At 40.2% G+C, this 116,808-nt stretch overlaps 4 protein-coding genes and 1 long non-coding RNA gene across 5 annotated transcripts; 3 read left to right on the top strand and 2 right to left on the bottom strand.

Annotated features, from left to right (window-relative positions):
• Positions 1-5,779: 5,779 nt before the first annotated feature.
• On the top strand, positions 5,780-6,720 carry LOC145444454 (uncharacterized). Its single transcript, XR_013916685.1, has 3 exons — positions 5,780-5,916; positions 5,971-6,008; positions 6,430-6,720. It is a non-coding gene; the product is annotated as an uncharacterized LOC145444454 (long non-coding RNA).
• A 3,912-nt stretch (positions 6,721-10,632) lies between these two features.
• Positions 10,633-54,086, bottom strand: LOC145445560 (ubiquitin carboxyl-terminal hydrolase 47-like). Its single transcript, XM_080323748.1, has 34 exons — positions 53,615-54,086; positions 52,584-52,703; positions 47,705-47,914; positions 46,270-46,443; positions 45,525-45,691; positions 42,165-42,310; positions 40,535-40,699; positions 39,993-40,114; positions 38,850-38,962; positions 38,262-38,421; positions 37,294-37,351; positions 36,289-36,566; positions 35,012-35,131; positions 34,812-34,953; positions 34,471-34,589; positions 33,917-34,043; positions 32,351-32,473; positions 30,679-30,776; positions 28,827-28,928; positions 28,646-28,765; positions 27,286-27,454; positions 25,970-26,284; positions 24,760-24,993; positions 23,917-24,036; positions 21,888-22,428; positions 20,106-20,224; positions 18,942-19,063; positions 18,436-18,570; positions 16,982-17,097; positions 16,437-16,569; positions 15,935-16,117; positions 12,745-12,878; positions 12,571-12,683; positions 10,633-11,514 (listed from the first exon to the last, which is right to left on the bottom strand). Exons 1-34 carry the CDS (start codon positions 53,666-53,668, stop codon positions 11,438-11,440), a joined length of 5,229 nt encoding a protein of 1,742 aa, XP_080179874.1. The 5' UTR covers positions 53,669-54,086; the 3' UTR covers positions 10,633-11,437.
• A 6,964-nt stretch (positions 54,087-61,050) lies between these two features.
• Positions 61,051-62,115, top strand: LOC145444157 (uncharacterized). Its single transcript, XM_080322078.1, has one exon. The coding sequence runs from the start codon at positions 61,182-61,184 to the stop codon at positions 62,004-62,006; it is 825 nt and encodes a 274-aa protein (XP_080178204.1). The 5' UTR covers positions 61,051-61,181; the 3' UTR covers positions 62,007-62,115.
• A 1,951-nt stretch (positions 62,116-64,066) lies between these two features.
• On the top strand, positions 64,067-66,579 carry LOC145444158 (chromatin accessibility complex protein 1-like). The gene is made up of 3 exons (XM_080322079.1): positions 64,067-64,316; positions 66,156-66,285; positions 66,343-66,579. The coding sequence occupies exons 1-3, from the start codon at positions 64,194-64,196 to the stop codon at positions 66,429-66,431; spliced, it is 342 nt and encodes a 113-aa protein (XP_080178205.1). The 5' UTR covers positions 64,067-64,193; the 3' UTR covers positions 66,432-66,579.
• A 1,150-nt stretch (positions 66,580-67,729) lies between these two features.
• LOC145444156 (protein disulfide-isomerase A6-like) lies at positions 67,730-77,715 on the bottom strand. Its single transcript, XM_080322077.1, has 11 exons — positions 77,558-77,715; positions 77,298-77,497; positions 72,170-72,296; positions 71,996-72,090; positions 71,231-71,373; positions 71,056-71,170; positions 70,856-70,993; positions 70,696-70,789; positions 70,478-70,623; positions 69,679-69,867; positions 67,730-67,993 (listed from the first exon to the last, which is right to left on the bottom strand). The coding sequence occupies exons 1-11, from the start codon at positions 77,568-77,570 to the stop codon at positions 67,937-67,939; spliced, it is 1,317 nt and encodes a 438-aa protein (XP_080178203.1). The 5' UTR covers positions 77,571-77,715; the 3' UTR covers positions 67,730-67,936.
• Positions 77,716-116,808: the final 39,093 nt, after the last annotated feature.

Here is a 116,808-nt window from a genome sequence, read left to right as displayed (position 1 = left end):
CTATAGCTCGCGACCCAAGCGTCCGAATAATTTGATATATCGGTGTTTATCGAAAGCAAGTGTCGCACTGATTACAAAAATACGAATTGAAATCTCGCCAGAGCATTAAAACTACTCCGAATTAGTCAGCAAAGGTTGATTGTTCTGAACAACGGAAGCACAATGGCCAATGGCGTCAAACGAATGATCGGAACAATGCCAATTTTAATAGTTTGGTGACTATTTTGGGTTCCTTTCATTGCCCGGTATTCGTGCGGCCCCGACCGTACTCTGAAATTCTAAATTTGGCCCTGCCACCGAAAAAGGTTGGGAACCACTGTTATATAACGTCTTATCTGACAAAGCACGTTTTTGTTTTTACTCCTCATCCTAATTCCTACGTCCCTCGATAAAAATAATATTATTTCTTTAATTATATACTATATACGCAAATCCAACACGTGCATATATTATAATACTTTTTTCAACGACACACTGCATACTGGAATAGTTCGAAAACGTTTTTTCTTTTTATTAATTAACGGGTATTTGTGTATCATGAATGAAACATGAATACTTGAATTGTTGTTAATTACGACGCTACGGTTGTTAAGGAGCACGGTTGAATTTATGATTATTCAATTACATGTTCAACAGCAGCAATTGTCATTGTAATTGTAATGTAATTGAAGCATGCAAGGAGTAATTGTAATTGTAATTGTAATTTGATATTTTTAGCATGGAGTAATTGTAATTGTAATGTAATTGAAACATGCATGAAAGTAATTTGTAAGTAATTAAACACGCAATATAATTTTCGATACATACATTCCAGAGCAGTTAACTGGTAACGGTACTTGCGCATGCGTCTCCGTGAATATGTAGACTGTCCTGTATATGATTTTGAACAAATGCGTCTATTCCCCACCAGAAACCATTGAATTCCCCACCAGTGGGGAATTCCCCACCGTTTGGGAACCACTGGTCTAAACGGAATTGACTAGTACTTGATGCTTGGTGTAGGTTCGAACATTATAAAAGAGTTCCACATATTAAGCAGCGACAGAATTGAGCATTGCTTGCATTTTCTTGGATTCGGGTTTAATTTTGAGCTTATCAAATGTAACGTAGGCTACTTAAAGGGCTTATAGCACCATACTTCTACATTACCGAGTAACTTTACTTTCTGTTTCTCTACTGTCGCGCTGATGAGAGTTAGTCTATTACGTTGTCTACGGTAGATGTCGGATATCAGAACCAGTATTCTCTGATTGTGATGAGGGCTACTTGATTAGTGCAAATACAATCTTCAGTGCTATGAGCAATGAGCATGAGCAGACTATTGTTCGTGTAACTGGCCTAGTATGACAAAGTCGCATCCGGTAGTGTCAAAAACCGCACAGAGTCGTTTGATCTTCCCATCCACTTAGAATTGTGTCGTGTGAGCAAGGTTTGTCATCCATTGTTCATGAATGATTAGAAACAAATTTCGCGTTTCAGACATCGGCTGAGTTACGCATTCCAAAACTCTTCCAATAACAGACTTAGTCGTGTGTAGCGTCAAGCTTATCTAACATATTAAAATGATGTTTGGAAGTGTAAATACGTAGTATGCGGTGATTTTTCTTTCAATAATACAACATTATTTCAAAGGGGTATAGCTTACGTTATACATGCAGATAATTCGTAAGGGGTGCGCAGTGTTAAAAAGCTTAAGAGCTCTTGGTCTAGAGCACAGAAAAGAGAAGAAAAAAGTATGAATCGACGTGATAACAACCCTCCGCGACTTCAACAAATCTTATTTTATTGTGTGAATATTTGGAACAATATGCTCCTACATCGTTAATGGATGCTCCTCCCAGTCCTCTGCACTGGCATTGCCATTGTCATTGGTATTACCATTAAAACATATTCGGTGAGTGGAAAAACTCGATTATATTAGAGCTATTGAATTATACGATAAGCAATGGTTAGAGCTGTTGTTAATAACACTACAGGGCGCGGTGTACACAAGACGTATGGTAACCGTAATCTGTGTTCACGATTGTAATCGATTATTATACATTAGAACAACAGTAAAATCCGTTATCTTGGTCGTTTATCCAGCACAACCAAGTTTTTCACTGCAGAGATGTCGGAGTTTGCAATCTGATTACTGTTGTTTGTTTGTGGTATCCATGGTGTTTGTCGACTACTATGGTCATTTACACCATGCCAATTGTCTTCGTTTTTATTCCATAGCGGCCGACATCTTGGTATTTTATGAGACACCGCTTACACGGCTGAGATGGCGAGGGGGAGCGATAAACCTCCAACACTTAGTTAGGAATTCTGGAGTCGACCTCAGTCGAACTCGCAACCCAAGGGTGTTGTAGCTGGGGAGGGGATCATACCACTACGCTATCTCGCCACGATTACTGTTTTATCTTGTCAATAACATCATTCCCTTTGCTATATGCCAGGGTGCGCAAACTGCGGCTTTTTATTGATTGCACAATGCACATGCGTTCCGTCATTTTGCTAGACAGACCTGAATATAAATTGATGCATTCTATCACGTATTAACAATATGCGTGTTGTTTTCGTGTTATTTCTTTCCTTATGGTTGACGTAACACTTGTAAAATTTAGAGAAGATGGAATTATAGGGTTAGACATTTGCAATTGCACTCTCGAATCGAATTCACATAAACTCTCCACCCCCAACTAGGGTTGCATTTAAAAGAAGAAAAAAAAGGCCTTTAAAAAAATTTGTGTTTTTGTAAGTTGCAAATTATGCAATAATTGTGTAAATACTTTCTAAAAACCATGTTGTATGAGCTTACGGACAATTACCACCCGATAGCCGACGTATACGATATGGGACGATTGGAACCCTCAAAATAGTCGGTTCAACAGGAACAGCTATGGTACGTAGATATTTCGTCAAAGGAGTTATATTTGCCTTATATTTTCAATTGTCAATGTCAATCACTAAGACGTCACAATCGAATAATAGTGATGTCATGGCTTAAAAAAACGAGAAAAAACATGTTTTTAAACAAGGGCCTTGTTTTAAACATGTTTGTTTCAAATTGATTTTTGTTTTAAATGTAACCCTACCCGCAACAACGGTGCATGGTCAATTGGTCATCAATGGATGATAAATCATTGTGTTCAAAATTGAACTTCGCAATTAATCACAAATCTAGTTACTCGAAACGTCATCACGAAACTAAACACCAAAACTTTGCCACGAGCTACCCAACGAAGACAGATTTACGGAGTAATAAGATTACCGAGCTGAAATCTTCCTCGGATGCTCAGCAGCACCTGACGAACTGCTCCGCACTGCTTTAACGTCACATCAGTCGGTTTTCAAACACGTTGCAGCTGTGGTGGAGACGCACGGTATCCCCGTTTCCCGCACAATTATAAACTTCAGTCGATGGTCCAAATTTCATTTTGACGGGATAAATTACTATGCTTGGATTTTTGGCTTGTGGCTCTTTTAAAACTATGATTTTTGATATGCGGGTCGTGGACGAAGCAGATCCCCCGACCCCTCCTATATGCTATTGCTCATTACTAATCGATTTCGCAGTGTAATTATTGTCATGCTGATGTTTTTCGACTACAGTGGGCAATGCCCTATGCCCACTATGACTCGGACTTGACCCCTTAAACGGTGACTTGGACTCGGACTCGACTCGGTGATGAATTGAAAATGACTCGACTTGACTCGAGTCAAAACCACAAAAGTAAGATTGACTCGTGACTCGGAACCATGTGACTTGGTTACAACCCTGGTGGGCATTTGCACCAGACCGATATTCTTCAATGTATTTCCTATCAGGCGACTTGTAGCACGGTCACTTCCATGCTTTTTAAGACACCGCTTACGCGAATCAGATTTCGTAGTGGAGCTGGTTGATTTTATTTGAGTGCAGATGTGACTGACCATCGCCCTTTCGCGTTTCAAATCACTTACGCATACATCCCTACTACCTTCGACTGGTTTATATAAGGTCAATGGGTTGATGAGGTTATAATTAATATTGGTAGTGTCATTATTTTGACTGAAGTTGGAGGGGCTCCTACCGCCGTTTCCTATCTTCTGCACCACAGACAATACAAAGTTTTATGTCAGGGGTACAGTGGTAACATTTTGGCATGACTTGACTGGTCCGACCCTTCAGCAATGAATAAGTTTGAATCCGGTTCGCGGCCAACATTGAGTGTGACAACTCAGCACTGCGGCTCGTCCCGAATGTGAAGCATGAACCAGAATTACAAATTACTTGCATAGATATACGATGTCTTTGATATAAACAGCCTTGTAGGCTGATCACATTGATGAAGTCAGCTGCAACATCAGCATAGGCTACAACAGGGGTGTATATAACCTTATCAATAAGCTAGTCAGATATAAATAGCGCCGTGGGACTCCGGATCCCACATAGGCTATACACCATTCGGTAGTTGCAAGGGCCACAATCCTTGGAATTGGTAAATGTCATGGCTGTTGACTTACAAGCTATTCCACAAGGGACTACAAAACCGTCAATACCAGAAGGCAAATCGCACACAATGTGAAAATAACGTTCAGGTTACCGAATACATTCTGTCAGAATATTCCTGTAAAAGTCAGTATGTGCATATTTTACTGATTTTAGTGTTATACTGTCCTTCTCTTAACGCACTGGAGCATCCATCAAATATGGCGTGCAGACCAAGCTAATTGGAAATAAATTATGCACGATATGTTCCTTTGCGGGCTGATCCATCCTGTATCTTTATCGAAGGCCAAGAAGTCGAGATAGCATATATCCAAATGCAAACGCATAGATCTAAGGCATATACGGCCAAGCCCCACCATTGATAACGCAATTCATCGTAAATAACTTACAATTCATTATAACTGACATTATTCGAATGTAACTGTCACAGTGTCACACTGATTCCGAAAATTTAAATACTGGTGTATTTCTCAATTCTGAAAGTATTCGGCGGTAACATATAACGTTGCGCTACACGCCTACATTTTATCACCGGTACTTTAAGAGCTTCTTACCAATCAAGAACATGGATAGCGATGACATTGTTTGTAATTTGAGTTTGAAATTACGAATGTCACGTCCACAGCAGTTCATTTTGCGCCGTAGATCAGGAAGAAAATGTGTATTTGAAAACTACGTTGTGATATGGGCGTCGCCATGTCTGCTATTCACTTTGATAAATCAACGTATCGCACCATCCAATAATTCGAGTCGAGTAAATAAAATTTGCGTGTGATATTGGTCGCCGGCGCGAAGGTAACTTAAATGTGAGGATTATGAAAAGAGGGGGTGCGAGCCCCTAAACCTGAAGACGGTATTGTCTTTACCTCTCAAAGACATGTATATGGCTCGCGAGCCATAGGTTCCCGACCACTGATGTACTGGAAAGTATCTTTCGTTGTAGTACAACAAATTTTAATTATTCTTACCATGATGCGTGATGTAACTAGGCTATTGGAATTCTTCATAGACAACATATCATCAACGCTCTATGCACGAGGGTGCTTATGAGGTAAGAGTGTTGATATACAAAGTTATTTCCAATTCTCTACTAGTTGCTGACGATTACCAATGACGAGTGTCAGCCGTAAATATTCGAGTTTACTTCAATATGAATATACTACTCAATTCTAGCATTAAGTGCGAAAACACTTAATTTGCATATATGAGGTCAAAATCCTTTCAAAATTGATTTTCTAAGGTCAAAAAATGTCAAAATTCTGATTGTTTTAGGTCAAAATCTTGCATTTTTCAGGTAAAAAAATCGCCCTACTTATTAGGTTCAGTAGGACACGCAACTTCGTGCCAGCTGACAATAAATATGAAAAGTATTCTGATAATGCTGCTCAAGGTTTGGATTCTTTTGATGTTCGGATTCGTGATCTACCAACGCTCGTCAGGTACGAAGATTCCGTGTTCGAATTTGCATTGGTTAAAAATACCTCATTTTACAGCGCAAGTCTGCGACAAATTCAGCGCATCGATTGACAAGGTAACGGCATAAAATTATGCTTTTGGTCAAGATTTGATTTCTAACCCGGTTCGCGCTCAAAACTATTGCCACGATATGCATTCTGTTGTGTCTCAGGGTATATAGATAAAAGGGTCACAAGCGTAGATTGTGGAGTGTATGCAAGATGTGTGACCCGGTGTTGGGATCAAGTCACTACCTTCGAGTCACAAGTCATTGCACATTTTGACTCAAGTCATATTACAGTCAATCGATTTTGGGATGTGACTCCAGTCAAGTCAAGTCACTCGATTTTTGGAGGTGACTCGAGTCAAGTCGAGTCAAGTCATGTCATACGAAAAAGGTGACTCGAGTCAGACTCGAGTCAAGTCATCTCTCGAGTCACGCCAACACTGGTGGGACCTCACCTCTGGACATTATATTTTGTCTGCGTTTCACGAAGGGCCCGGAAGAGATGTTCAATAAAATAACGGAACTTCTACTCAAAGCGGAGAATGAGAAGAAATGCATTGCAGCTAAAAGATGGACTGTGAGTAGATTTTGAAATATTTCAATGATGGACGAAGGAATGGACAAGTTCGGTTTAACCCATTTGAGGTGGGTGTATCATATTTGATAAAGCATATCTCCGTTACCGATCTCTCCATTTTTACACGCCGTACATGTCGGGTATAAAGTATTTTGAAAATCTGAGATTTTTCCGATTCCTCTGTTACCTTACTCAAGAATTTTGGTTGGCAAAAAAATTACGGAAACCTGAAAAACAAGGTTATGACCATTGTTCCCTCTAATTTTTGACGAGTCTGCGCACGATCACCAACTTACTGCGCACACCCTTGGACAACAGTGCGTAACGACTAAAAAAAAAGATCATCACTTCGGATTTTTTGTGCGCAACGGAGATTTTCTGAGCGCAAAGACCGTTTCAGCACTGCGCATTTGCGCACGTGCGCATCTTAGAGGGAACATTAGTATGACCTAAAATTTCCCGATATCATCCGAGTAGGAAATATTGTCAGAAATTCTGCCAGAATTTTTAAGATCAAGGTGAAGTTCATGTTTGAGTTCGTGACGGAATATGAGTCATAAACTGGTTTATTATGTCTGCAAATCGTTGGATATTACAGGAGAAAGCATACTGCGCTGTTTCATGCCGTAAACTGGGCGGTAGAGGTTCGATCGGATGTTGATTTTGAACGTGACCATCATGACCACTCACTGACCACGCCCATGTGGAATTTTTTCATGTATTTTTCATCTTTCTGTGTCTGACGAGCTAAGTGGTTGAATTAGTGTTAGAATTAATATTTCCGGCAAAAGATGTACGCAACAAAAGAGCATGCCAAAATTTGTTCTTTAGATATTGCATCTAGTCGTAGGGCTGAAACAATTACCAACACCACCGAACCTTCATTTTATGACATTCGCAATTTTTATTATACAGTATTTTCCGCATCGGATCCGGTTCCGACAAGTACAGACTGTACGTATTCGGATACTCCGGCAATGCAACCTACGATTCTCTCGTTTATCACAACGACCGACAATTCACAACGAAAGACGCAGATCACGATGATTCGTCATTCATGAATTGCGCTTCACACCGCGAAGGTGCCTGGTGGTATGCTAACTGCGGTCCCACCAATCTGAATGGAAACTTCAATAAAACATACCACAAGGGAATTTGGTGGTATAAACATGACAACCAACTGCGCTACTCGAAGATGAAGTTTCGCGGAAGACTGTGAAAGGAAGGAGTAACTCCGGAATACGCGACACCTGAAAAACTGAATAACATGCGGACACACGTAAATAAATGTGGCCCATTCCTTGCGTGTCATTCTCACTAGTGTTCGAAACATTCTCGAAATGACGACGCTTCGCCTTGGAGTTAAATTGAAATTGATTATGCTGTTTTTATTTTTGATGTGCTTGGTCGCGTTCAAATAATTTCCACAGTCACGCCACAGTGTCGCTTCTGAGATCACATGCAATAAATGAATGGTGATGCGAAGTAAAAAATGTTGATGACACCAAAAGAACGGGTTTGATCTTCTCGCCCACTGCACTTGGCGAAATCATAGAACCATAGAAACCGGTTGTAAGCTGAAGCTACCCATAATTTTAAATTTCAAAATTCTGCCTCGACTGTCGCTTTTTCGAGTTGAAGTTGGGCTTTTTGATGAGCCCACTCAGAAAAATCAGGATTAATTGAGTCTTGATCGTATCCCACTGGATTCCAGCGAAAAGTAGTTGGACTTATTACATGACGTGTGCTAAAAAGACGTAATGTATGTATATAAATTCGAAAATAAATGTTTCTATGTCTGTGGAAAATGTGATGCTGAAATTTTTCCGGCATGCTAGCCTTCGCTTAACGTTAACGTATCAGAGCTAGGAACATTCCCTTCAGAGCCAGAATATCGCAGAATATCTAATGTCAGGAAAACGCGCATACAGTCAAAGACACACCCTTTGACCTCGCCAATACTCTACTGGTGAGCAGGGCACTTATTTTTTCCCAGGGGGGCAAACTCCAAGCAAGAACTTATGTGGTTTTTAAAGAGATTAAACAATATTCCTATGTGAGTTATTTCTATTTCTCAATTGAAAGCAGTGGATGACATTGTTCACACATGTTGCTCAGTGGATAGTGTGTTTTAGGCAATGGCAAAGGGAGTCGCCGATCGTAACAATAGCACTGTGCGAATAAATATCGAAACGACAGATTTCGCGACGTTCTCACTTCCATTTGTGTGCCTTATTGGAGTCGACTTTTATCAAAATACACCAACCAAAACTCTGTCAACAAAAGGAGTTCGTGTACCACCTAAAAATAGTACACTGAACGCTCTCTCATTCGCAGTTTCATGCTGGTGACGTCATATTTTGTGATACGATTGTTGATGTACAATGTTCTTTCCAATTCTCTACTAGTTCCTGACGATTACCCCTGACGAGTGTGAGTATAAAATATTTGTGTTCATTTCAATATGAATATACTATTCTATTGTATAGTGAAGTTCTGTACCTCCAAGAAGCTCTTCAAGTACAGGTTTTGTGCACCACTTCTATACTGGTTATTACAATGAATTTGCATTATCCAAATATACAATATATACAATACACACTAATATAGGCTTACAATATACAAACACCAAATCAACACATTTGGTTATACAAATAATGAATATACATGTATTAGCTATACCAGGGGTCACCAACCTTTTTGCAACCAAGGGCTACTTTTGGGTACTGATTGAAGCGACGGGCTGCCATTTACTCCCACCCTTTACCCGTATCAGACGAAATTTCCGCTTTGATATTCATAGCATCGGGCAGGTATTGCATAGCAGTAAGACTTTTAAGAGATTCTTTTAATTCAAAACATCTCATTTCAACCAGCTAGCCACATAAGACTTTTAAAGAAATTGCGAATTACTTCGCACCGTGTTTATATAAATTATAAAAATAACAACTGTAAGCTCAGATTTTAAAATAAATCACGTCATACGTTAGACTGGACAATTGGACATCGTGTTATCTGTTTCTATACCAGTCAGTGCGAGGCCTGACATTGAATGCTATCAACTAGTGCGCTGTACTCTGGTATGTAACTTACACTGCAACTCTGAGTGAGTGTTGCAGATGTGCAATGTGCATTAGTGAAGCGTGTTCTGTGTTTGTTTTTTGATCAATGTCGTGTCCGCAAAGGCTGATACACAACGATAAGTTGAACCAAACACGATTGTAACCTTCATCGCTGCTGCGCAAGTGCGCAATGCGCATTCACCACTGTACTTTTCTGTGTCAAGAAGGCACCAATGGTTGCAGCCTTGTGGGCTTTGAGGTGGAGGTGATTTTCCAGTGGTACAATTTCAATCTCGGACTGTTCAGCATACAGACATGACAGATTTCATTTTACCTTACAGCAGCATCGATTACAGAAAATTAGACACATGCTACTATAAGCTGCGTTGAGTGTAAGAGAGACAAGCTGTGTCAAAAGATGCAATACGTAATGGGCATACTGCATCTGCTAGAGGGCTACGGCACCGCTATCTGCTACCGGATAATAATGTTGTTTACTACATTGGCATTGTCCGGGACGTCGGGCTACCATAACTGAGCCCCCACCATTTCAAGAAGACCGTATGGATGGCTACGGTCAAAACCCTCTAAATGTCACTCTCTAGCACCATATAATTGCAAAAATCGGTTGCATAATTTACATTTTGGCCTCATTTCAATATTGAAAGTCCACTGGTCCGCCAGACATTTTTTGAAATTTTACCGGTCCGCAAAGCGAAAAAGGTTGAGAACCACTGACATAGACACAGCAATATGTAAGAATCATAGGCTGTATTGGCCATTTGATGATTAAAATGAGTTTTCACAGTAGAATATCTCATCTCAGACGGCTATTCTGTTTATGTGAGTCCTGAATTTTCAGCAGCTAAAAAGTGAAATTGCTTCGTGATTTATCTAATTAATGAAATCCAAATTAGTTTATCAACCATTCTGCAAATTTAGATGTTTCGTGGACCCGCAAAAATGCTTCACGGACCCCATGGACACCCGGTTGAGAGCCACTGATCTAAACTGTTTGCCGTGAAGCTGCATAACTAATGACGTAAAACATCGACTCGATGAAGCATACTCAATATAATATCAGTAAACGAAAAACAGAAGAAAATATTATACACAGAAGGTCGTTGAATACGATAAAAACCGGGCGGTACAGCAATACTGTCGTCAAACTCAAGGTGGCAAACATGCTAAAGACCTACATTTGAGCATTTCCAGTAAGCAACTGCCATTGTACATTTAATCACATCCAAGCAGGGCGAGCTGGAGGGAAATGACAAACATCACCATCGAGGCAGAATGGTCACCACCATATTCTGTAGTGTTCGAAATATACTACACGAGGTGCGATTCAGAACAATGATGCGAGAAATAGCATGGAAAACGTTCACATTTGATCCATGATAAATCAGCGCAAAGTACAGATTCTTCATTACGCAAGAACAGGAGGGCAAATGATTAGAAAACAATCAAAGAGAGATCACAGAAGCACACAGCACCTTCGGCGTTTGCTACGGGGGCACAACAAGAATTGTTCTCTTTCGCAATAAACGCACGGATCCTTTCAAAATAACAAAGCCACTAATAAGATTACCAATTTACCAATGTAACTAAAAAGTTATGGAGCCTGTCACAAACAGTTCCTTCCACGCAATACTTGCCAGACCAACATGACCTCATATAATCACTCTTGAAATTCAATGTAGTCAGTGTGTAAACACACCACTTATGACATGACAAACTAAGAACATGTTTGGTTCAAAGTTCGTGATAGGACTACTTCGCCGATCCTTATTCAAGTACTCGCGTGGGCAGGATAGCGAAAGCTTAATAATGGATGCTGCGTCTTGTCCGACGATGCGTTACTTTCTTGACAAGCTTGGCACAGTGTATATTTTCAAGGCTTTCTCTTTGCGCTGATAAGGCCTTGTGGAGGACCCTGAACATAAATAAGGTCGTTTTGTCGTTATATATGATCTCAAAACGCGATATTATAATACTGTGAAAAAAAGAAGACAAAATAATGATGCCAGTTTTCAGGTTAAAAGGTGCAGAGGTAATACTTTAGGGTTGCTCTGCTAGGTTGCATAAAAACACTGAACATCAAATATGGCTCGATTCCAACTGGTAGATGTGAAGGTATAGGAGTTTGAAAATTTTAATATCTATTAGAAAAAGATTGATACAAATTTTTTTTAAATTCTACCATCAACCATATGAAATTGTCACGTTGTTTAAAAGAACTATCCTTAACAATTTTTGCTCACTTTCAACCGGTACAAGCGAAGTCATTGCAGTTGTAAATTATGGATTCGCAAAAATAGAATGAACAGGGGGAAGGTAATCCCAGAATTATTAAGGAAAAACTCAAATAACTTCATCTTTACGGGTTGGAGTTGCGTCAAATTTGTTTGGTAGAATTTTATGACAGTAAAATTCAAAATTTTTCAATTTATTTATAATAGATTCAAAATTCTCAAACTCCCGTACGTTCACATCCATCAGTTGGAATCGTGGCATATTTGATGTGCAGCGATTTTAGGCAACCTAACAACTTGATCGGCGAATCACTGGAATCCGAAATAAAAATTTATTTTTGAACAACCCTAGGTGACATGTTTCTTTCTCATTTCCATAGAGCTGTGTCTTAAAATGAATTGTCAGCAAGTCACAAGCAAATTACCTATTTTTGACTACAAAGATAACCGCGGAAGTAGAGAGAATACCAATCAGAACATATCAAGGATGACGCCAAAGGCATAAAGCTGCAGAATTACCATCTTTCTATCGTATTACCATAAAACCTTGTCTCAGAAACGAAAAGAAAATAGTTACCAGCAAATTATCAATTTTTATATACCGTCAAAGAAAACAATGACAGTTACGACAGTGACGTTAACTTGGAAACAGCTCTTGAAACCATACTATTTTCGCTTGGTCAAAACGTATTACAGCAGATGTCCAAGGTTTAAATCGCCAAGGCGAACGTACTCACCTCTTGGCGAGCCACCGGAAGAGCTCATCGCGACAGCGAGTCTTTTCTCCTCCTTCTGACGGATATCGGTCTTCTGCTCGTCCGACAAATTCTTCAGAGCCTCGTTCTTATCCCTGCCAAATCACACAGAGACGGGTAAGACAGTCCAGACCGACTGTAGAACAGACGACGCACCTGTAGTATATCACGCATCCGTCTTCGCCGATGTTGATCGGAGAGCAGTCGAGGTTCACCACGAAAGGGGGGTCCCAAGTCAGACCGTCTTGGATTTCAAGCACGTTCGTAAGGCACGGGAACGTCCCTTTAGGCTGCCGAGAAACAGATAATTTGAAGAGACACAATCGAAGGTACAGAACTTTAACCCATTATATCCGGCAGACTCATTAATGAGCCCTGAGCGTATTTTCACGAACACGCTTTACTTAATCCCAAATTTCCTGGGTTGTTCTGGTCGTAGACAATTACAACTATTCCAGATGGATAGCTATTATCAATACGCATACGTCGAGCCATAAATAACATATTATACTATCGAATAACCTGTTCAAAATGCAGATTGAATACATAAAAACGTTTTGCGCAAAATACAATTCGCCATGACGTTCGCGTGAATGTTCGCATGTGAGATAAACCAGCGCCGCATCTCCGAGACATCAAATTCATTTGCAGATCTTTTCTCCTAACATGTGTTGGTTATGCCCAGTGCCCATCTATTGGAATACTTATTATGAAAAATTAGTCGCACAGAAGATTCTTCGAGCTGGAAGTAAAAATATTTTACGAAATAACATGCGCGAGCAATGTATTTTCTGTTGCTGTTGAAGATTACGCATATTGAATATTTTTGCTTTTCATACTAATACACCAATACTGCCATGATGTTGTTCAGCGAGCTACAAGATCTCCGCTATTGATATGACAGCACATTTATGTCTGTAAATGGCTGCACTTCTGGTGAAAATGTTTCACGTCTTTCCCGTAGTAGCGAATAAAACGAAATGCACCGGCACATCAAAGCTCCGGTCGCGATTCTGGTATTGAAAGGTATTTTCCTGTCTGCTCGAGATTTCCGTCCACAACGCGCAGGTCATTTATGAAAATTTGACGACCAGCAAAGCCAATGGCATCAAATCCCGGTTCCGTCTAATCAATGCACTTTCTTGATTCAAAGTATTTTATTCGTCCATGATTCACGAGAGAGGCAAGAAAATTCGGCGTAACTCTGTCAAAACAGTTGACCTATTTTCATAGCAGTGTGGGCAAGGAATATATTTGCAATAACTTCAGTTGCCAATGCTATACATGGTTTCATACGAAGCCATCATTGTACCCGTGATATGTTTTCCATTTGTTGGTGCGACATGTGGTGGTTTGTTATTATTTCGATTCGCTGTTGTATTACACGTGTGATGCATTATTTCATATATTGTGCCATGCGACTCGACATATCATTGCCGCATATGCCGATATGCATAGCCTACCTGATATACTAGACGATAGTCTCACTATTGCGCTGTTCGGCTGAGAGAGGCAATAAATGTTGGTGTAACTATGCCAAAACATTTGACCTATTTTCATTGCAGTGTATGCAAGGTATATCTTTGCAATAACCTCAGTCGCCAATGCTATACATGCTTCCATACGAAGCCATAATTGAATAGTATATTCATATTGAAATGAACCTGAATATTTTCGGCTGACACTCGTCATGGGTAATCGTCAGCAACTAGTAGAGAATTGGATTGAACATTGTATATCAACAATCGTTTCACAAAATATGAAGCCATAATTGTACCCGTGACATTGGTTCAATAGACAGCCCTTGTCTCAAAGCGATCGTCTACATCACCATTATCGATAAAAGGCTTGCATAATATGACCTAATCTTTTTTCAAATGCCCAGTAATATATCAGTGAAACACCGTATTTTATATTGCAGGTATGACTACCTGTCAATCCAACCACTATATATTCAGTTCTAGTTGTTGAACAAGAGCAAGGTGTGTTTCGACAAAGCACTATCTAGTACTTAGTAACTCGTACAAAGCGAATATATACACCAGCGCGGTGAAATGAATCATTGAACGTCGTCGATACTAGAATAACTCGCGGCGCGTGTATGTGCGCCGAATGCGAGACGCCTGGCATCAATCGCGCTATATCCAACTGTAGCCATCGCTATATCAGCGGTCGTTACACTCGATTGTATTATCGTAAGAACCTCACTCAGGTCATTTTAGAATACTGATATCGATGTGAAATCAGTCAGGCGATGATTCTATCCCGAGCAGGTCTAGGTATGACGTAGTCGCAAATTCAAAAATCAAATTCTCTTTTATTTTCAAAAAGTTGAGAACACTTCTTGGTATAGGGGCATCACCTGTTTCTCTCTCGCTTTGAGAGTAGCTCAGTTGGTTAGGCGGCTGTTTCACGATTACAGCAATGTATTGGGTGTCGGTTCAAGTCCCGTGGTTCAGATTTTCTGAACATTTTACTATATGCATTGAAATTTGGACTTGAGGCCGGCCGTTCGAGTAGGGTTAACACACAATTGTAAAACATATTCATGTTGAATTATACGCCATTATTTTTAGGCCGACACTCGTCAGCGACTACTTCTTCTGAATTCTCCACTAGTTTCTCTGTGATCACTGCTGACGTGTGTCAGCCTACAATTATCAGGTTTATTGTAGTAGTATTGAATTGTTAATAAATTATTAGGGTGCAAATCCAAAAGTATGATGGAAATGTTTGTCAGAAACGACACCGCAGGTTGTTAACATTGATTTTGAGACTGCATCCGTTGCAGTAGGCTTGTAATTTAGTAACTCATCAAGATTTGACAGTACAATGAGAAGCATATAAACAGAGATCCAAATCAACAGCAATTTGGCAAAAGTTTGAAGTAAACATGTAAAAAATATAAAAAAAGTTTGATTGTACCGGAACTGTGAGGCACTCACAACATAGACAACGAGAGAAAATCAAATAATGCAACACACAAAAAAATTAGGACGAGATAGTTAGCAGTATAGATTATTAAAGAATCTATACACTCCTACTGCCAGCATAAATCTGGATTAGTTACTTTTAGAATCATTAAATACTTTGCCAAATTGGTTTCAATTTGAATCTCAATTCATATACTTCTTATTGTGCTATTTACTCTTGGCAAGGGGTACGCAAAAAAGCTTCGAGTTCATAAATTATACACATAATACAACAAATGTAGTCCTGGAAGAAATACTCAAGTGTAGTACAGCCAGTCACCTATTCAAGGCTGTCAGCAATTGGCGTGTATCCTAACCAACTTCTGGAAAGCCTCAAATTCACCTGGACCGAAAGTGTAATCGTATGAATTTACCTTGGCCCATTCGACGTTTTCCACATCCAAATCGCTGATCTCCGCAAGTCTATTTTTCAAATCGTTCACCGAGTAGTTGGTATTCAGGAGTTCACCCTGCACCCACACCTCTTCCATGGTGTCCAGCGTCAGGGACGAGGGTCGCCATCGGCAACAGAACATCGACATTGCATTGGAACTTTGCTGTAAGATGACAACAGACTTGTTACATAATGCAAACTTCACCTGGCATACGAAATAGGTAATGCAATGCTACGCACACTATTCGATGCCGCCGTGATCAACCCTCAGCATCGTAACCAAGTCAAAAATACCAAATTCCCTTAAATAATATGTAGAATTGGCATTTTATTCTGTATGGTAGCCTTAAAGGTACACATTTGAACTTCCCACATCATTCATACTCTTATGATTTCATTGTTAGTGGTTTAGCAAACAGTGTATTCATCGTAAAGCACACATTTTCATTCAAAACCCAGAGCGTAGGGAAGTGTTCACTTACAGAGGCCACGGGTTTCTCCAACACTTCCAAGAATAGATCTGTGTTGAGGGACATGACGATATCGGGGCCGAACGTGTCGGAATCTGAAAATATCTTTCCCGGCGTACGAATTTTCTTTCTACGCAAGCGGACGCTGTAACACGATAAAGTGAATTGTGAAGTTAGCCATACTTGATACAAACCAAATAGTCCCAACAATTTAACCATATTCACTAGGGCTGTTAAAACAAAAATTTTGGTCTCAAATCTTGCTTGCTTAGGCGATTAAATCGTCAGGTTGCCTAAAAGAACAATGCACGCCAAATTTGAATTCATTGCCAACTGCTAATCGTGAAGCTATCACAGTTTTAAAATTATGAATTTATCACAAAATATTTGAAAAAATTGTTTCAAATTTTACTGGTTACCCCATGAAATTGATATGTTGTCTACAAAAACGATGCAAAGCAATTTTGACTCAATTCCGGCCGGTAGAAGCAAAGTTATTTCAGTTTTTCGTTGATAAGTCTGGAATGCTATTTTTCAAATCCAACACATCAACTTACAATTCAGGTTTGACACGCAGCGACGTTTCTTTCTGCAAAATCTGGCAGATTTCTTCCTTAGCCTCCCTGATCGTCAATCCTTTCCTCAAAACGTAATCGGTCAAATATTTCACGTGCTGAAAAGGTGACAATTCATGACATTCAATCTCCAGAAACTGTGTATTATATGCGAAAATTTCCATTTACTAGGTCATCAAGAAATCAAAATCTAAACAATCAATAGTACCGAATACACTTTATCACAACCAGTTAATTGCAGATCCTTCAAATCTTAGGCTTAATGTCTTTTCAAATAGCGGGTTTTGAAACCTAACGCTTCAGAATTGATTCTAGTTAGGTATGTTTCAGTTAGCTAAAGATCTTCGAAGGTCATTAGTTCTATACATTGTTTGTGATAGTCATGGTGTTTTTCGATTACAATGGTCATTTACACTAGGACGATATTCTCTATTACGGTTCCGTATCTGCCCAGCCCACTCCTAGGCTTTTGTAACCCACCGTCTATGAGGATCAGAAGGCAACGATGAGCCTAGAATACAGCGGTTTCTAACCAGTAGGCCATGGCCCCACCAGTGGGTCACAGGAGCATTTTGAGGTGGGCAACAGAGCAATTTGGAAAATTGTGAAGTTAGCGAAAGTTTAGTTCTATTTGTCATATTAGTCCAGCAAAGTATATATTCTTATTGTCAGGCACCAAGCATGGCATCACAATGTACAAGGAAGGGCAACGAAGATATCTTTTTCCCACTCGCTACACCTACAATGAATACTTTCCATTCCAATTTACCAACGTCCCAATTTGATGCTAATCATCAGACACATGATAACTCTCGCACTGGGAAGGAAATCAAGTGTCAAGCAACCATCTCATTGCTTACTAACACCATGCAGTCATAGTAGTTATCGTGACGAATAATAGCCATTCTGGCACAGTAGCTTGTAGTCCGCGAACCATCTTCTCGTTTTAATCAAAGACAGAACAACAGCGAAGAAAAAGAGATAGTTGACACAGGATTGTTCACTTTCATGGCCTCAATCATTTCAAGAAAAAGGAGGAAGATTGTTCTAGATCTAACCAAAGAAAATATATGGATGAAATGGAAGGATATTTCGCAGCAGAGCGTGGACTGTGACGTTTTGAGTTATTGGAAAAGAGAACATCGCTTTCCTCATCTCGATGCTGCTGCTCAAGAACTCGTAGGCATGAATGCAACGTCAGCTATACCGGAAAGAGTTTTCAGACGTGCAGGAGAACCGTACAGTACGAAACGAGCCAAGCTTAGTGCAAATTAATTTCAAAAAAATTGTGTAGCTCTAATTGTACTTCTAATCTAATTTGGAAAATACGAAAATTGACTAGTTGTCCAAGCCTGCACAGACGTCCCATGTATCTGAAATGCCCCACCGCCTTTTTTCTAGATGTTACACATCACAAAAAACAAACAGCAACTTACGTCGTCGTTGGCGACGTTCAACTGGAATATTTTACATCGCATCTCGTCTTTACGCAGAGCGCGCTGGTGCTTGATGCGTAGCGTGGCGTCCATCGTCACCATCCCGAATGTGTCGTTCAATGAGTTCAGTTCGGACTGCGACAAAGAGAAATATGAACAGATCAGAAACAATAAATGCCATGGTACATTGCAGTATGAGCGTGGATTTGAATTTTGAATATATTTTTTATCCTGGATTTGGATTTGAAAACGGAGTTACTAATCATTTTCAATCTTGATGCGGCTTGCTGACGAGTTCGAGCACTCGCAGCAGGCTACTAGGACTCGATTAGTTTGGAATAGCATGAGAAATACAACCAAACGGTATTCCTTGACACTAACAAAACCACAGCGTGGCATGTTGGGGGTGTTTTTCGATAAAATTCCAAGTTTCAGCTCAAAATGCACGGGTGCATGGGGATATGGCTCCCGAACGATCACAATAACAACTGCTCCCCTCTATTCACCTCATGGCCGTTGTGGAATATTCTGTAAATACTGAAGTTTCTTGTGTGGTATCGCAGGTTGGGCTGGATCTGTTCCTTCAACGAGCCGACCGTCATACGTTTGTCCAGTTCTGCTTTCAGTACTGAACGGGAAAAGAACACACAATTATCGCGTACCGTGTAAACCAGACTTTGCGAAGCCAAAATCAGAACCAAACTCGGCCGCGGACCTAGATGAAGGCTAATTTTCCAAGGGAGAGAACTGACGAGTCTTCAGCGAGGTCAATGTAGTCAGCTCTTCGGCTAAGCCACACAAGTTGCTACTTAATGAGCGAAGCCAAGGCATACTCGTGGACCTGACACCAAACAACCACCCAATATTGACAATGTTCACTGTTCAATTGATTTACATTTTTTTCAATATCAGACACGGGTTCTCATGGTAACCATCATTACACAATAATTTAAGTAGTGCAAGTCGATTTTTATGAGTACCGGTAATATATAAGAAATAGGGCTGTTCAAAAATAACTTTTTCTCCGGATTCCAGGAATTCACTGATTCTGGGATTACACGACTCGAGTCATTACAGCATGGTTGTAACCAAGTCACGAGGTTCCGAGTCACAAGTCAATCTCACTTTTATAGTTTTGACACGAGTCAAGTCGAGTGATTCTCAATTCATCACCAAGTCGAGTCTGAGTCCAAGTCAGCTAGTAGATGGTCGAGTCCGAATCATAGTGTTTTGGCTCGGGTCCGAGGCATTATGTTCACTGTTCAGTTTTCAGTGCAATCACCATTAACCACTTTTTCCAGTCTGCTCGAGTGATATAGAATGGCTCGCATTCATAACATACTAATTTTCGTCAGTTTAAACAGTTTCTGGCCCTATTTTCCAAGTGCAATGACCGATAGACGAAATACCAATCATGCGGTCACTTCACTAATCCTCGAATTAACAACGAAATGTCCGTCTTGGCCGTCCTCGTCTCGAGTCATATGACTTGGTTTGAGTCATGCACAATGACTCGAGAACAAGTTGAGTCAATTTGTCATTTTACGCATTTGAAAAAATGACTCGAGTCCAAGTCGAGTCACCAAGAAATCGCGACTCGGGTCGAGTCATGACTCGCGCCATCACAACCCTGCTAAAATCCGTGATACATCATAAGAACATCACATTACCTTGGCACTTGTTTTCGTTCACGTCGACGGAAAGCACTCGGAAATAAACATGTTGCGCGTGATTATGGTCCCCGTAACCAAGGTCGGATAATACTGACGATGATGATTCTGTTCTGCATCTGTAAAGGAACAGAAAAGACGCGTTCTCCAAAGTTAATCGTCACTTGCTATTCATACGCAATGGAGAATGAATGACATTGGCCACCGAGGCCCGTTATTCTGGTCGAAAAGTATTCCCACACATGGCACACTACTGTTTGCTTGGTCTATGCTCTATAATGATTTGATATTTCGAAAACTTGTGATTGACACCTAACGTTGGAGTGAAGCCAAATTAGACGTGTCCATGTCTTTTCAATGTGATCCATATTTTAGACAAGCATCAGCCTCAATATGTTAAGTCGAAGCCCACTTTGTTTAACTGGATGAGGGTATGAAAGGGGAAGAGGAAAAGCAAGCAATTCCAAATTGGACAACTTATATTATAGCAATTGTAACAATCTTCCTAACTTTAAATGTGTCTTTTTGACAAGTTTCAATTTTACTGTAACGCAAAACTGCATTCGTATCAGGAAGGTCAGGAATAATATTGAAGTAACTAAAATCTTGCATACAAGACGCACAGCTGCACACCTCCCATAAAAGCAAGTCAAAACTACTAAGTCTACTAAGCTTTGAGTTGAGTCAAAGTACCCAAGTACAATGGATTGTGACACCATAAGAATATGGATGCTGTGGAAAGTTCGAGTATGTCTCTATTATGCGATCACAGAGAAGATGAGGCCAGCCACGCAGATTTCATTTAGCAATGCTGGGAGTTGATCACGCATTCACAGAAATGGAATTCAGTTTTCTACTACACGTTTTGAATGCTGTGATATGACCAATCAAGGTTTCGAGACTTACACATTCACAGTCATATTAGTAGGGCAAGTTTTTGCCACCTTTGCAACTGTCTTTTACAGCTTCCGGCAGGTTTCTAAATACTCGAAAGTTACGTGGAATGCTGTTTCAAGCTGATTGAAGGAATCTTATAGTGCAACTTTTTGCCACTTTTGTCCATTTTTTTCCATGCAACTTTTTCAATTTTTCATGAAAGTTTATTCGATTTTTCATGCAACCAACTTACTGGAAATATTTGGTAGTATATTTAAATAGATCGACCACTGTTTTTTTGTGAATTTTGGTGAAATACAAGGCCAAATTCGACTTAAATAATGTGAATTAGCACTGAACTAACGCTCCAACGGGTATTTCAAGAGCTGAGCCGGAAAGTTGACCTTTATTTTTTCTAGTCAACCAATGGAGAATCTGGATGGAAAACTGTATTTATTTCGGGAGCGGAACTGGGAAGTTGACCTTTTTTTTTAGTCAACTGACCAAAATGTGGTCTTTTAATGCAACTTTTGTGAAAAAATAAATGCAACTTTTGTGAAAAATGAATGCAACTTTCCACGAATTTAACTGAAACAAAAACTTGGCCTACCTATTAGAAAGCGACTCATAATTGCAGTACTAAAAAATTGTCTCACGCTACTTGTCTAGAATCATCACAATTTGAAGAGACTCTATCAATATGCAATTGAATAATATGTTCTGTTGAAATTCAAATATTTTTGGTCGACACTCGTCAGGGGCAATGGTCAGCGACTAGTAGAGAATTCAAAAGAACTTTATCTCAATATGAATATATTATATAATTGTATAACAATACAATTATTTCTCGAAACAGTGCACCAAGAACTCAAATTCACGATCAAGTAATTACATCTGCACCCGTACCTGTTTGCATCACCAAGAGAATGCCCGAAGGAAGACGACTCTGCATATTTCGTCTTCTCACCACGCGACGAGTCGCCCATCGATCCCAAATCGCCAAAAAGCGGCTCGATATTATCCACGTCCTCCCCAGATTCCGGGTCTTGATGAACGGCGGCGGCTTTATCGCTACCCGATTTTTCCGCCACGCAACCGGACTTCATACGTCCGCACCTGGCGCACAAATACCCAGGGCCTGTGCCGTCGTGATGTGACAACGAGACGTTGTCACCAGCGTCGCTCCTAAGGCAGTCGCAAAATTCGGGATTGATCGGACAAGGTTGCGGCTCGTGGTTTATCGGTTGGTCTACGTGTTTATTTCGAGTCTCGTCTGGGGATACCGTAGATGACGGCAACATCGCGTCTGCTATACCCGGCAGGGATTTGGCGATGGTGGCAGACGGAATTTCGCTAAAGTCTTCCAGCCATGGAACGTCGTCCGAGTTGTTGATTAACGTGCCGGCGCTGTCAATGGTGGAGCAGCTTCCCGCACTGTCCGCGGCCCCTGTAACAATATTTCAGTATAACATGTTTCTTATTCGCGACAGCATGAGCATCGTCATCAGTGTTCGCTGTGGGTATATCGAAGCTTACGGCGTTCATAAATGGTTTGTGGCAGGGTTGTAACCAAGTCACAAGGTTCCGAGTCACAAGTCAAGCTCACTTTTATAGTTTTGACTCGAGTCAAGTCGGGTCATATTCAATTCACCACCGAGTCAAATCTGAGTCCAAGTCAGCTAGTAGAGGGTCGAGTCCGAGTCATAGTGTTTTGACTCGAGTCCGAGTCCAAGTCATTATGTTCACTCTTCAGTTTTCAGTTCAATCCGATTTAACCCAACTCCGCTTGAGTAATATAGAATCAGGGTTACCATACGTCCATTTTATATCAGTCAGCCAACCACAACTTCGCGATAAGTACACCATTTTTTCCCGATTTTACTCCAGTATTGCAAGTCTAAAATTTTATCGTCCTTTCCCTGATTCCAAAATACGGTAACCCTATGTAGAATGGGTCGCATTCTTAACATCACGGTTTTTCTTAGTCCTCTCAGTTTCTGGCCCTATTTTCCAAGTATCAGGACTGATACGAAATAATAATCACTTTACTGTTCTTCGAAGTTGCAATGAAATGTCGGCCGTCGTAGTGTCAAGTCATATGACTTGGTTCGAATCATTCGTGTATTGACTCGAGTCAGTTGTTCAAAAAAACGACGCATAACAATTTTGCTCATTTCCAATCGGTAGAAGCGAAGTGATAGCAGTTGAAAATTATGGATTCGCAACAATAGCCTGGAAGGTGGGTAATATCAGAACTATTATAAAAAAAACTCAAATAACTTCTACCGGTTAAAATTGCGTCAAATTTGTTTCGCATCGTTTTTGTAGACAACTTAACAAATAAATAGTTTATTCATATTGATATAAACCCGAGTATTTTTGGCTGACACTCGTAAGGGGTAATCGTCTGCAACTAGTAGAGAATTGGAAAGAACATTGTATATCAACTTCCATTTGTGTGCCTTGGAGTCGACTTTTATCAAAATACACCAACCAAAACTCTTGTCAACAAAAGAAGCTTGTGTACCACCTAAAAATAGTACATTGAACGCTGGTGACGTCATATTTTGTGATATGATTGTTGATATACAATGTTCTTTCCAATTCTCTACTAGTTGCTGACGATTACCCCTGACGAGTGTCAGCCAAAAATATTCGGGGTTATTTCAATATGAATATACTATTCAATTGTATAATGAAGTTCTGTGCCTCCGAGAAGCTCTTCAAATTTAACAAATGTCATTAAATCGACAGTAAAATTTGACCAATTTTTTTAAATTTTCACTTCAAAAATTCAACCAGGCTTGACTCGATCACCTTCAAAAACAGAGTGACTTGAATTGACTCAATTCAAAATGTGCAATGACTCGATATGTCCTGTGACTCGAAGGCAGTGACTTGATCCCGACACTGTTTGATAGGAAACTCTACATACCGTCTCCCTGCTGCCTGGCCATGTCGGGAATCTCAAATTCTCCGCTGGTGTCCGAAGCGCTGTCAGACGATCCGCCTTCGCATTGCAACGAGCTGGTCGGCGATTGGTTGATCGCGGCGGCTACACGTTTCAAAGAAAACGCGAGGGATTAATTCTGCCATTCTGTGGAATAATCTTGGAACTTTTATCAGATCATCTCAGGCTAATAAAATGTTTTAAAGTGTAAAATGAAAACCATTTCTTTAGAAGTGCCTTTTCTCTCCGTGCAACTATGCACTATGCACATATCCTTATCCGTTTTATATCTAATTTCCCTTGTGTACATCGCCCCAGTGTGGGGATGACACATTGCTATGTTCGGCGCTCCATAAAATATTACATGAATACTGTTATTTTGAAAGTGATCAATTAAATCATGCAGACAGATAACATTACACGCTCAACGTGCTGTCTTTAATTATCCCTGTAATTACCGACAGGTTTGTAATGACTCGAGTCGCGATGTTTTTGTGACTCGACTTGACTCGAGTCACTTTCTCAAAATACGGAAAATGACTCGACTCGACTTGAGTGAATCTGTGTATTGACTCGACTCGTGCAATAGCACTTTGGAAGTGACAGTTTAAATCATTGTAGATTTCAATATCTACACATCAATTAAGTTCCAATTAAGTTAAATTATGATACTGAAGTCTCCGCAAAGAGTTAGACAAATTGATAATGGAAACGGCAACCATTATCTTTACACAATGAATCCAGCAACATTCACTCACACCACTACTTCTTATAATAAAACACCTAATAATAAAAGGTAGTGTTCATTTTCCGCCACTCTCAACATACCATTGAGCTTGCTGCCCAGTAACTTTTCAAAATCCGCATAGCTGGCCGCATTGCTCGAAAACCGCCCTGGCGAATCGTAGTCTTCCTCGCTATTTCTACGCGCTGGCGACTGCGACAGAGCCATGTAATTCCCACCGTCCGGACTGACGTCAAAGTTTGAGTAATCGACTGTTTCATCTTTGTTGATCTCGAACTGGGCACCACCACCTGGTTGCCAATACAGCGCTTTCTCGTCTAGAAAATACAAAATTCTCATCAAAAATAAGATTGAAATTTAACAAAGGACGCAACAGTTGGACGATTCTGTACTGTCCAAATTACGAATTGCAAACCACTATAACTTCATATCGTTAATTTATTCGCTTTAAGACAATCTCAACGGACTCTCACAGCGTATGACGGCAAATTAAAAACATAGGATCAAACTTTCACCCTAATATCAAACAATTCAACCTGTAAGGATATAGTATTTACCGGGAGGCTCGGTATATAAAAAAATGCAGCAACTGCATCATCATTTCATACAGCTATTCTTACTGACTAGGTCTACGACAACGAATCGTACATCATAGTCCTACTGACTTGACGGGCCAACGGGTTCTACAGTTTGACAGACTCATGCTAAATTCTAACACGAAATACAAATTTTGAGCAAAAGTAGCCTCGCTGCGCTATACCGTCATACCTAACTAGAATTATAACCGGAGTAACAATTTTCAGCAAAATAACCATATACGGTCAACCCCAAGTAAGATTTTAACCTCAGAAACAGATTTTGAGTCGAGGTTTACAGCCAAACCAAACTGAAATTCTAACAGGTAAAACAAATTTCGAGCCCAAAAGCCTAACCAGGACGCAGACTCTGACGGCTAGAATTGTTAACAAAATGCCAGAAATCTAACTCTAAGTGAATTTCCGAAATGTTTCTACACCCCAATTTTAATTCTAATCCAATTGCAGGTTGTTCTGTAACTGCGATAGGAGAGCTGTATAGTGCGAAACGAGCCACGCTTGCTGTACAGACATCTGCTATTCTCATGCTTATGAGAATGAACTATGAATTGGCATGAACTGAACTTAATGGCCAAGTTTTCGCAAATTCAGTAATTCTAATGTAATTCGGAAGAAACTATGCATTTATAATTCTAATTCTAATCTAATTTGGAAAATCTGAAAATTTTTGAGATGTCCGGACAGCATATCAAACTACCTGAACGTGCATCGGTTGCAGGAAACGCGGGCACGCTCTCCGAGCTTTGAACACGGTCGCGTGGCGAAGCGCAGGCCGAACATTCCGCCGTTTTCGGCACCGAATTCGACCCGCTACTGCCGTCGTAGGAGCCCACCCCTTCGTCGATGGAGGGGGTGGACCTCTCGGAACCCGGGGGCGGTTTCGGGCAGCTCTCGATTTCCCTGGTAGGCGGCACGTCGATTAACGGGGGTAAAGAATCGGTGGGGCTAGGTGGGGCCTCTTCCAAAACAGGCGTGACCGGACGGGATGTCGGCAGTTCGTAAACCGGAGCATCTGTATGAGAAATTATAAATTTTTACCGTGAAATAACGGCCACAAATTCTGCCATTGGCAAACCTGTAATGGATAATTATGTTTGCAGACACTCCTGGGGGGTTCACAACTTTACTGCACCGATATTAAAGTAAACTCAAATATTTTTGGGTCACACTCGTCAAGGGTAATTGTCAGCAACTGGTGGAGAATCATAAAGAATATTGTCATATGATTGTTGATACGTACCGTTCTTTTCAATTCTCTTATTAGTCGCTGACGATTACCCCTGAAGAATATACTATTTAATTGAATTCTATTTGTGACAAAAATCCATCGAGACGACAGATCCCGCGTCTTCGCGAGAAATAAATCCACCAAGCCAGGTTATTCCAACAGAAGGAGTTGATATACACAGTTCATTTAAAATCTCAACTAGTTGCTGCAGATTGCCCCTGACGAGTGTCAGCAGAACACAACTAGTTTAATGCACATATGAAAGTAATTATTATAAATATTCATAATCCCACAACAATACAGCTTCAGCGTTGTGATCGCACAATGGAATCTGCAAATTCGTGTACTTGCAGCAATGTTAACCAATGATGCGTATTGCAATTTTCACAATGACAACCGTTCCACCCAAATAGCATCAGTGACAAATAAGATAACGTCTGACAGGGACACCAATTCGCCTTGAAATGTAAGCAAAATCTATTTTGATTCGCATTCCAAAATGATCTCAGAAACCGTGTACAGATGTACCAGGGAGGAAGGAATTTTGATATTTCTAAATCCAAAACCTGTTCTGGATTTAAATTTCATGAACCAAGGGAAATCTTGAAATCAAATTACATCACGTTCAAATCCAGATTCGCTATCGGCTCTAATTCCATGTCCGAATCTGATGATAATTGTAAATCAAAATACGGTCTCAAATCCATCTCTGCAATGAGTGTCGCAAATAGTAACTAAGCCATGAGACAGCGTACAATTATCACAAGAAAGGACTAGCTACCCACCTTCGGGCAATTCGATATCGACCGTGATCACGTTGGCGGAGCGTTCGATAAGAAAACCGAGTCGCGTCTCCTTCACCGACACGTATTTCGTCGAAAACTTGTCCGTCTCCTCTTCGCCAAACTGTTCCATTTGCTGACTCTCTTCGTCGTTCATCAGGTCCACGTAAATCTGGCGGAGCAAAGCAAAGAAATCAACAGTTAATTCTCAATGTAAAGGTTCTAAAGGCTTAATACTATTCCCAAAATTCCATTTCACAATTCATTTTCTAACTACATACTTATCAAGTAACACTGGCAGTTCCATTATTTTTATCTGCTCAAGACATACAATGTACAATGCGATACACAAGAGACAGACGAAAGAGGCAGATAGGAGGATATCTGAGCAGATACTGACGACTCCAATATATTCAGCCAGTATTTCCAAAACTTCAAAAGAGCATTTATTTCAGTGCATCCCAAGCTTTTTTTAATGCGCGTAGAGCATTTTTACTGAACTCACGTACCACCACTTTATACCGTGGTGAAGTGAGGTAATTAGCTCGAAAGTGCTGAAGCCCGCTGTTTCAGCTTGATCACAACCTACTTGTTCAGAGATCAGTTTGGAACAATTGGTTTGCACGAAGGCAAGGGTTTTGTACCGAATCTTTCGAAATTGTTGAAAGGCTTGAATTACTATTTCCCGAATTACCAGCAGCTCACATCGGAAATTTTTTCAGCGAATTGATATATTTGTTCAAAACACTTCTTGCAACTGTTATGTATTAATAAGCTTCACGAGCTTTTGACAGTATAAGAATCTCTTCCAGCTTGCTTAGCAGTTGCACGTCTGATTAATTTCAACCCCTGGCAATAATTGAGCCGCGAGCAGATACCATATTTTGGTTTGTCTGTGCCATTAGGTCAGTGATACATTGAAGATTCTCAGTCACTAGGGCCCATCTAGTTTTGGTAGGCCCAGGGCTATTTGGATACAAAGCAAATTTGAAATCTTTATCTACCACTGATATATTTGAATACATTTACAGTCATTGCTATGTTTGGACATCAACTGAACTGGAAAGGCTTAGTCTGGATACAGTCTTTATGCTATATGAAATATATCAATAATCTCGGTCTAGCAGACGTAGATCAAAGTTCTTCGAGTCACCACTACTATATTGTGATGTCACGAAAATTGTCGAGATTTGTCTACCTCAAGTAGCCAACACTGATACTTCTTTTAAGTGTGATAACGACGACTCGATATTATCGGGGGACCAAAAATCGGCTAGGTTCTAGTGTCACTAAACTGATAGATTGATAAATCCAAATGGTATTAAATACGAATGGTGTATGATGATACAAGCTTGGAACTTGCCTTCATCGATCTATAAACGCCGATATCCCTGAGGGTCTGCGTGGGGCAGGTCAAAAACTGCACGTCGCTGGCAAACTTTTCGATTGCAACCCGGACTCTTCGAAGAGGGTAATGAAAACGCTAAAAGGAGAAGGTACGATGTCAAAAAGGGATCGCGAAATGGGTCGACACTAGCGATCACCTTGGACAAAACCTGTTTCAGATGATAGACATTGTCGGTGGGCATCAGCCGTACGTTGACTTGATCCAGAAAACAGCCTTTGTGATAGTCGGCGCGAAATACCTGACAACAAAAAAATTATCTGCCTATACATTTTCAAGGTGTGGTTTTGGCTACAGTCCCTATTCGCCGAAATGCTTTTGCATTTTGACTACTCCCAAGATTGAAGATTGGTGATCGTAAATAGGGTTTGAAAATTTTTCTTGCATACAAAATACTCTTCGCACAAATGAGATTGACGCTTCTTCGATATATCCCTGGTATCAAACTAGTACAGGTATTCCCAATGACATGAATAAATGTTTTTCATGACAGATATAAGGATTGGTACGGGGGGGGGGGGGGGGGGGGGGCGTTACCGCTAGTTGGTGGTTATTATCATCCATAACCCATAACCCTTATATCCGTCACACCCAACCCTAATGTTGCTAACCCCCAACACAAACCAAACCCCAATATCCCTCACCAACAAACCTAAGATCTGTCATCCCTCGACCCTAATACCCCACCCCATACGTCTGGGGAGAGGAGGCCAAGATGAGACACTTTTCTGTTATTTCAACGCTACTCGAAGAGTGTTGCCTTCTGAGGATTAATTTTGGTACCAATGGAAAGCCTGTGATCTGTACTATTCATGACTCTGTTTTGAGTTATATCGGACAACATACTTATGGATTTTTTGGCCCTCCAAAATCCTTGCTCAAATGTCTCAACTTGCCCCCAGGTGAGGGTAAGATGAGACATCAAGCGATTCTTGCTCATTAAACCACCAATTCATCCCAATTGATGCACATCGTGAACAACATCGTGATTAAAATATAATAATGAAATAATTCACTTTTAAAAACAATTTGTACGTCATATTCAAATTTAAATGACATCAAAAACCAATTATCCATGGGATCCAGCAACAATAATGAACTTTGTTATCATTTTGTCTTGTAATGTCACATCTCGTCCACTGCTAAATAAATAATCTATTATGTGTGCCTTGAACAGTAAATTTTGAATATTACGAGGCTTTCAATGAAAAAACCCCTCTGATACCCATGTCTCAACTTACCCCCATACCTCAATTATTGTATAAACGTCAATAAAAAAATTTCTGTCTATTACTTTTCAGATGTAAGTGCATGATTACACTGCTAATATTGCACTCTACCAGCTTCAGTAATGTTGTTTTATAATATGAAATACTACAAACATGAATTCACATGACTGACATAGACTATGAAAATTTAGTTTTGGGCGTTTTTCGGCCCAAACTCAAATCTGTTTGCCTTGTTAATATGGTAGGACCAGGCTATAGAATGTCATTATGGGAACAACATAGTTGAAGGAATCTGTTCAACAGAAAAATTTTCTATGAAAAAATTACATGTCTCATCTTGGCCTCCTCTCCCCTATATCCTGCACCCACAAAACACAACAATTTATTTTGACGTTTATAAATTTTGACATATTCATGGAAATCATTAATGGTGTCATTGGGAACACTTTTTTGATATCACTGCATATTGAAAAAGCGCCGTGATATATTACAATATTAGAGCGTGAATCGGCCAGTGAAATACCAGCAATTGTCAAGAATGGACATACTAATTCTGTAAGTCCTTAAATATTCTGGTATGATTTTGTGGTCTGTTTCAGTAGCACCAGTTAATGACTACTCCGGGGACAATGTAAAAACACTACAAAAAAACTACAAAACCAAACGACAAAAGGGAATAAAAAACACCCATTTATGAGATGAACAAGTTCAATTCCACAGCATAATACTTGTAATATCAAATCAACATAAATATTATCTTACCTTAATGGTCACGCCTCCTACAGGGTAGACGTCAAATCTTTCGTTGTCCGTCTTTGTTTCCATGAGAAGTTCGACGAGATAAGACATTCGCGACCCGCCTGCAACATGCAATTTTACGACAACACATCTCGATAACGATTGTCTTCAAATTTTCCAGAACACCATTCCAAGCAAGCACATGTCACAGTGGTCGGTTGACACAGTACAGCATGGGTCACCAACCTTTTTGCAACCAAGGGCTACTTTAGGGTACTGATTGAAGCGACGGGCTACCATTTACTCCCACCGTTTACCCGTACCAGACACAATTTCCGCTTTGATATTCATAGCATTGGGCAGGTATCGCATAGTGGTAAGACTTTTAAGAGATTCTTTTAAATCAAAACATCTCATTTCAACCAGCTAGCCACCAAGACTTTTTAAGAAATCATGAATTACTTCACACAGTGTTTATATAAATTATATAACAACTGCAAGCTCAGATTTTAAAATAAATCACGTCACACGTTAGACTGGACAATGGACATCGTGTTATCTGTTTCTAAACCAGTCAGTGGGGGGCCTGGCATTGCATGCTATCAACTAGTGCCCTGTACTCTGGTATGTAACTTACACTGCAACTCTGAGTGGGTGTTCCAGATGTGCATTAGTGAGGCGTGTTCTGTGTTTGTTATTTGATGAATGTAGTGTCCGCAAATGCTGATTCACAACGATAAGTTGAACCAAACACGCTTGCAACCTTCATAGCTGCTGCGCAATCACCACTGTACTTTTCCGTGTCACCAAGGCACCAAATGTTTGCTGCAGCCTTGTGGGCTTTGAGGTGGAGGTGATTTTGCAGTGTTACAATTTCAATCTCTAACAGTTCAGCATCCAGACATGACAGATTTCATTATACCTGACAGCAGCATCGATTACAGAAAATTAGAAACATGGTACTATAAATTGCGTTGAGTGTAAGAGAGACAATACACATTGAGCACATTGAGTATACTGCCTCTGCTAGTACGTCACCGCCATTTGCTACCGGATAGTAATGTTGTTTACTACTTTGGCATTGTCCGGGACGTCGAGCTACCATGAAGGAACCCCCCACCATTTCAAGAAGACCGTGGATGGCATACCGTCATATCGCCTGTATGGGCAGTACGCCGTAGGCCTATTCTACGTCTTCGATATCTTGTTATTATACTACATGTTGGTATATTACTAATTGTAATTGGGGATATTTGATATCATCATTTTAAGTGTTTATATATATATGTATTGTCATTTCAAAGTCACATGTTATAGTGTGATTTAAACAACAATAGCTAAATCACTCAATTTATATATTTAAAAGCTCACTGGTGATAATCTGACGAATATTGGCAAATGCTGCTATTCGATCTATTTTTGGAACAGGCTCGCGGGCCACTCATCTGGTCCTCGCGGGCACCAGGTTGGTGACCCCTGCAGTACAGTATGGTTAAATTGCATATTCATTACAATAGTCAATAATATGTTAATTGAGTTACAGGCAAAATGTAGGCAGGGGTGCGCAGAATTAATAATTTGTCTGAAGGGGTCCGTGACAACAAAAAGGTTGTGTACCAACATGCTAGCACTAGGCACCAATTATATCAGAGAAAAATCCACGATCGCTAATAGCAATTCAAACGGCGATATTCACCTAACAGTTGAGATAGCGGTTCATCTTGATTCCCAGTTTCGTCGTCGAGAGACTGTTCCAAGGATTGGTGATAATTATCATACTTCACAAGGCGGCAATTGCGCAGCGCAACGTGGCATTGATCTGAAACAAAAGAGAGATTCATTCGGTAACGTCAATGTCTCTCTATTCCAAACCTGTTTAACATACGGTAGGCCAGATGATTTTACTGAGAACGTCACACGTCGTCAAGCAAAGAAAGGCCGGAACCCAGCACATTTATAGAGTCTTTTCTATTGTGGTGAGTGAAAGATCTGTGAATGTGTCGGCAAACAAAACGTCTATTCAAGTCACTCAAAACCATTAGATTTATCAAACGCGTCGTTTGTGGGTGAAGTTGTCGCTAAAATCCAGCCGTTCTCATGCCACAAGACAATAAACAGCAAAGGTAAATATCTTGATTTGTCATTTTGAAAACAATATATTGGTCTGGCCGATCAGGATGTGTGCATTCCGACCAGCATGGTATGGTATGGAACAGAGAATTTCCATACTGTATACCCGCCTCAATCGTTCCATACCATACTTACAATTTTCTATACCATATTTGATACTATTTCCATACTTTCGCAGCTGCCAAATATTCTATTTTTGATGAGTAGAAAATATCCGGCACTTATTTTCTGATTATTTTGGATGAAATTATCCATCTGATGCGCCAATTCTAACCCCTATTTCTTTGTGTCGTATGTCATCTATGTAGGTTGCCAAATCATCGAAGAACATTAATATGTACGTGATCATTTGGGAATCACAACAAACGCTCATGACATGTACTGCTAACGGTAATGTGGAGCTATCGTCTACAAAGTTACATAAAACAAAGGGTATTATCCCAATAAAATATATCTTAGAATACAATTCCCTCCGATTCCCTCGCAAATCTGTGCGTACTGTGCTTATTAGCTTCATTAGCCAATATCAGGGTGTCCATTCTTTCATCAGAGATAACCATATTTAATGAAGGCCGGCATGGTGTAACATCTGTCGGAGGCAAGCTACATATTTTTCAACTACAATTATGTTTATGTCGAATAGATATTGCAGGATGATCATCTGAGCAAAGCACAGGAAATGACTTCCAAGTTCAACAAATTGATATGAATATCCTTGTAACTGCTACATTCACAGGGTCTATGATTTAAAACATCCTCTTGGTAGTTTCTGGAGTGGAAGATACGATAAGCGAAATGTAAGCTGTAACTTGACAGCGGTCGGATATCATTCATTTTATGATATTCATATTGGAATAATTATTAGCATTAATATTATTTTTTTTATATGCGAGTTGCACAACTTTTTTATCTTCAAATAGATGCCGACAGTGCGAGTCTGAGTCGCAATTCGAAATATGAAAATAGACCTATCAGTTAACGATTTTCTGAGGTATGCAATTGATATTCCATACCGAAATTTCGTTCCATACCATACCATGCCCTGCGGACAGGGGCCAAAACTCAATTTGAAATGCCTGTGCTATTCCACCCTGAAGACTTGAATTGAATAGTAAACGGCACTAGTAATCACCCAGTTTGAGAAGTTTGTAGGCACGTTCGGTGGCCTCCCGAAGAGTCAAAGATTTGTGAAATTCGAACAACTCATCCACAATCGCCACATTTTTCTTCCTGACCAATGTGGGATGTCGGCAATGCACCTGGAAACATTTTTCTTTTTCGTTACAAATGTCCAAACAAGCGTGTAATTAAATATGACGCGGTGAGATAGCGCAGGGGTATAATCCGCGGCTGCAACACCAATGGGTTGCGGGTTCGAGTCCGACCGAGGTCGAATTCTGAATTCCAATACCTAAGTGTTGGAGGTTTATCTAGGCTCCTCGCCACCTGATCCGCGTAAGGGGCGTCTTACAATAAGCCTAGAAGTGGACCGTGTTATAAGTTGGCAGTTACGGAATAAAAATGAAGAATATCGGTCTGGTGTTAATGACCATAGCAATCGACAAACACCATGAGCACTGCGTAAAAAAAATATGATGTATGTGATTTTTAACGCTATTTGAGCGTGCGAAAGTCAAACAATTAAAATTCTGTGTGGAATCTCGAACCTATTCCCAATTCTCAAACCTTTATCGAACACATGCTTTTCTCTTTCTCTCTCTGCTCCTCGAGTCGCACTTTTCTCTCCTCCTCGTCATTGACGAGTTTCTTGATATGGGCCGGTAGATTTTCGGTTTTCACGAAAGCTGCGAGGCAATGAGAAATCAACAAACAATACTTGACCACCACCACAGATACGGAATAGAACACTAATTTGCATTTCCTCGTAATCAATCAATCAATTTATAATTAACAATTTCATCATTTTAATACACCACAAGACTACGATACAATGAAAAGATAGGAAAGTGGACATCTCTCCTGTTCGGCCACACAACATAACAATCTCGTTAGCGCAAGATATTTACATTTGTTTTCGCCTGGGTCGATCCTTCTGTACATGAGCATGTACGCATTCGTAGAGCTGGAGTATGAAGACGAGAAGGTGGAGAACGCTCCAGAGCCCCCGTACGATTTCTCCATATCCTCAGATGATATCGGAGAAACAATCTAAGCACAAAATTGGAGGAAACACCTTTGCTGACAGCATCATAAGCGCAGGACTTACCTGATCATTAAAACTGTACCATTGCCCGTCATCGAATGACTTGATGTACGCGTAGTAATGTCCGCCCACGGCGCTACCAGAGTGAATCATAACGGAGAACAGCTCGTAAACGTACTTGCCCTGCCAAACAAACATTATTACATGCAGGCTTGGCGAACTTGAACATTTCAGCTTTCCAAATTACAATTAAATAGTATATTCATATTGAAATGAACCCGAATATTTTCGGCCGACACTCGTCAGGGGTGATCGTCAGCAACTAGTAGACAATTGGAAAGAACATTGCATATCACCAATCGTACTATTTCTAGATAGTACAAAAAGATTGGTTTCCATCGGCTTAGTGAGCACCAACCAGTGTTATGTAAAATCACTGTGTGGTTATTCTCTTGTTGCGTGAAGCGCTAATAATTTTATCAATATTAATAATTGCTTTGTTAAAGCATGTGATTTTGTAACTGGCAATGATTGACACTATTCAATAGATAAGAAAAAAAGAAAGATTCCTTTTCAATCCGCATTTCATCGCGGTGAGTATTATTTTCCTTTGCGGGTCGCATTTGTACAACGTGGGGCTTAGCTTGGGGGTATTTAGTGCCGGCTATTTCGGTGCCTGAACATATCTATATCAAATTTCCAGTCAACTTGCATCGATAACTTTGGGCCACGGCGATGCTCTCATAATTGCGATTACGGGTAGACTTATTTCTATAGAATTGACCGTATTTTGTTCCGGAGTAGATATATGAACAATTAAATCAAAGAATGCATGGTGCCACTAAAGCGCAGGAAGATCCACCAAAATTTAAAATAGAATAATTCTTCATGTCGATATATTGTCGGGACACACTCAAGATTGCTCTGCTTCGTATGAATTTTCCTGAAACGTGCTTAACGGTCCTAAAAAATTGTCTCGCCGACCCCAAAAGGACCGCGGATCACAGTTTGAGAATCCCCGGGCTAAAACATCGCTGCATATCAAATTTGGCTCAATTCCGGCCTGAAGAAGCGAAGCTATTATATGTTACTTATTTACAACAAAATTTCAACTTATTTTCATATGTTAAAGAATTTATTGAAATCCAAAATATTGGATTTGGAAAAGTCGTATTTATCTCTGAAATTATTCGATTGATAATTTGGAGTTAACAGTAAAATAGTATTATTTCAAATCCAGACTTTCCTACTCCAAAATCTTCACTTCTTGGAATTGGGCCAAATTTGTCGTGCAGCGTTTTTTTTAGCCTACTAGCCAATAAAATTTCCTCCGCACAAACCGTTGGCGTTTCCGCGGAGCCGAGCTTCTCAAAGTTTGAGTCGCTTTCGGTCAAAGGTGGCGCAGGACTCGAGTTACCGGAGCTGACAGGGTCGTCGACAGCTACGCCGCCCACTGCCCCACCCTGCCCGGACCGAGACTCGATCTCAATGCCTTCGTCGACGCTGCTGCCGCATTCGCTGTCCGAGATATTTCGGCTCCGGGCTGTATTTTTATGGACCGCTTTGAGACGGTCGTCGTCGTTGCCGCTGTCCCAGCTGCTGGTCTCGATTTCCTCACCTGCAACGGCAACATCGTACAGCCATTTATTAAAATTTTTATCACATCAAAACACTTTTACTTGTCATGAATAAACATCCAATTTTTTTAATGACCTGTGTCCAAAGTTATGCCAGCAATTCAACTCAAGGCCATCGCAAGCGAAGTTAATGATTTATCATTCGTCAGCACCTAACCGACTAGTATAAAACAGGCCAAAATTTAGCCCAATGTTGCCACAATGGAAAGTGACGACCTAATTTTTATTGATTCAGTTATTTTATAAATAACACTACCCCTTGTGTTAAATAACTGATACGGAAGTAGCCCACAGTACTTTGCCACAAAGTGCAATGTGATCCGCATTCGACATAATTCGGGCATATCTGTTTGGGCATATATCGCTCAGTCAACAAATGGTTGTGTGATAAAAATCACCTTTTTAGTCACTGGGCAATTTTTTAAGGGGGGAATTTTGACTCAAATATCGGTCAAAAGGGTCCACGAGACAAAACAGGTTGGGAAACTACTGTGCATGATACACATTTCAAGGCTTCCCTAGAGGAAAGAAATCACACAAAAGTGAGTAATTCTAGTTCTAGATCTAGTGGTGCTTTTCGAAAAATCCATTAGTTCGTACAAGTCTGCACGGTGTGGCAGTTTCAAAAGCTGTCACTGGCAATTTGAAAAAGAACATCGGACATTAGCATCCAGTCTGAGAAATGAAGCGCTCGATAACTATGCTGACCTCCTTCGTGTCCTTCGAGCTCCCCGGACGAATTGCTGGCTTGGTCACAAGCACGATCCTAAAAATAAGACGGCATTCAACAAACACGTCTTCCAATGGAATGCATCAGCGAGATTAGATTGTTTTTGAGAAGATTAGCTATTCCTACACACGGCTAAACCTAGTGATTGGAAATAACAGAAAGAACTAACTTTCTGAAGTCACACGACAAATATAACATATTGCAATGAGCGATGCCACTAAAATTTCATCCTGACCTCCGTGATAAAAGTGGCAGTGAAACTGATATGGCTCTCAACAGGGTTGTAAACAAGTCACAAGGTTCGAAGTCACATGCCAATCTGACTTTTATAGTTTTGACTCGAGTCAATTAAAGTCATTTTCCATTCATTCCGAGTCAAGTTCTAGTCCGAGTGAGCTAGTACAGGTTCGAGTTCGAGTGACAGTGTTTTGACTCAAGTCCGTGTCCAAGTCATTATGTTCACTGTTCACCGACTTTTTTCAACTCTGCTCGAGTGATATAGAATAGCTCGCTTTCATAATATAATTTTCCCGTCTCAACAGTTTCTGGGCCTATTTTGCAAGTAACAGGACTGATAAGACGAAATACCAATCACGTGGTAACTTTACTATTTTTCGAAGTAACAATGAAATGTCTGTCGTGGCCTTCCTAGTCTCGAGTCACATGACTTGGTGCGAATCGTGCAAAATGAGTCGAGTACAAGTCACGTCAATATAAATATTGACTCGAATCGAGTCATTTTACGCATTTGAAAAAACGACTCAAGCCAAGTCAAGTCACCAAGAAACCGAAACTAGAGTCAAGTCATGACTAGAGTCATTACAACCCTGGCAGTAGCTAACCCCGGTCTGACTAGGACGACATGTTTGTGTTTACGTAAATGCGCATTCCCCCGCTTGCAAGTATGCTTGAACATAAATTACAAGCACGGGACGAAGATGCATACCTTCGGCAAGTCTTTACCGGCATCTTTTCGCGCCTCTTCGATGAAAGAATTGAGATCCAGCGTTTCGGGGAAGTACATACGGTCGTTGAGTTTGACGCGGTGGAAGGTTGTGTAGTCGAAGTCAAATCTCTTCAGTTGCAGAGTCAGCAGATAGGGAAAGCTGTTAAAGAGCATGTTAGCAACGAATGAATTGCAATATCATAATATTCCATTCCATATGTCCCAATTATCCTGGTTTTAGCATCAACAGTGGACCTGCTATTGCTGTGCCGAGGGGAATTAGCGATTTTCATTAAATAACTGCAGGCAAATCTTTGCAGATCACAGATTTATCGTCATCTATTTTTCTTCTGCTATAAGCCTATCAGTTGGATGCATCTTGGATCTCAGGCGACCCCTAAGACCCGCTCACCAAACCCCCCGTTCGCATACAGATCTAGAAGTACATGCTATGCCAAAAAGTAACCAAACCCCCCGTTCGCCTACAGATCTAGAAGTCCATGCTATGCCAAAAAGTATACACTTGCGACACCAATCCAACAGATAAAGCTTCGATAACCAGGCGCAAAAATGACTAGAGTTACTCACGAAGTGAATTTCAATCCTTTCTTGGCGTCGCACTTCTTGTTGCATTTCTCACAAAAGTATTGGTTCGAGCCATCCAGCATTTCCGGGGCGACGAAAGCCTTCAGGCCTTCCATCTGGCGTCATGCAATGAAAAATTTGTTAGATTAGCTAGATTAGCTTGGAATTATATAAGATAGAATATTCTGTATGAAACATCGGATATAAAAATACAGAAGTTGCGATCGCGAAGTTACTGAAAATCAGATCGGAGTTATAAATCGTAAACCCTGTTTAGAGAAGAATTTCAAGTACTGTGTTCATTTATGAATGCACAAATATGGTGGTATCAGTTGTGAAAAACTAATGGTCTTCCTACATTTAAAAACAATGTAAATACTGAGAATATTAAGATTTCGTGAAGCATGCAGGTTTCCAGATGCAGCCTTTCTAGTTTAGTTGATACCCTAGTAGAGTTGTTCAAAAATAATTTATTTTTTTCAGATTTTTGCAGCTAGAATTGTTAGGTTGGCTTAAAAAACGTTACACACCAAATTTGGATCAATTCCAAGAAGAGCAGAAGTAAAGCTGTTAGAGTTGAAAATTTTTCAATTTATTATAAAAAATAATTTTATCAAATTTTACTGGCTAATCCATGAAATTGTAATATTGTCTGCAAAAAGTATGCAAAACGAATTTGGTTCGGGTTTTCATTAATAATCCTTGGATTACTGACTCCTACAGACAATACTATTTTTTCAAAACCACGATTTTCAACTCCAATAACTTCGCCTCCACCGGGCTGGAATTCATCCAGATTTGCTGTGTATCGTTTCACTAGACAGATACTAGATAGCAAAATTTGAAAGAAAAAAGATGATGTTTTCATAATAAATTTAAAAATTTACAATTCTTATTGCTTCACTTCTACTAGGAGTGAAATTTTACCCGATAGCCGCAAAAATCTAAAAATGAATGTTATTTTTGAATAGCCCTATTGTCAAAACTTTACAATGGCTGTGTAGATAATCGAATAAATGCCCAGAAGTAATGGAAATGTGCCATAATCTAGCTGCCACATCATACAATATTGGCTGAATACATCGTGGTCGTGGTAAGCGGTATCGGCTATCATTAATTACTACTGAGAGACAAAATTCGACGTACCACACTGCGGTAGGCAGTTGACGAACCAAATGGACGGATAGGTATTGCGATATCCAAATAGGTATCATTTCGCGAGGTCTCGTTCTTGCACTCTTCGCATTGCACGTAGTCTTTCATACTTCCTGCAGACACCGACGTACTCAGCTTTAACACCACACAGACCCAGGGTAGTGAGGACTCGAGGCATTTTTGCAATTGACTCAACTCGAAGACAATCACTTTGTGACTTTGTGTATTGACTAGAATCGTACGCGAGTCATTGCGCATGTCCCGACCAAGTCACGCGACTAAAGACCAGAAACCAGTCTTGGACAACTAGGCAATTCAACAATTCAAATCAGTGAGTCCCGTAATCCAGAAAAAAGGAACCCTACTGAACAGCAATAAATAGTATGACAACTCTATGACTCGGACTTGACTTGGTGGTGAATTGAAAATGACTTGACAAGACTCGAGTCAAAACAATAAAGGTAAGATCGACTCGTGACTTGGAACCTTGTGACTTGGTTGCAACCTTGCATAGACCGAATACACTGACTCACCTTCGTAAAGCTTGATGATTTCTTGCTCTTTCTTTTTTGGCGCGGCTTTTGCTTCGGGAATTGCCGTGTCGTCTTTCCCCGACTCGTTGGCGCTCTCCTTGAATTTTTGCTCCAAAGCGTCGAACATGACTCGGCACAACTCTTGAATGTCGTGCTGCTGCCAGGCTGAAAAAAAGTATGACGGATAAATTGGCGATGGCAGCACGACAGTTTTCGCAAAGTAATTTTTCTTATATCATAGTACAATTTAAAATATATTCAAAAGATAATACAGTGCTGTGCATTAAGACACCAAGCTTTTCGAGCTGACACTTATCAGTCTGTAATTGTCAAAAAATCTAAAAATAGCACATTGAGCAGCAATCTCTTCGCCACAATTAGTTGAAATTTCATGCCGGTGACATCATGTTTGCTGATACGATTGGTGATATGCATGGTTCTTTCCAATTCTCTACTAGTTGTTGACGATTACCCCAGACGAGTGTAAGCTGAAAATATTCTGGTTCATTTCAATATGGATATACCATTCAAAATGATATTACCAACTTGACTAAAGAAGCAACCAAGTGTTTGTACCCAGAACTACATTTCAGATATTACCGAAATGAAAGAAATGAGAAAAGAGAACACGCCAAAAGTTGTAACTAGTACACAAGTACTCATAACACAGTACTCATCGGACAATAATAGATCAATCAACAATGACCACACCTTCGCTAAATATTGCTTGAAACACATCCCAAAATCAAACAGCAAATAAGAAAAACACCTTGCAGCAAATAACTTCCTCTAAATCAGACAAGTATGACCTGATTGCATGTTACCCTGAAACAAAGACAAGCCTATAGACTTGCGATAGCAGCTCAGTGATCGGAACGTTGGTCCTGCTATCTGCAGGAAGGGTGTATGGTGTGAACTTCACTATGATCAAGAATTATAACGACATAACCAATCATGGTGAAAGCTATCACTACTACAGGGATTATTATATCATTGAAAATTTGAAGAATAGGAATAGGACGCTGTTTATTTTTGTCCTTCATGTTTTTTATGGCATACACACCGACACACGATAAGACATACACACGATCAGTGCATGATGTGCATATGCCGCTGGACAAGGAAGTTGCAGATACAGCCTTGTAAGGCTTTCTAGGTCTTGCACCACCCCTCCATGCTATTCCCGTAATGCTGAATGCCAAGCGGGGAAGTCATCAATACCAGTGTTACTAATCAGGTCTTTGGTCCGACCCGGCGGGGGATCGAATACACACCGACACACGATAAGACATACATACGATCAGTGCATGATGTGCATATGCCGCTGGAAAAGGAAGTTGCAGATACAGCCTTGTAAGGCTTTCTAGGTCTTGCACCACCCCTCCATGCTATTCCCGTAATGCTGAATGCCAAGCGGGGAAGTCATCAATACCAGTGTTACTAATCAGGTCTTTGGTCCGACCCGGCGGGGGATCGAACCTTCTACCTACTTACCAAGAAGCCGGACACTTCACTATTACGCTATCTTGCCGGTAGACTACAAGTTGGCATTAGGTAGTGTATAGGTTGATATAATCTGATCATAGATGAAACAGCAGGGAAATATCAGTTCGATTGTACAGCAACTTACCATCGCTACTGTCCCATCCAAAACTTTTGGTCAAATCGGTCGTTTCTACCGCTTGCTTGTCCGAGGTTTGCAAAGCCAGAAACAGCCTCTGCAGTTGAAAGGGCATTGTGGTCACTGCCTCCTCCTCTGTGCCTTTGTACTCCCATCTGATAAGATAAATTTACATACATCATTGCCATAATCTGTGCATTGCCTTTAATATTCAAAACAGGTAGTCAATGCCCAGTGCAATGTCAAATAACAGAGTTCAAGCAAGCTCCTTGAACAGGAGCAAACGGGTGGTATCCTAGGTCAAGATAATAAAAATGAGGCCTAGTTTCGAGCAATATACCTATCACAGCATAAACAAATTATATTGACACTACTTGTGGACGGATGCAGAGAAGCTTGCTATTATAGGCTAGAATTTATTGCTTTAAGAGAATTTTCGCTGTCTGTCCAATTCTCAAAGACACTAATGCAGCACTAACTGCTACAAGTACTTTACATTCCCAGTAATAGAGGGTTGCCCGGCCTATGAGTCAGGCCTCAACCAGCAAATAGATTTTATTTGCTTATCATCAAGATTTTAGTAAGCAACTGTGACACCTTAGTTATAAGTTCCTGATATAGTCATAAATAAAGTGTGTCAGACAGATTGAAGTTGAAACAAAATTCTGTACCATGCACAGAACTGAAAGAGATAGAAGAAACAGTGGATCCTACAGTTGTTGCAGGCTTAATTGGGCATCAAGAATAATGAAAAACTTGTCGACTGACCAGTCATATTTACAAGGCAGTTGCTCACAGGGTTTAAACCAAGATAATTCAAGCATGAACACATCAAATATAACCCATATCACATTTCATTTCATTCAAATACACACAGCTAGAAGTTGTCAAATTATGCTAGTTTGACATTTCACTTCTGCTTTTGTCTTTGCATTACATATTATGCTGGCTTGGCTCCCTGGTCTTGCAACACACAGGCCCAAAGGTTGCTGCGAAATCGTCTGCTATTCCACAATCCATACACCCCATTGATTCATGACATAGCAAGCAGGGCTTTGGAGCCGGAGCCGGAGCCCGGAGCCGGAGCCCCGGAGCCGTGCATTTTCACCGGAGCTGGAGCCGGAGCCGGAGCTCTACATAAAATTCAGCCGGAGCCGGAGCCGGAGCTGGAGCCCGTTATTTGAGGAGTAGCTCCGGCTCCGACCTATTTCATAAGATGCTATTATATATGCAACAAACACATCTACTGATTCATCATAATTGAACAGCAGGCCTGAATTTTAATGCTATGCGCAGCAATGGCATAGGAGTAAAGTGCGTTCTAATGCAACTATGATGTTGTCGACAATTGACAAGTATACATTATCACGTCACAAGCCGGCACGGCGGCACCTAGTCTATATGTCTTCGTTGCTACATCGGATGTTACTGACGGCTGACAGACTCTAGATTACTATTATAACTAACCTATGGCTAGATTAGTAATCTATATAGACCAGGAATGGTCAACCTTTTCGGCTAAAGGGGCACATGCAATTGACGAACGAGTGCGCGGTCCACTAGTCGCGCCAAGCGGGTAAAATTTTCAAAGTTTATAAATAAACTAGGTCAATAATATTATTACTTGAGTATATTGCGGGTCTATATTGTATACCGCCCGCTAGGCTCAGTTTGCAAAGACACGACTATTCGGCGTCTGGCCACATCGATATCGAAGGTCTCCGATAATATGCGACAATCATTTTGTGCCTACATTTCACCGTCGACGATCTTTATGCGAGTGCGAACGCGAAAAGACTTTCTCCCGTAATTGCGAATACAATTAGACTCAATCAGGTAAATTAGGCGTTTATTTCATTTTCAGTCGGGGCCAGGGGGTAGGCTACCAAGCAAGAAATCGTGTGACAATTAAACACGCGAAGCGTGAAGAAAAATTTCGCTACTATTTTAGTTTATTGTAATATACGACGATTTACTGAGAATGTGACCGGACCCTGGATCTGCCAATGCGTCGGAACTGATATTTTAGTCATCAACATCCCAAGTGTCGCAGCCAGAATTGTAATTTTTGGTTGGCATTGCATTGCAAGTCCACAATCTTAGCAATTCATTTTCGATAATATAATAGGAAATTACCTCGCGGGTCACACAAAACCCTCTCGCGGGCCACATTTGCCCCGCGGGTTGGCCACCCCTGATATAGACAGACCCATTCGATAATTTCAGAGCCGGAGCCGGAGCTGGAGCCGGAGCAGTGGTAATAATGCGGCTCCGGAGCTGGAGCCGGAGCCACTGTATGATTGAAGAACGCTCCGGAGCCGGAGCTGGAGCAGTTTAAATTTACGGCTGCTCCAAAGCCCTGATAGCAAGGTTCTGGTAATTACATGTTCATTACTTTTAAGATGAAGACTGTATACAGGTTCCTTTTGTTCACAGTTCTGCAGATACAGTGAATGGGAATGGTTTTACTACCCTGGAGACCTTGAAAGATTCATATGATGAATATCCTCAATATTTATGATGATGAAAGGATATTGGCAATCTTAGGAATATAATGGCTGAATTCTGGCAGATAGTCTTACAGCAAACCTTCACAAAATTAAGAAAGGGTCAAACATACTTAACAGGGTAATTCTTCCAATATGTGCACTGTCCAGCTACAAGTACAGTGCTGTTTAGTCACTGAAACTCATTCTCAAACAGAAAACCCCAGACTTGTTGAAACTACCAATTTAGTTAGTTGACGGTCAACTGACGCATTTCAAGTTGAAAAGTGACTAGTTCTAGTTGCAGATTGTGAAAAGTCAGTAGTTCTAGTTCTAGTTCTACTTGCATATTTGAAAAAAAGATTAGTTGTCGAACAACCAGAAAACAGGTGTAGTCGATTGGCGTGAATTGTGATACCGGTGTTCTGTTGTGCGAAGTTTTTGCAGCCATCGCGTGCTCTGAGTTATCAGAACAAGGCGGCGTAGCCAGCGGGTGGATATACAGAGTCGAAATTCCACCCATATCAAACTCAAAATCCCGTCATTTTGAAATACAGAATCTCTGTCTGATATTTCCGATAAAATAAAAATTAATGTGTTACTTCGTAGAATTAAATCTAGTTTAATATGATTCTTGACCTTTGATGACCCGGGAGCACCCTACACACCAGCAAGCTTTCAGAGAGCCCCTAACTTTTACTGAGCCACAGAAACCAAAATCTACCGCATTAGCCTACACATTTAATACATTTAATAGATGTGTTTAGCTAGCTGCGGATTTTCAAAGGTTGTTAGTTCTAGTTGCGAATTTTAAAAAGTGATTAGTCCTAGCTGCGCATTTTGGAAATCCAGTAGTTAGTAGAAGTTTGCAAAAGCCACTTACTCATAAAGTGCGTTTCTGAACTCGGGTGTCATGTACAGTGTTTGTATCAAGCTGTTCAGGTAGCATGTCATAGCCTGATTGACAAGGCCTATCAAGCGTTCTCCCTTGCTGTCAGTGCCTTTAAAATCGGTGCCCTTCAATTTTGAAGCCACTTCGGAAATATTCTCCTGGAAAAGAAAATGTGGATATAAATGGAATTTTTACTTATCAAAAAGTAATAAGATAGCATAGCCTACACAAAATTAATCCTGACATCAGCTTGGTGTCGTCCTATTGGTGAACTTATAAGAAGCCGAAGTAATTGATAGATATATTAATTTACGAGGGAGTCTCATCACTGAGTAGAATTACAATAAAGCTGCTTAGCTTTACATTGTAGATAGAAAGATTACTTAAACATACACAACACACACTTGGCTGTGCAGTACACTGTACAATGTACATACACAGTGTCGATTTGGGAAAAAATTATGATATTTGATTAGTTATGTAATATTTCCACGGGTGGATGGAAGGATTGACCAGCAGTTGGTAAGACAGAGATTAGTGGATGCTTTTCAAGAATTAGTGAAGATGCTACGTAAGGATATACAAAATAATTCAAAATTTCACTAGACTGCACCAGTACTGCTAAACAAATGCTAAGATTTTAATTGTTATTGTCGGGAAAGAGGGAAAAATAGGATACTTCTAGGTCTAAGCAACATTTCATGTCAAGAAACGTAAGAAACGCGGTACAACTCACAGCGAACGATGTATCGGTGCTGCTTACGGCACCTCTCCTTTCATCCTTTCCTCCCAACAATTTAGGGGGGACTGGCGGAGGGGGAGGCGGAATGGTGGAATTAAGGGTGATGCTCGGCAACGTTCTCGAGTAGGACCATTCCGATGCGGCTGTTTCGTCCCCCAGACTTTCAGACTGTAAATCGAGAATAAATGCAATGGCCGGAATACAATTCCAGGCAGTTTGAAGGTAGAAATGCAGCATTTAATGATGATGTATAATATATTATCATATATAAAATCAACAACAGTTCGATGTGACGTCATTCTCACTCATAGGACCATACCTTGTCATGCTTTTGTCATAGTGATAGCTATCGTATCGAATTTGCGACATCGTCAGGGTTTATTGTGTACAGATTTGATCAAACATCTTGTTGAACTAACTTTTCATGCATATTGTATATCTCAAGAGTAAACATGCGAGTATGCCCCATGAGATCAACAGTAATTGCAGTAATTTTGTTTTGCAAATAATACTGAGATTGTATATGTGACAAATGCTAGTAGTATAAGTCTAGAAGAGTGTTGTTGAAGTTTAACCTGTCTGTTGAGAACCGCTGGTCTAGAAGATATTTAACAGAAAAGTTGGATGCAGCAGGTAATTACATTTTGGATTTTACATCTGACTTACTTATTGACTAGCCTATTGCTTACATGCAGTTGCAATTAAATAACAAGGCAAGCAGTAAATAAATGTTACTTTCCAGATTTTTATAGCTGGTAACACAGTGGCTGTACTGTCCTGTGCTTGCGACAAGAAGCGAAAATTTCTCAAACTTCAATAAATGCCAAAGCAGTGTGAAAAACAATCATAATATACCTGGAGGAATGATATTAGAAAAAATATATTTCTAGACTCATTTCATCAAGAAATACTCTAGTGTTCCATAAGAGTAATCTGACACAGATAACAATAACACAGTAACGGTATACTGATTAACATAATTTTCCTGGTAAAACGGCTTCCAACAGCTTCATGAATACTTAGAATTTATGTGGTAGGCTATGTTGTTTCAAGCTGTTTGTAGGAAATTTATATTGCTACTTTTTCTATTTTTTAATCAATGTTTGACTGCAACTTTCATCAAGTATTGCGCAAAAGGTAAAGGAGTGACTTAAAAACATGCTATGAACTATTTCTAGTATGGTTCTATTCTCCTTAATTGACATAACAACGAGCTATGTGATGGACTAGCTGCATCTCAATGTTATCTATGAATCTATGATGCAACAGCCGGCTCACAAGCTAGAAGTTCAACAACCCAAGCCAAGCATGACAGTACTCGAACTAGATTAGAAGTAGAAGTATGACTTGGCTTTTGACCAAGCCCGTGCAAACGGAAACAGGTAGCCAAAGGTGGTAGGCCTAGCATTACGTTTATGCAGGCACTTACAATTGTGGAAAGTTGAGAGACGGCAGGATTTCTTCCGTCCTTATATTCGACCTTTAGGTAAGTTTTCCCTTCCGAAGAAAACCCCACATGTTCAAGAGTACGCTTTTTGCTCATCTCGATTTCATTACACTGAGACGCGGAGAACGTAGACGTTCTTGAATGTACAATCAAAAAGGACGACTTGACATATTTGAGCTTTTTCGCGACAATCTGAAAGAAGATGTTATGCTGTTGCAAATCAAAAATCTTGCCATGTCGATACACACTAGTAGATTTCAAGACTTTATGCAATACAGGCAATCCCAACTCTTATTTTAGTTTCGAACGTAGAACATTCAGATAACAAATCGGCCAGTCACAGCTTAACCTGAGCATCTTTGAAACCGCTATCAAAATTAAGCCTACTGGGTTAGATGCCCAAAGTGATTGAAAATTCATCAGAAAATCATTCAAAAAGGCATTTGTGATTAGTTGTGTTCAAAACTGATTTTTAAGGCTAACGTAGGGGAGAGGAGGCCAAGATGAGACACGGGGCAAGATGAGACATGCAATTTTTTCACAGAAAAATTTTCTTATGGACAGATTCCTTCAACTATGTTGTTCCCACAATGCCATTCTATAGTCCTACCATATTAACAAGGCAAACAGATTTGAGGTTGGGAAGAAAAATGCCAAAAACTATATTTTCATAGCCTATGTCAGTTATGTGAATTCATGTTTGTAAGGGCATACCTATCCTAGTACTTAATATTGTAAAACAAGAATACTGGAGCTGGTTGAGTGCAATATTAGCAGTGTAATCATGCGCTTACCTCTGAAAAGTAACGGACAGAAATGTTTTTATTCGAATTTATATGTTAATTTAGGTGTGGGGGTAAGATGAGACAAAATCATGGGAGTAAGATGAGACATGGGTATCAGAGGGCTTTTCTATTGAAGGCCTCGGAAGATTAAAAATTTACTGTTGAAGGCACACAAAATGTATTATTTATCTAGTAGTTTACCAGATGTGATATTACAAGACAAAATAATAACGAAACTCTTATTGTTGCTGGATCTGGTTTTCGATGTCACTTATATTTGTATATGATGTACCAATTCTTTTTAAAAATGAATTATTTCATGATTATTATATTTTATTCACGATGTTGCTGGTTGATTCATCATTTGGGGTGAATTGGTGGTGTAATGAGCATGAATTGCTTAGTGTCTCATCTTAAACACAGTGTGTCTCATCTTACCCTCACCTGGGGGTAAGTTGAGACATTTGAGCAAGGATTTTTGAAGGCCAAGAAATCCATCAGTATGTTATTCAATAGAACTCAAGCCATCGTCATAGAAAGTAGAGATCACAGGCTTTCCATTGGTACCAAAATTAATCCTCAGAAGGCATTATTCTTTGAGTGGCCTCGAATTATCAGAAAAGTGTCTCATCTTGGCCTCCTCTCCCCTATCACATTCATACAATTGAATAGACATTATCACGACTTAAACTTGGGCCCATCAAGCACTTAGAGGTCTGCGGACTAGTTTAAATGCAGTGTTGCTTAACCGTTATAGTGCTCATACCCCTTGAGCTTTCAATAAAATTCCTTCTACCCCCGTTTCTTTTTACAAAACTTCTGATGGTACCTATAATCCAATATGGAATCGGCGTCTCGTGCACACCAAAGATTTTCCTGACTACTAACAGGTGTGACGCTGAGAACCGTCTTGGCACAACAAAGATATTACGCATCCCAGTATGGAATCGGTGTCCAAGGCACGCAGGATCACGCCGACTTGGTCGCCAGTTGCACACGGTCACGCCGTCACGGGTCGTTGATTTCATTAAAAAAAAATGAAAAAATAAAAATTTTAAAAAAAGTCAATATTCTCAGCCACCCCAGCTATATTCCAGTTAGTATGTGGTATATAATGTTTTGACCTTATCCTCAAGCCAGGATCTGTTGATTACTGTCTTTTGGTAAAGTACTTGCACCTTGCCAGTTGCTAACCATTAGCATCTGATCTCCTGTCACTGGCTTAACACAGTCATTTGAAGTCAGTAACCTTGCTTGTCACGCCGCAAAGTTTTGACTCTGTCACGCGAAAAAAGCTCCTATCACGCAGGATTTATTTCAAAAAAAGGACGGAGATTCCATACCGGCGCATTACTACCACTTTTTAAAATTGCACTAATCAACAGAAAATTTCAAAATTGGTATTCCTCAGCCATTGACAGTCTATGACTCTCGGGAAGTATGAAGCAACGTCCACCCCCTATATCCCACACTGACAGAAACTGAAGAGAAAAACTCATGACTGGCTAAAACAGGATCATTCCCTAAAATCTTAAAATAATTAGCTCTCACTTTGATCTATCAATAACCCATTAAATTAACAGCATCGACATAGTAAAAATTGACTTGAGATCATAAACTGCCAGAAAACGTTATTGTACCCACAATGATGTATTACCGTAATTTTCCAAGTATAGTACGCCCCCATGTATAATACGCACCCCTAAAATAGCATGTAAATTCTGTGAAAAAGCCTGTACCCGTGTATAGTACGCACCCTGCATTTCAGTACATGGATAGTTCCGATTTCGTATACGATGCCATTCTGTCTTGCGATGTCACTCTTGAACAATCATTGCAGGACGATCGCTAATCATTATAGAATTAGCGGGACTGTCTTTAAACAATAGTAGATAGCAGTCAACGCCTGCGAGGCCGGCGGCGCGATACTTCAGGCTAGCGACACGACATCTCGAGCACGAGGAGACCTTTTACAGATGCCATTGCTAATCATTATACAATTAACGGTATTGTCTCTAAACGATAGTAGATAGCAGCCAAAGCCTGCGAGGCCGGCGGCGAGTTAGTTTAGGCCAGTGGTTCTTAACCTTGCCCCCAGCGCCCCCCAGGGGGCGCTGGCGATTTTTAAGGGGGGCGCAAACGCTCAGGGGGCGATACGGGGGGCACTGGGCTCAGGGGGGCGGTATGGGGGGCGCTGGAGAAAAATGGCTTCGCAGTAGATGATGTGGTGATAGGATATATCCTTAATGAGTAATCAGAGCAAATTAACACCGAAAACTTCGTTACATATAGCCTTCAAAATACATATAGGTTTAATTGTCCATGGGCGCCTAAATGACTGACACCGAATGTTCCTGTCTTGGCAATCTGAACCCCAGAAGACGAATTCCATCTGGCAGGGAAAAATTATATGTCAGTGAAGAAATACCAATCTGAAATCGTGTGCGTCTTTTAGTTTAGTACGATTGGGCGACAGGGATATTCCTGTTGGGCGATATCCCCGTTGAGCGATTCTATATTTTTTGATATTGCAGACAGGGGGTCACGAAATAACATCATGCAACGAAGTCATACCAACGGGTTCGCCCGCCCGAATATGTTTAATTATTAGTAACGGGCCCTACAGTTTCCAAGAAACCTCACAATGTTCGCTTTAAGTTTTGATGAGTCTGCGCACACTCAACAACTCACTGCGCTGACCCTTGGACAACAGTGCGTATCGACTAAAAAAAGGTAATAACTTCGGATTTGTTGTGCGCAACGTAGATTTTCTGTCCGCAGAGACCGTGTCAGCACTGCGCAATTGCGCAGCTTAGAGGGAACATTGCACCTCACTCAGCTCTACCGGTAAATGTGTTTACGTGAGCAGAGAGAGGATAAAAATTAATCTCAATTTACATGCAATTCCCGATGATATTGACCAATTCAAATCATTAATTAGTGAAATTTTTCGCGTTTCGCGCGACTAGGCGAAAATAGCTGCCTCAGTAAATGGACACCCAATGTACATCCCTAACAGGCTTTCAGCAAATAGAGGACAGCCTAATGGGGGTCTGGGAGTGAAGTCCCCCGGAAGCTTGGTTTATCACCCGATGGGGTCCAGGACCAACGTTTTTTGTTTGTGTGTGGGGGGGGGGCTGACGAAGTGCTGTTACGGCCCTGGTAACGAATAATTGTACCTGCGGGCACGCCCGAATATGTTTAATTATTAATCACGGTGACAGCTCACTCAGTTTATCGCGACTTATATATGTAATTACCACCTATTCATTCATGCAATATAGAAAATTTTGGTACCTAGGGCGACCAGGCCACACAAACTTTGCTGGCCATCGAAATCACGATAGGGAGTTCGTGGGGGCGAAGCCCTCGGAAGTTCGGTTCATCACGCTATGGGTTCGCAAGGCAATCGTTTTTAGGGGGTTGACGAAGTGCTGTTACATTATGAAGTTGGGGGGGGGGGGGCGCTGGAGCACGATAATTTTTGAAAGGGGGCGCTGGAGGAAAAAAGGTTAAGAACCACTGGTTTAGGCCAACGAACCGACATCTTGCGCACGATGCCTATTACAAATGCGATTGCGCCTAGGCTAACTGTTATGTCATGCGCAACAGGTATGTTGGAGATGCGACTGATTACGCAAGCGATTATATCATGCGCACATGGCCACTTGTATATGCGATTGTTCGGGCCTGTCGTTGACGCGATGAATCGGCGAGAACTGCCGCGCGCGAGTGTCTATTACTGACTTCATTTCGCTCGCGTACAAACGGTAAACCAACTCAGCAGGAGATCGCGTGATTGAGCACACGGCTCTCGTTAGTTAGCAACGCGCTTCCCTTAATTGGCGGCGCGTCACACTCTATAATACGAATTACTACCCGCGATGGCTGAAAGTGATGCGGGATTGGAAACAAACATGAAGAAAGGTGTGATTTCAAGTTTTTTTATCGAGGGAGATTTTTTCAAGCGTGTTGTTCCCATGTATAATACGCACCCCCCGATTTTAGGGCAAAAAATCGTGTAAATTTTGCGGATTATACATGGAAAATTATGGTACTTATACTGTACAGCATACCTCGTACAGCTGATCTGTAGTAGTTGACGTCGGCAGTGTGTGTGTATGTCTTCTGCTGGATTCCGAAGTCGAATCAACGATAATGAGCGTGCACCTGTACTCGTCGGCAGCAGAAATGGCCTGAAAAAAATAATAGAAAGACATGTAGGTTATACCCACTATTGAGATGCGTATCACTTGGCTGCATCAAGATATACCATAGACTTCAAGTTTAGTTTGTTTTATGATAAAAGAATGACTGGTAAATCTATAAAGAGAGATCATTATGGTTTGAAGAGAAACGGTAATAGCTGGATCAAACATACAAAGATTGGATCAAATCAACAATTCTACTTTAAAGCGAAAAACACACTTTGTGTCCAGCCAGTCATTATATATTTAAAAGCACTATTATTTGCTAATAGATGTAACAGCTTTCTTTCCTGTTATACTGCATTTGCAGATAGGCTACTATATATTTGAATAAGAAATTTCAATTATTAAGTGCAAAAAAAGTAATTAGCTTCAAGTTAATGTGTTGTCGTACAAAGATGGGATCAAATCAACAATTCTACTATATACAGCAAAAAACATAATTTGTGCCTAGCCTTTACATTGTATATTTTAGTACACTTTTGCTATAGATGTGACAGATTTCTTTCCTGTAGTAGGTTACAGCATTTGCAGATAGAAGTTGCTATATATTTGAATATCAAATTTAAATTAATCCTGTGGAAAAAATTCATCAGCATCAAGTTGATGTGGTGTCGGTACAAGACGTACACAGGAACCAGCACCAGCCTAATGCCCGAAAAAGCTATAGGCGCAGTTTTCCTCGACAGGGTTAAAGCAAAAAAATTGTAGAAATATTGCCAAGAACTGCAGTCATCAGTCCTGACACAATATTCTGAGATGTGGGTTATCTTGTATTGTATACAATGAGAGTCAAAATTAAATATATATTACATTCAATAACTGCATATAAAATTGCAGAATTACATACCGGTCGGTACATAGGCCTATACTCAGACTACAATTAAATGTAAACTTACTTCACTTCCTTCCGTAGCCATCACAGCATTGTTTCCCTCGTGAAATGGAGACATATTATATCAAATCATCATTTGCCTAATCATATGAAATTTCCGAATCCTGTATAAAATAGTATTCAGGAAAGTAACAATATTTTTGAAAATCTTGGAGTCCGAAACTTCATTGTCAGAGTTTAAAGTTTGTTGTGGGAACCTAAAAGTATAATTGATATTAACAAAGTACCCCCAAGTGGCATCTACAGACGTGACTAAGACTACAAACGGCGTGATGACTGCCGACTGCTGAAAGTGAAAGCAACAACAGCTATATAACAGAAGGATTCGGATGCGGCGTTGTGTGAGTCACAGAAGTAGATAACATCGGGATGTTGATACACTAAATCCGCGGTTCACAAGCAACACAAGGAGACAGGAATCATTCCCTTTAAATAATCACAAACCGCATGCAACTATCCTGTTCCGTCATTCCCCATTGATATCTCATCCAATACTAATTACTGAGCAACTGAGGTGTTACTGTACTGTACTGTGTCTGTATGGTGTGTATTTCTGCTGAATGCACTCACCATGACCAATGATTCGCGATTGTTCGTTCTGGTCTCGCCTGATTAATTTCGCTTTAATTAGATTTGTGGAAATAGAAAGGACAAATACACGATGATGAGGCACGCTGATCATGCGGGTTGTTCAAAAATTACTTTTTTCCGTATTCTAAAGTTTCACTGATTAAATTGTTAAATTGTCTAAAAACGCTGCACAGCAAAATTGGCTCAATTCCAACGAGTAGAAAAGCCGGATCATCTCGAGTTAATTGAAATTTCGGATATTTTTTAAAATAATAGTATTTACGGTAGGGTCATCCAATGATGTATCATTGGGTCACCATACGCGCTCTTTTGAGAGGATTTGTCCTCTTTTTTGACTTTTTTGAAAGTGTCATCGGAGGACGCCCAATTGTCCTATTTTTGAGAATTTTGTAGGGAAAGATTCTACTGAGATACAGTAAATTTGCACTGATAAGTAACGCGCCTGCGGCTATTTCGGGAGCTTAGTCGGAAAGCTGACTTTGTTTTCTTAGTCAACCAACGAATAATGTGAAAGAAAACCCGTAATTCGGGAGTTGTGCCGGTAAGTTGACCCTTTTTTTGGTCAACCAACCACAAAGTGAGAGAAATTTACCATTTGTTCAGGATTACACTTTTATTTTCGGAAAATAGAGGCAATTACTACGCTTGCTTTTAAATCTCAAACATGTAAGTTCTCCAGATCCAGACAAAGGTACTGAAACTCAAACTAATGATACTGCGAATTTAAAGAGAAATACTACTTTTGAAAAGCGGGAAATGTGTTACATGTCTCTTGTCCATATAGCTTCAACAGTGGTCTGCTAAAACAGGTATCACGCTCAAAAGTCAGAGACTACTTTTCCATATTAGGACACGCCATGCTGGGCTGCTACATACTACGATATGATGGGAAGCGAGTGGCGCAGTGTGCTAACCTTCACCGTCACGACACCAATGGTCCTTGGTTCGAGCCTCGGCTCTACCATGTTTCTATGTGTCGGAGGTTATCTGGGCTCCTCGTCGCCGATCCCGCTGTACTAACAGTGTCTTGAAAAGCCCAGACAAAAGAGCAAGCCGCGCTCTCATGAAGTCGGCAGCCGAGAACCTAAGACGGACGCATGCGAGAGAAAAAGAGTGAAAGAGTGAATGCACTGGTTGAAAGTCGTCCAATGAGAAAAGCACTGCATGATGTTAAAGAAAATGAACTGTACTGTGAAATTGAAATGTACCTATATCTGTGTCGTGACGCACAAGGCCTAAACGGCGAAAAGCGTCACTGTATAATACCTCTGTAATAATAATAATAATAATAATTACGATATGATATGTATGCTAGACTGTGAAAGTACTATAGTTTCAAACATTATGATGGGCCATATTTACTGCGATTAACTATTTCATATGGGCGCAAATGCTGTGTGAGAAAAGGGAGCCACGCTACCGCTACCGCAATGATATATATACATTGCGTTACCGCTACCGAAATTATAAACTATTCACCAATACTTTCGTGAAAACATAAGCTACTTGTCATTCCATATCTACTTTGCGCGAAGCGCGAATAAAATTCTGGGATTTACTTCACTTTTATGGAAATTAAATGGTGGTACTCCATGTAAACATGCAGCCCCGAAATTCCTCCGTAGTCTCACTTCCGAATAGGAGGATTATACAACTTCTACTTGACAAACTGAAATAGCGAAAAATAAGTAAGTAGATCACAAAATATTACGAAGTACAATTAGAAGTAGTGAAATTGAAATTTTCTTGAGTAAGTAGCATAGGTAGTGAAAAAGTACTTGAGTACTTCGAAAAAGTAGAAGTACTTATCGTTACTGACTCCTTCTGATTATGTCTTAATAATAATAATATTATTTCAATACATCATAATATTAGAAATTGATGTGCTTGTATGCAGATAAGGAATTAAACAAAATGGTCATTTATTATTCAAGTGACCCGCTTAATAATTCGTATGCCGCATTTATGTGACCGCGAAGGTGGTGACCGAGTCGCAGCATAAAACACGCCAACTAGGGTTGCATTTAAAGCAAATGGGTATTTAAAACACGTTGTTTAAAACATGTTTTAAACAGTGTTTTAAAAAAGGCATTTTAAAGTTGTAAGATTATGCCATAATTGTGTAAATACTTTCCAAAAAAACATGTTGTACGAGCCTACGGACAATTACCACTAGATATAGCCGACGTAGGCCTATATCGATATCGATGTGACGGCATGGCTTTAACAAAAAAAAAGTTGTTTAAACATGTTTGTTTTAAATTGATTTTTGTTTTAAATGCAACCCTAATGCCAACATGTCTATAAAGTAAATAAGAAAAGTCATTTTTTCCAGTCCTACTCGCGAAAGACCGAAAGGGCGCGAAAGGGCGTTTTTCAGTTGGTCATGGTCATGTCTTGTAAATCCGCGCTTTCGATTTGATACTGACGAATGCCGAAAATCCCCCTCCACAAAGATAGGTATGGTGGCGTATGTACGCGAAACGCTTCCGATGACACGATCGCAACAAATATGACACTAAAATTCACAAACAATTTTTCCTAATGAACTTATACTAGGCTACGTCAAGTCTGGTCAGTGGTCATATATTCATTTACCAGCTGATCTTGAAGTTATTACACACAATTATTAAATCTTATTTTTCCACAATCACCAACAAAATATCTCCAAACAGCAAAATATATGTATCGGTGGGCTATTTATTGGTAATTTAGCAATTAGAATGTGTCTGCACAGTAGGATATTTCATCTCTGACGGCCATTCTGTTGATGTGAGTTTTGGAACTTCACTCCATAGCGGACGTATATCGTCTGATCTGCTAGAGTTGTAACCTGAGTTCCACGTAATGTGTGGCTATAGGTAGGTAATACTTAACTCGCGGTGGCAGACCCCCGTTCCTTGCGTTAGTCCTTGATATGACAACCTCAACGTGACTGCAACGACAGTATTGTCTCAGATAGATATATTGGTCGAATATGCATGGACTATACAATAGGATATCGCAAATGAGTCAGGCGCATAATTCAAATACACGGGCTAATAAATGATTTTCCTAATTAAAATAAATACAATTTAGGTTCACCTATTTTATAAATTTAGAGCAGTGGTTCTTAACCTTTTTGCCTACAGCGCCCCTATGTACCAAAATTTTCTATAATGCATCAATGAATAGATGGTAATTACATATATATAAGTCGCTATAAACTTTTTATCCTCTCAGCCCACGTAATCAGATTTACCAGTAGCGCTGAGTGAGCCGTTGTATGGGAAAATAAAGGGCACGTAAAAATAATTAAACATGTTTGGGCGTGGCCGTAGATACAATTAATTCGTTACCAGGGCATTTCGTCAGCCCCCCCCCAAAAAAAACCGTTGATCCCCCTATCGGGTGATAAACCAGCCTTCCGGGGGGCTTCGTCCCCAGACCCCTCTTCGGCTATCCGCAATAACATAACATAACATGGTTGGGTTATATTTTTATCTGAAGAAGTCACACACAATGTACAATGCGATAAGACACAATGCGATGTCATGAACAGATAGGAGGATGTAGAACGACACGCATCAGTAGCGATCCTTTACTCTAACATCCACCTCGGCCTAGCGTGCCCGATGTCACAGTTCTTTTTCGATGTTGATCTCTTTGAAGCCGCGGCCCTTTCTCCTAGTTTTTTCCATTCTTTGTGAGTGCTTTCTTTCGTCCGGTCTTTTTCTGGGCTTTTTTGTAAGAACGGCAACGGCAGGGGAAAAGGAGCCCAGATACACCTCCGACGGGAATCGAATGCGGTTCGCCTGCGTGCAGGGCGCTTATCGTAACCACTACACTATCTCCCCTGCTATTTGCTGAAACTATTCATCTACATTGGGTGTCCATTTACTGAGGCAGCTATTCTCGCGTAGACGCGCGAGGCGCGAAACAATTCACTAATTAATGATTGCATTGGTCAATATGACCGGGAATTTGACGTATATTGAGATCAATTTTATCCTCGCGTAAACAGATTTACCGGTAAAGCTGAGATGTGTGATTGAAAAGGTAGGACCCCTCAATAATAATTATACATATTCGGGCGTATACCCGTTGGCAAGAACGAAACGGCACTTCGTCAGGCCCCCCGTAAAAACTTGGGTCTTGGGATCCCATAGAGGGTGATAAACCGACGTCTTTCGCTTTTGCCAGGAATCAGCTGTACTGTTTTAGCGAGCCAGTGTGAAGCGCGAAAACTTTCGATAATTTATAATAAAATCGGTCAGTAAGATCGGGAATTGCATATATATTGCTATCAATTTCTTGTCCTCTCTGTTCACGTTACCAGATTTGCCGGTAGAGCTGAGTGAGGTGCAATGTTCCCTCTAAGCTGCGCCCGTGCGCAGTGCTTACACGGTCTCTGCGCACAGAAGATCTACGTTGCGCTCAACAAATCCGAAGTTATGACCTTTTTTTTAGTCGTTATATACGCAGTACGCACTGTTGTCCAAAGGGTCAGCACAGTGAGCTGGTGAGTGTGCGCAGACTCATCAAAACTTAGAGCGAACATTGTGAGGTGTCTTGGAAACTGTAGCGCCCGTACCTGATAATTAGGCGAGTGTCGAGATAGCGTATTGGTATAATCCGCGGCTGCAACACTAATGGGTGCGGGTTCGAGTCCGACCGAGGTCGACTTCCGAATTTTGTTACCTAAGTGTTGGAGGTTTACCTAGGCTCCTCCTCGCCACCTCATCCGTGTCAGCGGTGTCTTACAAAAGCCTAGAGGTGGGCCGTGCTATAAGTCGGCATGCAGTTATGGAAAATAAGAAGAATATCGGTCTGGTGTAAATGCCCATAGTAGTCGACAAACGCCATGCATACCCCCCCAAAAAACTGATAATTAAACATATTCGGGCGGGCGAACCCGTTGGTATGACTTCGGTACATGATGTTATTTCGTGACCTCCTGTCTGCTATATCAAAAAATATAGAATCGGTCAACAGGAATATCTAGTTTTAGATATCCCTGTCGCCCAATCGTACTAAACTAAAAGACGCATACGATTTCAGAGTGGTATTTCTTCACTTGCATATAATTTTTCCCTGCCAGATGGAATTCGTGTTCTGGGGTACAGATTGCCAAGACAGGAACATTCGGAGCCAGTCATTTAGGCGCCCATGGACAATCAAACCTATGTCTTTTGTAGGCTATATATAACGAAGTTTTCGGTGTTAATTTACTCTGAATACTCATTAGGGGTATATGTCCTACCACCACATCATCTACTGCGAAGTAATTTTTCTCCAGCGCCCCCATACCGCCCCCCCCAGAGCCCAGCACACCCATATCTCCCCCTGAGCGTTTCTGCCCCCTTCAAAATCGCCAGCGTTCCTTGGGGGGGGGGGGGGGGGGGGTGCTGGAGGCAAGGTTAAGAACCATTGATTTAGAGGCTTTGCGGACCCCCCTGAAAATTCTTCGATGAGCTCCAGGGTCAGCGGACCCCCGGTCGAGAACAGAGGTGGACAGAAACGAAGTACTTCTACTTTTTGAAGTAGGTTTTTCCTACTCACACTACTTTTTAAGAAGTTATGATTTTAGACTACTTCTACTTTTACTTGACAGTTTTGTAGGCAGAAATAAACATGGACTTACTTACTTGTGAGCCATCACTCCTACTTCTACTTGAGTAGATATTCCGGCGTTACTTCTACTTCTACTTGAGTAGCGAAGGTGACTACTTTTACTACCTCTAGTTGAAAACCACTGGACTAGTTCCTTAAGGCCGACTTGGACAATTTAATTTCAGTTGTCCAAAATGCCAAACATCTAATTCTGATCCAACTAGTCAAATTTTTTCCATGCTCTTATTATAATTATAATCAAATTCCGTTTGCGAATGGACTTCGGAGAACATTGAGGAGCTGTAATCGTACTTCTAATTCTAATGTGGCAACACAGTCCGAGCATACCCCAGACATGATGTCTGAACACCCCGCAGACACGATGTCCGAACTCTCCATGGAAGTGGTGTCCGAACACGGCACTCACAAGACACGATGTCCGAGTGTCAACGCAGTCTGGAGACACCCAGGCCTCATGTCTGGAGTGTGCCCGCGGACTGCGTTGACACTCGGACATCGAGTCTGGGGGTGTTCGGACATCATGTCTGGAGTTTGTTCGTACTATGTTGCCTCTCGGACATCGTGTCTGGGGGATATGTTGGTGCTGCGACTATAGATAACTATTAACTAACCTACGTAGGTTAGTTATCTATACTGCGAATGACGTTATTGTGAACATAACGACTGTTCTTATTGTGAACATGAGACTGTTCTTGTTGTGAACATAATCGAACCAACCCTCCTCAGACAGACTATAGGAAAGGACGTAGTTTATTTTTTGTCCTTGATGTTTTTTGCGGCATATACACCGACTCATGATACACATACACGCGATCTGCGCATATGCATACGAGTGCATGATGTGTATATGCCGCTGGACAAGGAAGTGCAGATATAGCCTTTACAGCTTTCTAAGTCATGCACCACCCCTCCATGCTATCCCAGTAATGCATGAGCGCCAAGCAGGGAAGCCATGGATACCAGTGTTACTAATCAGGTCTTTGGTCTGACCCCGGCCGGGAATCGAACCCACGGCCTACCGATCAAGAAGCTGGACGCTTAACCATTACGCTATCTTGTCAGTAGATTACTAACCTACGGATAGATACGCAGGTCCCGTCGTTACGCTCCGGCAAGCAGTTACACTTACTGCCGAACAATCTAAAAGCTTGCGACCCGAGGGGTGAAATTTAATGAAACTGGTCTTAATCGAGAGCTACTGTCGCACTAGAATGCTTTTAGATTGCTCGGCAGTAAGTGTAACTGCTTGCCGGAGCGTAACGACGGGACCTGCGTTTCTATCCGTAGGTTAGTAATCTATAGACAGACGACTCTGTATTCTTCACTTCGGTGATAATAATTTTCAACTTCGCTCCAAGAGTGTAACGATGGGAATAAACGTAATTCTTTTGGGTGCTGGTTACGGAACGAGGCTAGAGAGGGATGTCTTGAACTGTAGTGACGAAGATCGGGAGGTCTGTAAACTCATTGCAGGATTACCGAAAGCATTACTTCCTGTGGGAGGTAAAAGTCTCATAGCTCGTTGGATCGATTTACTGGATGAAACCGGGAAGGTCGACCAATATTATCTTGTGACTAATGATAAATATCATGAGCAATTCCACAAGTTTTGTGAGGCATATGGTGGGAAGATTTCACTTCTAAACGACGGAACTAAAAGAAATGAAGATCGTATGGGGGCAGTTGCAAGTATTAACTTTGCTATTGAAAAATTTGTCGCTGCCGACAATGATATACTTGTCGTTGGGGGCGACACTCTCTTGTATGATGATTTTTCAATTTATTCATTTATCAAAGAATTTGAGAAGCACAAACTTGCGTCGTCAACGTGTAGTCTTGTCACGACATACCAATGCAGAAATGAAGACACAATAAAATACGGAATTCTAGAAGTAAACAGTTGCTCTATGAAGGTGGAGTCGTTCTTGGAAAAGCCAAAAGCAGATGAGACAACCTCCCGGTCAGCATGTCCGTGCTTTTATCTGTTTTCGTCACCCTGTCGTGCTATAATTGAAGAGTTTCTGGACGATCATAGAGATGCTCCTTTGAAAGAAAAAGACGCTACAGGAAATTTGATCAAATACCTCATTGCCAAGTGCAATGTTTTCACCTTCCCGATTTCTGGTCGTTTCGACGTTGGTGGTTTGCAATTGTACAAAGATTGCGATGCCTACTTTTCCAAATGCACATGATATGATAGACCTACTACGCTTTCCGCCTTTGCACCCAATACATAGATATATATAGGCCTATGTTATGTTTCTATGAATCAAATTTCAATTACTGCAATCACTTAGCAATCTTGGGTTATCTTCAGTTATTCATTCTTGTGGACACATGCAATTCGCCACAGATAGTAGGCTAGATGTGTATCGTGTACTAGGGTATATATGTAGCAACCCTTTTCTTCAAAATAATAGGTAGGCTACCATGGAATCAGACTTATGCACAGTGGTTATCTACCAATTGCTATCCAATCCAATATAATTATTGTCCACAGAGAATATGTCAGACAGTATGCCTAGTTCTGCTAATTTACATCATTTAGACCAGTAAAGCCGTTAATGCATGGAAAAATATAGCTGTATTGGTCAAAGTCATGTATAGCCTACTGCCATGAATGTGGCAATGTCCATTCATTAGGCTACCGTAAACCGGGGTAACTTTGGACTTAAGGGTAACTTTGGACACTAAGCAGTAAAAGATATAAATGGTTATTGATGAAAAAGGATTGCCGCTGGATGTCCAATTCTTTTTCATGAGGCAACAATACTACAAGTAGTCTCTATAAAAGGTGGATTCATTTCACTACCAGATAAACTTGACCCAACATCGATAAATTAATGGAGGGGTCAATTTCGCCAAAATTGATGGCCGATGAACTTCTTACAGCCAAACATAGATAGCATGTGATTCATAGATTCAAAACTTGGCAGCAGATTCCTCTAAGTTGTCTTAATCCATGGCCAAAATCTCAGTGGGCTCACTCTTAGATCAATACGAGGAAATGTGATGTCCAAAGTTAACCCGTCAAATTTTATCAGAACGGGGCAACTTTGGACAGTGAAAAATGTGATATTTAGAGCTCTGGAAAGTGGCTGCTTCATCTCTGTCAAAGGGTATCGTCAACTATATTCCTTATGACCGGCCTGATGGCTTCTTAAAATGGAATGAGAAGGTTAATAAATTAAGAGTTTGCCAAAATATGAAAAAATGGGTAGGCATTGAGCTGAGAGATTGTAATCGGGTGTAAGCTACTTGAAAAACTTAGCACATACTCCTAAAGATGCGCCTGCTGAATATGGGATATCGTAAATTACGACAAATATATCCATCAGAGGACATAGGTAAGGGAAAATATATCTTTTCTAGAACAGTAATATATTCGAAATCGGCAATAAATCACGCTAACATACGGTACTTCATGTTTGCTGTCGATTGCTGACACTGCCAGTGGGATACCCCATTGTCACCATACGTTATTATAAGTCCCAATTGGTGAAGGCATGAGGGAAAATTGAGTAAAGGGCTGAATAAGGGGGCATTAGCCTTCATAAACTACCTATTTATTTCTTTTTTGGGGGGGGGGATTAGGTAAAAATCACGCAATAGGCCAGACATATACTATTTTGTTTCAGTTTTAGTCACTGCTCTCATCAACTCTTACCAAATAAGCCTCATTTACGAGGTTTCATAAACAATAGAGGGTAAAGGCATACAAAAAACTACATTGTCCAAAGTCACCCCACATGCACGGGTAACTTTGGACACAGATAATTTACAAAAATAAGGTACTTATTTATGACCATGAAGATTTTGGATTAGTTAATTCTAATCTTTGCTCCATGACTCCAAAAAAACACAAAACTTGCCTCCCCTACACCCTAGCATTTCCAAGATACAAAGCGGAATTGTTGAGAATTGTCCAATGTTACCCCGGTTTACGGTACCAATTATGTGTAGCACGGCTGTGGAATTAGACATTCGCTAATTTTCCCTTTCAGATGGAGTTGGAGTCAAAGCCCTTTGGAGAAACATAAAATTGATGCAAATCTATCCTAACTGTCCATTCTACCTGACTAAATCATAATTGCCAACTGTACTGGCTTCATTGTGTACACTACTATGTGATCTCTCATATATATATATATATGGTATATGAATGAGACTTTTAGCCCAATTGCAATTGTTCGTATTTTTTTCTAATGATCTTAAATGCCTACCACAAACCTCTTAACAATCCAGTATACATTGTACCAAATAGTGCTATATTTTTGTAATTCAACTTAAAGCCTACTACTATTCTTGTCAATGCATAATTACTGCACCAAAGTACTTGCAATTTTTCTAGCGTTTCCTAAATTGAATAAAGTTGAGCAATGTCTTCATCAAGAGATGCAGCCGTTCATCTTCCATTGAATAAAATCAAGACCATCATGAAAAGCTCGCCAGATGTGGAAAGCATTGGAGTGGACGCAGTGTTTTGTATGTCGAAGGCTGCTGTAAGTAGAGGAATTTTTCTTCTATGGAGTGCAGGGTTGTAATGACTCGACCCGAGACACGATTTTTTGGTGACTCGACTTGACTCGAGTCATTTTTCTCTAGTGCGTAAAATGTCTTGGATCGAGTCAATTTGTGTACTGACTCGTCTTCTTCGAAAACTTCGAAGAATAGTGTGAAGTCACCACATCATTGGTATTTTGTCCATCAGTCCTGATACTTGGAAAATAGGGACTGAGTAAAATTACAATATTATAAATGCGAGCCATTCTATATCACCCGAGCACAGTTGAAAAATGTGGGTTGAGCCGGATTAAACTCAACTCTGAACAGTGGAGACAATGACTTGGACTCGAGTGTCAACACTATCACTCGGTGGTGAATTGAAAATGAGTGGAGTCAAAACTATAAAAGAGAGATTGACTTATGACTTGGTTGCAACCCTGATGGTGTGACATGCCTTTCCATCCCATTGAATTGACTATAACCCCCTTGTGTTTTTATGCGATTCAATATACCCAGAATTCATTTTGTGACAGTGTTGGGATCAAGTCACTACCTTCGAGTCACGAGTCATCTCGAGTCATTGCACATTTTGACTCGAGTCAAGTCAAGTCAATCGATTTTCGAAGGTGACTCGAGTCAAGTCAAGTCACCCGTTTTTTGGAGGTGACTCGAGTCAAGTCGAGTCAAGTCAAGTCAAGTCACGAGTCAAGTCACAATTCAAGTCAAATTGAATTTTCGAAGTATGAGTATTGATTCAAAGTCGTTACATTTTGCTAGCTGTGTGAAAGACATATTAATTGGCCATTTTTATTATGTCAAATAACAGTTATAAAGTTAAATAAACATGGGAAAAGACGTTGTATCACTCACGCACACGTAGAACTGCTATTGAAATACAGTTATATATGCTACAGTCAGTTATTATCAGCCAAAATATAGGACCTAATACGAAGCCCCAAGAAGTTGAAACGAATGTGTATGGTAGGCTACAATAGTCTACACTACCCACCTACACATCCGTAAGAATGTAAACGCACATACAAGAGGGCTGGCAAAGGTGAGAACTGCGCAACGCAAGCATTGAGCTGTCTAAGACAGAGACATATTGCTATTATATTAATCTACTACTAGTACGACAACGTAAGCTGTGATCGTTTCGTTTGCTGTCAATTTTTTGTGATGTAACAATGGAGGATCAGCGTAACGTACAATCAGTGAATGACTGGTTGCTCTCATAAGTCACACCGACGTATCTCGAACAATCCGAACATACACAAGATACAGTGATTTAATCGCCGCCGTTTACTTAATGACTTGAAATTGACTCGTAAATTTTGCTCCGAGTCACGAGTCAATGCAGATATCTGAAGCTCCGAGTCAAGTCAAGTCATACGTAAAGGTTGACTCGAGTCTGACTCGAGTCAAGTCATGACTCGAGTCATCCCAACACTGTTTTGTGAATATTCAATATACCCAGAATTCATTTTGTGAATGTTCAATTCTTTACATGGTCATATGAACGTATTGGAATTACATCCCTTCTGAAAATTTCTTTTACGGTAGGTGGCGAATCAATAATAACCTTCCTCTGTAATGCTAGAGTCGTGGAAATAGTTTGCAACAAGCCCTTGTGTCCGGGTTACTTTTCCGTGGTTGCAGCCACCGTAATCCCATGTCCCATGCATCTCCCCATAATCCAAATGAAATCAAGATTTTGAAAGCATAGTATGGGGAATATATTTGGACATCGTATGCTATCTTAGGTCTAGTTAATTATCGCATGAGCCTTTCGACATTCAGCTGCCAATATATTGACACTGCTATGTTGCATTCAGGAACTTTTTGTAACCTATCTCACTGCGCAAGCCTTTTATAAAGGTGACAGCAACTCGAAAAGCATAGAGTATCGCAATCTAGCAAACATCGTGAACAATGACGAAGACGATGTCTTCGGTTTTCTACAAGGTAACGCAATCCTGCATGAATCGTTTAAATTGTCTCACCATAATTGTCGGTATTCAGAGATTGTACCGAGGAAAATAACAATGAAGGAGTATTGTGAAATCATGAAGCAACAACCGAACAGAGAAGACACAGAGAATGGGGATTGATCGAAGACTCCATCACCTGAAAAGCACTAATAGATGCTTTCAGGATTACGTCTGTGGTTAGCTCGACCATTGAAAATACTCGTTCGGCTACTGATATGTGGAACAGCGGACCGCTCAAAGAACTTTATTTTGATGAAAATTTGCGTCATTTGGTGCACTGGCATCAAATATTTGTGAATCACCAAGCTATGGTCCATTGGACATAGTTACTGCAGTACTCAACTATATACAAGTAGAATTAATGATCCCCAAAACGTGATATACTGGAAAAATACTGTGTACACAAGTGCTGGAATTGATGTCCTACTTTGGAAACTAGGAATATGTGTGCAGCCAGTGGTTTAAACTTCTATATTTACGTCACGAAATCAATCACTAAATTACTAGACCATTCTTATGTACTTGAACAGGGACTTTGCTACTTGCAGTTGCATTATGAAGATTTGGTGGTATATTTGGCGCATGTGATTTACCAATTGGACATGTTCTGGTATTTTGTTCATGTGTTAGTAGCGTAAATCCCAACTTCTCGGCTTTTCATCTCTTGAATAAAAGTTGATTTTCAATGATTTGGAATGCTATCGAGTAGAATGTGATCTCTTTGATTGGTCAGGAACTCCAACCAAGACTCTGCCACAGTCTTTCACATATCTGGATAAACCTCCAACACTTAACATAGGAATTCTTGAGTCGACCTCAAACCCATTGGTGTTGTAGCTGTGGATTAAACAGCTAGGGTAATGGCATATGCGAACGTTAGAGTCGGCCGGTCACAGAGTAGAACGAGCAATAGTGATGAACTTTTTGATAGACACAAAATGGCCAGTAAAATCAGCTGTTTTCAATTTCGGTCTACTAACTTTTATGATTTGGCAAGCGTCCGCCTTCATAGATTGAAAGGCATGGTAAGTTACCATTGGTAATTCCATAATGCTCCGGCTACTCAAAATTCGATCGATTTGTTTTCAAATATCAATAGAAAGTGAAGTTGAGGTTCGCTAATTTATTTCCTTAATAATCAAACAAATTTTCATTTAAAAAGCATGAATCACTTGTGATACACTTTGAAAGTTTCGGCAGATGTACAGGACGTACGGGTTGGAAATGTCTGTAGTGGAACCGTCTTCCTTGGGCAACTGTCGTTATCTATTTCGAGGTACATATCAAAATCTTTTCATGTCACTTATCTATACTGTGTGAAACTCAGATACCGGAGTCTGCCACTCAATTTTCCACAGCCCTACTCACAAAGCAGCCTGCCTAGCCCATAGCAGTCACACTCTCCATCACCAATCCAGTCAACGTCTTCAAACTGCATTTCTTACGATCAGAAACCACCTACAGTTGCGTTTATCAGAAAAATTGCTCGTAGCCCAACCATGGAACGACAGGCACTTGATTTGCTGGCGGGTCAGGTATAAATATCTCATAGCTAAAATTTGAGTCCTCGCCGCTGCTTCAGTTACATGATGCTTCATGGCATTCCACAGACGAAGTGGAGGACCTCACAATTCGTCGTCCCATTTGAAATCGCTGAGATCAAACTCTTCCTCTTCCGGAAGCTGCAAAAGGAATGAGAATTTTATGTGTGCCTTGGTTTGGTTGTCTAATTGTTTGGTAATTCTTAGGAAACGGCATTTGAGGGACGCCGCGAGGAGAGGTGTATGCAGTGACCAACGACTGGGGTTGTAATGACCTGACTCGAGTCAGGAGTTTTTGACGACTCGACCTGAGTCGAGCCATTTTTTCAAAATACGGAAAATTATTAGACTCGACTCATTCTGAGTGTTGACTCGACTTGTACTAGAGCAATGGTTCTCAAACTTTTTGTCTTCACGGACCCCTTTTGAACCGTCACGGACACCCGAAGTTTTAGTTCACATTTAGCTCAATTACCGTGCAATCGTCATCTATCCTGTGCAAATGATATCTGTACGCTAGTTATAAACAGCATTACAGCAACAAAATGACTTTTCTTGAAAATTACATCATAGGTTACTATTTATGTAGAAATTGGGTTGACTGATCCACGCATTCAATTTGATATAAACGCGTGCCGAAAATCTGTTTCCACAAAATAGGTGGTGGCAAATGTAATAAAAACTTGTAATGCTTCCGACGACACATTTGGGTATGATCTCAAGAAACATGGCACTAAAATTGACAAACAATTGTTTCTAATGAACATGGTATATAATGTCAATCCTGGTCAATGGCTCATTTCCATCTAGCAGCTCATCTTAAAGTTATCATAGGAAAAGGTTATATATCACTATAGAAAAAAGTGATTTTTGTAAACATTTCGAAGTCACTGTGATTGACCTTGCTAATCCAACATTTTAATTTTTCCACAATCCCCAACATCCCTAAATAACGAAATATTTGAATCAGTAGGCTATCTGCAATTTAGCAATTAAAATGAGTCTGTACACAGTAGATATTTTTTTCTCAGACGGCCATTCTGTTGATTCGAGTTCTGGAGATTCACTAGTAATGAAGCGAAACTTCCTCTTGATTTTCCTAATCAAAAAAATTACAAATTACGTTATCAAGTACGTTGTAAATTTAAAGGCTTCGCGGGCCCCCAGTTGAGAACCACTGTGCTAGAGTCATTGCGCATTACTCGGACTCAAAACCGACATTTCATTGTAATTTAGAAAAATAGTAAAGTTGCCACACTATTGTTATTTTGGCTATTAGTAGTGACACTCAAAACTAGAACAGAAACAGTCAAGTGAGAAAAATGAGTAGGTGTATAATATAAGTGCGAAGCATTCTATATCACCAAGCGCAGAGTTGTAAAAAGTGGGTTTAGCAAGACCCAACTCTAAGACTCCAACTGAAAAGGCAACGCAATGATTCAAGTCATAACACTGTGACTCAAGTGGTGAATTGAAAATGACTCGACTCGAGTCAAAGTGAGATTGACTTGTGAGCAGAGGCGCCGACTTACGAGGTGGCGCAGCCCAGGGGCGGGCAGCCTGCAGCCGTGGAAGGAAATTTGTGCGGCCGTCAAAACGTAATCCAATTAGTATGTGTTGGCGGCTGTCGACATGCAGTTGAATTTAAGAATTGCCTCCCGAATTTGGGAGATTTCAATTAATCTCGAAATTTATAATGATACTTCATTATTCGATTTTAATATTGTTTCTAGTGCGATAGGGAGATTCCAATATCTTCCCACTATGTCTAAAAAGGTCAAGATAATACAGCATGCAACGAAGTGACTGATAGGGCGTAAAATTACCTGTCCGTCATTGCCGTCCCAAGGTTCCGTGTCAACTATTTCAGGCATTTTGTCATCTTTCAGACTGTGCGAATTTCTGCCGGCTCTCCCGTACGAGATCCCGTTCAAGAAAGACTCAACACCCTCTTCGCTAAATGGGCCTGTCAATACTGTGTACATTTTCTTTTTCTCGACGATAACAGCCATAGCCTGAAAAAAAGTGAATAAGAAATGCAAAACAGAACTTCAATCGTACTATTAAGTGGTCAGATATTAATTATAAGGAGTCGAAAGTACACACTACACAGTTCACTTCCTGCAAATTATGAAATTATGCAATACATATCCTGCGACACTTCCTGCAAATTATGAAATTATGCAATACATATCCTGCGACTCGGACTCTTTTCTAGCAATAAGCAACAGCAGTTTTGGCAAACAGACGCAGTTACAATCAAGTGGATCTTGCCTTAGTTATTGGTAGCCGAATACCATATTATTTCCACTGAACTCGCCATCATTTTATCCACTGACACACAGTGCAGTATAATAGGCAAAAATTGGAACTGTTGGTCTTCTTTCCATGATGGAGCATTATGAATGGTGCTTAATTACCAGACTCTTAATTCGGAACACTATCAGTCCAGCACTCAATTTTACTTAGTCCTTACAATAAGACGCAAGTAAGGAACACTGAAGTACCTTAATTTATGTGGGTCGTTCTTCACAATGGCTTGCTAGAGATGTTCACGACAAATGTCTTTGGGGCAGTTCAATGCAGTAAGTTACAGCACAGAAAACACGACGCTAATCAACTTACTGGAAAACCTGACCCGCCAATACCAAGACTTTTTTCGAGACTGTTTTGCTTCCCTGCTTCCGCCCACATCCAACCCCAGACCTTCTTCTTGAACTTCTCTCCCATCTTTGCGAGCATATCAAGAATCTCATTCCTTCCCTTGGCCCCTGCGAAAAGCGATCACCACAGAACAGTAAATGGAAGTTCAAAGACATATTCGAACATGATTTCAAGCAAACCTGTGTCTAAAATGTTTGGCAAAAACGAAATGACGCAAAGTTGTTTTCCAATACAATTGTCCTCTTGCGTCTTTGCAGAGACGACTTCGTCAATCTAAGAAGGAGCAAGCCAAACATGGAACTCCAGTATGTGCAGAGAAACAAATAGCATGATAATTACGGTGGGCGGATCGATGTTTTCTTCATAAAGCTCCATGGCTGCAGCAACGATGGAAGACTTGTCCCTTCCCCCTTGGAAGTCTTCTGGGCTGTGTTTAGAACCTTTTCGAAAGACCTTGATTGTCGGATACCCTCGTACCTATCAAGTTATCACCAGCATGACTTGTGTTTGATTTTCGAAATATGTTTCAGATAACATACTCCATACTGGCTCGCATATTGTTGATGGACCGTGGCATCCATAGCTCCCAACTTGACAGCATCCCCAGCTTGGTTCTTGACATCTGCCGCCGCTGCTTTCCATTCTGGCTCCAATCTTGGGCGAACCAAACAGCATATGATAGTGTCAAGACACACACAAATATTTTAGTCTCACCTCTTACAATGCCCACACCACGGAGCAAAGAATTCCACCAACCAGGGTTCTTCGCTGTCCAAAACAAGTTCTTTGAAGTTGGCATCAGTCAATTCAACGACGTGGTTTTCACCGCTGCCTCCACCTCCTCGACCGCTGCTACCCTAAATACCACGGTTTGGTAATGAAATAGAAGATCCGCACATTCCAAAAATCGTGGTCAAATATAACCGGCTGCTAACAAGTCTAAAACAAGGGATGCAATTTCAATGTGATCCAGTAAAAAGGGTAGATAAAACGAGGGGTATCTACAGTCCTACAATGTGACCGAAGCATTTAAACTCAGAAGCATTCACTTCACTGTTACCTGTTCAACTGACCAGAGCTATGAATCTAAAAATGGTACTGGGACACAACTATCGGCATCTCAGTACCTGTTTTTGATGGTTGGTTCCGAGACTCGCACTAATATTATTTCAAACATGACCTTGTGTGATCCAAGGGTCAGGGTCAGTGTGTGGTGCAAGGGTCGTGGCAAATTGTATTTTGCGCAAAACGTTTTTATGTATTCAATCTGCATTTTGAACAGGTTATTCGATAGTATAATAGGTTATTTATGGCTCGACGTATGCGTATTGATAATAGCTATCCATCTGAAATAGTTGTGAATGTCTACGACCAGAACAACGCAGGAAATTTGGGATTAAGTAAAGCGTGTTCGTGAAAATACGCCCAGGGCTCATTAATGAGTCTGCCGGATATAAAGGGTTAAGGATAGGTACTTACCGAGTCGTCACTAGAGCCACCATTTTCCCGATCTTTGATCATTTGACGGAGCTCTTTAAACGCAAATTCAACAATAGATGACGACGTCCTTTGCCCTGCAAGATAGGATACCCTTGTTTTAAAAAATGGTTGCAAATGCTTTTAAAATATAATAAGGATGCTCAATTTACTCACCATTGTAGTCTTTGGGTTTATTTTTGTTATATCCAAAAATTTTTATGGTTGGGAATCCTTGAATTCCATATGGACCGCCTACAGACTGGTGAACTGTCATATCTACTGCTCCCACATTCGCCACACCCTACAAAATTGTTAACATGCAACTTCTGTAATTGGGAAGTTCATAAAGGTAAGGCTGCCCCCAGCGGTTCTCAACTATCAACTCCCCAATTGCCAATAAATTATAGTAGGGTAGGGTGGGGGAACTTGAGTAGGTGGGGGAATTTGAGTATATTCAACTAAAACTTTCGCTCTCTCAACATAGCTCCAAATTCATCAGTTCTGCATTTATTCAGTAGGTCACTATGTCAGATCTAGATAAGATTAATAACCATTTTTATTAAAGGCAAATTATAGCTTCCATGTGGAATTGAAAGTTTAGGATTTTTTTCTTACTTTTTTTACTCCATTTTTCAACTTCTCTGCAGACAGCATAAAAATTGTGGTTGCATATTCAAATATTGCTCAAGTTTGTGATAGATGATCAATTGATCATACTACAAGGTATGGCAATGCATTTTGTCAATGGTGGTAAGAGTAAATTTTAATTTGAAGAATTTTTTTTTGGTGTAATTGGGGTATAGAATAAATTAGGTGTTGGGTAAATTGAGTAGCCTATACTGTTGAACGCGGACCTTCTTTGTCGCACCATCATCAGAGAGGTTGTACATACTCTTTTGAATCTTGTTATGTTGATTTTGTTACACAATTAGAGAGTTAAAACAGTAACAGGTGACATGATCAGGTATTATAAGAAGCGAACCCCTCAATATGCACCACAAGAATTGGAGCAGGCTGTCAAAGAAAGTAAGACAGGAAAGAGAGCTGTTATAATAGAGTCTGGAAAGAATCCCTATGAAACACTCATAAGAAAACTGATTAGAGCAACACAGAAAGTTGTAGCCACAACAGCAAGAATCAGTTGAAGAAAGTGACGAGATGAAAAGTTTGACTCAGGCTATTACTACAGTAGTCTCTCGAATAATGGAAAGAAAAAGCAGAAATGATTTAGCTAATCATAATGCCAAAAGGAGGCATATTCACTTGCTCTGGGCATAACTGGTGAGGTGCTGACATCAGAAGAAAGTATGGCCAGACTTTAAGACGAAGAGAATGCATGAAAGCTAAAATGCAAGAGGTCAGAACTGCAATGAAGTTATGGTCAGTGACCATGATGAGCAGAAAGTAGCCACTCAAAATACTTACGGGAATTGAAACAGTCCAGAAAGAGGAAATCAAGGAGTTGAACTGGCTCATTATGCAATACAGACAAAAAAGGTTTCTGGGGCTGGTAGAAAATATGATGGGTGGTGGCGAAACATTCGAACATAATTTTTCCTTTGATATGAACATAGCAGTCAACCAACGGGTTGCATATTCTCCTATCCCTCGAGCATTGATGTTGAGAATGTTCTATTTCATTCAATGAAGTAATTCTCAAAGTGAAAGCACCAATTTCAGGAAGAAGTGGGATTCTCAAATTTGATTTCAATGCAAACAATTAGTGAAAATTTGACATCGAATTATTTCATTCAGCTGTTCCTTCTGGAAAGTTCCTGTTTAAGCAACTATATAACAGATCTTGTTCCAGTTTATTTTTTAAAAACAAGTAAATACACTCAGTTTTCTCATACAATGGGTCATTCGGGCATAACATGAGGATAAGGCTGGCTTCAAGTGCAATTTAGACAGTATACTCAATTTTCCCACAAAATTGGGGTAAATTGAGCATACTAATTTGTAAAATAAAAATCACAATATTTTTCAACTGTTAGCAGATTGATCTTAAATTGATTTGCACCGGAAAATTCAACCATACAATGTAACAAATATCAACCAACCACCTTTTTATTTGACAGTTTATGAAAATAACAGCTGTCTGAACTTGAAAATATACTCAAATTTCCCCACCCCGCCCTACTCTAAGAGGTGTTTTATGCGTTAACTTGCCTTCACGTCAGAGCTTGAGCCAGAATATTGATTGGGTTTGAGTTGTTTCACACTGTGTGATACAAACAATAGAAAGGAGAGTTGAGAACCACTGGATTCAGTGGACCATTGTGACATGCGTATCTTTAATGATCATGCAGTAGATGAATTCAAAGTAAGGCATACTACAAATCAAACCGAATGAACATACTCTACAGATATGAACCCGTCAACCCTCACATGGCACTATCCACCTTCATTTACTGATCACTGCAAGAAATACCATCATAAATATGCCCAATTTTCTTTTCATTTCCAAGTGCCATCATGACTGGAATATCCGATTCGGACACATTGTATCTCTTTATTAGCTTGGATCTTTTGGGATTCGAAATGTCAACCGCACCAAGGCTAACAGCACCCTTTTAAATAAGGATTTTGGAATACCGGTAACCAAACGAATATCTTCAGAGCGACATTCAACCAGTTCAGGATATTCAGTAATATTCTTCTGCCAAACATACATATATCAATTTGACAATGGAACGTAAAGCCATAATCTCTCATAATGACATAGTTATTATATGTAGATTACAAGCAAGTTACTATATGGTGATACAAAGGAACCGTTGACAACAGCAGAGGCTCCAAAATTGTGAATCTATAAGTGCTGGTAATTTGTAGAGAGAGAGAGACTTTATTGTTTTGTCAAACGGAACATTACCTAACAGATTGAGTATGCAAAAAATACACAAAACACATATCAGGGAAGACTCATTCCATTATAATTTAGCAAATTTTTTGACTTTGTAATGCATGCCGTCAGAATTGTCCAATATTTACAAATGTTGTTCATTTATGAATTCCAAGTGGATTACAAAAAACAAAATTGAAAAATTTCCAACGGTTCAAAAGATAATTCGATTCTAAATTCTATTGTCAGTAGGTGGCGCTGCATGCAAAAATCTTCAAAATCAATATTTTTGGCTTAAATTGATGGTGAAGAGCCAATTAAAATGTCTAATTATACAATTTTGGGGTCAAGGAATTGGAAAAAATCAACTTTTTTGCTCTAAACTCAATGAAAACAAAGTTACGGATGAAAAAAAATTGGAGGGGGGGGGGCCCTTACTTGAAAATCCATGTAGTGTTGAGTTTTCACAAAAAAAAATTATTGCAAAATGTACTTTGAAGCAGTATGGTTAATATAAAATTGGATTTTCGAAGTGCAATCTATTCCTTCATCAAATCTCCAAAAAAATTTTTTTTCAATTGTTGATTGCTTAAAATAGTAGCCAATTTACGGTGAGCAGCAGAGACCAGCTATTCACCATAAATACTATTTCAAGCCATGAATGATCTGAAAGACCATATTTTTCTGAGATTTTATGAAGGAATAGATTGCACTTCGAAAATCCAATTTTATATTAACGATACTGCTTCAAAGTGCATTTTGCAATAATTTTTTTTTGTGGAAACTCGACACTACATGGAATTTCATAATTTCATAATTTTTTTTCATCCGTAATTTTTGTTTTCATTCAGTTTAGAGCAAAAAAGCTGATTTTTTCCATTTCCTTGGCCCCGGAATTGTATAATTAGACATTTTAATTGGTTCTCTACCATCAATTTAAGCAAAAAATATCAATTTTAAAGATTTTTGCATGCAGCGCCACCTAGTGACAAGAGATTTTTGAATCGCATTATTTTCAAAACGGTTGGAAATTTTTCAATTTTGTTTTTTGTAATCCACTTAGAATTCATAAAAGAACAACATTTGTAAATATTGTACAATTCTGAGGGTATGCATTACAGCCCTTGCTAAATTATAATGGAATTAGCCGGTAGTCATAACTCGACTCAATTTCTGATTTTTTGGCGAGTCAGTGGAGTCGTTTTTTCAAATGAATATATCAAGGCTACGACGGCCAAGACATTGCATTGTAACTTGAAAGAATGGTCAAGTCACCTCATTATTGGTGTCTTGTCTATCAGTCCTGATACTTGGAAGATAGGGCCAGAAACTGTTAGGACTGAGGGAAATTATGATATTACGAATGCAAGCCATTCTATTCACTAGAGTGGAAGAAAGTGGGTTGAACCGGATTGAACTCAAAACTGAACAGTGAACACAACGACTTGGACTCGACCCTCTACTCACTGACTTGAGACCATTACTTGACTCGGTGGTGAGTTGAATTAAAATGACTCGACTTGACTCAAACTATAAAAGCGAGATTGACATGTGACTTGGAGCCTCGACACTTGGTTAGAACTGTGACACATACACAATATAATTATTGTGTAACTGACTGACACGATAGACAGTTGCACCTGTGTGTGAAATCGCTCTGACATCTTCGTGCATACAAGCAGAATTGGTATGACAAACGTAGGGTTACCATTACCATATGTCCTCTTTCAAGAGGATTTGACCTTTTCTTTGACTTTTTTCCAAGTGTCCTCGGAGAGGACGCTCAAATGTAGCCTAGTCTGTTTTTAGATTTTTTCCTCTTTTTTGAGAATTTTGGTTAAATATAGGGCAAAATTCGACTGAGATAAATCAAATCTGCACTGAAGTAACACTCCGGCGGATATTTTGGGATCTGGGCCAGAAAGTTGACCTCTTAACCGACCACGAGGTGGGAAAATTTACCATTGTTTCAAGATTTTCCTCCGGTTTATCAAGTTTTAAAATTTTGAAAAAGTGTCCTTTTTTTTCATATTTTTAAAATATGGTAACCTTACAAATGAATTACAATATTATTGGCGACAAGATCATTATGCACATCAGTCAATTTTTCAACGAAAATACAATTATCTGTGTCTCAATCATAAATATGTGCGAAATATTTTGGTCCATATTACTCATGGTTCTGATCGTGTTTCACTCATCATGTAGCCTATATAGGAATAGCCTACAATCTATGAGGCTATCATGCAATCAAATTCACTTTTTAAAGAACTACTGTAACTAATCAGCCTCAGAATCTTAACCTGTTTTTATGATTATGTTTGCAATCATTCATTTCATGATAGTTATACCACACGGGCATAGCCTAGTCATAGTCCACGACAGAAGAAACAACTCAGAGACATCCTATTCCGTAGGTAGAGGTTTCTCACCAATCAACAAAACAGCAGGCCCACGCACCTTCAATTGAGTGGCAGCCTTTTTCCATTCTGGAGCAAGAGACTTACAGTGCCCGCACCATGGAGCATAGAACTCTACCACCCATAACTCGTCACTGTCAAGAACTTTTGAACGGAAATTTGATGCCGTCAATTCCACGACATCATCACTGTTACTGTATAGTGCACTAGTCTGCGCCACCGCAGTCAAAAATAGGAGTGCTGAAGGAAATATAATACATAAATTACAACGTTGTCTTGAAATAAACTGATATCACTTACCGTAAAGATTCATTTTGAATATAGAAGAAATCAAATGCAGATGACTGCACAAAATAATAGACTATCTGTGTTCACGTCCAAGGACTAGTAATAACGTTGTAACTACTTCTGTAATAGCTCAAAATTAAATCAACTGCAATTCAATGTTGGTGCTAACTTCACTCAAATTTGTACGAAAGGAAAGCGACAGACCAGACGTAATTCATGTGTTTCTATAGCTAGTGGCGTACAGACCTTAGCAATAGAATGAGAACATGAAAAGATACGTAGATTTGTTACGCTCCAGTAGTATTTTGCAATCAGTTTGCTTGGCGAATTCTGATTGGATAAAAGTTGAAAACCCCGCCTCAACCAGAGGCAGTCACACGTGTCACATTAGAACATATCTGTAGACCAGTGCTTTTCAACCTGTGTTATGGTTTCGCACTTGTGCGAATGAAAAAATTGCAGTACGAATGACGAAGGTGGGGCGAATAGTGCGAATGAAAATCCGGATCAAGTGCGAATGAAAATCGTGAATAACTGTTAATTTTTCAGACGTGGAGTAATTCAAATTTAAGGTCAGTGTAACTTTTGTAGTGGTGACGTAATTGTAATAACTTGTTTTACTTGGGACGCACCTCTAATCGTAGCTCTCACAATCCGTAGTGAATTAATATTTTCGCACTATAATTATTATGTAACCAAACGACTGGTCTGGAAGCTGGTGTAGTGGCAGACATAGGCTACAGGAGTATACCAGCCCGTCTGAGCCTGCGACAGGCTTGGAAAATGACGTCAAATTGACTTTCTGCTTTCTTCCGCTCCAGTGGTTCCCAACCTTTTTCGACTCATCGCCCCCTTTTGAAGCTCTACACCGATCATCGCCCCCAAATATTGGGAACCGAAAAATGGGCATACAAACTGGGATCACCGGCGAGTTGACTAATTAAAAAGGGTCAACTTTTCGGCTCGACCTCGAAATTTCACTTTTACAGCTAAATTTTCGTGAGTTGACTAAATAAAAGGTCATTTCTCCGACTTGACTCCAATCAGGCCGTAACAGCACTTCGTCAGGCCCCCACAAAACTTTGGTCTTTGGCCCCATAGGGTGATAAACCAAACCCCAGACCCCCCTCAGCGAGTGGGCTTTTTGTCGCTACATATCAGCTGTACCCTTCATGTAGGTCTACTGTTTGGTGAGTCACCGTATCCTGCCTAAACGCGCGAAGCGCGAAAAGTTTATATAATTCATGTTTGAATCGGTCAATATGGTCGGGAATTTCATATAGCCTATATTGCCATCAATTTTTGAGACGGACTTTCAGCATTCCCGTGGCCACTTACTGGCCACGGATAATTTCGTGGCCGGCCACAGATATTCCGTGGCCGGCCATGAAAAGTGCTATTCTGTGGCCGGCCATGGTGATTTTCATGGCCGGCCATGAAATTTCGATATGGCCGGCCATGAAATTTCCGTGGCCGGCCATAGCCAAATTTCATGGCTGGTTGCAATATATCAAGTTAGTATTGATGATAAGTACTGTACGTGGCCCAATCGTGGTCAAATGCATGATCAATTATGTTCTATTATGGGCGTACAGTAAATAGAACTAGGTGAGAGCGAGAGTTTAGCTCAGTTTATATGCATTTTCTCCCGAAATACCGGACGAATAGCGATACAATCAAACGATATGAAGAAGATGAAACGATCTGTAATAGTCTCTATATATCAATTAAAAACACACAAAATGATGTAAAGAATGCATTAAAAAGGGGGATATCCGCTAAATGAAACAGGAAATAATGGTATAGAAAGCTAGAAGCGATGAAGACATTATCAAAACTGGTAACTGGTAAGTGTTGATTGGTATTTTTTTTATTTATAGAAATAGACCTAAATATTCGGCTGACACTCGTCACAGCTAATCGTATGCAACTGCATAGAATTGGAAAAAACAATGTATACCAGATATCTGTCAGAAAATCCCTATAAGTTCCCCAAAAGCTGTGAAATTCACATGTCATTCTGTGGCCGGCCACAGAACAGCTCGGAGCTCGCTGTGGCCGGTGCTTCCCCCATTCTGATATTGATTTTCAACCGTAAGATGTGCAATGTGCATTGTGCAGTTGCAATCGATTGTAGAGTTAGTTTTATTTTGTAATTATGCAAACCTACCATTAAACAATGTGATGAAGATAATGTCCTTCATATTTCAACTATGTTTATCGTTTATGATGAGTCTGCGATGCGAATAAGTGATACATATATATCTGATCATGTATATTAAGGATGTAGGGCACGGGCAGTTTAAAATCTTTCGTGGATTGCCCTGATGAGTTTATGAATAATACAATACTGTACTGTACCTCCTTGAATATAATCTATGTTTCATCGAGATACTGGATCGGTCAATATGCGGTCATTTTACCTGTTTTCTTGTTTTAAATACTAAATACCGTAATCAAAGTACCCGAAAGAAACAATTAGGGAATCAAAGAACCAAGAATATGTGGAAAATACTCTTTCAAGTTCCAGAAAAGCTGTGAAATCCACATAACATTCTGTGGCCGGTGCTTCCCCCGATCTGATATGTCTTTCCATCGGTATAGAGGACATGTAGTTGCAAACAATTCCATAGTTTGTTATTCTTTGTATAGCTGAATAGCTGTGAATTGGATAATGCCAGGCTGATACAATCCTTCCTTTCTGTATCAGGTCTATGATGAGTCCGCGATATACGGTTATATACATATTTGATTATCGTACTGCTATACAATACATACTTGATTATCGTACTGCTATACAATACATACGACGTTCAATATCCTCAACATCAGTGGAGCTTGCACTCATTTGCACGATGAGAATTGTGTCGATGAATCTATGAATATTTCTATGCTGTAGCAGCACTTGAACTTGACACACTGCAGATGTGCTGTAGATGTATGAATAAATCAACGATGTAACCTAACCTAATTGTAATATTGGTAAAATGTGGGGCTTTGTTCCCATAAATTTGATTTTGGTCACGTTTCCGATCCTATATAATTTGTATGTATATCCACCTAGGTGCCGTTCTTCCAGGTTGAAACAAATAATGTACGAATGAGATGCATGTCGCAGTCACTACCGATGCCATGTAAGCCAGAGGATACTTGATTACTTGGGTGCAAGGATCGTTTTGTATCGCAAGTCGTTGTTAGATCAAGCTGCTAACCGATGTGGTGGGCATAGGACGTAAATGTGCCTGCTATGTAATTAAATTACTGTTACAATAATAGATAACTCCAGATACTTTGCGTCATCTAATGCAGCACCATCGATCGATGCGACATCAAATGCAGCGCCATCGATCGATGAAAAATGCCTATGCCAAGCCTGCGAATTGGCCAATAGGCATGATATTTGTGGTTGATGCAGAGAACAATGGAATGTTCCCCAATCAATGTTCAGGGAACAATCTTGATGACACATACGAGTCCCAATCGTTCATTATAATTCGACATTTGAATGCAGTGCAAATACTTATAGCCGTGTAAAGTGCATCTGATCTCTCGTGCCCCTGGGTGTTTTCTGTGAAAAGCATGTATTGGACATATTGCATTCATGCAACTACTTGTATATGAATTGTGAATGATTGTAATCATATCTTCAATTGCTTCAGATTTTGTGAAATTGGTAACGGAATAAACAAAGTTTTTGTAGCAAAATATGCCGGTTTCTTTATGTAGAAAAGGAAAGGGGGCATGGAGTCAGGTTATCTACGTTTGCGTCACTAATGGGCTTGGGCGATAGAGATGCGAAGAAACTGCAAGGCTATCGAGTCTGTACCACGGTTTTATCTTTCACACAATCCCATTGCGTTGATCGCCAGGCGTGGAAGCTGTGTGGACACCAGTTTTAATGTAAAGACGTTTGTCTGACCGAGCAATAAGATGTACGCTCACGCTCATACATTACTCTATCAAATATTGATCTAGATTCTAGGAAGTTCAAGGAACGTATGTTTCGGTGTTAGTTTACAACGCATCGCCTCAAAGTGCTTTTTCAATAGTCAGTGGGAATTGAATTCATTTCTACAGAAGGTAAACGCGTGTAAAGCTGTGCAAATTTTGAACCCATCCCTAAACTACTCAATAACGTGGTAATGTAACTTAGGTACGTGCGATAATAGTGCGGAAGTCGTCTATACAAAACTTGCCGCCAGCAAGTTCGTTGCAAATGAAGAAGATCTACTTGACTATTGTCAAATTGGATGCAAAGGGCCGATTTTGATCCAACTAGATATGCGAAAATCACGAACTGGCCATGAACTCGTGGCCGGCCACAATGAATTCTTATGGCCGGCCATGAAATTCATTGTGGCCGGCAACGAGACAACGCAGTTTCATGGCCGGCCACGAGATATTCGTGGCCGGCCACAAAAAAATCTGTGGCCAGTAAGTGGCCACGGGAAAGCTGACACCCCTACTGCAATTTTTTGTCCTCTTTCCTGGTCACGTAATCAGATTTACCGCCGGTAGAGCCGAATGTGGTAGGCTATGTTCGAAAGGGTATAGGACCCCTAAATAATAATTGAACATCTTCGGGCGGAATCGTTGTAATATATTGACTTCGTTACATGATGCTATTTCATGACCTCATATATATCTGCTATGTCAGAAGATATGGAAATCGTCAAAACGTACCAAACTAAAAGACGCACATGATTTCAAATTGGTATTTCTTTACTGGCAAGTAATTTTTTCCTTGCGGGATGGCATTTGTCCTGTAGGGTTAAGGTAGGGTTACCATATTTTTGTGAGGCAAATTCCGGACACTCTTTAGCGCCCACTAGCGGATTTAAAAATGAGGTATTACACGTTGAGTGTCAATATGACGTCACACGAGCAAAGCATTGCCAAACGACTGTATACAGGAATGGAGTGGGACACATAGGTCATGAATTGGGCCCTCTGAAATGTGAGCTCTGGTGATTGCTACTTGCTATGGTGTGCAATAGATTTCTCCACTGGCCGGATGAAATCATCTGGCGGGCCGTGTTTGGCCCGACTGGATTGTGTTTGACAGCCCTGCTATCTACTGTTAGGTCGGTGCGGCTATCTGATTGTGTGTTTTTATTTTAATCAGGTTCGAAACAACATTTTTTCCGCCCCCTTCCGCCCAAAAAAAGAGCACTGATCTCTAACCCAGCATAGGGTAATCGATGTAAATTTTTGGACAATTACTATATGCATTTGACTGTGAAATTTTATGAATGAATTCTTCAATAATATTGATTCTCCCATTAGGCTACCATAAAATGCACCAGCAGGTTGCACATCCGGTGATTTCCAACCTTTAATAGTCGCGACCTCATTTCAAACTTTAAAATGTTCCGTGTCCCAGCTAAAAACTTGATAAGCTGATTGCTAAAAAAAATTAACTTGCCCAAACTTACTCCCGGCCTAGGACGGTGATTACGTCCAACATCATCGCGATCCCCGTCACCTCATCCGTGTATGCGGTGTCTCACAAAAGCCTAGAGGTGGGCCGTGCTATAAGTCGGCAGTTACGGAAAATAAAAAAGAATATCGGCCTGGTGTAAATGACCATAGTAGTCGACAAACACCATGAATACCCCAAAAACAAACAAATCGCGATCCCCAGATAAAGGTAAACGACCCCAAGATTTGGAACCACTATCTGTGACTAAAGCATCTAATCGGCGTTGACCAACTCTAGTACTATACCGTTAGCTTATAATTGCGATTACCAGTGGACTTATTTCAGTAAATGATGGTAATTTATATTTATTTTGATTGCATTTTTTGGCGAAAGTGGTGCCTGGTGCCCACACTAATATCAATATACGTGTCATTACCTCGCGCGCAGCGCGAAGAAGAATTTTGAATATCATAAATCTTCTTGAAAAAATCATTGTTTATGTTGATTTACGAAAAACTTTTCAGCCTACTTCAACCCTTCAAAATTCCGGACATTTAGGCATATTTTAGAAATTCCTCCCGGACGCAGATTTTTCAGCGAAATTCCGGACATGTCCGGGAAATTCCGGACGTATGGCAACCCTAGGTTAAGGTCGCCGGGACAGGACCATTCGACGCCAGCCATTTAGGCGCCTATCGACAATTAAACATATATGTGTTGTATATATATCGAAGTTTTCGGTCAGCACAAGGGCATATTTCATTTCAGCCAAGGTCTTCTCGCTGCTGACGGCCAATTTCTCGGAGTCGCATGTTACATGGCCTCTAACTTCATATGTCTTGGTGCGTCGCGGCGCAGTAATGGCCGACGTTGAATTCTCCCACTTCCATAAATTATGCGTATTTTTGTCGAGTGACAGGTACCCCGAAATCAAGCTATATTAAAATAGGAATTCGCGCGCAGCGCGAAAATTTTTTTAATAAGTTGCATGAACTTCTAAAAAATTACTGTATACTTTATGTTAATTCACGAAATAATTTTGGGCCCCCTTCGAGTTCGGGTTCCAACCCCCAATTGAAGGGTTTGAGTGAGGCAGTTACGGTCCTGACTCCAATATAGCTGTTCCAACGTGCCACCGCCCCCTATTGCCCCCTTCGTCAGTTTTCGCCCCTATCGCCCCCTTCGTTATTTTTGCCCCCCTAGACCGCCAAATCGCCCCTTGGTGGGCGATATCGCCCACGTTGGGAACCAGTGCGCCAGACAATCATCACCTTTTCATAATCACTGTTCAATTAGCGCGAGACACGAGGATAGTAGTAAATACCATCACATCATTATAGACTCACAATTGCCAGTTACTGTAACGCAAGTTTTTACCCCTTCAGGGCGGGTTATTAAAGTATGGACCGCAAAGGGTATAATTTTGGGTCGGCACGGTGCCAGAACTATCTGTTAATAGGTATGTAATATTTGTTGAATTTATTGTAAAGAAATCCTGCGATAGTTTTGACATATCCAGTCACTGTGTTAGGTATTGTAGCCAATAAGCGAGACACGCAGAAAATATGGCTTCATCATGAGAATTTTTGTTAAGATTTTTCCGACTGCTTTTTCTGGAAAACATGCTGGTCACTAGTACAACTGCGACACGCAGAGGAATTTAATTTGCATTAATTTGAAATCGCGTGCGTGACACATGTTTTGTAGAGCTGTGTTGGGTGGAATCGTTGTGTGCGCGTTCTGTATGTCATACACGTCCGTCAAATCGTAGCATACAACTGTAATAATAAAAATGAATTCCTTTTCATGGGTGAGGCTCGTCAGATCGCGAGATGCCACAAAAACTCGAGATTATGGTGATAGTCTACATAAAAGCTGCTTTCCGTTATTAACCTGTTATGAATTCTCAAGTTAGACTGAGCTAAAGAGCAGAACACACACTATCGTGAGTTTATTTGCTCTTCTTATATAGCCTACTCGCGAGACAGCAGTTGGAGCAACGTATCATGAGGTAGCGAGCACTAATGTGCCTATTCTCGTTGGTCGTTTTGCAACATATGTTCCAAGACATAAGGCAAAAGCCTCAACACGAACAATGGATTCTTCACCATTTCGACAAACTGGAGCCTATGGGACCTTTCTGTCAGCTCTCAAAGGCTATTCCTGCCAGCAAGCATTTTTCACTCGCGATTAATAGGCTGGATTTTGGATAGGAGTACAGAACATATTTTAAGACCTGGTCATCCAAGCACTAGTAGACGTTCTTGTACAAAACCCAACAACCTGTTTGGTCGAAAAGGCCTTTAGTGAAATAGTTGAAATCAAAACAAGCAAAAAGGTTGCCTTTTTAATGAGACTCTTGATAGCTGAAGCTATATATATTAGCCTAATTGTTTCACATCTGAACAAAATGTTGTTAGTATCTTCATCTTCTTTTTGTATTACAATTTTCGATTAGTTTGTGTGAATGAAATTTATTTTACAGAAAAGTGTGAATGAAGCTCAAAAAGGTTGAAAAGCACTGCTGTAGACGATTTCCACTCGCTGCGCATGGGCGGCGCCATTATTGTTACGAAAGGCTGGTCAGCTGTCGGAGCCTATGTTTCGTAACTCATCACTTTTGAAGGGCCGTAATGTAGGTCATTGTAGTTGTAGAGCTGACGTGCCTGTCTATATAGCATGGAAATACGAAACACTCTCAGTCTCATTGTTGCGTATTTAATCCCTATATGTGCACTGCGCAATAATGCCTTCAGGAGAATGGTTGCTTTCATCGTGTTCCCTCGAACAAGAAGCCAGTGTTGGGATAACTCGAGTCACCTTTTTCGTATGACTTGACTTGACTCGAGTCACTTTTCTAAAATGACTTGACTTCACTCGGCGTATCGGAAATGCGGATTGACTCGTGACTCGAAGCAAAATTCACGAGTCAATTTCAAATCATCAAGCAAACGATGTCGATAAAATCACTCTATCTTGCATATGGTCGGCTTACCATACGTCCTCTTTTAAGAGAATTTGTCCTCTTTTTTGACTTTTTTGAAAGTGTCCTCGGAGGACGCCCTTTAGTCCCTTTTTTGAGATTGATATGCCGCAAATTAGCACAGAAGTGAAGCTCAGGCGGGTATTTCGGAGTGAAAAACGGTGATTTTAGCTCTGAGCGGAAAAGATGACTTTTTTTTTTTTTTAGTCAATCGATCACAAAGTGGGAAAAATTCACCGGTTTTTGGGAATTCCTTTCCGAGTATGCAAGTTTGAAATTTCTGAAAAAGTGTCCTCTTTTTAGATTTCCAAAATATGGTAAGCCTAGCATATGGTCGGATTGTTCGCGAAACGCTGGTGTAACCCGTGAAAGCGACCAATCATTCAATGATCGTGTGTTTTACTGAATCTCCATTGTTCTCTCACAAATGAATAGACCGCAAACGAGATGATCGGAGCATACAGCTTACGCTGTCGCAAACTAGTATAGTAGTGTAATTTAGTGGCAAAATGTATACTTCTGTTATCTGAACCAAACCTCTTGTTTTATTGAAATTGAATTCGAATATAGTTTATATAGTCCTCGGCCATTGGCTCAGGCTCGAATTGTTTTATATCAATTAGTAAAGGGGTAATGTATTAGCCTACATCTTATTAATTCGTTTCTCTATTTTTTTATTTTGGCTGGTAACTAAACTGAGGCTATGTAATTATTTTCTACGTATATGTGAGCCATACAGCGCCTTCTTGCGTGAATATTTAACTCTATATTCGTTCATCGGTTCCGAATCAATGACCACTTAATCTGTGTTTTAGACTGCTAGCAGAATACAATGACGTAAGGATGCCTCATACTTCGAAAAGGCAACTTGACTTGAATTGTGACTTGACTCGCGACTTGACTCGACTTGACTCGAGTCACCTCCAAACATCGAGTGACTTGACTTGACTCGAGTCACCTTCGAAAATCGAGGGACTTGACTTGCCGAGTCACAATCTGCAATGATTCGGAATGACTCGTGACTCGAAGGTAGCGACTTGATCCCAACACTGCAAGAAGCTAAAGAAAGATTGGATTCACAATATAATGGGTACTGGAAAAGATTTTATAGAAGGTTTGGGTAACACCGGCATATTTGTGAGAAACTTGTTATTTCCATTCACTTCTAAGTTCTAACATTAGACGACCAGCATATTATTATTGGCTCGACTGCTGTTTAGTTATATACTTGTGTTTCTTCTTACGGTTGCAGCCTTGCGGACTATCTGTCCTCTAGTAAAAGGAATACCCTGTATTATACCAATGCTGTGTCGACGACGAGTTATAAGACCTTTACAATATGTGATATCATGATTTCCAGTCAAATATCTGTTTATTTTCTATGAAGCAATATATTCTCTCTGTCAGTACCGTTTGTAATTTACATTTCTAGATCACTCAGAGAATACAAGAGTACGTGGAAGACATTTCCACGATCGTCTCAGTTTGTGATTTACATTAGAGCTCTTAGAATACAAAAGTATGTGGAGGATCTTTCCATGATAATAACATATCAGTCTCAAATTTGAGGTAATGAAATTTATGCATAGCTAGGGTTCTGGTTTAAATCATTTTTCCCTTGATTAAAATCGATTTTAATCAATTAAATAATTCAAATCATGATTTTGTTATTCATAATAACAACAACACGAACAAAAGAAAATTGGATGAATGACTACCATGTCAATCAAGAGGATGAAGGATAACGCTTAAACTTTAATAATGTGGGGCTGTGAATCATTATCCCGATAGCTGAAAACGTTCCACCTATGTGCTACCTGAAAACCTACCTGAAAACGTTTAACCTAGGCGTTAATGATGGGTCGCCCGAATCATTACTGAGCTGTTCTAGTAGAGAGGAAACATGTTGAGTCAAATCGGGACCATCCATGGTAGTTGCATCTTCATCTTGGGCGATGGAGTGGTTTCTTCCAGCAAACTGGATCAGAGATGAGGGAATCTTTCGAATTCGATAGAGACTCAAGGGGAGCGCTGCGTTTGCGGTATCCCACCAGTGCCTCGGAAATAGCAGTAGCATGTCGCAGACAACTAACTGGTATCCACAGCAAAACGCTAACATATTAATTGACTATCGCTCTTTGCTCTTTTCCAGTCTGTCTGTCATGAATAGCTGAACTATATACCCAGGGCTGTAACAGCATTTCGTCAGCCCCCCCAAAAAACGTTGGTCTTGGCCCCCCTACATAATGATGACGAACCGAACCTCTGGGGGCCCCCTCATGCTATCCGCTGTTTACCGTTATACTTGTCATCTATTGAGCGCCTTTGACTGGGCCAGCTTTTCTCGCCTAGACGCGCGAAATGTTTTTATAATTTATGATTGAATCGGCCAATATGACCGGGAATTCCATATATATTGCTATTAATTTTTATCCTCGCACTGCTCACGTATTCATATTTACAGGTGAGGGGTGTTTGAAAAGGTAGGACCCCTCAATAATAATTAAACACCTTCGGGCGTAGCCTACACCCGTTGGCCGGATCAAAATAGCACTTCGTCAGGCCCACCAAAAAAACTTGGGTCTTGGGCTACCATAGGGTGATAAACATACCCCCAATCACGTTGTTCGCTTTTGCCACGAAATTCGCCGTACTGTGTGGCGAGTCAGCGCTAAGCACGAACATTTTCGATAAATCATGATAAAATCGGTCAAAAAGATTTTAATTATAATCAATTTCTGGTTCTCTCTGCTCACGTAATCAGATTTACCGGCAGAGTTGAGTAACGTGTTTCGGAAACTGTAGGGCCCTTTGGTATGACTCCCTAACATGATGTTATTTAGTGACCTCCTGTCTGCTATATAAAATATATAGAATCGCCCAAACGTAGGCAACTACAGTAAAAGACGCACACGATTTCAAATTGGTATTTCTTCACTGGCATATAATTTTTCCCCGCGGAATGGTATTTGTCTTGTGAGGTTCAGATTGCCTAGACAGGAATATTCGGCGCCAGTCATTTAGGCGCCTATGGAAAATTAAACCTATTTGTATTTTGTACATATAACGAAGTTTTCGGTCAACATTAGGGCGGTCCTTTTCGGCCAAGGGTTTCTCGCTGCCGATCGTCCTGGCCCACTTCTTGGAGTCACATGTTACATAGCCTAGAACTTTATATGTCTTGGTAAATCGTGGCGTGGCAATGGCCAATGCCGACATGCCCATTTCTATAAATCTTGCGTATGTTTTCTTGGGGGAAGAGTACTCAAAATCCAAGACATTTGGCAGCAACTTGAAGTCGCGCCTAGCGCGAAAAACTTTTGAAAAAGTTGCATGAATTTTCAAAAAATACTCCTTAATTTATGCTAATTCACCAAATAATTTTGGGCCCCTTCGAGCTCAGCCCCCCCCTAATTGAGGGTTTAGGGGTGCGGCAGTTACGGTCCTGACTATACCGGTCCTGGTGACGAGATGCTATCTCCGGTTTATATAAAATGCAAATTGTCCGATAATAAACCACATTCACGCATCTCGGCCGAAAATTAAACCAAAATAATCAATAACATGGAAATGGTAAAATTAAAATAAAAAATCAACGAAAAAAACCTGAATTAAATCACACTGATTTAAATCAGCCTGATTTAAACCAGAACCCGCATAGCTATCATCAGGGGTAGCTGCTACTATATTTTGGTTCCATACTATTACCGAGAATGCTATTACCGAGATGGACATTACCGAGAATGCTGTTACCGAGAATAAACATCACCGAGAACGGACGTTACCGAGAATGGACATTACCGAGAACGGACATTACCGAGAATGGACATTACCGAGAATGGCCAATGCCAAGAATCTAGCTTAATGTAACGGACGTTGTCGAGAAATTTATACCTGAGAATCGATACCGAATTTGTCAATGCCGTGATGCACGTACACACGACCTGTTCATATGCATAACGTACCTGCATTACATATATTGCATTCTCGGTAATGTTCATTATCGGTGGTGTCCATTCTCGGTAATGTCCATTCTCGGTATTGTCCTTCTCGGCAATAGCATTCTCGGTAATAGCATTCTCGGTATCGACCAGACACCCTATATTTTGGTATCGGTTCAACATCTTCAGACACCCACCAACATCATACCAGATTTTCTTCTAAGTTAATTGTATCCATCTGTGCAACACCACTCTTCCAGTCTAGTGCAAAATTCAATCAGTTTTGTTGGTGTCAATATTTGTTATAAGCAACCACCTAATCTCCGTAATTTAGACTCTTGCGAATTTAAAAAACAATGTTTTTATTCTCTATCTCTAACTACCGCTAAATTGTATTTGCATTGTATTTCTAATTATTCCGTGATAGTGTTGTTTTTCTTTTCGTTTTATTTTTTGTTATAGTTATATCAACTGTGATAATTGCTCCTGTCCAGGGTGGCTCGGCTCTGAAGACTCTGTCATATCGAGCCTCCGTCTACCATGCATGTCGCATTTCACTGTGTTTTATTTTTGTTGTGTGATGCTGATATGTAATGTAGACGAATAAAGATTCTCTCTCTGTCTGATGCATTGCTGCAGGCAGAATATGAGATTCAGCTCTGTCCCATCTAAATTTCCGTGCCAAAAGATTTCAGTTGAGCAACATCGAGTGAAGAGTTGAGCAACATCGAGTGAAGAGAATCTATGACAGGTTGTGCATTGACGTGGATCATTTTCTATAGATTCAAGAGACAGATCCAACCAGTCAGTCCACATCAGGGTTCGCCAATGCCACGGGTCGCAAGAAGGCAATATCGAGACGAAATAAGTTACACCTTTAGCAAGATTTTCAAATCTTTGCGTCAGTTTACCAATGTTCCCTCTTACATGGACGATGGGCATATTTACCACAAAAGAAGTAGTATTTTATTCAAGGAATACATCTACAACAAAACATATCGGGATCATGAATATCATTTTATTCTCAAGTATGAGCTACGTACGATGAATTTGGTCAACTGTGCAGAATGCGGTTAAAGGCGGCCAACTTTATGATTTCGCTACTCGAAGTATACAACCCGGCCCCTCGCTCTTCAACATAAGTTATTCATCTTCATTTGCACACTTTGCCAAGGTTTGGGTCAGAGGTCTAAAACACGCGGCCCGCGAGACTGTATTGAGCGGCCCGCGACGGTATTTTGGATTTAGAATTATTCGACAATATTTAACAGCCAAATATCTTTTTTTTAAACTGGAAATTCGCCCCAAAACTGTAAAATTTTAAAATATTCTACCTATAATTGTGACACGTCAAATGTCCGCTTGGTGCAAAATTATAACGCGTCAGGTTTGACGATGTCCTGATGCATTTGTAGGCTACTATCGCATTATAGAATGTAAACATGTTTATATTGTATACTCGCATGGAGTCTACAACTAAATATACCGCAACTATGGCAAGTACAGCAACAAATTTTTTAAAGATTTTAAAACGTGATTTTTTTTCGTGCCATGCGTGATTTCACAATAGTAAATCACATTTTCTAGATGCGTGTGGAATGTCAGTCTGCATGGTCCCGTCAAATAAGGCCTACTCGGAAATACATTGAATTCCCCTATTATTGGTGCTGCTGCCCGCGGCGCCATCAAAAATTAGGAAATTGGCCGCGAGCACATTTGAGTTTGAGACCTCTGGTTTAGATTATAAATATAAGTAGTTTCAATGTAGCTTCATCTTCTGTTAGCAAAATAACCGTAACTTCGGCAAATTGCCTTTACTGTATACCAAGGTCGCTTCCAATATGGCCTAGCAGATCGGGGTTAAACAAGCTGTATGCCAACCGTTTTCACATCGAATGGGTATGGCATGACCCGGTAATCACAAACTGATGTGAATATAGTCGCTCTTCCCTTTTGTGATACGAAATTGTTGAGCTTTTCACTTGAGAATTCATAACCTCGTCAGGGCTTCGTCTGGCCAGTCATACACTACTGGCGCAAGAGAGCTGGGAATCGTCTTATAGAGACGATTGTAGGCCAGTGTTGCCAATGATTTTGTCGCTATATTTAGAGATTTTTGATACGATTTAGCGACGAAAAATGTCGATATAGCGCAAAGAGATAAATCTGACGTCTTTGATTTTTTTGTGTGCAGCAAACATCGTGCGCGTCGGTGATGAGCGGACTATGGTATTTGCCAGTCCAAGTCGTCAGCCAGAAAAATAAATTCGAATGCAGTTATGGTCTATCGTGATCCAAAAATATTTTTCATGTATCGTCAAAGTCCTATGACGAAATTTAATAAAACGTTCCGAAATAAGGGTGTACTTTCCACTGCTTTCAGATATTTTGTTCGTTATTGGGATTCTGCGTTCAAAAGTCAACGGACTGTCATTGTAAATAAGCAGAAAAAATGCAGAAAAAATAACTAGATCAAAACTATGATTGTGCGAGGAAGAGATCCAAGAATGTCAGAGTATAATATTGTCGAGCAATAGCTTCATCTTGTGGACTGCAAATTTCCCATTGGTTTTGGAAGTAGGCTATGTCTATATGATGCATTGTGCACTATAGGCAGAGGTGGTCAAAGTAGTCAAGAAAGCTACTCAAGTAGAAGTAGAAGTAGCGACGAAAAATTCTACTCAAGTATAAGTAGAAGTACTTCTTCAACAAGCCACCTAAAACTACTTGAAGTAGAAGTAGAATTGACTGACTTTAAATCTACTCAAGTAAGTAAGTAGTTTTGAAAACAGTCCTAATTCGTTCGCATGGATTGTCAAAAGCTGCAAATTGAGCTATGCAGAAGGTGCAGAGAACTTGATTCGTATCGATGCATCCCAGGAGGTATCAATTGTCGGCGGAATAAGCATTCTTTCGCATCACGGGATGCAAATTATAGTATTGATATGAAAATGCGATACTAAGCCTCTTTATACTGGAAGACCCCGTTTTAGATAATATCATGGCATGGTGCCCTACCCCATATTATAAGGCCCCAAGTGTAGGCGAAGAGCAATACGGAGAAGTTGAATCGGATACGGTTTCAACACTTTGTGCGATTAGTATACGTTAATAACAAATATTGTGGATCGTAAAATTTGTATTGAGTGTAGCTTTATTTTCGGATAATAGAGGCATGACTACACTCGCTTTTATGCTTCAACATGTAGCCTATGTTCTGCAGACAAACGAACTGAAATTAATTAGAACTGAAAGTATGATACTCGGAATTGAAAGTGTAATACAAATACCACTTAAAAAGAACGGAAAATATATTTCATGTCCTTGTCCATAAAGCTTCAAAGGTGATCGCTAGAACAGGTGTAACGTTAAAAAAGCTGGATTTTCCAGATTGGCAGGACACGTCATGGGTGGCTAGATAACGATATGATAGGTAATTGCTAGATTGCAAAACGGGAGTTTCAAACGTTATGGTGGGCCATATTTACTGTGTTGAAATATTTGATATAGGCGACAATGCGGTGTGAGCGGGACCAAGCAATCCGGTACCTAAATTATATTCACTGATACTTTCGTCAAAACATATTTGCGACTCCATAACTGCTGTGCGCGAAGCGCAGAAAAAGTTCTGGGCTTTTATTTGACTTTTATGAATATTAAATGTTGGTACTCCGTGAAAACAGCCCCCAAATTTCTCAGGCTATTTTTCGTATTGGGGGAATAAACTACTTCTACTTGACAAACTGAAAATAGCGAAAAGTAAGTAAGTAGATTACTAAATATTACGAAGTAGAAGTAGAAGTAGAAAAAATCAGATCTACTTGAGTAAGTACCAGAAGTAGAGGAAAGCTACTTGAGTACTTCCAAAAAGTAGAAGTACTTCGTTACTGACCACCTCTGACTATAGGTGATATGCAATGCATGAATGGAAATTAAGCAATAATTATATCATGTCCATAGGTAGATAGCCGTTCATTACCTTTCGCGACAAATAAGTTCCTCAACGTTCACCTGTCCTTGATGATGTAAAACCAGAGGTGGTCAGAGTAGTCAAGAAAGCTACTCAAGTAGAAGTGGAAGTAGCGAAGAAAAAATCTACTCAAGTACGAGTAGAAGTACTTTTTCCATAACTCACCTAAAACTACTTGAAGTAGAAGTTAAATTGACTAACTTTAAATCCATTCAAGTAAGTATAAGTAGTAGGGTCGTCCCTAAAAACGAATTTTGGAAGGTTGTTGGTCCGACCCTGCTAAAATGTTCTTTTGGTTAAAAAACACACTGTGTAAAATTTTATTGATATTCATTAATGTTTAGAGGTGGCTAAATGGATGATGATCATTGGTGGGGGTACCATGATGACCAATATCATTTTATTTTGCCATGTGAGCTCTGCCTGCGGGTGTTGGGGCTCATTTAGCGTAGTTCAGCAACAACCCCGAATACAAACTACGGTGGCTCCTCGTTTTTTTGTGAGATAGGCATAGACATCCTGAACCATTGCTTTGGACGTTCTGTGTGGTCGTTCGAGACGGACAATAAATATGAGTGTTGAGCTTATTCAGCAATAAAACGAGACTCCCCCTTCCACTTAACTGCCGGATATTCCAGGCACCATCGGAAAGTCGCAGGTTTCCTCAAAATAAGTGTTGTATTCTTTGTCGATTTAAGTCTTCTGTGGAATGTGTTTGAAGTAAATAAATACATACTCTATATAGTCCATCTCCTTTATAGCAACGACTATATTATGGTCGGTGCCCTTGAGCAGATCGTCATCAAACATCGCCACGACAAACAACCCCGTATACGGAAAACCCAGTTTCCCTACAATCCTCCTCACTGTAGCTTTAGATATATCGACAATATTCGCACTCACACTCACATTGTTTGTCTCCAACGACCACACAGAACGTTCACCGCAACGCTTCAAGATGTTTATGCTGATCTCACAAAAAAAAAACGAGGAGCAACTGTAGCTTGCATTTGAGGTTGTAGCTGACCTCCACAAAAAGTGCCCCAATACCCTCAAACAGAGCTTTGGCAATATAAAATGATATTGGTCATCATGGTACCCCCACCAATGATCAGCTAATAACCAGACGAGGCTTTCAAGCGTTGACTCAATAGCAACTATGAATTTACTAAATATGCTCCATAGCTGATACAGGTCAAATTTCGGATCCATCGAGCCACCTCTAAACATCAATGAATATCAATAAAATTTTACACCGCGTGTCTTTTAACCAAAACGAACATTTTGGCAGGGTCAGATCGACAACTTTCCAAAATTGGTTTTATAAGGACCACCCTAATAAGTAGTTTTGAAAACGGTCTTAATTCGTTCGCATGACTGCTTCAAATTGAGCTATGCGACAAGGTGCAGAAATTTAGATTCGTATTGATGCAATTGATGCATCCCTGGAGGTATAGCAATTTTCGACAGACTAAGCATTTTTTTGCATCATAGTATTGTTATGAAAATGCAATACTAACCCTTTGTTTACTAGAAGACCCCGTTTTAGAGAATATTATGGCATGGCGCCCTACCCGAGATTATAAGGCCTAAGTTTAGGCGAAGAGCAACACGGAGAAGTTATATCGGATACAGTTTTAACACTTTGTGCGATTAGTACACGGCTACACGCTAATTTTGGATCGTAAAATTTATATTCAATGTAGCTTTATTTTCGAGAAACAGAGGCATTTTTGCTTCCAAGGTTGTTTATTCGATTCCAAATACGTGAGAATCAAGAATAACACACAGGTCGCTACTTGGGTCACCGCACTTGCTTTTATGCTTCAATATGTATGTTCTGCAGACAAAAGAACTGAAGGTAATTAGAACTGAAAGTATGATACTCGGAATTGAAAGTGAAATACAAATAGACCAGTTCTAAAAGCGGAAAATATATTTCATGTCTTTGTGCATAAAGTTTCAAAGATTATCTGTTAAAACAGGTGCACTGTTAAAAAAGCAGGATTGTCCAGATTAGCAGGACACGTCATGGGCTGCTAGATTTCGATAAGATATGTAATTGCATAATTGCAAGAAACGGTAGTTCCAAACCTTATGGTGGGCTATATTTACTGTGATGAAATATTTGATTTGGGCGATAATGCAGTGTGGTCGGAACCAAGCAATCCGGTACCTAAATTACATTCACTGATACTTTCGTGAAAACATATTCGTCACTCGATAACTATACTGTGCGCGAAGCGCAACAAAATTTCTGGTCTTTACTTGACTTTTATGAATATTAAATGTATAGGTACTCCGTGAAAACAGATTGAACTACATTTGCTTGACAAACTGAAAATAGCGAGAAGTATAAGTAAGTAGATCACAAAATATTACGAAGTAGAAATAGAAGTAGAAAAAATCATATCTACTTGAGTAAGTACCAGAAGTATAGGGAAACTACTTGAGTACTTCCAAAAAGTAGAAGTACTTCGTTACTGACCACCTCCGTGTAAAACCTGCATGCTGATACAAGGAATATAGCGTTCGTTTACTAGTATGTAGGGATGGGATGGGATGGTGCGAATGCAAACCTCTGAAGGTTCGGTGAGTGTGACCGCGAACGTTTTTGAAAGGTTCTGTTTGAACGCGAACGTGAACCTCTGGCGTCACGTGACGTCATATTCCAAATTTCCACCCTACATTTCCATAAAGTAATATATTAATGTAGCATATCTAGACTATAGGGTTGCCATATTTTTGTGAAGCAAATTCCGGACACTCCTTAGCGCCCACTAGCGGATCTTAAAATGAGGTGTAACACATTGACCGTCTATATGACGTCACACTAGCAAAGCATTGCCCATCGACTATATACACTATACAGCCGGGGACCAGGGCTGACTGTATAGAGCAGGGGTGGGCAATTATTTTGTGCCGCGGGCGTGAGAAGCAGAAATATGTTGGCGGGCCGAGTCAGAAATTTTAGATATCCCGCGTATTGATTTTATTTCTAAATTGGGAGCAGTGAATTACACGAATTGGTGCTCATGCAGTGGATGTGTTGATATTGGGGAATGACAAAGTGACGGTTAATTACCCAGAAATTATTGATTTGCCTTCATATTTTGAAACAATGATAAACACGATACATATTAAAGTCTCTTTAAACCCCTATCCGCGTTTTGCATAAATACATTGAAAATGTATTTGGAATGGTCGAAACAACCCGTCGTCATCCCCCTCAAACGTTGGTCTTAGGCATCCTATATAGTCTAAGAGTTCCGAACCAGGCTCCTGGGGGCTTCGTCCCCAGATCAGCCCTCATCGAGATGCACGATGCACGACATTACCCATCTTTGAATTTCAGCTTTATTTTTGGACATCCTTTATGGGTGGTGATATATTCACAGAAATGATGAGCACTGATTCACTTGTTTTACGAATTATGGATTAGTAAACACATCGCGTAACACTTTAAAACACAGACCGTGTAAAGCGTAATGTGACAATGGCAACGAAGAAGGTTTGGTGACTTCTTGTGACTTTAATTCTAACGGCATAATTTGCTACAATGAATTTACTTTTAATCTGGATTAGGCATGTGAGGTAGGCCTACGCATAGGCTGCGTAATCACGATGTGTTAATGAACAGGCTTGATAGTAAACGAATTTCTGGTTCAGTTAATTCTTTCTATGGTTTTAGTCCACGCAGCAACATTAAAAAGTAGGTTTTATATTTTAAATTTCAAGCAACCTTTGGCGGGCCGCACAGAATCGCTCCGCGGGCCGCACTTTGCCCAGGCCTGCTATACAGGAATGAAGTGGAACATAGGTCATGAATTGAGCCATCTGCAATTAGAGCTCTGGTGATTGCTACTTGCTAGGGTTTGCAATAGATTCCTCCACGGGCCGGATGAAATCATCTGGCGGGCCGTGTCTGGCCTGTCAGGATTGTGTTTGACAGCCCTGCTATACAGTTAGGTCGGTGCGGCTATCTGCTTATGTGTTTTAATCAGGTCCGAAACAACATCTTCCCCCCCCTTCCGCCCAAAAGGCACGGATCTTGGGCAGACCATAGGGTAGTCGATGTAACTTGTTGGGCACTTACTATATGCATTTGGCTGTTAAATTTTATGTATGAATTATGTCAATAATATTGATTCTTCGATATATTAGGCTACTATAAAACGCACATGCAGGTTGCACATCCGGTGATTTCCAACCTTTTATGCTCGCGACCTCATTTCCAACTTGGAAATGTTCCGTGGCAAAGCTCAAAATTTGTGAAGCTGATTACTAAAACAATTCAGCTTGCCCAAGCTTACTCACGGCCTATGAAGCTGATTACGTCCAACATCATCGCGATCTCCAGATTAAGGCGGACGACCACAAGATTTGGGACCACTGTCTGTGATTGAAGCATCCGATCGGCTTTAACCAACTCTAGGAACATACCGTTAGCTTATAATTGCGATTACAATGAGACTTATTTCAGTAAATGATGGTTATATATATTTGTTTTGATTGCATTTTTGGCGAGGGGGGTGCCTGGAGCCCATACTAATATCATTATACGTTGCATTAACTCGCGCGCGGCTCGAAGAACAATTTTGAAACGCATAAATCTGCTTGAAAATAACATTGTTTACGTTGATTTACGAAAAACCTTGGAGCCTGGTTCAAGCCTTCAAAATTCCGGACATTTAGGCATATTTTAGAAATTCCTCCCGGACGCAGTTTTTTCAGTGAAATTCCGGACATGTCCGGGAAATTCCGGACGTATGGCAACCCTAGTCTAGACCAGTGCTCTTCAACCGGGGTTGTCGTACACCCTAGGGTGTACCAGAATTTTCAAAGGGTGTACCACTAGGATGGGGTATACAGGGGTGTACCAGATCCACATTATGAGCCGATGATACGATGACTATAGCTATCACAAAAATACGCCAGTTTATGCTTCAAAACAGAATGACTGGATGTGTAATATCGTACAATGTGATGTCATAAGCAAATGTTTCTATAATCATTCAACCTTTGGTAATGGACTTATTACTTCCTTTTCGGGTAGAGCAGGGTGGAGTTAGCATGTGTTCTGCTTGCGATATCTGTCTGATGATTATCGAAGAAACCATCGCTAAATCTCGGGACATTTTGAATTGGTGCTTCCTGCGGCCAGCTTATGAATAGCGCAGAATACATGCTTACGCAGCCACGGGGTCGAGTCTGCGAACCACTGCGTTAGATGGTGGTCCAGTAACCTCGAGCCCTTATTCGTATTTATCATTTACTATACGTTGCAGCCTTGCTCAAATGTCCATCCTTATTTCGGCTAGGCCAGGGGTGCTCAACCTGCGGACGTATACGGCCTCATTCAGCCGCATAACCATAATTTTGCGACCTTCTACACATATTTAAATTTGCGTGTGTTGGCGGCCGTCATTATGCAACCAATTGTTGCTGGTTCTAGTCTCGGCTCTGCCATGTTTCTATGTGTCGGAGGTTTATCTAGGCTCCTCGTTGCCGACCCCCTGTTAACGTAGCGTCTTGAAAAGCCCAGAAGAAGAGTTAACCGAGCTTCAAAGTCAGCAGCAGAGTTCTGAAAGTGGACGCACGTTAGCGAGAAAGAATGAAGAATGGGAGTGCGCGTGCAAGCGAAAGTCGTCCTCATTACCCAAAGCAAAAATACTAAACTTTAGGAAATGCACTGTCGTGGCGCTCAAACTCTAAACAGGCGATTATCACCACTGTTATTGATGTGTGGTAAAAATATTAATAATAACAATACAAACAATCCTGGTGGGGGGGGGGCAAGAAATAACAACATGCAACTAAGTGTTTAATAAGAACCGCAAGATGCATCATCATTAATATTGTACCCAATATTTTTGAAAACGCCCTCCATCAGCTCTACGGGTTAATCTGATCACGTGAGCTGAGAATGACTAAATTTTTGACAATAATATGTGAAACTACCAACATTTTCGATGAAATCCATTGAAGGGGCAAAATTTTCGCGCTCTGCGCGACTACACACATAATTCTAGTGTCTTTCTTGACATTTATACTCGCAATTTTGGTACATAAATTATATATTGTAAGCCTGCTGGGATGTTTTGCTTCTACAATAAGACAATTTGCGCATTGCATATCTCAAGAAATAAGTGAAGGCACATAACACCACAAGGGCTCTCCGCGGTGTTAAGTTCCCAGTATCAAATTTCATATGAGCATTTGTCGTCCATGCGCCATGGCGACTCCCCGCTGGAATCCGGACGTATTGTATATGTAATCAAAATGCTGCTTTCGGCGTTATCGGTGTATTATACGGTCAGGGGTGTACGAGTTTTGAGAAAATGTTAAAAGGGTGTACCACGACGAAAAAGGTTGAAGAGCACTGCATTAGACATCGATGCATTCTTTATATCAATTTCGTTTATGTAAACATAATTAATTGGCTATTGACTGAACGCAATTCGCTGATTTCCTACATGTAGTGTATTTCGTTTGTTTCTATGTTTTTTCGATATTCATGATGTTTCGACTATTGGCAACATTGGTGATTTTACAGCGGACCTATATTCTTTTTATTTTTAATTCCAAATCTACCGACTTGTAGCACGGTCCACTTCTTGGCTTTTATAAGACACCGCTTACGCGGATCACGTGGCGAGGAGGAGCCTATATATGCTATCTTACCATACACTGTGTTTCGTTCTCGCTATTGCTCTGTGATTGCGGGTAGAGCTCACAGCAGACAGTCACTTAAGATTCACAAACGGTCAGCTGCATATTATTGCTGAACTGCAAGGAACGATGGCTTTTTGATATAAACTGGATTCCGTAGATTTAATATCTGTTTCAAACGATCGTTGGTTTTCCATAGTGCTGCGACCGTAGCTTTCGACATGGCTGTCTGGTTGTGAGAAACGATATCGCTTCTACAACTATGATCACGGCGAAAATGTCACTGTGCATTTCCGAATTCAGTGATAACATCACCGAAATTTAGCGAGACGTGAACTGTTCCAATTCCAATTGCCCAAAGTTAGGCTACTCAGCATGGAATTGGAAGCTGATCACGCTCAACATCTTCGCGATCAATGTTCTCTATAAGCAGTGCTGACACGGTGTCTGCGCACAGAAAATCTATGCTGTGCACAAAAAATCCGAGTGATGACCTTTTTTTAGTCGTTACGCGGTGTTGTCCAAGGGGGCGCGCAGTGACTTGGTGAGTGCGCGCAAACTAGTCAAAATTAGAGGGAACAGTGGTCGCGATCCCCAGAAAAGAGGCAATAAACAACCCTTTCTTTAACTTAAGCACACAAATGGCCTTTTACTGTCACTGGGTATACACCGTTATCTTATATTTGTGATTACAATTAGACTTACTTCAGTAAATGATGGCTATTTTGTTGGTATATCTTTTGCAAGTGAGGGATACCCATATTAAAACCAATATATGTGACACTAAATCGGGCCCAGCGCGAAGAAAAATTTCAAGTGGGATCGTTTTAAACCAAAATATGGTGTTGTTTATTTTGATTCAGTAAATATCTTGGATCCCCTTCCAGCCGTCAAAATTGCGGACATTTGAGCATATTGTAGGATTTGCTTCCAGAAGCACAACACTAAAATTGCGGACATGTCCGGGAATTTCGGGATATATGGCAACCCTATACTATGAGCTGCGATGGGAGGAGCTGTCTGTCCGATAGTCTGCGATGGTATTTACAGCAAGTCCGTATATGTTACGGAGGACAGAGCTTACAAAATACTTAACTGGCAGTAACTGACACGAACGCGTCCCGAGTGAGATCTTGACTGGTAGTTCAATAGACGACAATATTGCAATATGTTTGTTTCAAATTGATTTTTGTTTCAAGTGCAACTCTTCAAATGCGGGCGTGAATAGCAAAAAGGTTGGCCACCCGTGCCCTATAGGCCTACTATATTATGAATGCGAGCTATTCTATATCTCACTCGATCAGAGTTGGAAAAAGTGGGTTGCGCCGGATTGAACTCAAAACTGAACATTGAACATGATGGACTCGGACTTGACTCGGTGATGAATGCAAAACGACTCGACTAGACTCGAGAGTCAAAACTATAAAAGTGAGATTGACTATAAGTGACTCGGAACCTTGTGACTTGGTTACAATCCTGAGATATTCCAATTGCTAACTAATCAACTAATGATAACAATTAACTTCTCTGCATGCAATTAATCTAAACAGATCGAGATGACGACAAGTAGGCCTACAACGCAACAACAATGACCACGAGCGTCAAAAACTGAAGCATTCGACTACTACGAAGGTACCAAAACAACGGCGTCAGTAACTCAGTATTCATCTGACTTGGCGCTTGCAGTATTATACGTTGATACTGGATATCATAACTGAAAGACGCTTGTTTGAGACTCAAATGATTATTCTCTTGAACGATATTATACATCAGGTAGGCTAATAATCGCCAGAATCGACCACGTGGCACTGGCTTGTGCGCTGCCATCCGCGTAGTAATACGCCGTAGGTATTCACGTGAATTTTTCACCAATTTCAGAACCTATCTCTTAATTTTCAGGTCAAAAACTGGGTGTGAGGCCGTGTTTTAGTGGACCACGATATAGGATAATTATATATTTGAATTACTCGTACTATGTCAGGTTACTCACGTTGATTCGCCTACTTGTGGTAATTGCTGAAGCGAAATTTCCTTTTAACTACTTTCATATCCACTTCAAGTAGTTCTACTTTTTAGAAGTAATCAAGCATATTTTGACTACTTGCAGTACTTACTCATGTTGTTATTTTGTTCACTTATACACGTGTTCGTGAAGTACATCAACTTATTCGGATTACTCAAGTACATTCTGTCCTTACTAGTACATACGATACTTACTCGTGTTAGTGCTACACATAGGCCAATTATCTTCCACCATTTGACCGACAAATCGCAATACTTGCATTCACATCTACAACACGCGTTCCAGCCTGACCTGCGAAAGGACCAACACAGGGGTCACCATCATCGCGATGCCGATAGTCCGCGACAACCAAATGAGTCGCCTGCGGTCGCAGTAGCAAATATTCCAATGAGAGATTCGAAAGTCGAAGTGGAGAAGGGTTTCATCTGAGCAGCAGTTTAACATGGGTCAGTCGACCATTAGGAACATACAAACGCAGTTTTCGATCGGGGGGTTGCTCGTCTTCGCCTATGCGGAGGCTTAACGGGAATCTATTTAATATTACCGAGTCTAGACTCGAAGATTGGCGCTTCGGCGCGAACTGAGCCCGGAGACGCTAACATGAGTCCCGGTGACTGAGAGTTTTCTGTTCTTGGTAAGGATCGGTAACTCTGCCCAGTGCTCTGAATGTCTAAGCCAGTGGTTCTCAACCTTTTTGGCTTCGCGGACCCCTTTTGACCGTCACGGACCCTCGCGGACCCCCTCAAGTTTTAGTTCAATTTTAGCTCTAATATGGTGCAACCTTCATCTGTCTTGTGCATATATGAACTGTAGGCTTGTGATAAACAGCAAAATAATGATTTTTCTTGAAAATGACATCATACTATTTATGTAGAAATTGGTAGACTTTCATTATTTCAATGCTAATTTAGCTGGTGTATTTCTTGAAGTACATGGTCTTGTCTTGAAACTCAGCGTCTTCGTTTCGATATGAACGAGGAGTGCCGAAAACAATTTCCGCAAAGATAGATGGAGGCTAATTCAATGTGAACGCATAACGCTTCCGACGATACTTTTGGTGTGATCGCAACATTTATGGCACCAAAATGAAGAAACATATATTTTATGAACACATCACGTCTAGCATCTAGCGCAGACTCGGGCAACATACGGACCGCGGGCCGGATTCGGTCCGCGACGGCATTTTGATCGGCCCGCAGAGAGTTTCTGCCGTCAAAGTGAAATCTTAATCTAAAAGTATACACAAATTTTATGCGGCAAAGAATGAATCCAAGTTTTCCAGCCTGAGAAAGACTGTCATGAAACGACTTGTTCTGTTCGGGTCTACTCTACATACATTTGCGAGCAAACATTTTCGACCATGAACAATTGAACATTAACAAGACAATACTGCATACCAATATAACAGTTGATATGAATTTCAGGGTTGTAGCGTATTGCTTTGATAGCAAGTAAACACTCCTTGGTCATCAATATATCAGCCTTGTCTATAGGGCATCCGCAATACGAATGCGCCAAATCTGATAGCCGAACTCTAAGAGCAGGTAGGCTATATCATTGTCCCATTTATGACAAGTGTCAGCCTAAAATATTTGGATTCATTTCAATATAAACATACTATTCAATTGTATATTGAAGTTCTGTACCTCCTTGAAGCTGTTCAGTGTTCAAATAGTGGTTATGTATATCACAGGATAAAATGGATTTCGTGGCGAGGTTTCAATCCTTCATTGGGACAATTTAGGAAAAATACTTCACATATTCTTATCTCAAACGATTGTTCACTAACTTGATGAGACTGACAACTTCAAATCGAGAAGGTTTCGCAAACATTACGAAGTCACTCTGATTGACCTCATTATCTCCATTTTATATTATTTCCACAAACCCCAACAAAACGTCTCCAAACAGCAATATATTTGTATCAACAGGTTATTGGAAATTTGGCAATGAAAATGAATTTCCGCACTACGATATTCCATGTCAGACTATTATTAATTATGATGATAAGAGTCATGAGATTTTAGCAGTTGTTGTGCGAAACTGCATCATGCTTTATCAAATTAAAAAATCAAATCAAAATTAGGTTATCAACCATTGTCAAAATTTGAAGGTCTCGCGGACCCCCTGAAATTGCTTCGCGGACCCCTGGGGGTCCGCGGACCCCCGGTTGAGAAACGCTGGTCTAAGCGAAGAAATCCAACTGAGCACGGATAAACGGCGTGAGTAACTGGTAGCCCGTCGCATTAATCAGTACCCAAAGAAGTAGCTCTTGCCTTCAAAAAGATTAGAAACACATACAACGAACGTCTAGCATTTTATCCTGATTGCTACGCCACCTCTTGTCGCCTTCTACGCACTCGCATAATAACTGCATTGATAGGGACTCATCACAATTCGATAATCCAACGGAAATGTGAAGCTGAAATGAATAAATATTGTTTATTTCAAACCAATTCCATACATTCCATAACATGAGAATACAGTTCATTAGCAATGTAAGATCCAGGCGAGTCAATCTGAATAACGATGAGTTATGGGTAATCTAGCTTCGTTGAATTCAATATCAATCGCAAGTGATAATGTGAAATATTGGTCAACAGCAACAATTTAAAGGCTGTCAAGTAGCTAATCATAATATTTTATTTGAAAGGGAATAATGAACCATATTTCCACAATCTATCAGAAATTCCAATTTTTATGGAGGCCCTACTGAGAATTTGCATCTTTATCGGTTAACTTGAGTTTATTTAGGTCAATGAGAATTTTATATTCACATATCAATAATAAACGAGGTCTCTTCATTGGGAGAATTCCACTATATCAGAGTATATAAAGCATTCAGTATCGCAAATGAGGCAGGAAACGTGCAAACCGATGTAAAAGAATGAAAAAAATCGATGGCCTTAACCACAGCGCATTAGACATTCTACAATAGAATATTATCAAGGTTTTCGATGAAAATTCGCCAGGAATTATCCTGGTAATGAAAGTTGTGAACGCGGTAAAATTAATATTCAATATTCTCCTGCCGTCAACTATACTAGTGTTATAAAAAGCTATCAGAAGATGATGACGGAACAAAGATAATCCTACATAATTAATATAACATTGGAATTTATACACTAAACACTAATTACATTTATGTTTAACGACAGTTTGTATTTTAATTTTTTTTTAGTTATTTTTTGCATTTTAATCCATCACACAATTGTAAAGACACTACGCACTATACACATAAGATTATGTAACCAATTTTTCATTTTTCCATCTTTCTGTATTTTTTTGTACTTTTTGTTATATTTAAATATTTTAAAGCTAGAAAACTATATGTTCAACACATATAGTGGGATTTATCATATACATGATGGTTTGTGTAACAGCTTGCCGCATAATACTGATTAGAGTTGGACAACGATTGTTGATTCGGAAGATAAAGTCAAGCAGAATTATACTGAAACATTTTCCGACCTGATGATTGAGAAATTCAACCTTTGTTGCTACAACAAAATATACAATATGACAACAACAATCATTACAAGAGCAAAAAACTAAAATGCGACGGCCTCATCTCTACTATAGTTATTTTTCTCGTTTAAAGCCATTAAATCAGTAATTTACGGCGTAAAACATTCACCCGAGGAAACTTTTCGCAACTTATTTTGATAAGCGGTACTTAATTGTAAATGCACAGACTTTTTTACGAACTGGGCTCATGGTAAAACTACTGGTAGGTATTTAATCTGCATGTGGATTGTGAATTTATATTTTCGCCGGACGATTTTCAAGTATCTTCGGCACCCAATCGAATTAACGGCCACGTATCAGTTCAGTTCACCCATTACAAATCAACTTGCAGAGAAGACGTCGCAGATTAGGTTGCGACATCGACTGGGACGGCGTATTCTTACTAACGTACATTGTTGACAGATTACATTTCGCTCAGGGATAATGTCGGGCAGTTAAAGCAAAGCAAACCTGGATCACTTGAAAAAGTAGCTCAACATTTCGATTAATAGAAAATACCCTTTAAGTGCAATTTACATCATCCATTATATTGCAATTGCTTGTTCCTCACGGTAACCCAAGATAGATGACAATATGCGTTCTGTTATGGTCCCCAGTCAACAAGAATTATCTGCTGGTTTAATTTCTTTTGAGGTAGACCCCAGAACTCCTACTAGAATGAGGGAGGTTCATTTCAAATTGCCTTCGTCGTGTAAGCGCTGCCTCTTAAAATCCAAGAACAAAAGTGGACTATGCCATGAAATGGCAGCTTCAGAATTATGGACATGACGATTGACCTGTAATTCGCATACTGCAGCAACCTTCATGGATTCATGTTCACTACATTACCAAGTGAAACAAAACTACAGGATCACTCCAACCTCAGTTCGAGTTAAATGAATGACCATTTTAATCTGGTTTTAAACAACAGCATAAAGATATACTATGATGCGATATGTCTATCAATTAAATTAAAACACGTTATTAATTTTATTGTAATATCAAATAGTGATGTCATAACGATACCACGCGGTTTGTCAAACGAAGTTTCGTTGAAAAAGACTTTGCTTAATCTACAAGAACATAATATCGCTGACATGCATAATTTAGATCAAGTCGCAACATACTTGTCAGGTTATATTACCCGTTTTATTGAAAAACGGTAATTAGTGAGAGTGTTCAAAACGTACTTTTATCCTCTGACAAAGTAGAAATATTTCGTTATTGTCTACCAATGCCAATGTATAATACTAAAGTTGATCTTCGGCAGTGACGGGCCACTTCAATGCGCGATCATTTGTTGCATTCATGTGCGATAGATCTCATTTTCTTGGGAGAAGTATTAGATTATAACAACTGTGATTTTACGAGATACTCTCGTAATTGATCGGCGAAACTTACACGGCGGCCCCCATATAAATATAAATCAGCTTATGGGGTCTCCGCCCCCAGACCCTCGCCCATATCAGTCCGACTAACACTTATTCCATGTGACCAGACTCCGTCATGAAAAATGAAATGCGTATATGTAGCTATTTTTTTATAATCCTAACACCTAACACAACAAAATTATCAACAGAAATGAAAAAAACAAATACCGGTATAGAGCAAATCATCACTTGTCCCGGAGTTACCTAACCAAGACGTAGCTTTATGTTTACGGTAACAAGGAATTTCTCACCTCATGAACTATTGCATTTTGTTGATGCAACATAACTTAGTGCAGTAGTTTAAGAAGTAGGCGATTTTGAGAGAACGAAGTGATGAAAGTGTTGAAGTTTATGTGCTATACAAGCAAAACCACTCGAGTAAGTGGATAACTCCTTCTTGAATATCACACAAAAGTAGAAGGATAACATTACTGACGACCTCTTGCTTTTAGGGGGTGGCGATAAAGAGATGTTAAACTTATTAATTGAGAGATGAGTCGACAAAGTTCGGGAACCACCGACCTAGAAGATAGCAAAAAAGCTATTAGTCACCTAGATATAGCCAGTAAAAATCACAGTAAAGATATGATGAATAAGGCTATCAAATAATCTTTGTAGACTGATTTTGGTGAAACTATTTGTCATTTTTATGGTCATTGGGTAATTCCATATCAAATCAACCATCAGTGGTCACCCAACCATGAAGTTCTACTACTTTTACATTGAACGCATGCGATGGTAGCCTACTGGTCATGAAGCAGCTTAGCCAGATCACCGCGTTTAAATATAGAATATGAGCTCTTGAACCTGACAATAAAATGAGGTCAGGGGTCAGAACCAGGCTTAGAACACGATAATTTTCAAAAACAACAGCGTCAAATGCAAATATTCTTAGCGCAACTCAGTCTACACAAAAATCGGGAACGCTAGTTTCGAGTGCATCTCGACAATAAACATCAAAATCGCTTACTTCTGCCTACAATACACATTGCTGTCACAAATTTGAAAGTATATAATTATTCAATAAAAATAAAAATCATTTTTCTCAGCATTCTATGTCGTAAGAGCTTTCATATTGCACCGTTAATGAAAATTTTAAAGTTGACAGATACGACAGGGATACTCCAATGATTTCCGTTAAGCAATGGCCTTAAACTTGACTGACAGGGTGGTTCCGTACACAAAAAAGATATATTGTATCTTGAATGATGTATTAGATAGGGTTACCACCAGGGTTGTAATTAAGTCACAAGGCTCCGAGTCACAAGTCAATCTCACTTTTATAGTTTTGACTCGAGTCAAGTCGAGTCATTTCAATTCACCACCGAGTCAAGTCCGAGTCCAACTCAGCGAGCAGAGGGTCGAGTCCGAGTCATGGAATTATGACTCGAGTCCGAGTCCAAGTCATTGTGTTGACTGCTCAGTTTCCAGTTAAAATCTTGGTAAACCCACTTTTTATAACTCTGTTTGGTGATATCGAATGGTTCGCATTTATAATATAACAATTTTCCTCACTTTTAGCAGTTTCTGGTCGCATTTTCAAGTACCAGTACCAAAAGACGAAATCTCAATAGTCTATTGGCTTCGTAATTACAATGAAATGTTGGTCTTGGCCGTCTGAGTCTCGAGTCAATGACTTGGTTCGAGTCATGCGCAATGACTCGAGTCCAAGTCGAGTCAATACACAGATTGACTCGAGTCGAATCGAGTCATTTCCGTATTTTGAAAAAATGACTCGAGTGAAGTTGAGCCATCAGAAAATCGTGACTCGAGTCGGACTCGAGTCGAGTCATGACTCGAGTCATTACAACCCTGGTTACCACACGTCCTCCTTTAGGAGGATTTGTCGTACTTTTTCAGGTTTTTGAGAATGTACTCCGAGGACGCCCAAATGTCCTCCTTTTTGAGATTTTGTCCTCTTTTTTGAGAATTTTGGTCAAATTTACTGTCAAATTGGAGTGAGATACCATAAATCAGCACCGAAGTAAAAGCTCTGGAGGGCATTTCAGGCATTTCGGGAGCCGAGCCGGAAAAATGACATTTTTTTAGTCAACCACCAGTAAAAGTGAAGAAAAAAACTGTATTTTGGGCGCTGGGCGAGAAAGTTAAATTTTTGTAGTCGACCGACCACGAAGTTTTGAAAAAGTGACCTCCTTCCCCGATTCCAAAGTATGGTAACCCTATATTAGACCAGCTTCTACAACAGTGGTTCCCAACCTTTTTCGACCCATCGCCCCCTTTTCAAGGTCAACACCAATCATCGCCCCCCAAAATTTTGTGCACCGATAATTGGGCATACAGACTGTAAACACCGGCGGGTTGACTAAAAAAAAAAAAAAAAAAAGGTCATCTTTCTCCGCTCAGAGCTGAAAATAACGTTTTTTCTCTCGGAATTGCTAGGTGGATGTCTAAAAAAAAAAAAAAAAAAAAAAAAAAGGTCAGCCGTTTTGACGCGTCATCGCCCCCCTATCGCCCCCTTCGCTATTTTCGCCCCCCGTCGCCCCCTTTGTCCATTTTCGCCCCCCTATCGCCCCCTTCGTCATTTTCGCCCCCCTAGATCGCCAAATCGCCCCCTGGGGGGCGATATCGCCCACGTTGGGAACCACTGTTCTACAACATAGCTCATGTACATTGTACATACCTTACAGGAATTCTATCAATTTTACGATTGAATGAGCAAGAAAAGCTTGTATGGTATCATGTGCCAACTTCAACAAAGAAATCGATATGAAAAACTAAAAAACACTTCCTAATTTCTATTTCTATGATATGATGTTACTTTCAAGAAAATTCATTCTGTTGCTGTTTATCAGCAGTCACCACTGAATATTTACGCAAGAAAGATGACGGTTGCACGAAATTGAGCTAAATTTGAACTAAAACTGTAGAGTAGAGCAAGGGTCGGCAACCCGCGGGCCGGATTCGGCCCGCCAAGCGCAATCGTCCGGCCCGCGACATAATAATTAGTTATAAGAGAATGCGACCCACCGTTCCATATCGAGTTCCAAACTGCAGTGCTGGCGCTGTTTGGAAACAGCGTGGCATTTTTACGATATAAACACGCCATAACAGTGTATTGTTACGCCATAAAAATGTCACGAAGGCGGTAGATTAGTATCTCATTCTAAGACGATATTTTCTGCATCGTAAACTTGCAGACTAGGCCAGTGCTCTTCATCCGGGTGTATCGTACTCCCGGAATTGGGCCATGGTTTAAAAGGGTGTACCACTATACCAGGGGTCGCCAACTCAAAACGGGTCGCGGGCCACTTTTCAAATTTTGTAGCGGCCGCGGGCCGCATGAATTCAATATAGATATAAAGTAGGCAACCACGTTTTAAAACTCTATGTCAGTACAACGCTGTGCTACCTAACATAGGCGATGGGCACAGTGATCACAAAAGAAGTAACATTTCTTTGAAGGAATAAAAATAGAACAGAATATCACCGTCATCAATTTCATTTTATTTTGAACTCTGAGCTGTGCACGATACCTTCAAACGCTTTTTGGGGCTAGCGAGATACGTTACTAGATGAAAGACTCTGCACGTAAAGCTTGATCTTGTGAAGAAGCCCTAAGCCAGTGGTTCTCGAACCTTTTTAGACATGCCCCGCTTTATGATACTGAAAATTGTCGTCCCCCTTATTGTCACATAACAAAATGCATCCATAAAGCTAGCAATCCGACGGATAGTTTAATGGCATGAATGTTGATGAGAGAATTCTGTAATATGAATTCGGGACTGTACACAGAGCAATAACTATAAGTATGAACGGGAGGTAAATCGCGATGAGCGCGAAAATTTTTTCAGTTGACTGCAGTTCCGCGCCCCCTTCAGATGCTTTCACGCCCCACAAGGGGACGCGCCCCACAGTTTCAGAACCATTGCCCTAAACCGTTTTCTAAGCGTCTCGATCTTGGCAGTATTTCGGCCATTGCAGGTCAATTTCAGCATTTGCAAAATGTTTTCTTAGCTTTCTTCCGAAATCTCAAATCAATTCGCGGGCCGCAAAATATGACCTCGTGGGCCGCATGCGGCCCGCGGGCCGCGTGTTGGTGACCCCTGCACTATACCATATACCGCATTACATTACACCGATGATGACTAGCTATCCCAATATATAAACAGAATACAATACTTGCATTTGAAACAAAACTGCGACTGTGAGAATGTCAAATGGACCCGGAAAATTATGCTAGCATTCCTATACTGGAAGAGAGCAAAACTGGATTGTCACTGTGACGCGAATTGCATTTACTGAATTTTCCTCACGTTTTTTGACATTCATTCTCTACAAAATTAATTCAAGCTATATTCAGTACTTCCATTGATGTGGACGCCAATACCATTCCCAGAAAATTTCGGATAGAACTTTTTCAAACGCAATGGAAGACAAAATTTCATGCAAAAGGCATATCGCTGCTCCACTTTTACTCAAGAGAAAGTGGTATTTATTCCTGCTTGGCCAACAATGCAAAATAAATAGCAACTATGTTTGTTAGCACGTACAGATGTGAACAAATGACTTCAACAATGAAATTCATGAAGATCATACTAAGATCATGCTTTTCCAGCGCTCATTTAGAAAATGTTCTGTTTGTTGCTTAATTTGACTTGGTACCGGTTGTTAAAAACTTTCACAAACAAGTGTCACATTAATGTGGTATTGTTGAAGCGTAGCTACATTATTTTGCTCTTTTTGCGATTGGTATGATTGAGATTACAATTTAGCGTAATATACGACAGTGAGTGTGAATTATAGCAAAAATGAAAATTCCAGCCCGCCAAAGAGTTGCACACTCGATGTTAGGCCCGTGACAAGCAAAAGGTTGCGGACCACTGCTGTAGGAGGTACGCGGGGGTCCATGGCCGTCCGAAGGGGTCCACGAAAACAAAACAGTTGAGAACAGACTTGTACAAACTAAACAGTTAGTTAGTTGATGGTCAACTATAACTAACGATTTTTTCAGTAGTTCTAGTTCTAGTCGTAGTTGCGGATTTTGAAAATTGAGTAGTTCTAGTTCTAGTCGTGGTTGCGAATTTTAAAAATTGGGTAGTTCTAGCTCTAGTTCTAGTTGCTAATTTGAAAAAATATTAGTTGCCGAACAACTAGAAAACATGCGTCGCGGTTTTGGGCGAATTGAGATACCGGTGTTCTGTCTCATGATGTCTGTGCACAATGTGCACTGTGCAGTCATTGCTCGCTTGGAGCCATCACTGCTAACAGTGGCCTATAGCCATCGGGTGACTTTTTGGGGTCGGAATCTCTCCCGTTTCAAACTCGAAACCCAGTTGTTTTGAAATGTCGATTCAATGTTTGATATTTCCAAGAAAATAAAAATTAATGTGTTAACTAGGAGAATGAAATCCAGTTCTGTACGGTTCTAAACCTTTAATGACTTGGGTACCCATAGATGAACAACTGTTTTCTGAGAATGACAGGCAGCAAATAAGTTGGCTAGCTAAGTCAACTGTCACTGTATTGGGCGGTGTATGTAGGCTATTTCTATTAATTTAAAAATTGAAAGCAATGAATTATGTGGTTAACACAAGCTTCTGGGTGGATGTGTTACTATCAGGCAATTAGGAATTTAAATTCAACGTACGAATATAATATTTATCCCACGTGATTATTTAAAACAATGGTAAACAAGAAACATCGTTAACTCTTTTAAACCACACCAACCCATAGACACGTCCTTCTAAAAGACACCAAAATAACTGGGATGTTACAGTTTGGTCACTATCTCGAGCGGTGTATCGCTTATTGGTAAAATCGTCCTGTTTGTTTTGGTAATTTCGCTGGCAGGTTTTTCGAATTCGTCTTCTCGCAGCTTCAGTCGAATGAATGCGTGCTTATGTCATAATCCCGACTTTAATTAACCCATGTTCTATCGACTTTATTATGAATATAGAATACGCCAGGGATCGGCTATACCCCTGGCACGCGTGCCGAAAGGGGCAAGCAAGATGATTTTCGGAGAAACCCTCATTTTCATTGAGTCACAAAACAAAAGTCCATCACATGTGTGCAATGTGCATACCATATATATGTGTTGTAATCTGTACGACTACCAGTAAAGCTACTCAGACAGCACACTTGTACAAACTAAACATTTAGTTAGTTGATGGTCAACTAACTAACGATTTTTTCAGTAGTTCAAGTTCTAGTTGTTGTTGCGGATTTTGAATATTTATTAGTTCTAGTTCTAGTCGTAGTTGCGGATTTTGAAAATAGAGTAGTGCTAGTTCTAGTCGTAATTGCGGATTTTGAAAATTGAGTAGTTCTAGTCGTAGCCGTAGTTGCGGATTTTGATAATCGGGTAGTTCTAGTTCTAGTTCTAGTTGTGGTTTTTGAAAATCTAGTAGTTTGTACAAGTCTGGTTGGGAACCACTGAGATAGACCAAGAACATTTAGGTTTGGTGCGAATAAAGGCCATATAGTTGCTAACGCTAAGCCGCATCAACCCCATATAAATACATACATCCAATAGAAGCGCCAGTCGAGTCGCTGCAAGGCATCTGCTTCTCGTTCCCCTGAAATGATAAATGATTTCCAAAGCATAAAAACTTGGTTGTAAAAGGTACATGCATCCTATGATTTGTGCTCTGTTGCTGAACATATTGCGTAATATCTTAGAATGACCATCCCAGGTAACACGACCACGTGGTACGCATGTGGTATTTTGGTGGATAGATGAAGGGTCTCATAACATGGGTCCCACATGGATGCCAATTGGGATTTCAAGCCAAGGAGTAGTTTGGATGCACCACACTAATCCCACCTAGATCCCATTACCTTTATCACTTATCTGTATCTACTATTTTTACCTCAGGATTAATTTTACTCGTAAAATTTCTATGATCGAATCATTTGAACCGGTGATTTTCGTCAATGAAGATGTGTCGATCTTCCATACCGTTCCCACATGCGACCCGGCAGTTTTCCTCAATCGATACTTCTTTTATATTTTCCTACAGCAACGTTTGTTCATATGTATAGTAAAGTGGCTCAAGCGGCTCCGGCTCCAAAGCCCTACTACTCACCCGCCGTTAAGGTTATTATATACTCAGATTACCGTATATATTGGTTTGAGCGGCCCGTGCTGAAAGGTAGGGGAGATGTGGTACCGATGGATCAAAAATTGCAAAATGATCTCTGGCCCTCAAATGTTCAGCTGAGAATAGCAGATCTTTTGCTGTCTGAACACTTCGATACAAGCTCTACCTATCGCGGACATTTACATGAATATCCACATTTTCAAAAAATATTTATAAACGTTTAAAATTTGTTGCTCGAACGTGTCATCGGTCCCCACCCGGTGGGTCCAAAGGCACACGACCATGGGACGCATGAGACATACGCTCAGAAACTCAAATTTGTTAACTTGTTTTGTTGTCTACTATAAGCTCAGCAACAGCAAGCCAATGAAGAATGTTTCGTCGCGACCTTCAAGAATAAAATAGATTATATCAACCAAAATATTGGCATAAAATCATGTTTTGATTTACGCCTAAACTTACAAAATTATTGCCACATACATATTACCCGCAAATCGACATTTTGACTTTCAAATACCTCGTAATAGCGATAAAACACCACCGGTAACTATGATTTACAGCCTATTTATATGTAGGCGAGTTTCTGTTGTTAAGTGATTAGTTGGCCCATCTATTTTGCTTGATTTGGCTATGATACCATTGGTCCCCCACCCCATAAATATTGTAATTGATTTGAAAATAGTCCACTCGATGATGGTATTGATTCGAAAAATTGTGCCATTATATACCCTGATATACAAGCCCTATACTTCACATCAAAAATTATGGCGGGTTTGTGATATAGAAAAATGCAAATGTCGGTCCAAATTTACTTTACACCCCCTAAAACGTAAATCATTCGTCACAGACCCCATAAGTCACGCAGGTCGAGTTTTTTGGCATGTGAGTAAAGATTCTGTCAGCATGCAATTGTAGACAAATTCCCGGAGTGTAATCATGGAATTATCATGGAGAATTTTTCAAGTATTTTCGGTCCCAGTGATGTGATTGCGGGTCAATTTCCGAGCTTGCCGGCCGCAGCGTCACTAGGGGCATTCATGTATAATATCCAAGTATGCCTTACATGACGGCACCTTGCAGACAGGCTTTTCACTAACGTCGTGAAACGTAATTTAGTATTATACTATTCGCGCTTGGCACGAAAAAATCCCATTTTCAGATATTTGAATAAAATAGTTTTTGTGCCGGGCATAATTTGTTAAAAGAATGAGTTATAGACATCGTAAATGCTGTCGGGTTAATATTGCAGCTAGTGAAACTTTGACGTGCCACAATTTTATGTAGAATATTTTAAAATTTACTAAAGCTTGATCTGATATCAGAGCATGTGAGTGGTGTAGCCTAATCCGGGTTTCTGATATAGTGGTGATAAATAGGCTATTGTAACTGTCATTGCCAAGATCAAATTAAACCAGCGTTAGATTTTCTTCGATTAATGTTGGAACAGATCAATAACAACTTAAATATAACCATTATTGTGCCATAGTAATAGCATTGTTTCTTAACCTTTTTAGCCATCATACCCCTTGTGATTTCAACAAGATTTCCCATGCCCCTGTCCATTTTCAACACAATTTCTGATGGTACCTATACAAAAATCAGAAATCTCATTCACATAATATCGGCGTAGCGCGAAGAACATTTTCCAGTTGAATAAATTGGCCCAGAAAATATTCCACAGCATATAGGTCTATTTCCACAATGCATCTCGTACCCCTAAGAACCCCTAAGAACCCCTGGAATAGAAATGTCCAGTCGCCGAATAATTCATTGGTGTTACAACTGTGAAGCGTACTACTACCTCACTCGACACCGATAATAACATGGATAAAGAGAACAAACAATACTTAGGATTTAACCAAATATACGTCACGGGGCCACAGAATGTCAATGGTTGCCCTACTGACCCGATTATATATATATATATATATATATGATCGCGAATTTTGTAATTTCTAGGGGTAAATCTGGCTTTAGGGTGGTATCGGAAGATACACTGGAGTAGTAATTAGGATTGATCAAATTGGTACCGTCCAATCCCAGAAGGCCACGTCTCCTTAATTGCCACGCCTACATTGCTACATCATCCGCTCATTGCCGCACCTATGGGACACCCCTTGCCACATCAAAACTTACCTAAGCTAGAATCGAACCTGGTTTGGTTGGGTATAATTTCACGTCGCTCACCACAAGGCTATTGAGCAAACTAGCCGTATTGAGCTGTTTTGAGAATATAACCGCCGATTCTCTC

The sequence above is a fragment of the Botryllus schlosseri genome, chromosome 8 (genome assembly GCF_051294905.1).
Source record: "Botryllus schlosseri isolate E-star chromosome 8, Bs_hap1, whole genome shotgun sequence".
Lineage (NCBI taxonomy): Eukaryota > Metazoa > Chordata > Ascidiacea > Stolidobranchia > Styelidae > Botryllus > Botryllus schlosseri.
This window is presented reverse-complemented; position numbering and strand designations above follow the sequence as displayed.

What these genes read in the sequence shown, in the direction of transcription:
- LOC145445560 (XM_080323748.1), bottom strand. Translation starts at nt 53,668, where the DNA reads ATGTCTCCATTTCACGAGGGAAACAATGCTGTGATGGCTACGGAAGGA. An exon ending in TCTCTCAACTTTCCACAATT is followed by an intron (nt 46,444 to 47,704) that starts GTAAGTGCCTGC and finishes CTCGATTTACAG; the next exon opens with TCTGAAAGTCTGGGGGACGA. An exon ending in CGACCCAGGCGAAAACAAAT is followed by an intron (nt 34,590 to 34,811) that starts GTAAATATCTTG and finishes ATTGCCTCGCAG; the next exon opens with CTTTCGTGAAAACCGAAAAT.
- LOC145444157 (XM_080322078.1), top strand. Translation starts at nt 61,182, where the DNA reads ATGGGAATAAACGTAATTCTTTTGGGTGCTGGTTACGGAACGAGGCTA.
- LOC145444156 (XM_080322077.1), bottom strand. An exon ending in GTGGCTCTAGTGACGACTCG is followed by an intron (nt 71,374 to 71,995) that starts GTAAGTACCTAT and finishes CGTGGTATTTAG; the next exon opens with GGTAGCAGCGGTCGAGGAGG. An exon ending in GGGACGGCAATGACGGACAG is followed by an intron (nt 67,994 to 69,678) that starts GTAATTTTACGC and finishes TTCCTTTTGCAG; the next exon opens with CTTCCGGAAGAGGAAGAGTT.
- LOC145444158 (XM_080322079.1), top strand. Translation starts at nt 64,194, where the DNA reads ATGTCTTCATCAAGAGATGCAGCCGTTCATCTTCCATTGAATAAAATC. An exon ending in TTTGTATGTCGAAGGCTGCT is followed by an intron (nt 64,317 to 66,155) that starts GTAAGTAGAGGA and finishes TGTTGCATTCAG; the next exon opens with GAACTTTTTGTAACCTATCT. An exon ending in TGTCTTCGGTTTTCTACAAG is followed by an intron (nt 66,286 to 66,342) that starts GTAACGCAATCC and finishes GTCGGTATTCAG; the next exon opens with AGATTGTACCGAGGAAAATA.